Below are 137,642 nucleotides of genomic sequence, written 5' to 3'. Positions count from 1 at the left end.
GTTATCTTTCCACCTGTATATTTACAAATGAAGCCAATCCAAGCAACAAGATTTGAAGCAAAAGGATTGGAGACTGCACTGATATTCTGGAAAACCTATGTCACAGCAACAAACAAACAGAAAATCAAGTGCTATTTATTAAAAACTGACTATCAACAATTAACAGCCCAGAAAAGCCCAGTCATGTTCTACAGGAAACTGGACCTTCCTTCACTGCAGTCCATTATACTTCAATTAGGAAAACGGTAAGGATTGTCTAGTCTCACTTCAGCAAGAGCAGAGGGCAACCTTCAAAGCCTCGTTTAGGCTAAGAGACAAGTTCAAACCTGCAGCAGCACAGCAGCTGGGACAGACCACCTGGCTCTGTACACATCAAACTCACACCTTATGCCTTTAAGCTATTCATCAGCAACAGGAGAATTTTTCTCCCTGCAGGTTCCACTTACCTGGCTTGTAGTAGCGATCAAGGATGCTGAGGGTAAGGAATGCACCATATCCATGTGCAGCAAAAGGAGCTTTAGCCAGAGCTGCAAGGTAATCCATGTAATAAAGGGCAGGACCTTCATGGTCGTCGTAGCCAGCCAGGAGAAGGTTGACATGGTAAGGGGTCTGCAAACAGAAGCACTACTTCAGCAAAGCAGCCACACACAAGTTTTTGGATCTTAATTGTCATGCAGAATGTAAACACGGTTGGTTTCACAATTCTTCATGATAAAATGATGAGCAATGACATCCACACATCACAGGAGACGCTGGACTTCAACAGAAAAGCAGATTGAATATTCTGGTGTTACAGAATGCTGAACCAAAAGAAGTACAACCCTTCCTTTTTTAGGAACCCAGGACACATCCAAACAAAACAAAAACTTTAACCATGTTTTCACATAAGATTCTTTAATCTCTACATAAAACTTGAGAATTTTTACTGTCAACATGGGAGCACAATGTGAGCATTCTGCACTTTGTAAGAGCTTCTGTTAATTTAATATGCTCTTTTCTCAGTCACGCTACTGTTAACCAGAGACCATTTCAGCACACATGAAAGCTTATAAACAGTGCAGCGTGAACAGTGTTACACTGCCTTAATTGGCAATTAATTTTTTATTGCATGTACCAAACTTAATCTTTACCATTTTGCTAAATTGATCACAAGAAGCTCTGAGGAACTGGTTTGTTACCATTTAAAATTGACTAAGACATTGCAACGCTGTCACCAAGATGCATCATTAACCTCAAAGCATTTCAGAATATCTGTAACCAGAAACTATGCAGCTGTACTCATTTAATTAGGCTGCATTTTATTTATTCTCAAACATCACAGATATTTAAAAGCCGTGACATGAGATCACTCAAATCATTGTGTGACTTTGAATTACCAACACTGGCATATGTGAGACACTCAACAATAAACAAATGGTGTTATACAGACTCCAATCTGTAAGCCATATTTCAGTTTTAAGTTCTCCTACTGAAGGGCTGCAACAATTTCTTAAATGCAAGTAAATTGTTACCTGTGTTATCCTATTACTCAAGAAAGGTAGATTTAAACATTACAGTACATGATCTATTACTTTCACGATGACAAGTGAAAGTGTTCTCATATACTACATCTTCCTGGTGGGGTTACATGTGAGGACTCAGTTCACACTCTCCAACAGTGACATTTCTGCTCACAGTGCAGTAAGATGCAAATACTCAAACACCTACATGGAACTTAACTGTAGTAAGTGAACATTTCTCCATTTCCAAGGCTCCATTTCAAACTAAATCCATGTCAGCCATCCTAAGCTCTGCAGAGGACTGCTGAGATTAAAGGGTTACCAAACACAGCATGGCTGATGCTCCAGGATCAACGCATCTCCCCCCGATCTGCCATTAGAGGCTGTATTTCTCACTGCACGTAGCTTTGCACTTCATACTGTTTGATTTAAAGTAACTACAGCAATTAAGGCACGTGTGAAATGCTTCAGAACTTACAGCTGAAGAGAATGGTTGTGACAAATACACCAAACCAACAAGATCACAACTGGGAGGCCGAGCTGCTGCAGCAGGCAGCAGTGTGACATCTGGCAGAAGCCAAAGTCACAGCAAGGGGGGGGGGGGGAGAAAGGTGGGGGTGAGGAAGCATCCTGCCAAGCGTGGACAAGGAGAGAGAGACAGGAACTCACAGCCCTGCCCTTGGACTCGGGCCAGGGCCTGTCACCTATCATTAAACACAGCATCACAACACAACAAGAAGTTGAGCTTCAAAGGGTTTGAGGGGCAGAGGGGTGTTTTTCCTGCTCCTCCCCCCCAACCATGTGCACTCAATAGTATGTCCAGCATGTAACAGCAGCACTTGATTCAGCAGGTGAATCAATTGGGGGCAACAGTGGAAGAGGAACTGCATCACCACTCACCTACTCAAAAGCCAACAGGCTCCAGTGCAGTTTCTAGGTTTGCCTCACTTAAAACAGTGAAACAAAAAACAACAAGCTCCCTATATTTTAGAGTATAAAACCCTGCGTGAAGGCTGAACTACCCCTTTCAAGAACATCACAGACTTGACACAGGTTTCTACCACCTAGAGCAATGTCCTCAGCACAAGGAAAGTATATCACAAATAAACTGTAACATCCATGTTACATGACTTCATGCATCACTGGCTGCGTGAACAGCAGAAAGCTAGCCACTTTATTCAACTTACAGCCTATCTCTACTCCCTGCAACAGCTCCATGTTTGCATGCTTTGCTAAAGCAGCAACCATACTCTAATTAGAATGGTTTAAAAATTTATCAACCTAAATGTAACACTGCACAGATGCCTCACTGCACCAGCTGGTTTAACAGTATTTGTTTTCCTCTTTGATTTTTCATGCTTCTGTTTCTACTCAAAAAGTAAAGCTCACAAGCGAAACCACTGCCTGACAGCAGACATTTACTCCAGAGAATATATATTAATAAGGTCTGGAAAAAAGCAGGGGAAAACACAGCCCTCCTCGACAGTGTGGAGCAGATTTTAAACTGTGGAAAAGTACTAGTAAAAAAAAAGTGCACTGCAAGGTAACAAACTGTCAGAAATAAAGGTAACTCTGCTGGAGAGATTCATATGAGTACTGGCTCATCTGCAAATATAACTGAAATCTAACTAGACAACACTGGGAAGAACCCAGAACATTTTTATCATCCACATAATTCACTTCAGAGCTTCCAGAAATCCTACATGCAATTTAAATAGATACAGAGCTGCTGATAATCCTTGTATCACACCAATAAAAAAAAAAAAAAGGCAAGAAAAGAGGAAAAAAACCTTTAAAGAAAAGGAGTTCTCCCCACAGTGCAGAGATCACTGCAGTGTGACAGTGTCAGAGTTCACCACTTGCTCCTGGGCATTGCCATCTGCAACAGCACAACATTTTGTCTTTGGTAAATAAACACATCTGCCTTTGCCAGTGTCCTCCCCACTGTGCTGCCCATCTGGAGCAGGTGAGCTGGAAGACAAGCATGGGCTCAGAAAGCAGGAGAGGCACAGGGAAGATCAGGCCCCAAGGGACACGGCACAGAAGACAGTGCCACATCATGCCACATGCTGCTAGCTAAGGATGCCAAAACCTCTGTTAAATTACTCCTGTTAGTGGTATTTAATTCCTATTAGGAAATGGTTGCTTCTGCAAGCAGGCAGGACATCCAGGTTTAGCCTGACCTGTATAACACGAGGAGCCTGCAATGAGTTATTCCACCGACTTCCTCTAAAAGTTCAATTAACTCAAAAGTTTGATACCTTCAGCTGTCCTCCACATCAGAAAACAGAACATTGGCACGTGGCTGCTCTTATGGATGAGCTCAACACACAGGTCTGTGCCTCACCCCCTCATATGCCTCATGCCCAACATACAGCTGATGCTGACAGTTTGCACCAATGTAAAATATGATTTCAGGGCTGTGAAGTAAACTGCCAGAATGAGCATCAACCTAAACTGTCCATGCCCAATCCCTGACAGATTTGTTCGACTTCATTTTCTATATCCTCTTTGCTCTTGTTTTATGCAACACGCTGGGAAGAATGCTAATCAAGTAATTCCTAACTTTGGATCTTTAGAAGTCTGTTTGCCCCTCCTGAAAACATTACAACATTTTACAGGAAGAATTAAGCCTTTTCTCCTGGGGAAATAACAGATTATTTAAACACACGTTACACCCATTTATCAAATTTGGAAAGCACGAGTCTGGGGACACTAACTTGCATGCAGGCAAACAAGATGAAAGACAAACAGAAGTCCTGACTTCACTGTGCTTCAAAGGGTATCCCAGCATGACAGCTGGAGAATCACTGACGAGAGGCATTTATTAGCAATACTTTGAAAAAAATTACCATGAGAAAAATCAGTAATTATGGTTCAGTAACTTGAGAAAAAATATAAAGCTTCACCCTGGATTTCACATTTACTGAAAGCCTCATGTTGCTATTTACAAAAAGGGACTTGTTTTGCTAAGCACATCAAACAGCTTTGCTCTATTAAATCATTTTCCAAGAAGATTAAACGGATTCAGTGCATTTACATGAAAACTAACAACCTTATCTCGACGTTAAAGAGGTTTAATTCACTTAGCTGTACTTAGTGTTGGTAACAAAATGATTATTAGGCCCAAAGATGGAATTTTAAGAGCACAGTTGTATCAGTTATCAGTATCCCAATAACTTTTCTGAATACGCACATCAATATTTATTTTAACAAGAAATACTTTTCCAAATGAATTCATACATAAAATACAGAAGCTGACACCTTTACATCAGACCCTATTACTTTGAAATAGAAATCCTCTGCCAAAATCTTTTGGTTATTACTCACTCGACTCCGAAGATAGTCAGCTAGATTCCGTCGTGTAAAATTTGCAGCTGCAGTAGGAGATAATTCATAACCTGGAGGAGAAAAGCATATTTGATAAAAAAATATCACCTTCATGTTTAACTTAGTGATTTTCCATACTCTTCTGAAACAGCAAGTTCATTCTTTAACACCAAAGTACCATATTATCTGTCTAATTCCAGTTTATTCTGAAAGCTGCAGTTACAATAAAAATTATGAAGAGCCTTCAAATTCCAGGCAGCTCATACTTGTGTGGAGCATTCAAACACACAACTTGAAAAAGTTAAATACTACAAGCATGCAGCCTGACCTTCTCAGCCACATACATGAGGAAAGCTACTAACAGCTAGCATGCAGAGGACATCTTACTTTAAAATTGACACTTTTTTAATATAAAAACATCTTAGTAGGGCTACAGATACACTTCTTGCTTTATGCTATACATTTCAATCTTGACTCCTTCATTCTACCACCTCTGTATGATATTAAGAGTGCAGAAAGTCAAATCTACAGAAACTTCATAAAAGAACCTTCCACCAAACTATTCACTACGCAAAACACCCTCTACTCCCAACCCCCCTGGTGAATATGAGCCTCCTTCACTCACCATTTCTCATTTTGTAGAGCTGAACGTTTTTCTGGATGTATTCTGCAAACTGCACAGTGTCTCCAGCCTCCCCCACACACAGCAGCAAGATCTTCTCGCTCATCTTAAACATTTTATCATGGTCTAAACAAAGGAAACAAACAGACCTGGAGTGAAACATAGTTTTAGGCAAAAGCACCACTAGCTGTAAGACTGAAGACTTTACAGAAAATTCATCAACACTGCAATTTACAACTCTTTTGGTAACACGTTCTGGAACACGCTGCTTGGATTAAGGTTGCTGCTCCTTGTAAGCACGCTTCTAACTCATTTTATTACAACAACAGACAGAAGAAGCCACTCTAGAGAATTTCAAAGGCTTGAGAACTCCCTAGGCACTTCCCCACATCAAGAAGCTAAAAAGCTATCACGGCAATTAACATGCCTCATGCTGCTCTTACTTCCAATGTTCCCCTATCTCCACGAATCGCCCCTTAGCAGCGATACAGCCACAACCAAGCCCTTCCTCCTGCCCCGTTACTGCTCTGGAAGTCCCCACGCAGCCCCAGAGCAAGGCCTGGGCCGACAAGCGATGCTCACCTCAAGCAAGTAGCTAACACAACCACCCAGAGCGGCAGCTTTACTGAGAGCACACGGCCCTGGGAAAGCCGAGCTCCCGAACCCCACAGCAGGAACGAGCCCCAAAGCTGAACGCCCTCACAGCGCTGCTCCTCACGTCTGCGGCCTCACAGCCCCCGCCGCACACGGGAGCAGGGCCGGGCCCGGCGAGCGGCCCCCCCCGGAACGGCAGCAGCGCCGTTTGACCCTCACCGTGCTTCATCTGGACGATGCTGGAGGCCGCCACCGTGTCGGCAGCCACCAGGACGTAGTCGGGACCCTGAATACCGATCAGATACTCCATGACGGCCGCGCTCCGCCGCCCCCTCCGCCCGCGCCGTGACACAGCGATGCGCCGCCGCCACCGCGCATGCGCCGCCGCATGGTGATGACGTCACGTCTCGCGAGAGTACGGCGAAAGAAGCCACGTGAGGAGCGTGCGTTCCGCGTGGTGTCTGTTGGTGCCCCGGGGTCTGCCCTAATTATCTCCGCTAATTAATCCCCTTGATGAGCGGGGAGCAGCGCCTGGTTGGGTTGGAGCGCTTGTTTGGGTTGTTTCAGTGGGTTCTTTGCAGGGTCTGGTCTGCGCTGTGTCTCTGTTCCTCCTGCCCCGTGGGGTGGAGGCGGAGGCTTCAGGCAAATCCAGGCCTCCGTGGCACGCGAGCTGGGGCGTGCGATGCTGTTTGCAGCCGAAGTGTATCTTGTTCGTTGTTAAAAAGCATGCTTGCAAGGCAGTTTCAGAGAAATGTGTTAGATTGAGCTGTGGCCGTGCAGCTTTTGCCGCATTTACTTAGCGGGATAAAACCAAGCTGCCTCGGCTTGCGTGCCCTGGAGCCGGGGGCACTGCTTGGAACAGAAACGCTGTGGAGGTCCAGGAAGAGTGAACTGCTCCAAACGCTGCCCTGCGAGGCAGCTCTGCTTGGGCACAAAATCTGTTGGAAATGAAAGCTGGCTCTGCCGCAGCCTCTGATCTGTGTGTTCAAAGGGAGCTGAACTGTGAAGAGAGGCAGTGAAGCCCCTCCAGCAGCAGCAGCAGCACGGGGATTTATTTGCTCTGCCCATCTTTATGTGTCAGGAGTGGCTGGCAGTGCCAAGCCCGAGCCCTGGCCTTGGCTCCCTGCTGCTCCTGCACTGCATGCTGTGCAGCCCGTAGCCATGAGCTCAGGCTGTCCCAGCCCCACTGCCAGCCCCATCCCACACGAAACCCCCGCAGCCACAGGACAAGCCCTGGCTTGATTCACCTACCGAGCCAGCACAGGAATTCATTGCTGACATGTCTGTGCCAAACACTAGGGGAAAACTCCCAAGCTGCAGCTGTGTCTGCTGATTTTCTGATTTGATGGTAGCTTCAGAGATCCGTGAGCTCTGCTCAGGGTCTTTGGATGGGGTCTCCTTGTTTCATCCCTTGGCTGAACGTGGGTTCTGACAGCTGCTGAGCAGCAGATGCTCTCCTCACTATTCCCCGCTTCTTCCCCACTCTCAGCCTACTTTAGTTTCTCAGTGCTTTGTCTTAGGTGGCTACAGAGCACCCAGAAGCTTCCAAGTGTGGCTATAGTGTAGTGACAAGAGAAACAAAACAAATACTCTAAGTGCCTGGATGTTGTCTGACTGCAGACACCATCCTGATGAACACTAGCACGTGCTTTATTGATTAGACCCTGCCTGAGCCCAGCAAACACGTTTTGCTAAGTGCAGCCCCACAAAAACCCAGCCCCACACCAATGAAAGGGGCCACTGAAGCATTAAAATCCCACGGCAGTTGCTGTGAAGGAAGCAGCCCCAGGACATAAAATTCTGGATGCTACAGCACATGGCAAATGCCCAACTGCACCTATACCAAGAAAGCCTGTGTAATTATGAGAACTGGGCATAACCTTTGTGTGGTTGAAAAAGTACTGAATATGCCAAAAAGCAACAGCGGATTGTCTTCAGGAAACAGTATAAATGAGTGTAAGCAGCAAATTCACCATTTTGACTGTTCTCCAATTGCCTGTAGCTACGCTTGTTAAACTGAGTGCCTCGTGCATAAATCAAAACAGGATGTTTTCTTTTACCTAACAATGGCCAAGCTCTTTGCCAGTGCTTAAGTATTTTCAGCGTGGATCCAATCTATAGTTTTAAACACATTTCCCCCTATAGATCTCTGTACGTATTTCACGTGTGCACACAGCCAGCCTGTCTAACTTAACAGGTATTTTCTGAGACCTTTTTAAGAGAAGGTTAACGAAAAATCAACAGCTACCTTTCTTGTTGATTTTCATTGGGCCCTAGGGTGCAATTAAATGTTAACATTGTTATTGAACTTGCTTGACAGATTGAATTTCCCTGGTTAGGATGCGTGCATACATAGAGTGCACACCTACCTCTCTTCCCAGGGTGAAGGTGCTTCTGACATCATGATGTGGGTGTGAGAAGGAGAGCAAGGCATCTCTGGCTAGCAGAATTTGGGGAATATTTTCCACTATTAAAAGGAATTTGGCCAAGCTGTAGTAGGCCTTAAAATTGAATGTGTTTGCCTTCTTAATTGTCAAGCCAAATATTGCTGTTACGTTTATTTGTATGTGTGTGTGCTACATGTCTTTGGTGAGGAAGATCCCCCAGCAAAGAAGGAGCAGCCTGAATTCTTTATGTACCTTGCCATAACTGCCTGGACTGCTCTACAGCAAACCAGTGCAGAGATACATGTGGTGAAAACTCAACAGGGACAGGCTAGCTAAGACTAGGAAAAATGGGATGGCCGGGAGGTAGATAGAGAAGCTGGTGAGGAAGAACAGCTGTCGTGTTTTCTACACGAAGTAGTTGGCCATATGGGAAAACCTATAAAACAATAAAGTTATTACCAGGTCCTCAGCCCAACCCCCAGCCCTGCACTGGCTGCACACACACCGTGCCCTGGCACAGGCAGAGTGCTGGGGCTGATACCAGCTGTGAGCTGGGCAGTGACTGCTCATCTCCCACAGTGACAGGGCTGACCAGTGCTGCCTGATGTAAGGTGATATGTACAGAGGAAATCATCACAGTCCTTTTGCCAGGTGCTGATTGCTCCAGCAGAGAGCCCGGAGCTGAGCAGAAAATGCAGACATGTCATTGCATCAGCAGCTGGAAAAAGACACTGTCTGTGAAGATGTAAGCTGGCTTTGCAAAATTTTCAGCTCTTTTTCTTCCCCACTCTTTTTTACCCTTTTGCACATTGCCCACGAGGTGATGCAGTTGTTATTTCTACCTCTGCACAACAAACTCACTTCTACCTGGTCAGGCTTCGTGCTCTGCCATGCTGGTGTCTGCTACCTTGGGTGCAATTGCTCTCTTACGGTGCGTGGTTCTCATTTTGATGCTTGGCAAGCTTAGCATGCTCCTGACATTTGCAAAGAGTGGAGTGCTTTCCTGAGCTTCCCTGCAGGGTCTATCCTGGGTCTGCATGTGCCCCGGGTGCAGAGTTGTGATAATCTACGGTCACTTGGCCAGTCTGCTTTCTGAGCTCCCAGACCTCTGCTATTTGGCTGGCTGCTGGCATCCCTGCTTCTTCCAGCTTTGGGCTGTGCTGTGATGCACGACTGCAGCACAGGAGAGCATTGCATTCTCAGATTGTTTGTTGCTATCATCTGTTTCAATAGAGCATTAATAAATACGATGCTGCAATCGCTGTACCACCTAGATTAAGTTTCCTGCTAGGAGCTCAACACTTGAAAGGGAACCTCATGCTCCTGTTATGTCCGGCGAAGGAAATGAAACACGGAGAGGAGAAGTGATTTAGTGGCCATCTCAGGGCAGGGTGGCTGGTTGGATGGGAATAGGGATGCCTCAAGATTCACTGAGCTCCTCTCTACTGCTGAAGCATGCTGCTGGATCCCACAGCCCCGCAGTGAACCCTGCGAGGATTACATGGAGCTTTGTTGCTAATCTCTCTGTCTGGGCTCCACGGATCTCCTTGAGCCGACTTTCTGTGGGCCCAAACATGTACATGTAAGCAGATTCTGCTTTCAGACAAGCCCTGCACGATTCCCAAGCAGTTGGAACCAAGGCCAGTTTGCAGGGAGCAAAACTTCCTGCCTCCTGGCTCCTACTGAAACTGCAGCCCCCGCTCGGGGCTGTGTTTGCCCTCTGCTTGTGATGGCAAGAGCAGGGCATCGATTGCAGCGTGCAGGTGAAAATGGATTGCTACCTGCTGCCTGCCGTGCTAACAGAGCTGATTAGCACCGGCGTGTGTCTCTGCCAGGATTGATCTTGCAGGTGAGAACGTTCCCAGAGCAGCTGGAGCCCTGTGATCACTGTCCACTCATCATCACTGCTGGTTAAGGACATGAAGAGTGGGTTTTATCCACTTTTCCTATTCCTGGAGCCTCCCCAGCAGCACTGTGTGCTGTCACGCTGGCTGCCCGTGGTGCTGGCACTTGCAGGCTGATATTGCAAAAGCTCAGCTCTGCAGAGCTGGTGATCCCAAGAAGACTTCTGGTCCTGAGTGGGGTGACCCATCCCTGCACAGCTCTGCGGGGTCCAGCGGCATCATCCCATCATCTGCTTCATAACCATTGCTAATTGGAAAATTAAAGCATAAGCAGAAAATCTGCTTCAAGTTATTGCATGGGCTTTTGTCCCCCACTGAGGAGGCACAAATCAAGGAATCTGAACGTTTAACAAAACAAACAGAGATTTCTCTGGTATTGTGGGAGATTTATAGGCAGCAACATCCAAAGAAACCTCCTCCTCTCCATCCTTCTCCTTGAATTCCTTCTAGTCACCGAGTTATTACTTTTCTTACTGTTTCCTGTGCTTTAGAAGTGGGGAAATCACAATCAAATTATCATAATGCTCATTTGGTTAATTGCCCGTTTAGTTCCTTAAAAAGATGATGTCAGCTAGGAGGAGATGCACAGAGGTGGGCAGTGAGGGGACAGGATATGGGCTGAAATAGTCCATTACTCCAGCCCAGAGAATGGCAGTTTGTGTCCCTTCTTTATTGCTACATCACTTCTGTGCATGATTTGTTCTGGCTTTAAAAACACAACCCAACAAACACAAAGCGATATAAGAAAGCGTGCTGCTGGAGACCCCCACTGCTTGTTAGAATCCATTTAGCATCAATCCAAAGCTCTGCAGAAGGCCAAACCACCTATTTTAGGGCTCTTTTTTTTTTTCAGCTGAGAAAAATGTGCTGCTCCACAGGTCAGAAGCTGCCTGCAATTATGACCCCGAATAGATAGAAATGTTGCTTCTTGAGACAAATCCCATCTGACAGTTTTTACAGTACGTTCGTTCAGAGCAAAATGCCCTGTCCCCTGTCACCCGGATTGAAATTATTAAGGAAGACAGACATTTCACTGACAACTCTAGCCTCCGGGGGGAAAATATTCCTTCTGTTCCCCTCTGAAGGTCAGAGCTCACATAATGCAGAACACTTAGAGCACGCGCACGCATGCTCACACACACACACACGGAGTCAAACTTTCTCTGCACTGGGGCTCTGGATGGATGTTAGGGCAAGCAGGCGCCTGCTGCACATGCATGGGAAGAGATTTGGGACAAAGAGGCTGAGTCTGACATGTCTGCAGTTTGAGGTTTTCCTTGTCTGGTCGATGGGCAACGCACGTAGAGCACACAGCGAGGCACTCACTCTGTAGGAGCACACTTCTGGCAGGCTGAAATGTCCATGAATGCCATGGATGCACACACTTCTGTGGGAGCACCAGCTCCATCCCTGTTCTGGTGCCTTTCTGTGCCTTGGGAGAGCCCCAGCCCGGCCCCCTCGTGCCCCCCAGCCCCACTCCTCGTGCTCATGCAGGTCCTGGCTGCTGCACATCGGCTGTCATTCACCACGGCCCAGTGTGGGTCCTAGAGCTCACTCAATCTAGGGCTGAAAATTGGTCTCGAGCCAAGGTGGCCAGAGGTGAGAAAGCAGCCTGCAGCTCATTAATCTCTCCTCAGCTCTGGAGGTGAAGTTGCAGCTCAGGCTTGCTGGCAGTTCGGTCCCTGCTGGCTGTGTGCGTGGCGTGGGGACATCTGCACCGGGTGCTGTCCCAACCACTCATCCCAAAGGTTGCAGCATCTGCCCAGCACCCACAAGAACCTGAAAACTTTTCTTTCTTCTTTCCCTCACTCCCTCCTTTTCTAAGTTTAATTCCGAACAGCCGGCTGCGTTCAGCCTGACTGGTTTGTTATGGCTTATAATTTGTGTTAGGATTAATTAACTAATTACCGACAAATGTCCGTTGGCAAGATTCTGCTTCTGCTTGTCAACTTGAAGTATTTAATTATTTTAATCATTTACTTTCATCTTCAGAATTTATGCTCTTCCAAGAGCGTTTCTAGGCATCTTTTAATTATTATTCTGATTTTTTTTCCGAGGGGTGGTGAGCTGGGGGAGAGCTGGGGATGGAATCACTTCCCATTAACTATTTCAGCCAGGCAAGTTCCTTGGAAGCTCACCCTTGGCTTGCAGTGGGGTCGTGGGATGCGTGGAGGGGGCTGGGCTGACTTCCAATGCAGCCTGCCTTTCCCAAAAGGATTTTGGGGGCCCAGGCATGGCCATGCACTGCACCTGCTCTCTGTTTGAGATCTCAAGTGATGTTGGTTTAGTCTACCAGGAGTAAGCCCCCAGTATTGCATTAGGCACAGGAGAGTCCTTGGAGCATCAGAGCCCAGGTAGTCTCACTGATCCTGGGGAGATGTCCATCTGTACAGATTCTTAGAACACCACAACTTGCTTACAGCTCACAAACCGAATTGGACTCAATAATCCTTATGGGCCCCTTCCAACTCGGCTAATCGGACAATTCGTGATTGCACGGGTTTTGCTGTGAGCATGCTGCAGGAAGGCAGGATCACAGCACGATGGATTTGGCCGTGGGCATGCAGGGAGCTGCAGTGGTGGCACGAGAGGGCAGTGCGCTAGGGTTATGGGAAATGCAGCCAAGGCCAGCTTGGGTTTATGGGAAATCCCATAGGGCTGCCACTGAAACGACCCCCGAGCCAAGCAAAGATCTGTGCCCGCTCCTTCCACACTATCCCAAGCAGAGCACTGCCATGGGATTAAAACACTGCAGAGTGCAACAATCTGCAGCCCAGAGCCTTTCCCTGATACTTCCCAGCAGACTTCCAGGCTTCTTTCCCAGCCAGATGCTTCCTGCTGCCAGCAGAATGGGTTTGGGGCTGAGCTGTGCACCCCGCCCACCCCTCGCTGGTAGAGGCTAACGAGGACTGTGGCCCCGAGAAGATTTCCTGGAACAAATGAATCCCTTGGACGAGAGCTGATGAGAGCGTGCTACTTAAAAGGTTTCTTGAGGGTACATAATTATACGGAAAATAATTAGGGGCAAGGCAGCAGTATTATTAGCACTTATCACATCACTCGAAACTTAATCCGGAGTGATCTGTGGGATCACAGGATGGGCTTTCTGAGCAAGAGGAGCCCGTGGCTGTGCCCACTGACTGGGCTGACCCAAAAGCAGGAGCTAATGTCCCCGTGGGTGTCACCTGCTGAGGACAGCACGTGAGAAATGAATGGCACAGGGCAGGAGGGCTGCAACCCGGCCATGGGCTCTGAGTAGGGAAACATCTAAACGAGATGAGAAGGATTGCCTTAATTAACTTCAGAATCCTGTTAATTAGAAGCCTCTCTGCATTACAAATTGCTCCAGTGACCAGCCCAAGCCGTGGCTGCTACAAATGGCTCAGGATGGACTGTGTGGGTCCAGGATCATTGTGCTTTGCTGTGTGTTGGCTTTGCATCTGGGCACAGGGGATCCCAGAACCCAACTGAGATGCTGTAGGTCCCTGTGGGGGGATAAAGCCCTGGGGTGGTTGGGGCTGGGGGTCCTGGTGGGGAGCAGAGCCCTGTGCCATTGCAGGCGGGCAGAGGGAACTTCAGTTTATGCCCCCGGCAGTTTTTTTACAGCTCAGCTATTCCATTTAGGGTTTCAGAGGCAGTGGAAGGAAGCTGGGATCGCTTCACTGACCAGCCGGAACATCCAGCCAGTACATTAACTGCCCTGCTGCCCTGATCTGATGTGGTTTTACAGACAATAGCTACTGGCTATTTAGGCAATGTATAAATTAGCATATTTTTCACCAGCGAGGAGCGTATTTAAATCAAAGGAGAGTGCCCTTTATTTGTCAATCATTCGACATTTGCATTTTCACATTCCTTTATAAAGTCAGTTTCAGCCTCCATCCGCCCATCTTTGCACGGGGACAGCACCGTGTGATTGTCAGAGGGTTTCCTCACCCTTCCCCCTCCTTTAATTAAAACAATCACAATCTGCTCTCCTGGAATTCCCGTTCAGCTCAGTAACTTGTGACCTTCACTCAGGATTGCCCGGTGCGCAGGGCAGAGATGAGGAGATAAAGTCGCTGAGATGGGGAGGTGGGTGTGCGGATGTGACTGCCAGGACGTGCTGCATCTGCTGCTGCACTGAGAGTGGTGCCGAGCAGGAAGCAAGCCGTGGGCTGACTTTGGAGATGCAGCAAGATGATGAGGTGGACAAAATGGTGCTCAAAGGGGAAAAAAACGTGACTGCAGCAAGTGGTTTGCAAAGCTGGAGCAACCTGAGCTCCCCCATCCCTTCAGGTGTTGCTGCGGGGCACCTCAGCTCTGGGGACAGCTGGGAGCAGCCAGCATCTCTGCTGCCAGCACCACTCGCTCTCAGGGTCCCCTTTTTGTTTCCAAGGATCTCAGGGGCTCTTGGAGCTCCGCAGCTCCTGCAGACAGCAATTGCTGCCGCTCAGCAAATTATCAGAGGGCTTTTGACAACAAGTGCTGACAGTAAGGCACCTCTCCTTGCTGGGTGATCTCAGCCAAGCCGTGTCTGACGGCTTTCACCAGGGCGGTGCTGAACGTTTGCACTCCATCAGTTACTTCCCAGGGTGTGAAAAACACAAGTTAAAGAGGAAAAATGCAAAATAACCCAAGTCCTGAAGCCTTCCTAATGGCCACGTCCTGGCTCTTGCCAGGTTCTTACAACACAGTGCTGACAGAAAGTAAAGTAGATCCAGAATCTCTCATCTATACATACAGACATGGTTTCAGGAGCAGCTCTGGGGCAGACGGAGGGGCTCAGGTGTGGGAGCTGGCTCACGAGGTGCTGGGACTCCAAACAGCACCAAGGGCTGTGGGACCCCCCTGTGGCACCACCTGCCTTCCTCCTCCCCCCACCTCGTGGTGTTCCTCATGAGTGGAAAGTATTAATTACCCACGTTGCTTTAATGGCTCTCAGGAAGTGCCCTGCAGCAGAACATCCTGCGCCCAGTGCAGCTCTGCTGAGGAAGAGGAGCACAAAGCTGTTCCCCGTGGGGTGGGAGCGGTGCCCGTCCATCCCATCCCATAGACAGCAGCTGCTGTGGAGGTTTGGAGCACAGAGGGATGAGCAGCAGGGCAGGGTTTGCAGGAGCCTGGAGGCAGAAAGGCAGAAAGATGGGCAGGGGGACATGAGGCCCCTCCCAAAACCGCAGAGATCCTTTTTTGGTTCCACCTTGGCATACGGAGATTTCTTTGCTCGGAGACGGATGCGTGCACGCACGTTGTTGTGACTTCATGGCTCTCCCATCCGTGCATAAAACAGCCCAGGGAGCCACGGCAGCTTCATCTGTTTGCCACAGAAGATGGATCCGTTCACAGATTATTTTATTGACCCGCAGCGCTGCTGAAGGTCGTTTGTTTCAGTGCGGGTGGGGGGAACGTCCGTGTGTGATGGGCACGTCCCAACCCCAGGGAACATCATGGAAACCCCACTGAAGCCCATCTGAAATCCTGCTGAAACACACTGAAACCCCCAAGCATCCCACTGGACCCTCACACCCTTCCTTGGGAGGAAAAAAAGCACTTTTAATGGTAAAAGGGGCTCAAGATGGAAAAGCGGTGCCCCCAGGAGCAGCACATGGGGCCAGGGGAGCACCCACCCACACTGGGAATGTTCCCATCTGAAAGCACCGGCTCCAAGGGCAGTGCTCAGCGATGAGTTTTCCTTTTGGAAGCCTCAAAATGCGCACAATAAACTTTTCCAGATGCTGCTGTCCCTGTGTGTATTTACATCATTTGGAGGTGGGGATGAGCGGGCACCAGTAAGGGCAGCACTGGGTGAACCTGCACAGGAGGGACGGATCCGTGCGGGGACGTCGCCGTGTCCCCATCACAGCATTGCACCCCACGCTGCTGATCCGAGTGTAGAGCTCTCTCTGTCCACAGCCCCTTCACACTTCATTTTTTCAGCTTTACAAATGTGCCAGATTTTAAGGAAAAAAAAAAAAGACCCCCTCCCCCCCAAAAAATAAAAGTAAAAAAGGGAAAGTAGCACATCCCTTTGTGCAACGCTGTTTGAAAATCCCTGTTAAGTTCCTGTACATGCTGACAGTTTTACAATTTACATGACAGCTGGCTTGCTTGGAGGAGATCTCTGTTAATTAAAATAACACAAAGGGAAAGAAGCGAAATCGTGTCAGCAGATAATTAATTCGGAGCAGGACGCCATCCTGCTAACAGAACTCTGCAGGAATTCACAGCTTCGTGGGGCTCAGCTCTTGGGATGGTCCTTTCCCATGGCACTGGGTCCCCACACCTCCCAGTGTTGGGGTTTCAATGGGGTTTCAATGGGGCTTCGATGTGGTTTCAGTGAGATTTCAGTAGGGTCTCGATGGGGTATCCCCAGCTGGGGACACTAGGGGATCTGTCCCATGGGAAGGGTCATGCTGCAACGTGGCACTTTCCCAAGGTCCAGATCCAGATCCTCTTTGCTGGGGCTCTGTCTCTCCCATAATGATGCTCTGCATGGAACCCACTGCCATCCCACGTCCGTCCCTTTGCACTCCTATCCCACAGTGAGCAAAGCATTGGTGACAAGGGCAGCTGGGGGGACCTGCTCTGCACTCGGGGATCTGTGCCCCTGCAGTCGGGATGTGCTTGGGCTGCTCACGGTGGGTTTTGCTCCATCCTGACCCACCAGCCCCTTGCACCTGAGTCCACACTGTGCTTAGTTAACGATTCTGCTGCTCGCTCTCGTTGCTTTGGTGTGCTGATCAGGCGGGCTCGGAGATAGGGAAAGAGAAAAACAGCACAGAGAGGGAAGGGAAAGTGCAGCCCAGGGCTCCAAAGCAGCTGAGGTGTCAAAGACAGAGATTTAATGAATGTGCCTGCGGTTCACCTGAACAGATGAGCACAAGCTAGAAGGAGAGAAGGAAGAAAATGGAAAAAAGAAAGGATCATTTTTCAGATTGGCAGCTCCCCTCCCAGACATCTTTTAACAAGAGAGAAAAAAAGGGACTCCGGTGCAGCTTTAAAGGGACAGAGCTGCTGCTTCCCTGCACCACAGCTTTGGGTCGGGCTGCGGTGGGTGGGGGCTGCAGCTCCCAGGGCACTGAGCCCTCTGGGTGGGACAGGACCCGATTCCCACCTGGATACCAGGCCGGGGAGGTGTGGTTGGCACTCAGTGCTCTGCAGCCCCAGCACAACAGGGACAGGGACCCCGATCCCGAAGCTCTCAGTCACACAAACTGGGGTCAGATTGGGCTTCCAATGGAAAGCAGTACCCAAACTCTGTTTGCTATGCCCTGCATCATTCCTTGCTTTTTTTTTCCCCCCACATTTCTCTTTTCCTGGGACAAAGCAGAGATGGTGATGGGTGCCAGCACGATGCCATGTGTCTTTTCTTATTTGTGCACCGTTCCTGAGCTTGGTGTTCCTGCTGGAGCCGTAGGCAGGAGGACTCCTTCCCACCACAGCAGCACTCAGCCCAAACTGCAGCTCTCTGTGTTTCTACTTTAGGATTATATTTCGGAAGAAAGGATTTGGATCTCATTCCCAAAGAGGTTTCCCTTTCCATCCCCGAGCCCTCCAGGCTCTCTGGCTCCTCCCGCAGAGGGGTGAGGAGCTCTGGGATCCCGCAGTCCCAGCCCAGAGCCCCAGGGATGAGACCCAACGTTGTCCATGAGCAACTTTGTCTGTGGGCCTCCAATTGCTCTCAGCGCTCTGAGCTCTGTCACATCGACTTCTCATCAGGGACAGCACGGGTGAGCTCTCTCTTTCCCCCCCTTTATATTTCCTCATGCACACAGTTGTGTTTTCCTTCCCCTTTTTAATGATCTTGTGCAGGAGCAGCAGGGACCTGAGGCTCTCAGCTCATCCCACATCACAAACCACTGCATCACACCCCCTGCACAATCCCATCCCTCCCCACACAGGGCCTCCCCATGGCTGCAATCCCGAATAAAACTCCAGTGTTGAGTGAGTTGTGAACCCCCCCTCACTCACCCCAGCCCACTTCAGGGCCGTTTGATTTTATTTTCCCCCTTCAAACCTGTTTCCCCTCAACGAAATAAGATAGGAGCGGAGGCAACGGAACCTACGGCTTTTTTTTGTATCTGAATGTAGGAAAGAAAGAAGCATTTCACAATTAAAAAGACAAAAAAAAAAAAAGTTAATAAATGGCCGAGCCCCAACAGATGGGGGTGTGTGTGGAATTTGCATTTTTCAGATTAACATGCACGAGCGAAGATAGAAAACGCGCTTGCCCCGGGGAAATAATTTGAGAAATCTTTGCATATTTTATTTAAAAGCATGCCGCGTTAGGCAGGGTAATAATGCAGAGCAGTGGTGATTAGGTGGGGCCTGGGGGGATCGCAGCCCGGGACCCCCCCCCCCACACACACACCTCTGTCTCTCACCCCCTGCAGCCCCCGACCCACGGTGCTGCACCCCTAAAGCCGCAGTGGGGTCGGGGTGTTGGTGTGAGCACGGGGTGTGTGGCCCCACTGCTGTGCCACGCCATGACCCTGTGCTCTTTCGTTATGGGATGCTCTGCTCCCCTGAATTCCGGGTGCCCTTGGGGTGCTCCCCGCTAATTAGTACTGATGGAGCTCCTCCAGATGGAGCAGAGGGGTCGGGGTGAGCGCTCCTCCCGCTCCGGTTCACAGCAGTGGTGCGAGGTGAGGGCACAACCCGCGGTGTGTGAGCCTGAAAGGAGAGTCCCAGCAGCTGTGCAGTGCAATGGCGATAATTGGGCAGTGGGGGGGCAGGGAGGGAGCAGAAACAGGGGCACAGAGAGGGCAGGGGCTGCTCCTTCTGAAGGCTTCTCCCTTCGAGGTCTTCTCCCTTCGAGGTCTTCTCCATTTGGGGTCTTCTCCATTTGGGGTCTTCTCCCTTTGAGGTCTTTGAGCTCAGGGATGCTGAGCTGGGGTTGACACGCTGCTGCCGTCACTGATGAGTGCAGGAATGGGAAGAATTCTGCAGTTCAACCCAAAGGGGATAAAACCATCAAAAATAGGGCTGCAACCTTACCATAACTTGGAAAAACATTTTTTTTTTTCCCTCTAGCTCCTTCATTCTGGTGTTTGAAGCCGAAGGGAGGCCTCACTGATCAGGCTTGTGGAGGTCACTTTTCCAGGAGGGGACACCCAGGTGCCACCATCCCCATCCTGAGCTGTCCCCGCTGCCCATCAGCTCCACTCAGAGCACAAACCCTGTTCCTCCTCCCAGCTTTGAAACCCGACCCAGCGCCCAGCTCGCTCCCTGTCTGCTCCCATTATTAATAAACTTTGAAGGGCTCCCTTCTGTCCTTAATGAGATTAGCGTTATTTTCATGCATTGCTGCAGGGCAAAGGACTGAAAAAGTGGCTGAGCTGTAAACTAAAGGGTGCTAATCTATAGAGGGTGGGTCCCCGTTCCCTGTCGCCGCAGGGGATGGGTGAGAGTAATCAATTAAAAGAGGGGATTAGAGGTGCTGTGGTCACCCTGGTATTGAGGTCACCCCACCACCCCATCGCTGAGGGAGAGAAAACCTAAATCAGAGCCTGGACCCAAAACAGCAATAGGGGAAAATCTGTCGTTCACACATTAAGGCCACGGTTTGCTCAGCGGCTCTGCCCGGGCTTTGTCAATTAATGCTAATTTATAGCACAACACCACTGTTTGCTTTATTTGAGAGCTGTTGTTTTGTCGTGTTCTTGGGGATGAAGAAGTGCCCAACGTGGCCAAGTGTGGTGCTGCCTGTCTTTGGTGCTGCAGGAGTTACTGCAGCGAGGAGAGGGCAGCAGGGCTGGGGATGTGGGGTCCCAGCCGTGTGGGTCCGAGCTGTCCCCGGTGTCACGCTGCACTCTGCTCCAGCACCCTGCTGCAGGATGCCCAGACAAACCCAGCACATGAGGATGATGGCATCCTGCACACACAGCAGTGCCTTCAGGTGTGGACAGATGTGCCGACTCAGTGCAGAATGCTGGGCCTGGCATCAGTGGTGTATGTCCACATCACCCCGCATCCCCACCGAGCTCCTGCCCTGCCAGGACCTCTCTCTGGGGAGAGAAACTTGCTCGGTTGGGTGCTGGCAGAGCGGTGGCACTTCATGGCTGGAGGAAGATGTCCCTCAGACCACAGCATCCCAGGGGCACCCAAACCCACCCCAGTGAGCAGCAGCACTGGGACACCTCGCTTTGTCCCATCCCATCACCCCACACCAAAGGGCGGATGCACAGCGCTGGGGAGGGCTCACCCCAAAACCCGGCGGTGGGGCAGCCCCTGGCAGCGGCCCTAATCCTGATGACTGCACCGCCGTGGGCTGTGGATTAGGGAGCAGAGCCCCGAGCCCTCCTTTGTCCTCCCTATTGTGGAGCATTTTGCTCGCCTCTGCTTTAAACCTTGTAACCGTTTTGCTGCCTTTTAAAATCGGGCTGAATAGGGGGTGGGATGGGGAGAAGGGTGGGGAGGGGGCTTTGAGGCTGACGGCAGCATTCAGGCTGCAGCTGCCCCGTCTCAGCGCGTTCCCAGTGACCCCCACGGGTGCGGCGGCCACGGAGCAGCGCGGGGACGGGGCTGGGGACAGCCCACCTGCCTGCTGGGACGGGCACTTTCATGCCTATTGGGATTAGAGATTTTAAGTGTCGTTCCAAATTGGGCGGATAAACAGTCTTGTGAAAACTTGTTATCGTGGCAAAAGGGCCCCCGCCGCCGCCCTTCGTCCCCGGCCTTTTGTTCAGGCAATTTTTATTGGCGGATTGGATTTGATGAGGTTTAAGGTTTATTCTTCGGACTCTATTGAAGAGCTGATCCTTTGTCTCACGCTGCGGAGCGTGAAGAATATGAAACGTAGGCAGAAATCAATCTGCTTTTCACACGCATCAGCCCCCGGTACAGGCAGGGACCACCACGCACAGCTGAGAGCGGCCCTGCTCCGCCAGGCACCTCCCAGAGCCATGTCCATGCACAGCCCTGGGATGGGACAGGCTCTGCCATCGCATCCTGAGCTGCAGGAGCTGGGAAGGGGGCTGCAGAGAGCCCGACCGTGGCGGTGCTGGGGGGTCCTCGTGCTCTGAGCTCCCATCGCTCGCCCCCTCCCACAGCCTCAGCCCCATGGCAGGTCAGTCCCGTCATCGCTTCATTTGTCACCAGTCACTCGGGGAGAGATTCATCAACAGGGTAATTTCGAAGGAAAGTTTGCTCCAGGGGCTGCTTTCCACTCGTGAGCAGCTCCCTGTGCCTTTCTCTTATCCCACGGAGCCTGCTCCATCCCCACCTCATCCCCTCCCCAAACCCACCTCATCTCTGTGGCAAGGGATGCCCCCAACCCCATGGGGCAGGGCTCTGAGCTGCTGCCCTCAGAACCCTGCTGAGCTGCTGCAGGGCTTGGTGGCTTGGATCCAAGCAAAAAAACAACAACAACAGGGTGCACAAAACCTGCCCTGATGTGAGCTGTCATGGTGTGACACTGGGGGCACAGCGGGCTCCAGGTGATGCTGCCCAGCACAGGTGGCTGAGCCCCACGGTGAGTGGTCCATGGGGAGAAACCTCACTCCTACAACCAAGAGCTGCAGGTGCTGCCCAGGTCCCCTCTGGGATCACATCTTTGTGCCTCACTTCGTCTCCATCCAGCATCTCCCCACCACCAGGATCGCATCCAGCTTCCCGTGCTGGAGCTGCCCCCGCTCACTGCATCACATCCCACTCTGCATCAGTGAGATCTCTCCCCAGATACCCACTGGTGTTCGGGCTCCTCCTGTTTGGATAAGATATCTGTAATTACACGCATGCCTAATTTGAATTATTTCCAGAGCTCAATCCTAGCGCTTTGCACCCTGCTCAGCAACGTGGCAGGCAACCTCCTCAGTAACAGGGAGACGATGGGGGGTGGCACTTTGTGGTTGGGTGAGCAGAGATTGGCCCCTGGTGACCCCTCATCAATGGGGAGGTCACTTCTCCTTGGTTGGGTGAGCAGAGCATGGCTGCTGGTGGCCGCCACGAGGTGCCAACAGCATGTCCCATGGGCCCGGCAGGCTCCCAGAGGTCTGGTCCCATGGAGAAGGATAGGGAAGGGGATTCCTCCATCTGCTCTTGAACTCACAGCGGCCATCCCCGTTTGGGAAGCTCGGAGGGTGAGGGAAGCCCATTGCTGTGCCCAAGGTCCCTCTGGGAGCCACAGATCTGATGAGTGCTTTCCTGACAGAGATGCAGTGCTCGGGAACAGGGGGCTGCTGGAGAACATATTGAGTGAGGTTCTCCGGCCCGCGCCGTGCGAGATGTCAGATCGGATTATCGCCACGGTCCCTTCCGGCCCTGCGATCGATGAGCTCAGAAGTGGGGTTGGCTGGGAAACAACAACTGTTTCATCTCAAAATTGGGTTTCCTTCCAGCCCTCAGACAAACGGTGCCCTCTGGGGACACTTCCACCAAGAGCCGTGCCCCCAGGTGCCACCCACCCCGTGCTCGGTGCTCGGCTGGGCTCAGGGCTCCTGCTCCCCTCATGCAGGACATTCTGGGGACACGTCCCCAGCCAAGCAGTGTCCCCACCCCAATGCCTTCAGCCTCCTCCCTTCCCGTGCATCCTGCCTTGGCTGTGCCCAGTGGATCTCGCTGTCACATCATGTTTGGTTGACACGTGGACCTGCCCAAACTCTGCAGAGATCCCGGAGGCAGCGCCGGGCACAGGAGGGGGACGTGAGCACGGGGCCCCCGACCTCAGTGCAGGGCACTCAGAGCAGCTCAGCCATGGGGAGAGGCAGCGTCTGGAGAGGGGGAAGCAAAATCCCAATTGGTTTTCAAAGTCATTTCCCAGCCCTCGCTGGTGGCACCTCCCTCTGCATCATCCCCACCGCATTTTGGGGTGTTCCGATGCTTTTTGGGCAACCTGAGCCCCTCACCCAACCCAAGACCCCCCCCCCCACCACCTCCCCCAGCTCTGAATCCCCCCTCCACTCCTCCCCCTCCCCCTGCCGCCTCAGCTGCCTGCTGAATGAAGGATGGGTTTTTAAGCCTTTTTTACCCCCAAGGCCCGCAGCGCTGGCTGGCTGCTATCGCTGGGATAAATGCAGCTTTTCGGCCCAGAGCAGCACCGCGTCCCCCCCGCGCCGGGTTATCAATCCCCGCTCAGCACCGCCAGCACCGGGCTGGGTCCTCTCCACTGGGAGCCCTCTTCTTCCCCTCTGGCCACGAGAAAGGCCACTGTGCCTTAATTCTGAGCAGTATCACCACCAAACAGACTCAGCCCCGATGCTGTCGGCTTCTCTTAATTCGTCTTTGTATTTTATTTTATTTTTTTTTTTTTTTTGTCATGAATTTTTAAGAAGTTTCCAGCTCTTTCCGCCGGGTTGGGTTTGTTGGGGTTGCGTGGGATGTGAAAACGGGGATCCATCAGGTGTAAAAAGCTGGATGGTGCCGTGTCCAGCACGAGAGGTGTGCTGGATGGTGGGGGGGTTGGGGAATGAAATAATAGCTCAGTAAATGCGTTCATCTCTCGTTTTGCTCTGTCCATAGCGGGAGCTGGAGGCCGCCTTCTCCGTGCCCAAAGCACAGGGAAATGAAGACAGGATGAGGTGAAGGGGAGATGGGGCTCAAATCCAGACGCAGTCCTTGAGCTGAGGACGACTTGAGTTCGGATCCGAGCACAGATGGGAACCCTCCTCCACCAGGCCCAGCCTGATTCTCCCCCTTCCACCTGCCCCATCCCGGGCAGCAGCACAGCAGCAGAGCGATCCCTTGCACGGGCACACAGCCCTGGGGATGCCCCCCCTCCCCACCGAAGGAACTGCAGAGCCGGGGGGGGGGGTTCAGGGTTGTCCATGCGGAACCTTCGTTTCTAAGCCCTCAATCAAATGCTCATAGACAGCGAGCGTGCGTGGCACCGGGGTTATTATCCCCTCGGAGGAATGAAGTGCAGAACGGAGGCTGCTGGGACTCAGCCCCGTGGTTCCAGGGCTCTGGATATTTCAGCACTGATGCTTAAAACCACGAAGGTGTTCCCTGCAGCAAGACAGCCACTACATCACAGAGGGAACGCGCTATGAAATAATGATGTACAACTGGCCTTGAGGCACTCTATGCAGCTTGATTGGCCTCAATGGCAGAAGAATAACTGAGAGTTTATTGCTTCTCTCCCAGTGATCTTTACTCCCAGCTGTTTTCCTGGGGAGGGCCGGGTCCTGTTCCCCATCTGAGCAACCTCATCCCCTCCCTGCTCCCCACCAGGGCAGTGAGCCCAGCGCCCACCACCATCCCTGCGCCTGAAAGCAGATTTCTGCCTGCTCAGAGCCACGCTCTGCAGAAACAGGGCAAGGAAAGGGGCAAGAGAAGTAGGAAAAAGAGGCAGGAGAAGCACTTTCATGCAGAAGCCATCGGTGTGCACTTAGCAGAGGGGAGAGGTTCAGTTGGTGCAGATGATATTCTCCCCCCCCCTCTTTTATTTCGTGCTGCAAATAGCCTGATTTATAAGATTTCTCTATCATTAAAATGTAAATGAAAACAGACACGAAAACAATCTGAATTTCCAGCCGAGTTGCTCTTGCTTAATATTCTACCCCGAAGGGGGATGTGCGGAAGCAACAACATTTCAAAGGGAATCATTAAAGAAGGCGGCTCAGGCTCCGGCCCCATCAGATAGGGACCCCGGCCGCTGCCTTCCCGTCGGACCGCGGCTCTGTGGGGCCGCACCGCTGCAGTGGGGCACGGCAGCCCGGCCCGGCCCGGCTCAGTCTGCCTGGCTGGAGCCGCAGCCGTCGTGTGAACCCCGGGGGTCGGGGGGGTTTCGCAGCGTTGGGGCGATGCGGGGATGCTCCGATCGTTGGTGAAGTTGAGTGCGGGAGGAGCTCTCATCACCGCTGCTTTGTTCGGACAAAAACCTTCCTCCAGAGCTCTGTGTGCACCCGATATGCCCACGGTGCTTTTATTTTAGTGTAAAGAAAGACAGGGATTGCCGAAGCTCGCTTGGTGCTGTCAGGTCAGCCCCAGTGTTACGGGGATTTAAGGTGACAACGATGGACCTTCCAAACAAAGGGCCCTCACTGCTGCACGTGGAAATCCGGGCTCACACACCCCGGGCTCTGTGGATCATTGTGGGGTCATGGTGTGAGCCCAGCTGCCCCATGCTGCCCCACATCGCAGTGACATTGCTCCATCCACTGTGGTTCTGAACCCAGAGCAGCTCCACGGAGACCCCAGGAGCCCCCACGTCCATCTACAACCCACGATGTACCCTGGGGGTGGAGAAATACCCACGAGGTCCCTGTCCTGGGACCGGACCCACGTGGAGCTGCAGTCCCACGGGGTGCAGAGCAGGGACAAGGCACCCCACTGATGCCAGCGGGTTTCTGTGCCTTTGTTTTCCCTCCCCAAATCTCCCAAATCTCGGGGCTGGGGGTGGGCAGCTCGGGATGGGGAGGGCTCCAAGAGCAGCGCCGGGGGCACCGCGCTGGGAAAAGCCTCCGCCAGCGGAGCACATCCACCACTTTGATCCACACCCACAGTTATTCTTTCATTTCTTGAGCAAATAATCGGGATTTTCACAATATTGACCTTGGATGTAAAGATTTGTGGCAAGCGTCCGACCAAGACAAACAGAGGCTCTGGGTGGGGGAAGGGGCTCCGACCCTCTGCAGCCCAGCAACACCAACCCAGCACAGCGTGGGGCTGCCACTGCTCCTCGTGCTGCTGCTCTGCGATGTCTGAAAGGATGCAAGGGGCACCTCCCCCCCCACTGCCCTTCCCTGCTGCCCCCCAACCCCGGTGCTGTGCCAGGGGGCTCTGCTCCTCGAGTTCCCACAGCTCTGCGGGAAGGGGGAGAAGGGTGAAGGAAGGTTCAAAGGGCTTTTTCTCATCTCTGCTTGATCTCCACGAGGCCCGAGGCACAGTCACCCCGGGGTCAGCGCTCAGGTGCTCCTATCTCCATCCCATCAGCACGCAGCACGGAGCCGGGCGCTGGGGGCTGCAGCCCATGCTGGGTGCAGGACAGCTCAGGGAATAAGGAATAACATGATTAGGTGCTCTGCTGCTCTCGGGGCGGCACCTCCAGGCCGCATCCCCCCGATTTTGGCAGACAGGGAAGCGGTGTATGGCTTTAAACAGAGCCCCGGGGGGAGGGGAGGGGGCAGAGCACATCCCACTGCTCCTTCACAGCTTTGACGCATCGCAGCGGTGCTGGAGAAAGCACAGCACACAAACACAGCACACAAACACAGCTCCTCCTTTTTAATCTCTATTTAAGAAGGCCGTCCTTCATTCTTATCCCTCTGGATAAGACAGAGATGAGAAAAGAAACTACAAATAAAAAGTCTCTTAGCTTTAAAAGAAGAAAATAATACAAAGGGCACAACTTCGTGAGCGGCTTTGCGGCCATGCACGGTGCTACCACTGCTCCCCCAGCATGCAGATGTGCATCTACATACACCACCTGGTCAGTAAAAAGCAGAAAGAAATCGAAATCAATTCTTCTCTAACACGGAACGGTGAAATAAGCGCGTGGGGTTCGGGGCTGGCGATGTTTATGGGCATTTCTGAGCGTTCTGAGGTCACTTTTCGGGGTGATTCTCTCTCTCTCTGGGCTTAGTGCACGAGTGCAGCTCGTTTCTGCTGCTGCTGTGTCCCATGGGCTGTGGCACAGCCCCAGTCCTGGGGACAACGTGGGGCACCGTGCCCCGATGCCCAGCAGCACAGCGTCGGGAGCTGCGGGTGCACGCGCTGGGGGTGGGAGCAGCGAGGAGGAGGAGGAGGAGGAGGAGGAAGGCGTTAAAGCTCCGTGGTTTATGGGATGGGCTCTGCGGGGTGCACAGCCCTCGCGGTCATCATACTCGGGGCTCAGCCCCGGTGGGGGAGGAGAGCTGCGGGGAAGCAGGACGGGGCTGTGAGTGCACCAAGGAGCGCAGCTCAGGGGCTGGGGGCAGCGGCAGGGCACGGGGCCCCCTGCTGCATGCAGCGGATCAGCTCCTTGCGGTTGTCCAGGATGGTGTCGAAGCTCTCCTGCAGGCGGTCCTGCTGCTCCAGCACCTTCTGCTGCAGGCCGTGGATCCAGCGCAGCAGAGCCAGGCGTCGGTACATCACCAGCTGCACGTGGTGCTTCTCCTTCTCCCTCTCCTTGAAGCGCTCCTTCTCCTGCAGCTGCTGCACCGCCTCCGCCAGAGCCGGGAATAGGGGCTCCGGGGGGGGCTGGGCCGCCTCGGGGGGGTCCCCAGGGGGATCCCAGGCGTTGCCACAGGCGCTGTCGGGGCTGTCGATGCTGAGCGAGCTGCTGGCGTAGCCGACGTCCTCCGCCGGGGATCCCCCCTCCTCCCCCTCTCCGACCTCCGCTCCCTCGGGGGGGCTGCGCTCCCCCTGCTGGGGGGCACACGCTGCGCTGGGGGCGACGTCCCCCCGCCCGCCCGGAGCCATCTGTCTCCGCGCTAACAGCAGCAGATTATCGGAGGGATTTGCGGTGTTTTCGCCCCCCCGGCTCCAGTTCTGGTTGCTGTCGCACGCATCGTCCCCCACGAAGTTGCAGTTGGAGTCGGGGCCGCATGGCACGGGCCCCGAAAAGGCTGTGCCCAACGCGGGCCCCCCTGGGAACGGGGCGTCGGGGGGGCACAGGGCGAACATCTCGGCGGTGCTGCCTGCAAGGGAGACGTGGGGCTGAGCCCGCAATGCTCCAAAAGGGGGACCCGGGGTTGCAGGATTAAGGGGGTTTGGGTGCTGAGATTTGAACGTGGGACAGCACAGGAGCGGCTGCAGCATCCTCCTCCCTCCTCTTAACGCCAAACCCCAGCAGCTGGAGGCAGAGGGGCTCCCTTTGCCCCAACGTCTCTCCCCCGCTCTCCGACGGTGCCCGAAGCAGTGACCAACGGGACCGGGAGCGGATGGGACAGAGAGGGGAAGGAGAAAACCGTGCTTCTCGCTGGAGCATCAGCACGGAGAGCGCACTCCCGGGATTCACAAGAATCACGTGAAGGATCCTCGTGATCGCCCGTGGACTGCCCTGGGAGGGAGGCACAGGGGCTGGGCCGGGTGGTCCCATGGGGCAGCGCTGCAATTACGGAACACCCGGAGCTGGGGGGGCCCACAGGGACCCCCGAGCCCAACCCCCGTCCCCACGCGGCACCTCGCAACGCCGCGTCTGGGAGCGGTCCCTGAGCCCCGAGCAGATCGGTGGAGGTGCGGGATGAGCCCGTCTCACCGCCCCAGCGTTCCGCTGCCCATCCCCGGCGATGTGCGGGGCTGGGGGGGGGTGGGACACGCCGCGGGAAGGATGCGCGCACGAATCGGGGCTGCGGGAACCGGCCCTGAGCCCCCTCCACCCTCCCCTCCCCCCCTCACCCCTCCCCTCCCCCCCTCCTTCGCGATGGAGCCGCCCCATCCCGCCCCTCCCCGCATCACCGCCCGCACTCACCGGGGCCGCGCTCGCAGCTCCGCCGCCGCCGCCGGTGGGAGCGGAAGCGTTCCCACGCGGGGAGGTGCCACGGAGCCGCACTTCCGAGCGGAGCCGCCGTCCCCGCGCCCGCCGCCGTGGGCAGGGAGAGGGAGGCGGCTGCGGGGAGGGACCCGCGTGGTCGGCTGTGCGTGGCCGCGGGCACCCGCAGCATCACCCGGGGAGGGGCTGAGGTTGGGGACGGGGCCGTGGGACGCTGCCCCCCCCTCCCAACCCGTGGGCTGCGGGGAGCGCGTGGTGGGGGTGTGCTGATCGCCGTCCGTTCCGTGGGTCGGGGTCTCCGTGGGATCTCAACGGGACCTTCGCGGCGCCCCCAGCGGAGCCGTCTGTCTGCGGGCTCAGCGACATCAAACGAATGGGCACGGGGGGGTTGGGGTCACACGGAGCCCCTGGGGCGGTCCGCGGACAACGGGGCTCTGTGGGGTTGGGATGCTGCGGCGCAGACATCCTGCTGCGGCGTAGTGAAGGTTGGGAGTGGGGGAATAGCGCTGCTATGGGTTAAATCTGATCTGCTGACTCCCAGCCGGCCGACAGCTCCGCACTGCTCCCGGCCCCAAAGAAACCCCGTAAGGACCGCGATGGGCTGTGGGGTTCCTCCCTGAAGAGCACGAGGTGAAAGGAACCAAACGTTCCCGTCCTACAGGAAGGGCAGAAGTTGGCCCCGAGCTTCTGCTGATGGGCAGCAAAGGAAGAAGTGTGCCATGAGCTGCAGGCGTGTGTCAGCAGGCATCGGGGGAACCGAAGAAAGAGCTCAAGGAGGAAAGCAGGCCTGGTCTCCTGCAGTGGGGCTGAGGCTCAGCTGAAGCAGGGCTGTTCCATCCCAGGTTTAGGTTTCAGGGAGCTCGGGGCGATGGGTGCCTGCTCCACCCCACACTCGGGGCCTTCTCCCACATTGCATTTGGCTGTGACCTCCTGGAGCCTCACTGTGTGCTGCAGCACCAACCAGGCAGCAAAAGCACCATGAGCAGTGCTGAGCCACGAAGGGGGGCAGCGGTGGGACCCCCACTCCACAGCCGTGGTGTCGCCAGGAGCTCCTGGCACAGGGACCTGAGGGGTGGGGACGCTGCTGGAAGAGGCAGGAGAGAAGCGAGGGCTCAGGGTGGGGGGAGCTTAGTGGTTTATTTCAGAGTCATCTTCCCCTCCTCTTCCCCCACGTTGTTCCAGAAATAAATTAAAAGCTCTCCCTTCAGGAAATTAAAAGCTATTTACAAAACCCAAGCGCAGGATCTGATGGGCCAGGGTTTTAGGGCGGGATGTCCTGAGTGAGATGAAGGCCGTGCGCCGTGGGGTGCAGGGGGAGAAGGGCACGGGGTGAAGCCCAGAGCAGCTCCAGAAGTCCCCAAATCAGATTTCACCAGGTCCCTGCATGCACTTGCCCCATGCAGGACTGGGCTGCCACCTGCAGTGCGTGCTTGCTGCACGTCTGTGTGTGCACTGCATGTCCCTGCGTGCCCCCTCGTGCTGCTGGGCCAGGAGAGCTGCGAGCAGGGGGAGGTGTGGGCTGGGATCTGCAGCACCAGGAGGAAATGAAACGTGTTTTTTGGGACATGTCCAGATTCTTCCCATCGATTCCCATCTCCTGCAGCGATGGCTGTGGTAGGACGCACTGTGCCACAGGGGGGGTGGGGTGGGCATAGCTGGGGGAAGCCAGAACACAGGGCCCTTGTGGGGTCACCACCCACTGAGGGGACCCCTGCAAGGAGACGGATCTGGGGAACCCCGTCCCGAAAGGGTTAATAGCAAAATGTTGCAAATAAAAGAAAAAAAAGGGGAAAAAAAAAGGAAAAAAAAAAGGGCCCTGAACCACATGCGACCTCACCTCCCCAGCAGCTCATCTGAGTTTAATAACAGAGGGGGGAAATCTCCCTCAAAGCTCTCTGAGAAATTAAAGTAAACAGCGTGCTGACCTCCGCCCCACACTGCCCCGAATGGCACCGGGGGTCCGGGGGGGGGGGGGGGGGTGGCTCCTGCGGGACGTGGGGGTCCCCATGCTCCTGGCACAGCGATCTCCTCCATCTCTGCTTTGGTAACGCACATAAATGGGGTTTGTAGGACGGAGGGGACACCGCCAGAGAGCGGAGTGGGGTCCTGCGGCCGCTTCCTCCGCTCCTCAGCTACAAAAGGGGAATGTGGGCTCTGGTTCTGCCCTTCCCATCCGAGCGGGACCCAAAATTCACCATTTCCTCCGGGCCTGTGAATCACTAATACATTCCAGACAGAAAGCTCCGCTGAGGAAATTGTTTGGGAAATCGAAGGGAAGTGGGGGGGACGGGGACGGGCGGTCACAGCGGCTCTGGGGCTGCGCTGCTCTGCTGTCACCTCCCTGTGCTGCAGGACACGTCCCCACAGGGCAGCACCCAGCCCTGCAGCCCGGCCCGGGGAGCTCTTATCCCTCAAACCCAGAAAATGCATCCAGCACCTCCAACACAGCACACCCTGCATCTCCAGCACATCCTGCTGCCCACGGCAGGGCGATGCTGGACGCAAATCCCCCAATCTGGGGATGGCAGTCACCCCCCCCCCCCATCCCCCCATGCTCCTTTTCCCCTCTGATGGTCATCCAACCTCCAGGACTTTCCCAACAGTTCCTCACGACCCCTCGGCCGCTTCCCAAAATAGAAAGGGACCACATTTGGACCTCATCACGCAGGGAACATCAGGATTTGGGAATTTCACTCTTGGAAGCCAATCTGATGCATTCCGTAAATGCTTTAATTTATCCCTTTGTCACAACATTCAATAAAGGGTTCGGGTTCGGCCGCCCCGTTTTCATTAATAACCTGTTTTGATCCTAACCTGCAGGAGCTGCACCGCATCGTGGTGGTGGAAATTAAAGATTCGGTCACACCAGCTCTGGTTTTAGGGCACAATACACTGCAGCTCTGGCTTTGGGTTTTGGGTTTGCAGCTCACAGGGGCTGAGAGCGGAGCATCACAGGGCCAGGGCCTCTGCAGCAGGTCTGTCCGAGCCAGCAGGAGCTGTGGGTTGAAATTCACCACTATTTAGCCAAAATAAAAGCACCAACATGTCAGCACTCGGTTCTCATCCCTTCCTGTCCTTCTCTTTTTCCTATGGGGGCACAACGAGGGGCACAGGGATGGGATGAAGAAAGCCGTGGATCTCCTGGCTGGAAATGCTCTCAGCGTGGGCGAAACTCCCTCTGCTCCCAGAGTTTATCGTCCCCGTACAGGAACCGACAATATCCTCTCATTGAGGCACTAATTCGAACAATCTGCACCCGGGGGGTGGGGAGGGGGGGGAGCCTTTGAAAAACCCGAGCGGGAGCCAAAGGGAGAGGGGAAATCAAAGCCCGGGCGGTGCGGGGTGCCGGGCTGACGTCGGGCAGCCCTCGGTCCGTGCGGTGCGAGCGGAGCTGGGAGCCCGGGGCGGGGACGGATGGATGCTCCGGACGGGGACGCTCACGTCCCGGCCCCACGCGTGGGTTGTTGTGGTGAAAAGAGCTCCGTGCGGAGGGTGTGAGCGCTTCGCTGATGGGGGAATTGAGTTTTCCTGCTCCAGCGCAGAGCTCGGGCTCGGGGCTGCCATCCCCACGCCGATGTCACCTCCCCGCCCCCACCGCCAGCTCACGAGGGGCACCAGAAGCGGTGGTGTGCCACTGGGAGCTCCAGCACCCCAAAATCACGGGGTCACTGAGGTCGGAAAAGCCCTCCCAGACCCCACGTCCGACCCTCGGGCCCACCCCACCAACCCCACGGTCCCTCCAGCACCTCCAGGGACGATGCCCCCCCAGGGACCCCCGCAGGGGGGATGGAGGCGATGCGTTCGCTCCCAGCGTGGGCTCGTGGTGAATATTCACACCTGCGTGGGGCGAGCGGCAGCGTTCCCCAGTGGGGATATCCGTTGGAGCACGGTCTAATTGATTACGTGGCAATGGCTCCTGGTGCAAAGGGAAGCCCCCCCCCCCCCCCTCTCGGTGAATTAATTGAGCTTGTGCCGCTCTTCGCCGTGCTCAATTAATCTCGTTAAAGCGATACCGTTTCAGCTCGGCGCTTGGCACAAAGAGGTACCGGGGGTGGGGGGGTGGGGTGGGGTGGGGTGGGGGTCCGTCTGAGATGGGTTAGCAGTGGGATGATGGGGGCTCGGCCGGGGACAGCCCCGCGGGTGCCGGGGTCCTGCTCTTGGGCTGTCCCCAACCCAGACAAAGCGGAGCGGCCCCCGCACCCCCCGGCAGCTGGCACGGGGACGTAATCCCACAAAGTCCCCCCACCCCCCCCCAACCCCGGGGGCGGAGGGGGGATGGGGACGGCCCGCCGCCCCGTTTATCCCCGCTATTGACCGCCTAAACAGTTCTTTGGTGATTACAATGTAAATATAGCTTTTCATGGAGTAAAGGCCTTTTATGGGATCCCCGCACACTTAACCACTTAACCCCGGCGACAAAAAGAGCAGTGAATTAGCTGTTGGGAGGCTGCTCGTGCAGAAAAGCGGGCCCTGAATAGGATTTGGGGATCTCTGTGTATCAATTGCTATGCTCCGGGGGCCGTCAATGGGGCTTTTGGCGTTCGAGCATGTGCCAAAGGGGTTGCGAGGGTGGGGATGGAGGGTCCAGGAGGGGGGAAAAAAAAAAGGAAGGAAAAAAGCAGCTGCTTCTCTTTAATAAAACAATGATTTATTCATAGGCGCTCGGGAAAGGGGTGGGGGAGTGCCAAAGCAGTGCCTGCTCTGTGCCTGCCCAGGGAATGGGGGGGGGAGTAGGGACCCCCGAGCATCCCCTGTGCCCCCCACCCGCCCCACAACGTCCTGCAGCTGGGCAGGGCAGCAGGAGCAAAGGAAGGAAGGGGAAAGCTGCTTTCCTAAGCTGGTATTTAATTGCGAAGGGTTGGAGGGGGAGAGGGGGGTTCAAAGCCCTCCTTCAGGCTTAATGTAAAATAGGAATGTGGAAATACTGCCTATTAATATCATGAGTTCCTCAGCCATTAATTACACCTTCTGCACAGAAACCTGCCTCTGCTGAGTCGGGGGGGGCTGGAAATGAGGGACACAGAGAGGCTGAGGGGGCAATAGGGGCTGCCATGGGGCACCAGGAAACCTCCCCTGGGGGTCTCTCCCCATTAATTACTGCCTGGAAGAGCCCGGAGAGCTCCCAGCACCTCCTTGGGCACTCTAGGTTTGGGGCATTGCCCTGGGAGGGTATCTGGGGCCACTCCTCCATCACTGCCTGCACCAACACCACCAGAATCAATGGGACACAGCACAGAGAAGGCTGCACGAGGGCAGCTTTGAGGAGCAGAGGAGAAATACGAGCTTAAAAATGAAGTTAATCTCTTGCAAAGCAGTATGGTTTGCTTCTCACCCCTCTGCCATGCAAAGCAATCCCGTACATCATTTTCTTTTTAATTACAGCTGGTTCAGATCCCTGCTCTGAGCACTGGTGGAGTAGGCCATAAATTGGGCTTCTGGGTGATACAAGGGCACACAACAACCCCCCCAGGACCAAACATCTGTCCGTGCTGAGCACACACCACGTTATCATTAGTACTAATGACCAAGAGTTCACAGAGAACAGAAGTTTTGCTCTGCAGCTCCCCCAATAAAGGCAGCCCTGGCATGGGGCTCGGGGCTATTTCCCAGGGAGCCCCACACCCCTTCAGCCATCGTTATCCCCCACCCACCCCAGCAGGCTGCATTCCCCCATTTCTTAAGTCATTACTCCATGTTGTCCCCTTCCTACTTCTGCTGCTCTGTTTTCCAGGTCTCCTTTTCAGGGAAAAACCCTGAAGGAAAAAGAGAGGGATGCCCCAAACACATCACCTTCCTTCCAAAACCCAGGGCAAGCAAAAGGCATTTCTGTGGGCCCAGAGCTGTGCTCCATTCATCTCTCCTGGTGCAGCCACTAAAGCCAGCAAGGAGAGATAGCCAGGACAGGGCTGCTCAAGAGCTGTCCCCATCCATGTGTGTGGCGGCCCGGGGCTCCTTCTGTCCTTTAACCCTCACATCAGCTCTGAGACAGCTGATGGGGATCTGGGGAAGCTCAGTGCTAAGCACCCACCACGCACACAGCACGCCTCTCTTCAGGTGTCCACTCTGACATCATTTTTCACAGGTTGGAAATACAGATGATTTTAGCCCGGGTCCATCTGGCTTCCCAAATAACCTGTCTGTTTGATAAATAACATAAATTAAATTAGACAAGACAAACAAATAGTTTTGTTGGGTTTTTTTTCCCCCTCTCTCCTTTTTGGTCTCTCGGCTAAAAGAGAAAAAAAAGAAGGCCAAAAGAAGACATGATGCAGTGAGTGCCTGCAGCCCGAGGAGCTGTGCAGCAGCAAGGCAGTGATTATGGACGTGTCTGCAATGTTAACCTTTAACACAGACTGAGTGTTCCTTCCCTCTGATCATAAGTTCTGTTTTAGTTTCTTCCCCCTCGTTCAGGTTCACCAAGAGCTTGTTCTTGTGGCCTCAGCACATGGTGTGGGGGTCAGAGGGAAAGGTGCTGCTCCTCCTGGGGATAAGGGAAACTGAGGCACAGAGGTGAGGACAAAAGCCACGCATCCCAGCCAGAGCTGGCTGCCACACAGAGACAAAAGCACATCCCAGATCTCTGAGCCACGACTGCTGGGAAGGAGCCCAATAAATGATCAGATGGGAAAAGCAGTGAATCGAGCAGCAGGAGCAATTCCTGCCGGGCCAGGCTGCTCTGAGACTGCTCTCCCTGTGCCTGGGAGGGCTCCTTCCCACCCCTCTGCTCCTCTCATTCCCACCCCTTCGCTGCTCCCTGCTCAGCCCAGCACTCAGCTCTTCCTCCCCCAGCCCAGGATGCTCCCTGCAGCAATAGGGGGAGATTTCTCTCCCTCTTAGCACAGTGCAGCATGTCGGTGCCAGGAGGAGTGAGCAGAATCAATACTTGAAAATGAGAAGGTGAAGCACTGTGAATGTGCCAGACAGGTGAGGCTGGCTGCAGGGAGGATGTAGAGCAGCTCCTCATTGCTGCCTCCTCCAGCACTGCACCCAGTGCAGAAATCCTCCTGGCACGGGGGACTTCTCAAGCATCACGTAGTGGGGAACAGCAGGATTTAACACACCCTGAACTCCCAAAACAGCACTGTGGGGGAAATATTTATTCTGACCAGCAATGGGCAGCTGCCTTCCAACTGAATACATTCCCATGTTTGAGCTCTTTGGGCCCCAGAGTATTTTTCTGCTTGGGTGCTCAGCTCTAGACCAAGCCAAAAACCTTCCTGGAGGTCAGCCCTGCTCTGAAGGGCAGGAGAAGCAAACAGCCACCTGAGGCTGAACAGGGCACTGAGAGCCCGACGGCAGAGCCCCCAAAAAAGGTGCTCTTCCTCAGCTGGGCTTTTAAAGCCTCCTAGTGCAAAGATGCTGCAGTTACAGGTCTAATTAGGGAAGGGCTGATTTAATTCTCTGCAATGTCACAGAGCATAGAAAACTGCAACAATTCTCCTCTGAGTCAGAGTGCAGTTTGAGCTTTAATTGTACTTCCCTCCTCTTCTGGTAGGGGAAGAGCATTCTCTTGCTGCTCTCTAGTGGTGGGCAGATGGGCAAAATTAATACAAGATGCTGAATTCTGCAGCTTCCTGTGTTCCTGTCCAGTAAATCTGCTGAATTTGCACAGCTCAGAATCCAGTGCAAACAACTCCTGCTACAGAACAAACTGTACATTAGGAAACCTTTCAATTATGCTCTCCTTCAAAGGACATCTGACACAAAACATCTGTGCTGCCCCTCTGACCTCACCTTCAGTTCCTCATTTCCTGATCAACTTCGAGGGGCTGAGCAGCTCGGGCTGTGGTGTGCAACACCACTCTCCCCCTTTGCACACTCACCTTTTGGTCCCAGTAAGAGAGGGCTCTCAGCTGGCACAGCATTACCACCACAGCTGGAAATAAAGCACTGAGTTGCTTTTCAACTTAAAGCAGCCAGCAAGACTTAAGTGCAGAGAGCAGCTCCTGCTCACACAGAGGATTACAGAAGCCAAGCTACTGCATATGCATCGCCAGGAGCAGCGTGCCCAGCTGGAATGAACTCCAGCTTTGCTCCACACGCAGCCTTGAAGAAGGATGTTGAAATATTTGAGGAAAAACAGAACAAAACAATGCTATTCTAAGGGGCAGGCTTGAGATGCCACATCTAGGCCCAAGCAGTGGAAGGCATGCCTCGAGCCAATGGTGAAGTAAGTTTTGTCCAGGAACTAGCAAAACCAAAACTGCTGAAGCAGTAAAAAGAAATGTACTTGCATAAAATTCTTAGCCCTAAAACTACAACTGAAGTCAAAGACTTAAGGATCTGAGAGTTTATGCTCCAGTAAACACCGGGGGGGGTTGTACTGCAGCTGTTCCCAGCCACGGCCTCAGCTGTGGATTCAAGAGATGGGGAAGCAGCAATGGAGAAAAACAGAACAACAGAAGAAACACAGATGGACACTTAGGGGAAAAAAAAAAAAACACAAAACCCATGCACACAGCTGAGTAAATCCCTGTACATTAAAAACCTGTTTTATTGTAAAATTGCACTGCAATTGGTACCATCATTCCTTATAAACATCATATACAGTAAAATATTTTACACGTTGCACACTGGGGGTATACTTAGGATGTTACAGAATGTACACAACTCTGAGAGAGTGGGCAATCTCAGTATGTGACACTGTCTTCAGACCTACAGAGCAGGCTGCTGTGCTACCATAACACAGCATCTAATTACAATATATTCAACATATCCTCAGAAAGGTCAGAAGTGCTGTATATTCCCCCTCAAGTTTCCTCCCCACTATTTAGAACAGCTGTGAGTAATGGTTCTTGATTCTGATTTTCATTTCTTGCTGTTCAGAAATGGCAGATTTGTCATGGATGAGCACAGCTTAGATGAAGATCAGGGGTGAGATAACTTTTACCCCACTTTTCAGTTGGGCAAAATGCAGCAAAAATTAGAAACTAAAGCACCAACCTGCACACCTCCTTTCCCTCTCCCACATCTGTTACTCATAAGAGTGTGTATGAATATAAAGAGGAAAAAGAAACGTGGAAGACATTCCTATCATACTGATTCATAAAAGATTGGGGCCTTTTTTTTTAAAGGACATAAATTACAAATGTAAATTAGAGCTTCCAAAGCTGTGAAGCTAATAAATACTTAACAGAGAAAATAAGAAGGAAGCCATGGCTACCTTGGTACTGCAAGTGCAAACAACACACATCCTAACGTCATGAACACTGCTTTCTTCCTACCTAAAACTGCAGAAATACTTCCTCCATCTGTGACTTGAGCTGACTGCAGCATTTCTGCTTCAAACCTATCACACCAACAATGCTTCCAGATGAAAATGTGACACTGAAACATGTACACCACACAGAATCTCCCAGTAGTGCAAGTTTCCTTAACGCTCGGACCAAGTTTGCATTCATTCCAAACAGCATGGATTTTGTGCTCTCAGTTGCCACGGAGTGAAACGAGAACAAATTCGACCATTGCTTGGAAGGTACTGGAAAGAAGAAAGCTGGAGGAGGGAGGACAATGCACAGCAGTTCATTTTACCTTCCTGATGATGGATGGCAGAGATTGGTGAATCAGCCTGCAACTGATAGGGAGAAGAGATGTAACTTCTGGCCCTGCACAGAAACATTCAGCTCTCCAAGTACTGGAATATGCTTCGGCTCTGACTCGTTTGCTCTGTGCTGTCAACCCTGGGTCGTTTGGCAAGGGATGTTATTGCTGCAGAAGGACCTCTTTTCTTCACCTGCAGAGGAACAGTGTACATTAGAACACACAAAGTTCTCCAAGATTCAATTCTGAATTATGAGAGAATTATTTGGTGTGAGATCACACTCCTGCACAACAGGAAATCATGGAGAATATTTCAAACAGCAGTGCTCCTAATTACTTGGCAGCGTTTGGTGTCCATACGTTTAAATAATCTACAGAATTGGAGCAAATTCCTCCACAGATCTTCACCTGATGTTTTGATTTCTCCTTTGCCTCTTCGTTCTTGTCTGGGGAAAGTGTGTGAAAGACAAAATTCCTGGAGTTCCGAGGTGCATTTGGATTAAGATCTGACATTGCTGCTAGTTTCTGAAGGATGTCTTTGGGTCTATTCAAGAGAGACCCATTTTTAATCTGAAGAACAAAGAAACGTTGCATTAAACCACTCACAAGAACAAGATAGCTCTTTTTAGCAGTACATTACCCTTCATAGAAGAGTATTGAGTACCAAAATGTTACTTGCAACCAGTATTTCCTCACTACCTTATAAACCAGACACAACTAGAATCTAGGCTCAGCTGACACTGAGGTGTCCTACAGATGCAGTTAGGAAATATCATTTTTCAGAACCATTACCAACCTGGATGTCACTGGCAGGTCTGAATGTCTCAAATGGGTTCCTGGGCAATAGCTTTGCATCTTGTACCACTACTGCAGGGCTTGCTAGCAGAGACAAACAGGAGAACATCAGTTTCTGAACGAAGTTTGGAAGAATATAACTTCATATCAAACTGAGGAATTTAGAATTGCCAACATACTGCAGACAAAAAAAACCCAACAACCTGCACTGAATGATACTACCCTCTCTACAATGGATAGGATCACTCTACTGTGGTCGTTTAGAAGGGAAAATTTGGTTTTGAAACAGTTTTGCACACTTCAAAGAGTCATGCTTTGTCACAACCAGGGAAAACCTGAGTGTGTTTTCAAGACCTTACTCAGTTTTTCCTTAAGTTACAGATATTTGGAGAAACTGCTAGGAAGCATGTCACTTAAAAGTCTGTGATTTAAAGGCAGAAAAATGAAGAACAAGAGACTAAAAGATGCAGAGGAATTTATTTCCACTCCACAGCACTTCTTTTCCAGAATTAAAGTATTTTACTGAGAAAGTACACATAATTATCAACAAGCTTGCAGATTAATGCTTTCAATGCTTTTGTATCTTTCTTTTGAATTCTAAAAGATAATCTTGGGCTGGTGTGGGAAAACTAGACACTGGGGTTTGCTGATCCCCAGTCTGGTTCCTGGAGACTAACAGTGACTAGAAGGAAAGCTCCCTCTTTTTTTTTTTTAATTGAAGTGACAGTCAAAGAAAAGATAAGCCTACCTCTCTTCTGTAGGGACTTCACAGTTACTTTTTTGGCTAGCTTCATGAATTGACTGTCTTCACCAATGTCTTCCTCCTCCTCCTCCTCCTGCTCTTTATTTTTTTCCTTCTGTGGCAGAGAGAAGATATTTTGTTAACACTGAAAGAGCTTGTATTAAGAATGAATGCTTCATTCAGTAATTTAAGCAGACCAAGAGTTTCCATTATGTAGATTTCCATATGTTTATTTACTTTCTACTGTGAAAGTTGATTGCAATTTCTTAGGCATTTTATCAACTTCATTCTGTCTATTAAGGGACAACAAGCCTCTAATTTCACAGGCAGCTGACAAAGCTGACCTAACACTGAAACTTGTACAACTCAGAGCATTGTTCCCAGCACAAGAAACCCACTTTGCCTTTGGAATTGACTTGTTTGAGCAGGCAGTTGTCTTGCCTCTCCCCTCTTGAATTTATTTCACTCTTCGTACAATACTTGTGGAAGAGAACAAGCAGATTTCATGATGAAAGAATAAGATACACCCACGAATGGCACTTTTTCCAGAATTTAACTTGAGGAACTAAGAATTTCACAACTGGTAATGGTACAAAGAAAGACTGCACAGGATGCCCTTCTGGTAGCTAATACCTGCTCACGAAGCCACTGTTCTCGTTCAAATCTCTCTTTCCTCCATTTTACTTCTGTTTCATCAAACTGTTCATTTTCATCTTCGTTATCAGAATCCCTCTGAAACAAGTCCATCTGTGAAGCATCATCTAGAAAAAGAGAAAAAAAATAAATAATAAAATGCATCTCTCTAACCTTTCACCCCAACTACTACCTACGGGTCAGAAAGGCACCTATGTTTTTCCATCTGAACCTCCTCATCCTGCCAGGGCCATCGCTGTGCAGGTCACCATCAATGAGGTACCTCTCCTGGTACAAGCGTAACTGACGCTTGTCATCATCAAGCACAGCTTTCCTATCAATGCAAACAAGAGAGGGTTAGTGCAGAGCACACCAAAGAGCCACAACCCCGTGGACACACACAGATGTGGTCACTGACATGTGTAATTTCTGGACTTGACTTTCTAACTCCGCTTCATTAGGGAGTTCCTCATCGATAATCTCTTCTTCATATTCATTCAGGTCTTCTCCATCATATTCATCCTCACTTCCCACGTCACTCCCTGACAGCTCTGCCTCATCTTCCATGAAATCCTCCAGTTTTCTGTCAAAGAATGTTAGAAGAGTTTAGTTTTGTAGATCAACCACTATCACGTAAGTCTTCTGAAAGTAAGGTCTATCTTTGGATGTAAGATTAGAACATATTCTCAAAGAGAAATCATGACTCATAAGACCTGAGAGTTCTTGCACATTTACATATAGAACCTGCCAACATGCAACACCCCCAAATTATTGTCATCCACTAGATTCCTTGTCAATTGCCTGCCAAATGCGATGACAACGTTAACTGTCAACAAGATGTGTTGCCTGCTGGAATGAGTAAAGACCTTAAGACTTGAAGAATGACAGCAATACATTGCAACCCCATTTTGGTGAAGAATTCCTGCACTGCTTTCATCCTGGCCTTTACATTTCCCTCTATAATGGAAATTATAATGAAAATTCTCTCCAGCCAACCAGCAGGATACTTAAACCATGCAATGTGGCAGCATCAAAGCAAAAAACAACCATTAGTACTTACAGTTTTTTCTTTGAGCCCTGTCGACATCTCAGCACTTCATCCTCACTTACTTCTGCTGCTTCTTCTTCACCATCTCCACTCTTTTCATCCTGTGAAAGATTACAGAAATGAAGTTTTATCTGAAAGTGGATTGGTTTGTCATGACAGCTTCTTCTGTCCTTCAGTCACTAAACACAGAATAAAGCTGCAGAGATTTTTAAAAGGGTTTGCTATGTTAATATTATGCTATCTGGATCTTAAGTAGAAACTTTAAATGGTCTAAATTGCTCTCAATTTTTTTCATCAACTTGTTCTGGATGACGCTGTAATTTTATATTCAAAAATTAAACAGATAAACTGAGCTCTCAGTCAGAACACCACATCACTTTGCTTTGCTTTATCATTTCGTACCTCTTCACTATCAAAAGCATTGTCATCTGTTACAAGCTGAAAATCACCAAGTTCCTCATGCTCCTCTTCCTCCTCCCTAGGGGGAAAATGAATGAAATGAGACAGCTACCACTAAAAGCTTCTGTAATCTCTGCAGAACAATGCTAACCTGTCCGTGGGGAAGGAGCCTGAACAAAGTGCTAGTGCTTCTGCCATTGGATCTTCGATGTCACTGTCCTTTTCTGCCTTGGAAGATACTGATGATGCCCACGTTGGAGAATCTGCTACACAACAATAGTGAGGTGACAACTTATTAGGCAGGTACATTTTAACTTTTAGAATGTCAGAGAGCACCTCAGAAATGACAGCAAGCATGCACCAACAAATTATCACAGCTCTCAGAAGTCTCACAAGTTCCACATTCTGCATTACTGCCCAGAACTAAAAGGTATGTTAGTGTCAAACTTAGAAACCAATTCAGCAGCAAAGCTGGGAATAGAATTCGGGACATACTCTGAGTCACAAATTTTCCAGAGCAAAGATTGAGCAGTTCTTCCATGTTTTGCTTCTTGTTGGTGCTGGTACTTGGCACATGTTCAGCTTGACTGCTAAACTGTCCAGAACATAAGTCCAGTAATTCATCCATGTTTGCATCCATTGCATTCTCATCCATGCTAGCTAGGGTCAGCCCATGTTTTGAGGACTGGTATTTATTCCTATGTTGTCCAACATTCAAGAACCTGAAAGAAAGTCTGTAGTTAGCAAAATCTTGCTGTTCTGTATGTTCTACTTCTGATAAAGGGCACAAAACATCATCCTTTACACCTGTAACATACCCATCTGCATCAAGCAGCTGGCTCTGGGTGTCATCTTCCAGAGAAAATTGAAACTGTGATTCTCCTGCCCCTGGAAACAAACTCTTTATTTCAGGAGAGGCATTATACAGGTCCTGGGAATCTTCTATGGGAAGAGAGGGCTCAGACATCTTTCCCGAGCTCTAGGCAAAAGAAGGCATAAACAAGTTAATGACTTTGCAATCCTAGAAATACAAAAGTGAAAATCAGAGAAACATTTACAATCTTTTTAAAGATAAAAAGAATTTAAGGTATTTCCAAGTTGCTCTGATAAATCCTAAAGTCACTCAAGTCAAATGCTGTGTGAATATATTTAAAACATACATATTTCAGGGATCAAAATTCAGACTACAGCATCTTGTCTTTGAGCCTTTAGAGTAATTTTAAACTCCATGAAATCTTACTCATACAACAGCATTTGGCCAGATGCCTTCTTGTGTTTTCAAAAAATACAGCAGGATAAAATCCCACGTTCATATATAAAGGCAGGGACAGGAGTAAGAGCCTCACCTTGGAAGCAGAGCTGATAAAGCTTGTTTTGAAAAAGCCTGGGGAAGGGGACCTGAAGCCTCCTGCTGCAGGCAGGAAGTTCCCTCCACGTGACATCTGTTTGTTAGAGGGCTGATACGAAGGAATCATGGAGCCAATCAACTCAAAGCTGCTGTTGTGGCTGTTCTCTTTTGCTGGTGTTGGTAGAGAAAATGAATCATCGTCTTCTGAAAAGCAAGTTTCAATATAATGCTTATTTTCCTTTTTTGTGGCCCAGTATCACCTCACAGTACTATTTTACAATATTAAAATAATGAATTTTTGGCAAGATGTCATGTTTATTTTGTGTATTTTTCCATAAAGGTTTCACGTTGCACTTCTTTTTTAAACTGAATTTAATCTTATTGATCTCTGATTGATTCTTTACATTTTTTTTTCCCAGTATTATTTTGAACTTTGTTTTCCTATTTTTTTTTCCACGCTCCCCTAAATTTTCAGTCACAAATTCCATAGTGACACCACGTAAATACACAGGTAATGAAACCAGAAAAACACCAAATACAAATCTCAAACACAAACTTCCATGTGTGCACCATGTGAAAAAAAGAAAAAACCTAAAGGCCAGCTACAACAGCATTCCTACTTTACCTAACTTGGTAGGTCCTTTGTCTGCAGCTTCTTCAATTTCGTGTTTCTCATCAGGAAGAGAGTACCTGAAATTAATTAAATAAAAGGTATTTGCTATTATACACAAGACCAAGTGCCATCATCCATCACACCTAATTGCAAAAAACAAGGTATCAAAATAACTATTAGAGATATTAACCATATTTAAAATTGCTCAGGAACAATTTTTAAGTCTTGCTGACTGACCCCATTTTGGAGGAGCTGTCCTTAAAAAGCATCAACGTAGACTCTGTTGAAGGCAGTTTGGGAACAGAAGCACAATCCACAGTTTGCTCCACCTTTTCTCCATCAATTGATTCTCTGTCAGATTCTTTATCACAGTCTTCAACTTGTTTCTCTTCCAAATCTTCGTTATCTTCCTCTGCCTCATCAAGAAGAGATTCCACAGCCTGAAAAGCATCCCAAACACAGCAGATACATTGCACTTATCGTTAGACCTGTCACCTTTCTTGCAAGCTTTTTGAGAACCTGCTTTTGTTCACTGCTGGGAACAAGGCAAGATATTTACCTGAGCAGCACCAGAATCTTCCATACACATACACGTTAGTTTTTAATCCTTTTGAGGCAAATGAATACTCAAAAATTCAGTTTAAAATACTACAGTATCTGCACCAGGTAATCATAGAGTTTCATTTTTGCTTTCTTTTTAACTTCTAAGAAGATTTACTGGGAATTACCCAATATTAATAGTGTACAAAAGTCAACATTCATTGTGGAGAATCAGAACTGAGAATCCGAGTGGGTTATGTAAATATGTTGCGTACAGACCTCATGATCGCCTTCCTCCTCTTCCTCAGACTCATCTGTCATCTCTTCCTCCTCCTCCTCCTCCAGCAGCTCCTCGTTATCCAGTTTGAACAATGCTTGCCTTTTTTGGCGCTCCTCAGTCCTGCGGAGTTTCATGGCCTCCTGGAGTTTTGCCTTCAGCACTTGCAGCTTTTCACCTGGACAGAAATAAATGAGTTCACGTGTTAGGTCACTACAGAGAATTGAGAAGAATAGATTCAGATTCACTATAGAGAATCCTTAACTTCGACACTTCCAATCTAATGCAACTACACATACACCAAAGCAATTTTAAAACGACTCCTTTTTAAATCTTCTCATTAATTGATCTGTCAGCTAGAAGAGCTAGAGAGTTAGCTTCCATAAATTCAGTGTAGAGAGGCAATGCCTCTCATGAATTACCTCTCATAAGATTCCTTGTTACCCACCAGTGCCACTGGCACAGCTGAATAACAATAGGGTCTCTCCTTTCACTGTGTCTACTGGGAAGAACAACTGTAGTTGCCATGGGCAGATGTGCTACAGCACATGAAATAATTAAGAGCAGCTAAAATAGAGCATGCCCATAGGATTGCCCAGATAAATTATTTCTTTTCCTGGATACTATGCAAGAGTCACATTCCACATATATTTTTGTTTGCAAATATGTATACATATATATAATTAGGAGCTGCAATACAGAATTAAGGAAGCACTGGAGATCTACCAAGTAAGAACAGCTCACAAGGAGCATGAGTTATGCTTAGAGGGGCTGATGGAAGAAAACAGCATGTACATATGTTAATATAAGTTTGGGAAAGATGGGGAGAAATTCAGAGCAGCAGTTACAAAAATTGGACTGTGGCAATTTAAGTGCTATTTAAAAGGTCTAAGATTCTTTTCCCTCCCAAAAGACAAACAAAACCACAACTGGATATACATTATGTACGTGTCATTTATTGATGTTTTCCTATAGTTTTGCAGATGAAGATTCCTTCATCTCTTCTTGTGGGGCAGCATTAGGAGAAGGGGAAACGAGAGAAAAAAAAAGGGGTTTCCAATCAACTGTCACAACTTCTCCCACACTGACCTGGCTTGGTGTGGACTGCCTCATCCAGGCTCTCTGCAGCTAAAACCACTGGCACCACGTCTGCTTTTAGTTCCTCTTTGCCTTCAGATGTGGTCTCCTTACGAATGATGTTCACGTTTATGGTCCGTTCCACTTTGGACTTGGAAGTTTGAAGAGTGTGCTTCAAGAAACGTGCTTTCAAGGCTTCTAATTCTTTTAAATACATATTGATTAAATGGAAGTTAGATTTGACAATATTTTATAGTATTAAATTTGTATCGAGAGTAGGTCTTTAAATTTTCAAAAAAAAAAAGTTAATTAAAAGCCATAAATATTTGACATTCTGGTAATTGTAAAGCGATTTGACTAATAGTAAATCATTACAGAATGTTTTTGCAGTAAGCAGTTAATACTAAATGACATTACCATTGACTATGATTTATCCACAAGACCAAAACGCAATGCCACTCTGCCTCCAGCCACCAGGCATCTCTACATTTCTGTGAACATACAGATTTAAGACTGATGGCTCACCCATAAGGAGTTGGAGTAAGCATTTGAGCATCTGAATATTAAGGAATTTGGACTTCCCTTTCCAGCATCAGTTAAAGGAAACACATAAGAATCAGTACTAGTAAGAAAATGTGCCAGACTCTGCTCTAAAACCTGAACATTTCTCAGTGGTTTTCCTTCTAAGTTCAGTTTCACTCTGCTTAAGCAATTGCAAAAATAAAAGCGATACCTTTATTCAAATCAGATTCATCAAGGTTTATAAAAGACTCATTGCCAGAGCAGATTCTTGGCTTGATGGTCAAGTCGATTCCCAGCTCACGGAGTTTATCCAATTTGGACTTCCTCACTTTTTCAGTCTGTGCTGCCAATCCAGGCCCAACCTGCTGGTTGGTTTCCAAACCTGATGCTGCTGTTTCATCTCTTTGCTCAAGGGCATTGCCTCCAACTGGTAGAGGAATGTGACTCTCCTTCTGTTCACTGCAGTCAGTGCTTAGGACTGATTGCTCTTCTGTTTCACTGGCAGCTGTTACAGTAGTAACACTGTGAGAATCATCACTGCTCTTTCCAGACTTTTCAGCACAGTCTTCTGTCAAGTCCTCCCCTACACAGGGGAGAGGTTTCACAGCAGCAGTATCAACATCTCTGCCAGCATCTGCTTCTGGTTCATTAGCTGCTGACTGACCACCTTCTATTGGCCCATCTTTGCAATCTGTGCTTGAGGTCTTAGTGCCTGCAGCTTCTTCATTCAGGGTGAACTGGTATTTAGTGGACCTGATGAAGGCAGAAAGAAATACATCATCTATGGCTATCAGGAAAGGAGAGGAAAGATGTGTGTACACAATACAGCCCTATAGCATGCCTACAGCAAAGTCTGGTTATCCCCCCAGAAGCAAAGTTGGGATACCCTCAATATTTATGAAAATATGAGGAAGGTTTATGTCCTTACTTCAGCAATGCCATGGCATTTCCTTCACACACGGGTCGAGATCTACGCTTGAAGAATTCATGAACACTTTTGGCCTCAGGCATATGGTACGGGAGAGACACAGATGATTCTACACAGAAACAAGGTGGAAGAAAAATTCAACTCATCTAAGGCACTTATACCTTTAAAAAGGTCCTCAATTTAAAATGCTCTTTTACTCTTCAACTATCAGTAACTAATGTCAGGTGAAGGAAAGATCTATCCTTTCAGACCAACCCTTTCCATTTCTTACTAGTTTAAACCCCAATATCTACTACAAAAAAGTTTTGCTGTACCTCTAATAAGCCGCTGGGTCTCACTGTGCAGCTGTTTAATGGCTTCCTTACTCAACCTTGCTGCTTTCCGCTCCTTAAGGAAAGAAAAGAAAGGCCTCTGAAGTCTCTATTTTCTGAATAGCTGTTCTTCCTCTTTCAGGTAACAAGAGGAAACAAACAACTGAAACTGAAAAACAGCACGCTGACAAAACCATAGGATAGCATTGAAAAGACAAGACACAACAAATTCCCAGTGTTTTGAACAACTGCAATGAACAACAGAAGAATACTTCACCTTCCTTTTTGGTTCTTTTAATACAGATTCCTCATTATCATCATCAAATACATGTTTGTAGCCTTCATCCTCAGAAAACCGTTCTTTGTTCTACAGTGCAAAAAGGAGAGAGCCATTTATTTGTGACTAGGCATGAGCCAGGGCAAACAAGTCAAAATAATTAAACACAATCATAACTGGTCACCAAAACAAGCAAAACAGGACCTGCGTGCATCCCCAACCAACAGTGTTACATTGCTCTCAAGTGGTACCTTGTACTTTTTTACTTTCTCTTTCACTGCTGCTCGTATTGACTCTATTGACTCTTCATCCCCTGGGAAGGAATCATTTTCCTCTTCCAAGCCATTATCAAAAAGGTCTTTGTCATCAAGAAGACATCCTCTGTCATTAAAAGGACACCTCTCGCCACCATCCACCTGCTTGCCCTAAGAAAATATTTGAGTTATGTCTTTCAGGATCTCCTCTTAAGTTCCTTGACATGCATTTAAGTTTTCTGTCAACAGATCTGAATGAACGTCAAAAAGATGTCTATGTCACACTTAGTCTAGCATCTGCTGTGCTCTGTAAGCCAGTCATACTCATTTCAGGACACTGAAAAACTGATAAACTAAGTTCATGTGGACACTATACCATATCTGCTGTAGTAATGAGGACACAAAGGATGCAGAAGCATTGAAACAAAAGAATATTGTTACACATCTAACAATGCAGAAAGCATCTGAGATCTTCTGCCAATAGCATGTACCTCTGAGCTAGGCTTCTGTTCTTTGATCAGCTGTTTGATGGACTCAGCTCTTCTCTCCCTCTCCTTTCTTCTAGGCTTTCCTGCAGCACTCTCAGCTGCCTTGTCTTCAAGATTATGTTTATGCTTTCTGGGTTTTTTCCCAGATTTCAGTGGTCTCTCCTCTTCCAGCTCATTCTCGGACAAGACAGACTTTCCTCTCGGGTCAAGGTTTTCACTTTGCAAACAGTCACCAGCGTCACTGTCATCGCTGTCCAGCAGACCCCGGCGAATCCGAGACTTCTTGTTTCTCTGGGCAGTAACCCTGTCCTTCTCCTCTCCATTTTCTGTGTCTCCACCCAGAGCACCATTCTGCACAGAAGATTCACCTCCATCATCTTCACTTTCACTGTCGTGAAGCACCTTCTTGCCTTTTGCTTTTCTACTTACAAAAATCTCTTCTTCTGAATCTGACAAATTATATTAAAAGAAAAGAAATGACGTGTGCTATGGAAAAGTACATTCCACCAGTTAATTAACAAGCAATTGGTTAAAATAAAGCTATGTATGTGTTAAATTTTGTAGGTGCCAATAACTCTAAATGTTGACATAAGTTCTATTAGCATGAAATCAAATACTCCAAATCCACCTGTCCCACAGCACAGCAGCTAACTGAGCTATGCTGACGCTGTGGGTTTCCAACCTTAAAAAAAAAAAAAGGCAAAACCGAAAATACTTCACTGACAGATCAGCAATTTGAAACAATAAAACCACAGTGGATTAAGCAAACCATAAAAAAGGAAGGAAATAAGCTTGTTTGTCACTTCCCTTTCTGTGCTTCGAAACCCCTTTTTCTGAGATCTACAGCTCTCTGGTCACATTTTAAGCAACAAAAATGGCACTCTGGCCTCATACAGCTCAGCTGATCCTAGGCAGCTCTGTGTTAACCCCAGCAGCCCCATTACAGACCTCCATCCTGCAGGGTTGCTGTGCCCACGGGGGGTTGGCCTGACGAGGGGGGCTCACCACTGCCCTGCCCACTGTCCGAACCACTGCCATGGGCCTTCAGCACGGCCACATCCAGCTCTTCTGGTTGCAGCTACAAAGCAAAGGACAGCTTTCCTTAGTGCCACGTTCACGCACAAACGACTGGTGGGGCCTAACTCCGTCCCGAAGCCTCGGCTGAGCCCTCCTATAGGATCACACGCTCATTATTGGCATTAATTTATTTACACGAAGGGAGAACACACTCCATCAACCATCAACAGCGCTTAAATACGCTTCGGGTGACCTCGTGCGCCGACAAAACAAAACCATCACTGCCCAGAAAGATCCCCACCGTGAACGAAGCCTAAAAGAGGGAAGAAATCCCTCCCCACCCTATATGTGCGCCCGGACACAGGCCGCTACGAGCGCTCTGCGCGCCCGGCGAGGTGGAAGTGCGCGCCGCCGCAAAGCAAGCTGGGAAATGCAGTCCTGAAGCGAAGCGCGAGAGAGGCGTTGCGGGGCCACCCGGCTCGCGGGCAGCTGAGGAGGCAGCGCCGTTTAAACGCGGTGCCCCTCCCAACCCCCCGCCGTACCGGAGCACCAAGGCCGCCGGCTGAGCGCGCGGAGCGGGAACACTCACCTCAGCGAGAGCCGCCGCCATGGCCCGGGCCGGACACAGCCTCAGCGCTGCCGCGTAAGAAACTTCTTCGAGTCTTCGCGCGCTGCCTTAGCCCCGCCCTGCGCCGCGAACAGCCAATCGTTATTCAGTCCTTCCCTAGAAGCCCCACCCTCCCGTGTTCGATTGGGGGATGTTTTTCCGCCTAGCCCCGCCCTCTGCAGCTCGCCCAATCAGCGCTCGCGCAGCGGGCGCTCTCCCGGTCAGGGCGGAGCGGTACGGCGCTGTGTGAGGTACTCCGGTCCCCTCAGCCGGGGCGGGGGGAGGGGGGGTCGCCCCGTAACCCGAGCAAACAAGCAAACAATAAAACGAAGGGGTTTTTTATTATTTAAAAGAGAGCTCCCGAACGCCCGCCGGGGCGGCGAGGAGCGCTCAGCGCGGCCAGAGGGAGGGGGCAGGGCCGGCCTCGGAGTCCCAGGCCCATGATGGCCGGAGGTTGCGTTCTGAGGAGGGGAATCGAGAAAAGAACGGAAAATTACATCGCGAGGGAAGCGGTGCGGCGGACGGGAGCGGGGCGGGGCCGGGCCGCGCTCTGAGGCGACGCCGTGAGGGGGGCGGGGCCGCGCGCTCACCTGTTGAGGGCCGCGCCGGCGCCTGGAGTGTGCGTGACGACGTGCGCGCCCCCGCCGGCAGGGGGCGTTGCGCGTGCGCGAGCCGGCGGCATCGGGCAGCGTGGAGGGGACGCTTCCTCCTCCTCCTCCTCCTCCTCCTGGGCCGGCGGCGGGAGGCGGCGCGTGCTGGCGGCGGCGGGGGCGCGCTCGGGCTCGGCGGCGCAGCGTGGGGATTGTTTGCGCCGCCGCTCGGGGAAGCGGAGCGCCGGCAGCGCTCCCCGCCGCGACCCCCCTCCCCCCGCCGCCGCCGCCGCTCCCCCAGTTTCCTCGGCGGGCCCCCACCCCGGAGCCAATATTCCCGAGATCAAGCGCTACGCGGCGGCGGCGGCGGGGCCCGGGGCGGCCGGCGGGGCCGGGGGGGACCGCAGCGAGGCCGCCGCCGCCGCCATGGAAGCGCTGGGACCCGGTGAGAGACGCGGGCGGGGTGTGGGGAGGAAGAGGCCGCGGGCCGGGCCCGGTGCCGCTCGGACGGGAGCAGGGAGCCGCGGCAGGCCGCTGGGCCGCAGCGGGCTGCCAACTCCGGGGGAAGTTTGCGGGGCGGACGCCGGGCCCTCGGCGGCTGTGCGGGGCTGGCCGTGCCCGAGCTGCGTGCCGCGAACGCGGTGCCGGGAGCGCGCTGTCCTCGGGGCCGCGCGGCGCCGCACGGCCGCGGCCTTCGGGCTGGGAGAGCAGCGCGCGTGGCTGTGACGCCGAGAGGCCGAGGTGATGCGTCCTGGGTTTATGTTTGTTTGCAGCCCTTGGCTGAGCGCTGCTGTTATTTCTGCACGTGGTGTTTGCTCGCTCGCGTCTTAATGCCTATGGTTATTCTGTAAAATGTCTGCGGGATGCGTTCTTCCACCGAATGGCATCTTAAGCGTTAGTTTGGCTGGAATATGAAGTGTTCATCGATGCCGAGGTGCGGTTCTGGAAGCACGGAATTGTAGGGGTGGGAAGGGGGACCTCCCGGGTCCGCCCCCCCGCAGAGCAGGTGCCCTGCGGCTCCGAAGTCGGGCTTTAAGACGGCCGAGGGTCTGTTCTGACAGCCCGCTCTACCCCCAGCTCACAGCCTCTCCTGGCTTCGTACAGTGCTTCCTGTCTGCAGTAGCACCATGAGGTTTCGGTGTGCGTAAATGTCACACGGTGGAAGAGATGGAGGGAAGTAGTGTGCATCGGCCTCGTTGAGCTGATGGGGCAGAAATCCCGGTGAAATCAGGGGGCTCTGCAGGGAGGATTTCAGCTCATTCTGCAGTGCTTTGAGAAATGACTTTAGAAAGGAGAAGACGTAAGTTGCGCCTCCTTTCATTGATGCTGACCTCAGTCAGCACGGCCTCGCCTGCCCACAAAACTTGTCAGTACCGAGGCAGGAAAATGGGTAAATATAGTTGTCATTTAATCTCTTGCGGGAGGTCAGCGCTTGCACTTACTTCAGGCTAATTAACGCAGGATTAATGGATCATCTCTCTTGTATCCAAATAAGCACAGCAAACTTTGATTGCCCTTGATGATTCATGCTTGTTGAGATAGCTGTAGCTTTTTTTGGGTACTGCCCGTACCCCACAACCGGTCTCACTGCGCTCCTGGCCTGATGGCAATTACTCATGCGGGTGCAGAGCCAGCAATGCATCGTGTGGGATGTCTGTACCCCAAACAGCCACAGTGCTGCAGCAGCTTTGGCAGTGACGTGTCAAGTGGGCTACAGCTGCTCGCACTCTCGAAGCATTCTGCTTGAAGGCCTGCTGGGGTTAGTACCCTCCAGTTGGTATTTTAGGGTGATGGCCTTCGGTTGGTTTGTAAGCCCAAGTGCAGAAGGCTCCTTTCATTTGGTCTTAGGTTTAGTTTAGGGTTGTGTTAAGCTTACTGCTGCACAGTGAGGTGTACCCAAATATGAGCTTCATCCTCCTACGGCTTATCTACTGATATAAGCTGTGAGCCCTTGATTTAAATGGATACTGGCAGGTTGACACAGTCTTACGGTACTGAGCTTGCCCTAAGTTTTATTGTTACTCTCTCCTTTGCTGCTCGGGAACAGAGGGAAGAAACACTGATCACACCAAGCACTGGCAGATACAGACAAAAGCCATGAAAAGATATTAACTCCATTTGCTTTGTGTGCAGTGTCAGCTGGGGCTGTGATAGATTGAACAACAACAGAAAAAGTGTTTAATCTTGTTAATATGGTATCTCAGATCTTAACACTTTGAGGAATTTAACTAAAGACTTAACCAGTGACTAGCTTGTTTGCGAGTGCCTTTTTTAAGCCTCTCCTGAGCTCCTCCTTTGAACTCTCTGCAGCCGTTACCTTTGTCCAAATAAATTACCTTCCCCACACGTGTTAGGAGTCTATACCTGTCTTTATGTGTGCTCCATTACTCTTCAGAAGGAAACATAAACCATACCTCATTCCTTCCATTGTGTTAGAACTTGAAGTTGGGTGGAATTCTGCTTCAGGGGAAAAGTGTTTCGTTGTTAATAAAAGGTGTTGTGTTTGTGAGTGAGGGAAACAACTGAAGTGTTTTTTAGCCTGGATCCAATATGGAAATGTCTTAAGTTTGGATTTGAATAATAGATGTATCTTACTCATCTCTAGATTATGTCAATTTTCAGTTGAAAATTGGGAGTGTATTTCATCAGTGCCTCAAAAGTGGCAGTCAGTAACATCTGAAGCTTAAGCCCATAATGAAAAGGTGTGGCTTTTGGCTAGTTCTAGGGATGATGTTAGGAGCACGTTTATCTTTACATTCTATAGGAGTAGATAATATATAAATGTTTACGTTCCATCTCAGGACTCTGTCAAGTTCATAAGCCGTAGTTTTGAGAATTGAGAGAATGAACTGTGGCATTAACCCAACGTGTGCATGCTTTAGGGAGCACGTTTCTCCCTTGTGTGTTCAGAGCTGCTGGGAGGCTGTGGGTCAGGGACGCTCCGTTTGCAGGCCTGGGAAGCCCTTTTAAGGTTTCTTTTTACCATGCCAGAAAGACTTCCCAGCTAAATACACCTGAAGAGATGCTGTGCTGAGTGATAGTTCTCTTACATATTTGATTTCCACAGGGCCCCCAGCAAGCCTTTTCCAGCCCCCCCGTCGCCCCGGCCTGGGAACTGTTGGGAAACCCATCCGCCTGCTAGCCAACCATTTTCAGGTTCAGATCCCTAAGATCGATGTTTATCACTATGATGTGGATATCAAACCAGAAAAACGACCTCGAAGAGTGAACAGGTAAGAGCTGTTTAATAGTGATAACACTGTTGTGTCATCTGTTATAGGAAGATGTCTGTTAGCAACTGAGGTGAGGGAGTTGTGCTTGGAAATTGACACCAGTGTTGGTGCACATAACCTCGGGGCAGATGCTCCTGTATGTGAACAGCTCTTCAGATGGCACTGAGTGCATCTCTTCTGAGTCTGGCCAGCTGCCTTGCACGTAGACACCTTTATGTTGGAACTTCAGTGTCCTAACCTGGAGGTGACTTACTCTTGGTTTCTGCTGATGACCCGTGCACGTTCTCATGCATCGTAGCTTCTCCTACCTCAGTCCTTTAAGAAAATGGGGAAAAGGAGTTTTAAACCACATAAGCCCATTGCTGGATTTTCCCATTCTCCAACCTGACTTGATAAATCCCTCTGTAGGGAAGTGGTGGATACTATGGTGAGGCACTTCAAGATGCAGATATTTGGTGACCGGCAGCCTGGGTACGATGGGAAGCGGAACATGTACACTGCGCACCCGCTGCCGATCGGCAGGGACAGAGTGAGTGTTACTGCAAGCAGTTGGAGCTTTGTGCAGAAAAGTGGGTTTATGGGCAGTGGTTTTTGTTGTTATTTTTTGTTATGTTGCATAGTAATGTAATGTTGTATCAGTCTGCAGTCCTTAACTAAGGTTTCTGCTTAACTTTATGTGTAAGGTGGATATGGAGGTGACGCTTCCAGGAGAGGGGAAGGACCAGACTTTCAAAGTGTCCATTCAGTGGGTGTCAGTCGTCAGCCTTCAGTTGCTGCTGGAAGCTCTGGCAGGGCATTTGAATGAAGTTCCTGAAGATTCTGTGCAGGCTCTTGATGTAATCACACGGCACCTCCCCTCCATGAGGTGGGTCCTTCCAGTGTCTGCATAACTGGCTCAGTCTCATCTCTGCCTTACACTTGTGTTAGTTGCGTTGCTTGCTGCTGTTCTTCTGCTGTTACACCTTCCTACTGCAGAAGGGTTGAGGGAAGCTGCTGTGTAATTCAACACCTGCATTACGGATTTGCACTAGAACAGGGATATTTGATCTGAACTCAAGACTTGTGTCTGCTGGTCGTGTTTCCAGCTGAAATTTGCTATAGCCTTTCCAACTCAGGGTTTTTATGTTTGCCATGAGTTAGTTCTAACAGTTCTGGTGTGCCATAGAAGTTTTAAACACATAACTTTAGAAAGGTCCATTGGAAAGGAATGCTTAAATTATTAATTTCCTTTTTCAGGTATACTCCTGTGGGTCGCTCCTTTTTTTCCCCTCCTGAAGGCTATTACCACCCTCTGGGTGGTGGCAGGGAGGTCTGGTTTGGTTTCCACCAGTCTGTCAGGCCTGCCATGTGGAACATGATGCTCAACATCGATGGTACGTGGGTAACTGTGCCTCACTGATGTAACAGAGTTCTTGTTGCTTCTAAATTAAATGTCCTCTTTTTTTTATTGTAGTGTCAGCGACTGCTTTCTATCGTGCTCAGCCTATCATTGAGTTCATGTGTGAGGTCTTGGACATTCAGAACATCAATGAACAAACCAAGCCTCTGACGGACTCCCAGCGTGTCAAGTTTACCAAAGAAATCAGAGGTAAAGGCTTCTTCTGAAGGCACTGCATCCGAATCCTGTCAGTTTGTCACTGCTGTGTCGTAATGAAAATTTGAGGCACTTGGGAAGTTGACCTGTTCCTTTCTTGCTCTCCTCTTTCCTGAATGCGATTCCTATGTCTGATTCTATGTATGTGATTTTTATTTTGGGTTTTCAGGTCTGAAAGTGGAGGTTACTCACTGTGGCCAGATGAAGAGAAAATACCGAGTCTGCAATGTCACTCGTCGACCAGCCAGCCATCAGACGTACGTATACAAGCACTGCTGATAATTTTTAAGGTCGTGAACCATCTAGATACATTAATTTGGTTCTGAAGGTGAAGCAGCTGTGTGGATTTGAAAGAGTGTTTAGCCTTAATAGGACAGAGAAATAATGTGGATTTAGGCACCTGCTTTATTTCCATCAATGCAAGAAGATAGAAGCTGTGTCCTGATTTTGAAATGGAGTTACCAAAGGCTGGCATTTATAAATAGCTCTGATAAACTCTGTAAAATATTATCATTAAGGAGAAATCCAATAGCTAAGAAAAAAAAATGTTGTAAGCATTTCTGCTCTGGAGTACATTTTCCACTCTTCCCTTTTCAAGGTTTAAAACAACAACAACAAACTAACCAAATATCCTTTACAGGTTTCCTCTGCAGCTGGAAAATGGGCAGGCTATGGAGTGTACAGTGGCTCAGTATTTTAAGCAGAAGTACAGTCTGCAGCTAAAATATCCTCATCTTCCCTGTCTCCAAGTAGGACAGGAACAGAAACACACGTACTTACCACTTGAGGTAAGAAGCTTTAACTTTCTCTTGCACTGTGGCATGTCCCTTGTTAAATGGCCACCCACTTTTCACTGTTCCTGTGTAGGTGTGTAACATCGTGGCAGGCCAGAGGTGTATCAAGAAGCTCACAGACAATCAGACATCAACTATGATAAAAGCGACTGCAAGATCTGCTCCGGACCGACAGGAGGAGATCAGCAGACTAGTAAGCACTTCTTCAGCTAGGCAGTCTGCCTGTGTGAGTGTGTGTGATGCCAAGCAGATGAGCCAGGAATTGCAGAAGTCTGAAAAATCTCACTTGTTTAAAATAAATGCTTTCAAACAGGAAAGCTGTTAACTGCAAAAAGACAGAGTCACCTGAAACACTAGGTGTAGTTACACAGATACTTCTCTTGTCACCAGGTGAAAAGTAACAGTATGGTTGGTGGACCCGATCCATACCTGAAGGAGTTTGGTATCGTTGTCCATAATGAAATGACAGAGTTGACAGGCAGAGTTTTGCCAGCGCCAATGCTGCAGTATGGAGGCAGGGTGAGTCTTCCAGGTCTTATAAAATATACCTTGTTCTGAGGGTGCTGAAATTCACTGAACGTCCATCCATCTTCTCACAAGGTTTGCTTTCTTATGAGCACTGGTTGGCTGTGGACAAAACCAGGCAGCATTTTATTTTTAATTTGCCTTTGGTTTTTACCTAGAACAAGACTGTGGCCACACCAAACCAAGGTGTGTGGGACATGAGAGGGAAACAGTTCTATGCTGGCATTGAGATTAAAGTTTGGGCTGTTGCCTGTTTTGCTCCTCAAAAACAATGCAGGGAAGACTTACTAAAGTAAGTATTTTCCTCTTTATTCAGGATACCTCTTTCAGGGTTTATTTTCCCCATTTATTTGAAAGATGATATGCGGTATAAGTTAATCATGCATCTAAAAGTAAAAAGAGGAAATCATAGTTCTGCAGTGTCTTAAATGCTTACTGCTTGGGAGGAGGCTTTAATGAAGCTAACGAGCTAATTGGCTGGCTAGGAGAGCAGTAATTCCCTTACCACTGAGGTGTCAGGTTGTAGAGACTGCATTCAGATTTCACGTAATGCTGTTTTTACAAAGGACTGATGGTGATTTTTATTCCAAAATCTAAACTATATTTGGTAAAATGGTGATAGGAGTGATTAACGGAATTAACAGGGAAGTGGAAAGTGGTGGAAAGACCAGGCTGCATCTGTTCATGTTTTATTTCCAGGAGCTTCACCGACCAGCTGCGTAAGATCTCCAAGGACGCGGGGATGCCGATCCAGGGGCAGCCCTGCTTCTGTAAATACGCCCAGGGTGCAGACAGCGTGGAGCCCATGTTTAAACACTTAAAACTGACTTACGTTGGTCTGCAGCTGATCGTGGTGATTCTGCCCGGAAAGACGCCCGTGTATGGTAGGCAGAAGCTGCAGAGCGTTACGTAGTGGTGTGCTGAGCAGGTGTCCTGCTGTGCTCCTCCTTGGTGGGATGGAGGCAGAACACGCAGTGCCTTTGGCTTAAAAGGGTTTGCTGGTTTTTTTTGTTTGTTTGTTTTGTCTTACTGTTTTTCGGAGGTTGGGTTGTCAATCCTCAGTGGAGTAGAATCGTTGAATCATAGCTTAGAGTTGGAAGGGACCTCTAAAGAGATCACCTAGTCCAGCTCTCCTGCAGTGAGCAGCAACATCCATAGCTCAGTCAGGTTGCTCAGAGCCTGGTCCAGCCTGGCCTTGAATGTCTCCAGAGTTGGGGCATCCACCACACCTCTGGGCAACCTGCTCCAGTGCCTCACCACCCTCAGTGTAAGAGGCTTCTTCCTTATATCCAACCTAAATCTTCCTTTTTTAAATTTGAAACCATTTCCCCTTGTTCTATCACCACACGCACTTTGGGAAGGTACAGAGCAACCTGCACATTCCCAAAGAGCAGGCTGAGACTTTCAGTGAACCTTGAAGGGTTTGACCTAGCACAACGTTTGGGAAAGATGGTGGAACTAATGACTTCACCTAACTGGAGCCATCGTCCTGTTTTCTGTCACAGCTGAAGTAAAGCGAGTTGGTGACACTCTTCTTGGCATGGCCACTCAGTGTGTTCAGGTAAAGAACGTGGTGAAAACCTCACCACAAACGCTGTCCAACCTGTGTCTGAAAATAAATGCAAAGCTTGGAGGAATCAACAATGTGCTCGTACCTCATCAAAGGTAAGATGAGATTCAGTGCTTTCCTTGAAGTCCAAGTTACCAAGCCAAGTGATGTTAGTCTGCTTTGCTACCTTTCAAAATAACGAGTACATCAGAAATGCACACAGACTGAAGAGGGCCTTTTCCTGCCTTCAGTCTCTGCCTTCTTCTCTTGCCGCTTCCATGAGCATCCTGTATTTCCTTCCAAACTGAAAGGAGGAGTGAGACAGAGTGGCTTGTGGTGAATGCTTCTAAGTTTGTCTGCCTTTGATCCTTCGTTTTTTCTGCTTTCTGTTGTATCTGGAAGAGATTGAGGCACAGACCTTCAACTCTAAAGATCTGGAATGGTTCTGGTGCTGTTACGTGGTTTGGATGTGCCTTCCTTGGTTGTCTTTTTTCTCCTTCCTCATCCCCCTTCTTTACGTTATTATTAAATGATTAAACAGGCCCTCAGTGTTCCAGCAGCCGGTGATCTTTCTGGGAGCAGATGTCACTCACCCTCCTGCTGGGGATGGAAAGAAGCCTTCCATAGCTGCTGTGGTGGGCAGCATGGATGGCCACCCGAGCCGCTACTGTGCCACGGTGCGCGTGCAGACCTCTCGTCAGGAGACCTCCCAGGAGCTGCTGTACAGTCAGGAGGTGATCCAGGACCTGACCAACATGGTGCGGGAGCTGCTGATACAGTTCTACAAGTCCACGCGTTTCAAGCCTACGAGAATCATTTACTACAGAGGAGGAGTGTCAGAAGGGCAGATGAAGCAGGTACAGTCTGATTTCTTGATGCTTGCCCTTGACATTGCACGTATGGAATGGCTTTGTTTAAGAGGGCAGTTTTATTTTGTTTTCCTGGGCAGGCAGAAGATGAAGAAGTCATCCTGGCTGATTGTGTTCCTTATGAAGTGGCATTTATATGTGGAAATAATAATGCTGTGTGTACTAATTGTTAAATCTTCTATGTCCAGGTAGCTTGGCCAGAACTTATAGCAATCCGAAAGGCCTGTATTAGTTTGGAAGAAGACTACAGGCCAGGAATTACGTACATTGTTGTGCAGAAGAGGCATCACACCAGGCTCTTCTGTGCCGACAAAACTGAAAGGGCAAGTAACGTTGGGTGCTTGAGTAAGAAGTTGATGGGGATGGGAGTGTAGGTGGTTTGGCTAATGGGGCTGGAATCCATCTCACCCATTGGAAGTGAACTAATTTGTACCAGCGAGCAGTTCTGTGCTGGAGCAGGCTTTTCTCTAACACCCAAATAGCTAGTTCCTTCCCTTTTTTGCTGCTCTGCAGCGCACAGTCGGGTGGAGCAGCTTGTTCCCAGCCCCTTTCAGAGTGGGCATACTCAGTATCCCTGGATTTGTGTATCTAGAGCTGTAACCTCATTTTTGTACTCTTGAGACTCCCAACACGTGCTCGCTGGTTGGTCAGTTGTCTGTTCTGTTCCTAGGTGCATCTGTAAGGTTTGCCTGTGTCACAAATCCACAAGCCAACTAAGGAACCTTTTTTGGGAAATGTCTTGATCTCATGTTTGCTAGAAGGATGCACATCTCTGGGGTGTGACTGCAAACAAGGGTGTGAAATCTATTTCAGAAAGCCTGCATCCTTGTCACATTCTGAAATCTTTATGTATGCTTTATATCACGCTGCAGTTCTAATGGTGCTGGAAGGAATTCCATTTTTCTCTGATCGTGCACCAAGTGGATTTGGTGAAGTTCCTAACAGTGGACCCACATTTTCATTCCTCCTATATAAGCTGCCTAAATTTTTACACGTTTTTCAGCTATAAATTGTCAGACAGCTCTAAGCAGTGCCTACCTGAAGAGGTATTTCTGGATCACTCCTAAAGGAAGGGAAAAATACCGTGGGCTAATAATAAACTTTCCACATTAGGTGGGTAAGAGTGGCAACGTACCAGCGGGCACTACTGTGGACAGCACCATCACGCATCCTTCTGAGTTTGACTTTTACCTCTGTAGCCACGCGGGAATTCAGGTAATGCTTCAGCTCTGCTGTGCTCAGGCTCTGGGACTAAATCCTGACTGTTGTCCTGATGGGTTTGGCAGATTCAGAGTTGCATCGGTTCGGTGCCTGTTTGGCACTTGCGTGTACCGGTAGGAGGTTTGGTGCTCAGATAGCTCTGCTGTTTTTGATGATGCTGTCTGGCTGAATGCTCATCTCTCTGCAGGGAACCAGCCGGCCCTCCCACTATCAGGTCCTGTGGGATGACAACTGTTTCACTGCAGATGAGCTCCAGCTGTTGACCTACCAGCTGTGTCACACGTACGTGCGGTGCACACGCTCAGTCTCTATTCCAGCTCCTGCGTACTATGCCAGACTGGTGGCGTTCAGGGCTAGGTACCATCTTGTGGACAAGGATCACGACAGGTAAGGAGCTGTACCTCAGCATCTCGGTAGCCAGGCAGTGAACTTGAATTGTAGGCTCGGCTGTTCATGGTTGTGTGTGTGTGTCTGCGTTTTGCAGTGCTGAAGGCAGCCACGTGTCAGGACAGAGCAATGGCCGTGATCCTCAGGCTCTGGCAAAGGCAGTGCAGATCCACCACGACACTCAACACACAATGTATTTTGCTTGAGAGCATCTGGGAAGATAAGGCAGAACTAACATCTCATTCAGTCCTGACATGTTTCCAATGCCTACTGCTACAGCTAGGGCCCGGTTTATTTCAGAGTGCCCCCTGCCAGCAGCTCTGAACGGTCGCACTGAATCTGTACGTACAGCAGTGTCTGATGCACCAACACAGATTGAGCCATTCGTTTCGTTCTTTTACGTAATAGAAATTCATAGACCGTCTTTTCTGATGCATCGGACTGAATTTTTACCTCAAAGCGCATAAGGCTGATCATCCTGAAGTTTTTCAAGGACTTGGCACGAAAGGTTTCTATTGAATATTTTGCTAGCTCTGCTCTTTAGGTTCCCTCCTCGTCCCGTCAGTTCCTCACGATGACATCTGTCCCCACGTGCTGCTTAGTGAGTATGCGTAGTACGGCGAAACCTTTTCCCTCCACTGAGATGTTCTGTTGTGTGGGGCCATAGATTTTTTTAATGGAGATTTTAGACTTCACTACTGGAAATGCCTTTTAACAGACGTCACCTTCACAGGTGTGGCAGTTTTTGTCGGTTCTACTAATGACCTTTTTAACCTGCAGACTTGGGCTGCAAAGCAATTGCACTATTCAGCGAGGTCAGCCAGGTGGTTCTTGTCCTGTGAATGTGTAACGCAACCAGGCAGCGATGCCTGTCAGTAGGTTTTAATTGTAACACTTACAGATAATACTGCCGTGGTTTCGTGACACTGAACCATCGTTTCCCCCTCTAAAAAAAGGGTTTAAAAAAAAAAAAGGGAAAAAAAATGCAAAAAAAAAAAAAAGAAAAAAAAAGAATTAGCTTTTAGGTATTTTGCAGACTTTTACAAAAGTGCCCACTTGATGCTGCTGTGTGGTTTGATAAATCGAAGTGATTTTAAAACTTTTTTCTCATAGGAGGTTGAACTTTGGCAATAAATGTTGGTTTTTTAAGCCCCCCCCAGCAGTGTAATTTTCTAGCTGAGGATTGTGCATGAGTTCACCGACGTCCCCGTGTCGTTTTCCAAACACAGTTTGGCAGTTCCTGAAACCCATTGGAAAAGACACACTTCCATGCTTTTTCTTTTTTTTTAAGGATTATTTTTACCTGTTTTGTATTCGCTGTTGGTGTCCTGTCTACAACGTTTTTTATAAGTTTGGAAACTGGGTGTTACGTGTAGGAAAGGCTTGCCAATCTGTACAGTGTCAGTGCACTGTGTGACAGCAACCCGAGCACTGGTACCAGCATTTTCAACTCCTTCCCCTGGGAATCGAGGTTGCACACACAGCTGCATTCAGCAGCATGACGAATCCACGCTGACTCTCATTATTCTGATTCTGTCCCAGCCTGTAGAAATTAGGGCTCTGAAGTCTGCTTGGTTTTTCCCAGCTGCGGTGTGTAATAAAGAAGAGGGGTTTGGTTTTAGCTTGGGAATCCATAGAGGTCGGGCACCAGGAGTTGGGTTCCTCTTCAGTGTTAGCATCAGCACAGGTTAGAAGCGTATCCTAAACCGAGTAGAGCTAACAGCACTACGTGGAGACCGAGGTGGAGAAGTCCAGCCATTGCACTGTGGTCTCTGGTACTCGTGTGGGGTTTGCTGCTCCGTGGTGTCTGCTGTTCCAGAGCTTAGGAACCAGCCCCCAGAAACGTCAGCAATATCAAATGCTGTTTCCTTCGGTCTTTAAGCTTGTAAATAAATTGAAGTTTACATTTCTAAATGCTGGTTGTTTTTCAGCTGTACCAGAGTACGCTGAACGTAGTCCTCAGTTTTATGACCTCCTTTCAAACAGGATGTCTCATTAAGTTTTAAGCTTTCTTTTCTTTCCTGCTAAAAATGGGACTGAAGCAAACTGTGCTCCTGGCACATGCAGTAGAGGAGTTTAGGTTTGAAAAAGATTCTTCTTCATTTCTGTTTTTACTTTTCTTTTTGAAGAATACCTCACTTGTGTAATAAAATCAGGACATGTGGGTGGGAGACTGACCGCTGCTTCAGCTATGGATGGCTGCTTTCTCAGTACTCGTTCAGGGAGAATGCAAAACGTAACTTAAAAAAACACACAAACCCTTCTTGGAATGAACTCTGACTGACCCAACACACGTGGAGAACTTTGGCACCTTGAAAAGAAGCTGAGCACCCTGGTTCAGTTCTAGGATCAAAGATGGCTGTTGGAGTTTGTGCTCCAGGCAGGAACGTGACTGCTTTCATCGAGGGTGCTTAAGAACTATTTGGTTTTATCAGTTAGTTCCTTGCCCAGGGCCGAGCACTCCTAGTTCAGATTGAGCGAAGCGAGAGCCTCTCTTTAGTGACTGGACTGAATGTCTGAGCTCAGAGCACGCGGGTTGTTGCGGATGCCCATCCCTGGAGGTGCCCAAGGCCGTGGATGGGGCCGTGGGGGGCAGGCAGCCCACGGCAGGGTGAGGGCTGGGGGGGCCTGAAGGGCCCCGGCCGACCCCAACCTCTCTGTGATGCTGTGGTGGTTAGATCTCAGCTGGCCCTGGGAAGCACGGCGTGCACCCGAACTCAGTGCGGTGTTAAAACACCACTGAGGAAACGCAGTGCTGCCGAGGGCGCAGCGCTGGCACGTGGAGCTTGTGCAGGACTGTTGCTTGGTGATGACTAGGATCAGCGTTTTGGCAATACTGTCCTATGCAGGTCTGAAAGCTGAGTCTGGAGGTTGGGCTCGATGATCTGAATTGTTATGCATGTGTCAATCAATGGGAAGATGTGCATTCTGTAGATGTAGTTCTTAAGGTGTTCTTTTGCTTTGGTTTTGTTCCTTTATAAATAAAGCCTGTTGGCCACTGTTTAGCTCTGTGGTGTGGAAGATTTTAAATGTAGCAAAGTTTTAAAGAGTTGGGGATGGGGATGGTTGACATTTAAATAAAAAAAAAAAAAGAGGGGGGGAAGTGGAGGGCAGAAATCCCATTTTCAAACCAGTTCTGCTTGCTTTGTGAACAGCTGAATTCTGAACAAGCTCTGGCAATCCCTCTTAGCCTGTCTGCAGCGTTTTGAGCAGCCTGGCTTATTCATTGTAGTTGTAAGCACCGCAGTGGACGCATCCGAGGGGCGCAGAGCTCTGTGCCACGCAGCGGTGGCTTCGTGCAGCACGGCTCTTGTTCCAGACGTGTGTCAGAGTTGCTTCACCTGTACCGACAGCTTTGCTCCTCAGATGGGTGAGGCACTTGGTTCAGATCCGGTGTTTAACAGAACCTTCCCCCCCGAACTACCTTTGTGGATGTGCTGTAGGATTTTTCTTGCTCAATAGCAAGGGAGTAACTCTGCTTTCATTTTAGGAAGGCAGGGTTTGGAGGGCATTGTATCAATACTGTTTCGACTACGAGGTTTTTTCCTTGTGTGTTTGAGGAAAGATCTTGTAATATCACAGATTTTCTTATACCTTGCTATTGACGTTTTCATATTTCTATGTCTAGAGGCTGAAACTTCAGTGTGAAATGTTTGCATTTGTTCACTTTTGACTTAAGATGTAATTTTCGTTTCTATATATTGTTAGACTCGTAATGTTTAAAACTGTATTTTATTAAATCTGGGCTGGGTGTGTGTCTATAGCAATACGAGGTACTCTTTCTAAGCTGTTCTGGGTGGGATAGCGGCCCCATGTTGCGATGAGATGCTGGTGGTGTACAATTTGCAATGTATTTCCTTTTTTTTTTTCCTTTATTTTATTTTTATTTTTATTTTTAGCCTGCAGGGATATTTTGTGTTCATGTGTCCAAAAATAAAGTTAATAAAATAATAAAAAAAGAAATGGGAATTCCTGGGCCAAATGTGGTTTTTCCTTTATGCCTCATGAACTCACCGTGCAGTGAACAGACGTATCCGTAACAGAGTAAGCAGTTCGAAGGAGCACTGGAGTCAGGATGTAGAAAAATTACGGTGGTGGAAAGGGAATGATTGCAAAGAAATGAAATGCTCACCCGTCCCACGCTCACAGTGGAAAAACTCCAAAGCAGAAATCTCCAGAAGATCCTTCCCCAGTGGTGCTCAGCCCTCAGTGGGGTCACGCAGGTGCATTGCCTTCACCTGTGCTCCCAGGGCGGCCTCTACAGTGGAAAGTCACAAGGTGACCAAGAGCCGTTCCCTTATTCACCTCTTCTATTTCAGGTGAGGGTTTGTTGTTTCCTCAGGAAACTAAATAAAAAAGCTTTTGGATGAGGATGAAATGCAGCAGCTATAAATGAACCGGGGCTGCGTCATGGCTTAAAATACCCTTCATCTTCGGCACATCGCTGCTCCCGCTCACAGGGGTTTTATTTCTTCCCAGTGGGGTTGGGTTTTGGCACTGAGATCGTTCACCTTCAGGAGGAAAGCCCAAGGGGCTCAGAAATAAAAGACACCTTCACCCCACTCCCTCTCGTGCCTTTCTGGGATGACTCCCAGGTGAAGGGCAGCGCTGGAGCCGCGTCCTGCCCCTAAGGGACCCAACGGGTGACACCGAGCGGGCGTGGGGCCGCCGTGTGCGCTCAGCGAGGGCGCGGAGCTGAGGGGACAGGGACTGCTTCACCCTCACACCGACCCGCGGCGCTCCCAGCGCCGGGCCGGGCTCGTGAGCTCGGAGCTCGACAGCTGCAGCGGTGACGCGCCTCGCTTCGAGCTCAGCCGCTCCAACCGCGGTTCCGTCCGCGGTTCCCTCAGCGCAGCGCGACCGCGGGACGCGCGCGGCTCTGCCCGCCAAAATGGCGGCGGCGGCGCGGCCGTGGGGCGCCGCCTTTGTTGGGCGCGGGGTCGGGCGGCGGCGGCGCGTGCGCGCTGAGGCGCAGCGTGAGGCGGCTGCGGCGGTGCAGCAGCGGCCCCGGCCCCGCGCCCCGGCCCCGCCCTGCCCGCGGCCCGGCTCGGAGCGGCGCCCGCGTGGATGGGATGGAAGCGGGACCCTCGGGAGCAGGTGGGGGGCAGCGGGCCGGGAGCGCGGCCTAACGGCGGGGGGGGGGGTGCGGGAGCGTCGGGGCCTCGTTCCCGCTTCCCGGCCGGGGGGAAGCGGGGCCCGGCTCTCCTCGCGCGGTTGGGGCTGCGGGAGACGCGGGGAGCGCCGCGATCGGCCCCGGGGACGGAGCGCGGCTGTGGGTTCGGGGCTGTGCCGGCGATCCCCGGGGCGGCGGTGTCGGTTCTGGGTCGTAAAGCACGAGGGGGGAAATGGAAACGTGGTCGGGTGCGCTGAACGGGAGATGTGCGGGCGGCTGCAGGGAGGGGAGCGCCTGCGGGGCGGCCTGGAGGCCGGGCGTGCTCCCGCCCCAACTTTCAGCGCTCTTTATCCTTGGCCAGCTTTATGAACACGCTCCGTCCTAACCGTTGTCTTCCTGTGCATAAAAAAGCCCAACCCAGAGCCGTTGAGTCTGTTGGATGTCTTCAGGAAACGTGAAATCACACGAGTGTGCTTCTAGGACAGCATTGTACCGGGGCACAAAGCCGGGAGCAGCACCCTGCCTGGAGACGGAGCGCGTGTGGCATCCCCGAGCACTTTCTGTAGTCCGTCCCTAAGCCCAGCAGAGAACAAAACAGATGATTAAGATGGCAGATGTCGGGAGGAGGACAGATCAGGCAGAAAAGCAGCGCTGTGCAGCGGGATGGCACTGCGCTCGGTGACAGCCGTGTGCGGGTGGTAACCTCCCTTTGGGGACGGGCTCAGTGGGGCTGCCCCACGGCGGGTGCACCCTCACACGTGGGCACTGTGTAGCACGAAGGCGAAGCCGTCCTCGCCTTTGTCCCGGCCCTTCCCCGGGAGCTGGAGGATTTCTTTGTCTGCTGCTCACAGATCTGCGCTTTCTTCTCTTGTGCTGCACCGTGAGCCTCTCCTGGAACAGATGGGAGAGATGTTATCTTCTGCCCTTTCTGGGTGCTGTTAGCACAGACCCTGGGGCTCGTGCTCAGCGAGGAAACGTTGTGGATGAGTGGGGGAGAGCCTGGAGAGCAGTGCTGGCTGCCAGGCCCGGCCCTGTGCTGCAGACACAAATGTGTGCGTTCCCAGCTAGCGGCTGCTGTGTGCTCCTCCAGGAGGACAGCCGGGCTGGCGAGGCCGTATCGGGGTTTTCCCTCTCTGGGATGCAGAGGTGTTTGTCCTGGGCAGGCTCTGCTCCAGAGTCAGGTCCCTGACTCGCAGTGTTTGGGGGCAGTTCAGCTGCTGCGGTGTCAGATCGTTTGTCAGACCCCTTCAGAGGGACCAGGGGTGGACGTGGGGCTGTGGGACAGCGGGACAGCGCTTGTGGGTTTCACAAGGGCCGGTTTGCTGTCCTTATTTACAGCTGCGCAGGCAGAAGCAGCACTGCCTGTCAGCCAGAGCTGTGGTTCGGATCTGCTGCAGCACTGCTAAGTTCCCTTCTGACCCAGATGGATGTGGGCATCTCGGATGACCGACTCCTCGAAAACGAAGTGTAAAAGGCCTTGGAAAGCATCTGCAATCTGAAATGCAGCCTTTGCTGATTTACGGCTGGCACTTTAGGGGCAGCAGATTACAGATGTTATTATTTGCAGCCCGTTCTGCGCCAGGGGAGGAACCAGCAGTCGGGAGGACAGGAGCTGGTGCTGTGGGTGCAGATGGGGCTGTGGGGATGCATGGGGCCGGCTCCCTGAGCTGGGATGGGTGTCCCAGGGTGCAGCAGATGGGGCTTCTCGAGTGGTTTGCTCAGGTCCTCGAGGGGCAGAAAAGCTGGCTGTGTGTGCTCCGCAGCCCTGGAGCGCTTCACTTTCCTGCTCCCTCTGCCCGCAGATGGGAGCGTCCGCTTCTCGGGGTGGTTTGGGGTTGATTTTGGGTGGGAAACCGTTTGGGGTGAGGATGATGGGCTGCATGGTGTGCCTGGAGGCCTTCGTTGTGCCGCAGCCTGGCTGCTGTCCTCTCATCCATCTTCACGGTGCTGGGTGTGCAGGGGGGGGTGTGCAGGAGGGGGCCGTCGCAGTCCCTCTTTGGTGATAAAACTCCTTTTGTCTCGGCCCCGTTCTCCCGGCCCCTCTCCTGAATGCCTCCTTGGAGAGGATTTAAATGACATGGTAATTTCGTGCCTCCCCAGCCGTGCCTTGGCCCGGGGAGCTGGTGGTCAGTGGGTCGCGTTCTCCAGCTGTTACAGTATCAGAAACAAAGCTTATTCCAGCGCCGGTGACCCCAGCTGGGCTCTGCGTGGCTGTGCAGCATCCATGCGTCCTGCAGCCGCGTCCCCGGGGCATGGCTTTGTGTGCCAAAGTCTGTGATTCCTCCCAGGCTGCTGAATTTATAATGGCAGGCGGATTTGGTACCGCTCACTGGCTGCATTGTGCTGCAGGAACAACACTGCCCGCAGCCCCCGGCCCTGGGCGCGCTCATTTACATGACAAAGTGGGAGTCTGTGCAGCTTCGCTATGGAGAGTCGAGGTATGCAGAGAAACCCCTCTGTCTGGGGCTGTTCGGGTCACTTTTTAACGTGCTCCCGCAGAGCTGCCCTTCCCTGGCACTTCTGGGATGTGTCAGCGGTGTGCTGGGGGTCTGCCTCGAGCACGCTGCCAGGGCACGGGGTTCCCTTTGGGGCCTCTGTCGTGTGGCTTGAAGCAGACAGGGCCCAGGGGATGCTGAGCAGGAGCTGCTGTCCTGCTGTGTGCCTGTGGGTCGGAAGGTGCAGAGGAGGCCGTGCTAGCTGAGAGCCACGACGGGCTGCGTGGTTTGTGCTCCAGAGGCAGAGCAAGAAAGCAGAGGCTCCTCCAGCACTGGCAGATAGCTGTAGTTGGTTGCTGACTGATGTAGGAAGGCCTCATCTCGTAGCCAGGGTGCTGGAGATTGCCAAGAAATGTTCGTCGTGCGGAGACATGAATTACTCTGTGAGTGCTGATCAGACAATCAGCTTCTTGAAACGAGCTGCCTCTGGAGTGCCGGGCAGCTTTTCCCTCCTGCTTTCTCCTCTGGCTGTCCACAGCGTGGGTTTTCACACGGAGCTAACCAGGGCTCAGGGTTCACCTCCTAGGACTCGATGGCAGGCTCAGGCTGGAGTCACCAGCCTGGCAGCAGCACCGTGCAGCTTCAGCTGCAGTGGCCCTGGGTGCATTCCTGCACAGTGCTGGGGCACAGTGGCATTTCATCTGCAGTAAATCTCGCAGAGATGAGGTGCAAAACTGTGTTATGGATCCTCAGTTGGAGCTGGGCTGCTGTTTGAGGGTTGGCTCTGACAGGTGGCCGCGAGTGCTCTGAGGACCTGCTGTATTCCTGCACCCAGCCCAGCTGGATGGAGGTTTTGAGAAACAAATAGGATGCAAACTGGGATGGATGGAGATTGGGGAAGTGGGAAGGGAGCAGGAAGAGCAGATCTTGCTTCAGAAAGCAGCACTGTTGCAGTCCTGCATTGGTGCTCATCCTTGAGATATTCATCAGAAAATCTGCATAACGATGTGTAATGGTGCGTAATAATGTGAGAAGAACCACTGTGTCCCCTTTACAGATTCGGGGCCCACACTGAAGTGGGGATTGGAGGTATTTTTATCTGCCTAAGGTGCCCAGGGAAGCTGCTTCCACCTCCAGCTGTGCTGCTCCTGGCTGTGCAGCTGCTGCTTCGGGCGCGGGGTGTGAGTTTGGGTGGTGGTGACGGGAGGGCTGTGTGCTGTGCCATCCCTCTGTCTGGTTTCTGGATTTTTTTCTGACCCTTTGCTCTCTGTCCCAACAGCTGCAGGCTCATACCTGCCACCTTTGCAGCAGGTATTTCAGGCACCACGTCGGCCCGGGATAGGAACTGTTGGGAAGCCCATCAAGCTCCTCGCCAACTACTTTGAAGTGGACATTCCCAAGATTGATGTATATCATTATGAAGTGGATATCAAGCCCGACAAATGCCCACGCAGAGTCAACAGGTAAGGCAAGTATTGGAGGCTTTGGCACTCATCCCCTGCTCTGGTTTCCTCGCAGTTAGTGCCTTTCTTCTTCACCAGAGGAAACCAGCAGGGTGACGTTGTCTGTGGTTAGCTTTGCCCCCTCTGTGCTGAGGTGGAGGAGCAGTTGGGAGCAGCTGTGGTGCCCAGCATACACCTGGACACTGCCAGGTTTGGTCGGTGTGGCTGGACCTCACGAGCTGTGCTGGTGCAGCAGTGTTTGTTGCTGATAGCTTAGGAGGTCCTGAACTGAGCACACTTTCCTGCTTCTTCAAAGCAGCTGTGCTATTTTGGCACCAGTCACGTCATTTAAAAAGAGTTAGCCCCAGACCTTGGGCCATTGCATGCCTTTCTTTTTTCCTTTTTTTTTTTTTCCTTTTCTTTTTGACACCCTTTTCACTCTCCTTCCCCTCCTGCCCAAAGCAGCCTGGGTAGCTCTGTGCCTCAGAGGCCAGCGAGCAGATGCTGTAGCTGCTATTTCCTATGTTCTTGGCAGCTAATGTCCATGGAATGTGCTGCACGTTTGCAGCCAGCTACTGCACGCTGTGTAAACTTGCTCTGCTGAAACTGATTTAACAAGCTGTGGGGCAAGGCATGGAGGTGTGGGTGCACTCTTGCCTCGGGAAGGACCTGGCTCTGCCACCCCTTGGCCTGCAGTGAGAGCCCAGAGGTGCCCCAGGTGGAGAAGCTCAGCACCTGGCAGGTCACGTTCTTCACATCAGGCTGTGAAGGAACTGGCAAACCAAACCTCGCTCCTCTCTCCCCCGTGCCTTTCTTTCTTGCCTCTGCTTGTCTGTGTAGGGAAGTCGTGGAGTACATGGTACAGCACTTCAAACCTCAGATCTTTGGTGACCGGAAGCCAGTCTACGATGGGAAGAAAAACATTTACACTGTTACAGCCTTACCCATTGGAAATGAGAGGGTAAGAGTGGGACAGGGGATCCCCAAGTGTGGGAAGAGCCGAATGAAAACGAGCTGCCTCTCGCTGTGCTGTGACCATGGTGTGTTAGTGCTGTGATTGCTTCCCTTGCCTTCTGCACCCAGGTTGACTTTGAGGTGACAATCCCAGGCGAAGGCAAGGACAGGATATTTAAGGTCTCTATCAAGTGGATGGCCATCGTGAGCTGGCGCATGCTCCACGAAGCCTTGGTGAGCGGGCAGATCCCCGTCCCCTTGGAGTCTGTCCAGGCACTGGATGTGGCCATGAGGCACCTGGCTTCCATGAGGTACGTGCACGTGGCTGTGTCTGCCTGGCACTGCTGTGCTTGCTGCCTGTTGCTCAGTGTGCTGTTTCCTCTGGTTTGCAGGTACACCCCCGTTGGTCGCTCCTTCTTCTCCCCTCCTGAAGGTTACTACCACCCCCTGGGAGGTGGCAGGGAGGTCTGGTTCGGCTTCCACCAGTCTGTCAGGCCTGCCATGTGGAAGATGATGCTCAACATTGATGGTGATGTATTTTTCATGCCAGCAAAAACGCTTTGCTCTCAAGCGTGCCCAGCACAGTCACGTTCATCCACAAAAGGCAGTACGGGCTAGGTCTTAGCACTGTAGGCTGGGGGCTTTTTGCTTATGTCTGGTTGGTGGGCTCCCAGCGTGCAGTGCTCAGTGGGATGGGGTGGGGGTCTGCAGTAGTGTCTGGGGGGACTGGATCTTGCCTACTCTTGGGTCAGGTCTGTCTGTTGGAGGAGAGCAGAGACACATCATGGTATCTGTTCCTCAGTTTCTGCAACGGCCTTCTACAAAGCCCAGCCTGTCATTGAGTTCATGTGTGAGGTGCTGGATATCCGGAACATCGACGAGCAGCCAAAGCCACTGACGGACTCCCAGAGAGTGCGTTTCACCAAGGAGATCAAAGGTAGAACCTCAGGGCTTATCTCCCACCCCGGGGTTTGCACCTTCAAAATGCTGCCTGGGGCACTGTTGCCTCCCTTGCTGCTCTTCTCAAGCACACCTGCTGTGCAAACAGTTAATTACTTAAGGAGGGTGTTTGTAGTGTCATGGGGAACTTGGGCAAAAGAGAATCATTCCTGCGTTTACCGGTGGTTCTGCTGTGTCTTTTTGTCTTGCATCAGGTTTGAAAGTAGAGGTTACCCACTGTGGGCAGATGAAGAGGAAATACCGTGTGTGTAATGTGACCAGGCGGCCTGCCAGCCACCAGACGTAAGGCAGTGGGAAGGTGCCCTCGGAAAAATCTGAACTGTTCTCCTTTTTCATCAGCTGCTGTTTGTGTTAGGGAGAGCTGGAGGGAAAAGTCCAGCCTGTGACAGTGTGAGGAGATGTGCTGGGCACTCTGCAGCAGTCTTGGGCACGGTAGCTCACGCTGCTCTGTGTCCTGTGCTTTGAATGCGGGTGGGATGGAGAGGAGGGTGGGAGTGGAGAGGATGCTTTGTCTGGCAGACAGCACGCTGCAGAGGGAGGGAGCTGACGTGCCAGGAATTGTCCTAGTTTCTACCTCTGAGTTTGATTTTCTTTTTGCTTAAAATAGACACTGCCAAAGCAGAAGATCTGTCAGGGGTTAAAGCGATCTTCTACCTTGAAATTATTTGCATGTGTCTGGGAGGAGGGTTGGCTGGGGAGTCCTTCTGAGCTGAGGGGTTTGTGCCAAGAGCAGCCCACCCTGCTCCACACAGACCCCCAGAGGTGCCCTCAGTGCTGAGCTGTCTGCTCCGTGTGCTTTCCCTGCCCCTATAAGTGTTCAGGATCTGGTTAACCTTTGTCTGAATCCCAGCTCGACTCCCAAAGAAGGCACCAAGCACGGAAGTCCTCTGAGTGCCATGTGGCTGTATTTATGTACCTGACAGTGGCATGTGTGGCATGTCCTGTAATAAACATTTGCCCTGATTAGCTGGATTAGCGAGGAAGGGCTTTATTTAGAGATCACAGTCTTAGACTGGGGTCAGAGTTTTCCTGTCTTGATTTCTGAAAATACTTCAGTTCTGCTTTTTTTTTTCTTGAGGGGGAGCCTGCCAGTTCCCTCTCTTCTCAGCCAGAGTAAGTAGTGCTTGAGGTTTGGAAGTGTCTGTTTTGAGTAGGTGCATCCCTTGTGTCCTGCCCCTGCCAGGTTTCCCCTGCAGCTGGAGAGCGGTCAGACAGTGGAGTGCACAGTGGCTCAGTACTTCAAGCAGAAGTACAACCTGCAGCTGAAATACCCTCACCTCCCGTGTCTCCAGGTTGGCCAGGAGCAGAAGCACACCTACCTGCCCTTGGAGGTGAGTGCCAGCTTCTGCTCTGGTGAGCATTCCAGCTTTTGGGCACAATGAAAAGCAAAGGCAGCGTGGCCTCTGGTCCTTGCTAGCAAATGCATGACAATATTCTGCAGCTAATGTGTAGTGGGTGCTAACTACTGCAGCGTTGAACTGAGGAGAGCTGCTGCTAAGAAGTGAGGGATGAGACTGTGCTCATGCCCTAAAGATGCTGCTCTCCTGCAGCTGCAGGTTTGTCACCAGCAGTGATGCAGGGCAGGTTGGCTGTGGTCCTCTGTGCTTCACTTGTTTATAACACGTGGCTGCTTGCTTTCCTCTGCACACAGGTGTGTAACATCGTGGCAGGCCAGCGGTGCATCAAGAAGCTCACAGACAATCAAACATCAACCATGATCAAAGCAACAGCCAGGTCTGCCCCAGACAGGCAGGAGGAGATCAGCCGCCTGGTACGTGCCCCCGGGGCAGGGATCAGTGCTGGGCTGGGGCTGTGGTGGCAGGCTGTGCTCTGTGTCTGTGATGGGCAGTGCCCTGCTCTGGTCCTGCTCCTAAGCTGCACAGCAGGAGGCAGCTGTGGCCTGCTTAGAAGATGCTGGTGGTGTTGATGGCTTGGTTATTCTTCTCCAACTGAATCCCCTGTGGTAGGCACCTGTGTGCAGTGGATGCTTCCTGGTCAGCTGATGGCTGCGTGGCATGAAGCAGTCGGTCTCATTCCTTCCCTCTGCAGATGAAGAATGCCAGCTACAACCTGGATCCATACATTCAGGAGTTTGGGATCAAGGTGAAGGATGACATGACAGAGGTGACGGGGAGGGTCCTGCCAGCACCTATTCTGCAGTATGGAGGCAGGGTAAGCAGAGCTGCTTGGCAGTGCTCGGGGTTGGATGCTGTCATGGTGGAAAACACTGTTTTTGACTAAAACTTGGGCTACCTTCAGATTCATAGGTTGGAGGTGGATTTTTTTTTTACTACAGCACCTTAGCTGCTGGGTTTTTTTTTGTTGTTTTTTTTCACTATGGCTTTTCTGAAAGTTGTAACTGTACGTCATGCAGTGACTGAAAGGGAGAGGGACATTCGGGGTCAGGCTGTGCTTGTCCCACGGTCCACGTGGTTGACACGTGGATGGGCTTTGTGCCCACGCCCAGAGAGACGCGTGGTTCCCAGGACTCCCTGCCTCATCACCTTGGAGGTGCTGAAATTCTTAACTCCCCACGGCTGGGAGCCACAGTCATCCGTGGAGGAGCAGGGAGCATCTTTCAGCGAGCACAGCTCTTCAGGGCGTGCAGCTTGACGAGGGGGAGCACACACAGTGCACACACTCCCCAGGGGCTGCCGGCGTGGGGCAGGGCCTGCTGTGCCTCGTGGCCATGGCCCCATGGTGGCAGCACTCTGACAGTCTGTTTGCCTTGCAGAACCGGGCCATTGCAACTCCCAACCAAGGCGTGTGGGACATGCGAGGGAAGCAGTTCTACAACGGCATTGAGATCAAAGTGTGGGCGATTGCTTGCTTTGCCCCGCAGAAGCAGTGTCGAGAAGAGGTGCTGAAGTAAGGACACGGGCAGCCCGTGAGGGTGGGGAGAGGCAGAAGGAGCTGTGTTGGCGTGCAGTGCTGTCTGAGGCTGTGCTTCCCTTGCTGCTGACACTGGATCTGTGTGTGGCTGAACTGCTTGCTGGTACAGATTTGTTCCAGGCTCGGGCTGGGTGCTCGGTGTTGTGTCTCGTTAGTTCATCCTGGCGAGGTTGAAGTTAGCACATCATCTCTCTGATGTGTGTGGACTGACAGTTGCTCTTTCCTTGCAGTGTCCTTTGCACCAGGTATCTTGTTCTGATGCTGGCAGCCCTAAAGCCTGGGGTACTGTACTGAGCTCTTCTAACGTGGCTTTCCTCAAGGAGAAGGTGGATAAGATTGTCAGAGATAATTGAGTTAAAAGTTTCTGCAATACTCCAGGAGCTCAGAATTGAATTTGGCCAATGACTTCCTGTCCCACTTTATCTTGGAGTGGTTTCCTTTGGGCTGTGACATCACTGGGTCTCTACATCCTCAGTCTGCCCTTTGCTATCTCCCTGGCCACCAGGTTAACCAGTATTTTCCTCTGGAATAAGGTGCCTCTCCTCCTCTTGGCTTCAGCAGCCCAAGTGGCAGTGTTCCTGCTGCTCTCAGGGGGACACAGCCCCTTGTGAAACAGGATGCTTCCTGTATGGATTACCCTAACATGCCATGGGATTTTATTACACAGAAGTCTTAGGCTTTCTGAAAAGCTTTGGCAGCTTTGAGGTTGTCTGAAGTGATAGCAAAGTGATGCTGAGCAGAGAGAGGTTATTTGATTTAGAGAACAGCCACCTTGGTTTTGAGTTCTGCTGAGGACCAAGGGTGGCTGCATGGAGGCAATGTGTGGCTCTGCTGCTGTGTGTAACAGTGTCATTTGGAATGGTTTGGAGCTGCTCAAAGCCTCTACATCTGTGTAACTGTGCAGGTGGCAGTAACACTGCACTCTCCCTATGATCCCTTCAGGGTAGGCTCTTCCACTGGCAGAGCTGGGGGCACCGTGCTCCGTGAGGCTCTCCCTGCATCAAATTTATCCTTGCCAATCTGTAGTTGAGCCACCTTCTGTGCAGCAAAGCACTTTGGTTTGGTAAGTGAAGGCAGGTGGCCTTACAAATCACCTGGAAGTCAACCTTTCCCAGAGAACAGGTCTGCTCCCCTGCTCCTGATTTCTAAATAGGAATAGCTTCTGGCTCCTTCAGTCCTCAGGAAAAGTCTTTACTGTGGATAAGAGAGCACTGAGAGAGGTTAGGGGCCTCTGGCCACCCCCAGGCTGGGGCTGCTCAGCTCCAACACGTGCTGGTGTTCTGCTGGCATTCTCCACGTGGGCTGACTTTCCTCTCCTCCCGGGCACAGGAACTTCACCGACCAGCTGCGTAAGATCTCCAAGGACGCGGGGATGCCGATCCAGGGGCAGCCCTGCTTCTGTAAATACGCCCAGGGTGCAGACAGCGTGGAGCCCATGTTTCGACACCTCAAGAACACCTATTCAGGGCTTCAGCTCATCATTGTCATCCTGCCAGGAAAAACACCAGTGTACGGTGCGTCTTGGGCAGGGGCAGGTGGGGAGAAGAGAAGGGTTTTGCCCTGGCTCAGGAGGGCTGGCTGTGTCCCTTTCCACTTTTTCCCCCTATTTTTGAGGGCGATGCTGAAAGCTGTGCTTTGCTGATTGCCTGCCCGTTCACGTGGTTCCTCTGCCCACAGCTGAGGTGAAGCGTGTTGGGGACACTCTCCTGGGAATGGCCACGCAGTGTGTCCAGGTCAAGAATGTGGTGAAAACCTCCCCACAGACCCTTTCCAACCTCTGCCTCAAGATCAACGTCAAGCTTGGCGGGATCAACAACATCCTAGTGCCTCACCAGCGGTTCGTATGGCTGCTGCCTGTCATGGCTGTAGGGCTTGTGTCCCATGTCCCTCCTGAGTCCCTTCCCTCACTGTGCAGTACTTGCAGCTGTGCAAAGCAGCTCCATGAAATGAAGGCTTACATCCCATCTTGCCTTGTGACGAGCTGAGCCTGGAGGCTGGGAGATGTCCTCTGGCAGTCTGCTCATCTCTGTTGGGCTGGGTGTTGCCCTGAGGTGCCCCCAGGAGGCTGACTGCTGCTTTCTCTTTTTCCCTCCAGCTCTGCTGTCTTTCAGCAGCCGGTGATATTCCTCGGGGCTGATGTCACTCACCCACCGGCTGGAGATGGGAAGAAGCCCTCTATCACAGCTGTAAGTTCCCATTCTGGGGCTGGGCTCAGTGGTGCCTGGTAGGTTTGCAGAGAGGAACTGGAGTGAGGCTTGTGTGCTGCTTCACCATTGTTCCCGTGGTGATGCTTCTCAGGGTGGCCCCGCGTCCTGTGGGCACCCCCTGGGGAGGTGGGGAACCCCTGAAGGTGCCACTCTCTGCAGTTATGTTTTGGGGGAGCTGCAGGGAGAGCTGGCAGCTGCCAGCAGATGGGGCTCTTGATGTGCTGAGCCCTGCAGTGCTGTCAGACAGCCGTGTGGGGAGCTAGGTGCTGCCCTTGCGTTCCCTGAGTGCTGGAGGCATCCCAGCTCTTGCACAGCAACCCTAGGAGGAGCCTTCCCCAATGGGGGGGAGAGTGGGGATTTGGGAATGGGAGAAATGGAGTGGCTTTGCTTATCCACCCCAAGCACATAATTGAGCGTCCACTGAGTGAGTTGTGCTGCTGAGGCTGGCTGGCTGCTCGTGCTTTGGTGAGGCTCTGACAGGTTGCCTTGTGCTTGTTGCAGTGAAGTAGAGTGTCAGGTTCTCGTAGCGTCTGTTTTAATTAAGCACGTCAGCATTTTCCTATTAAGTTCTTAGCTTTCCAGGACTCGTAGCTCAGGTTTTCCTTGGCATGCAAATGTCTTTGGAGAATTGTTTTTTTCTTAATTAAAAGGGGTTAGGAAATGCTTTTGGCTGTTCATAGGTGTGGGTGGGACAGAACAGTCTGTTTCCTGGCGGCGGTGCTTCCACTCTGAAAACATTCTCTGTGTCTTTCTGTACAGAACCACAGTGGGGTTTTAGTCTTAATTTCTGTAAAAGCTTTTTCTGATCTGCAAGGGAGAAGGGCAGAGCCTTCAGACGGCCTTGTTGTTCTCCTTGTTTAGTTGTTAATAAGACCACGGAAAAGGTCCCATTGCAGGGGCCAAAGGAAACATTTCTGTTGAGCATCTCAGCAGGGCAAAGCCTAGAGCTCCTTTCACTAAGCAAAAGTGAAACTGGTGCTGAGCACGAGGGCCACGGGGGCAGGAGCAGTGCTGTGGAGGACGTGTGCCCGTGGTGCTTTCCCTGTGCTGTCTGGTGGGACGCAGACCACGCTGCAGTGTCCCCACCAGCCTCGCAGCAGTCAGGCAGCATGTCACGCTGCGTGGGCCGGAGCCTGCTGTGACTCACACTGTGCCTCCACCCCGCATCGTGGCTGAGCCTGGCTGCACTCAGGTTTGTTGCCTGACATCTTCGAGGTCTGCCCTCTGCAGTGCCCAGCTGTGATGGGTGACTCCCTGCTCAGCAACTGCCACGAGGTGACTCATCCCAGCCCATCCTTGGGGTGGGGGCAGACTGCTGCCTGTGACGGAGCAGAGCGTGGGGACACGGTGCTGGCAGAGGCTCCTTGCAGACATTTTCCCTGGTTCATTTGAGCAGAGAGCCTCCTGGCCACCCCTGTGTGGGCAGGACGCTGGTGCTTTTGCTGTGGTTGGAGAGCTAAGAGCTTCTGTCAGAGCTGCTCGGTGTTAAGTGTAATAAAAACTTAAGCAGCTTTTACAGCAGTGGCATGGCAGTGGTAGGTGAGGTTTTGTACCTGGGGGTGTCCTTGCCGTGGTGACGCAGCGTGATGCTGTGGTTTGTGGAAACCAAAAAACCTCAAGGGAGGGATGGAGAGAGAAGTGTGCACACAGGCAGAAGGGGCATTCCCCTTTCAATTCTCTGCAGATGAGCAGGAGTGTGGGAACAGAGCAGAAACAGCCCCTTCTCACCCCACGCAGCCACGTGGCTCAGCGGTGCCCACTATGTCATCTCATTGGAACTTCCCCCTAGAGAGCATGAAACTGGGATGTGGCTACCACCAGGGTTGTCCTTCGTAGTCTGCAGTTGCATGCGTGGTATCTGCTGTCCCATCTCCTGATCTGTGAGCTCGAGGTGCTCTGCCCACAGTCAGCCGTGGGTGTTTGAAACAGTCAGAGGATGGGAAAGTCCCACATCCCCTTCATCCATGCTGCAGTAACGCGTGGGCCTGGCCCCCCTGTCCCTGCAGGTTGTGGGCAGCATGGATGCCCACCCCAGCCGGTACTGTGCCACGGTGCGTGTGCAGCGTCCTCGCCAGGAAATCATCGAGGACTTGTCCTACATGGTAAGGGAACTCCTCATCCAGTTCTACAAATCCACGCGCTTCAAACCCACCAGGATCATCTTCTACCGTGACGGTGTCCCCGAGGGGCAGCTCCCGCAGGTGAGGACCCCTTGCATCTCCCTCAGCCACGGAGGCAGTGTGTGCTTTTAATTGAGGAAGCAGGCCAGCAGGGGGCTTCGAGGCCCTGAGTTGGCTTTGCTCACACTTGTGTTGCCTTAAATCGTGGGGGTTTGCTGACATGCTTTGGGTGTACTGGTGGTGTTGGGCTGCTGCAATGGTCTGGAGCTGAGCCAGAGCCTTGGAAAGCTGGTGCTGGGCACCTGGCAGTCACTCAGGACATGCTTAGCACCAGACAGCTGGTGCTTTGAAGCTTCCCCTGAGGCTAGGCTTGAGCACTGTCCTCTTTTCACTCTTCTGGGGATGCACAGTGCTGAGGAGTGCTCATGAGTGGCCACATACGATCTCCTGGTTCTGCCTGTGGGTTAGCCCAAAGCTGCTCTAGCTGCTGCAGGCTCCCAAGGGTGCGTGGAGAAGGCTGTGTGCAGACACAAGCTGGCACATCCTCTCACTTGACATTGTCTCTCCAGATCCTTCACTATGAGCTCCTAGCAATCCGAGATGCCTGCATCAAACTGGAAAAGGATTACCAGCCTGGCATCACTTATATCGTTGTCCAGAAAAGGCATCACACCCGTCTCTTCTGCGCAGACAAGAATGAGAGGGTGAGTGCCGGGCCTGGAGGGGGCTGTTTCATTGCCAGCTTTTAGGAGGAGCCAGCCTTGGACTTCCTGAGTGCAGAGCTCACTGCTGGCAGGCAGAGTGCTTTCTTGAATGAAATGTGCTGCTCAGTTGACTCCTGTGTCCACGTGGGTTAGGCTTCTTCTAGAAACCCAGACAGCTGTTTGCTGTTATGATGAGTTACTGGGTGCTGATGATCCTGGTGACTCTTCTGAAATAGCCTCTGTCAGCTTGAAAACATCTGTTGTTTTGGTGATAGCTGTAGTCGCTGACGTTGTGACAGGATGAATAACCCCATGCTTGCTCACAGTTGGAGTGCAGTAACTCATTGATTATTGCTGCTTTTCCTAGATCTGGTGTAAATGTAGGGTTAAAATCTAGCCTAACAGGACTCAAGCACTACCTGAGCATGAAGGCTGAATCTTGGGACTGAAGGGCCACATTTGATCATGGCATAGAGCCCTCATATCTTGTGGCAGTGGTCCCAGAGCATGCTGTCTGCAGAGATCCCTGGCATTTTGCTCACTTAATCCTCAGTGCTGCAGTGGGTGGGCCGTGCCCAGCCCTCACCCTGCCTGTTCTCCTTTTGATGTCATTTGCTCCGTGTGTATGTCATGCCTGCTGTTGATGCTGGCAGAAAATGCTGGCAAGCTTGTTGGGAAAGGGAGCAGAGCAGGATGACCTGATTCTGCTTCCTTGTAATAAAGTGGCTCTACACAGTGCTTTCCAACTGAGACATGGAGATGGTGACCCTGTGCTGTGGCCCTGGTGCAGGGCAGCTGTTACAAACACGGCTCTGGGCAGCAGGAATTAGCCAAGCTCTGCAATACTTGGATCTCTTTCTCTGTAGATCGGGAAGAGCGGGAACATCCCAGCAGGAACAACAGTGGATACAAACATCACCCACCCCTTCGAGTTTGACTTTTACTTGTGCAGTCATGCAGGCATTCAGGTACTGTGTTCCAGGGCTGGCTGTTGTGATATGTTGTTTTCCTTTGCTTGTTTTTGCAAATTGCACTCTTGTGCATCTGAAGGGCCCTTCCTGGAGACGTGGGTGGTTTGATCTGAGCTGCCATCGTGGTGGTTTGTGCTAGCAGGTGCCAGGACGGCTGCTGCATTATGTGACATGTACTTGGCTTCTCTCCTGGAGCCGTAGATCTGTCCTCTGAGAATTTCCTTCTTTGGAGCAGCCAGTTCAGCAGCTTGTCAGATGGTGCCCAAGCAGGCAGGGCTCGTTGCTGCTCCTGGTCATCAGCAGGACCTGCTGTCTGGTGTGGGCAGGGGAGCTGGGGGCAGCTGTCCCTGGAGGAGGTGGCTTGCTTTGCAGCTGCCTTTCATCAGGCGGCCAAGATTAGTCAGAAACCATACAGAAGAAATTGCACTCAATCTACAGCTGCTTCCACAAGGGAGGCTTTTTGGCATTCACTCCTGTAAGGACAGCAGGGAGCTGGCTTGGTTTTGTCTGGAGCTATGGGGGAGCTCTGTGCTGGTGCGATGTGATGCAGTGGGGCTGTGCAGTGTTGGGGGCCTGGGCAAAGCAGCACAGAAGCACCAGCAGTGCCTGGGCGTAGTTTATGATTCAGTGCAAAGTGCTTTCCTGCCTGTTTGCTTTTAGGGCTCCCAAATTAAAAAAGCATGGGCCCCTTTCCTACTCAGATTGTTTTGACAGCTTGTTGGGATTGAGGAGGAGGGTGACCAGCATGCAGGGCAGCTGCCTGCGGCTACTCTGGGCACAAGCAGCACTTCTCACAGCACACCATGTCGTACACCTTGCAGGGTACGAGCCGGCCCTCCCATTACTACGTGCTCTGGGATGACAACCGGTTCACTGCAGATGAGCTGCAGATCCTCACGTACCAGCTGTGCCATACCTACGTGCGCTGCACCCGCTCCGTCTCCATCCCGGCCCCGGCCTACTATGCCCGACTGGTGGCATTCAGAGCACGGTACCACCTCGTGGACAAGGAGCACGACAGGTGAGGGGGCTGTGCCCATGGTCCCAGGGAGGGCAAACCCTGGGGGAGGGCAGTGGGGCCCGAGCACCTTGCTTTCATGTGCAGCAGGCTGCTCTGCTTGGTCGAGAGCGGCCCACCCATAGCTGCATCCTCTTAGGTCTCGGTCTGGGGGGCAATGGGGATCAAGGAGGGTGAAATCCCATCTGGGCATCCCTGGAGTGTTTGAGCATTGCTGCACGCACTGCCAGAATCCCTGCAGTGCTGGGCTCGGCTCACACGTGGCAGCAGGGAGAAGTGCAAGCAGTGTCCAGCACAGCAAACTCTGATAATCAAAACGGGTTCTCAGTGTTCCTGAGTGGGGGGAATATTAAGTAATTACACGATTATTTTCTTGCACTTTCAGTGGCGAGGGCAGCCATATATCTGGACAGAGCAACGGCAGAGACCCCCAGGCCTTGGCAAAGGCTGTGCAGGTTCATCAGGACACTTTACGTACCATGTACTTTGCTTGAAAGCCTAACTTTTGTTACCTCACTCAAGAAAGCTTTCAGATTTGTAGGAGCCATACAAAAAAGGAAGCATTGGGACACCTTGTTTTGTTTTTTTCCAATGAGAAATCACTGCAGGGCAGGCAGCGTCGGTTCGAGGCAGGAGACCAGCACCACCGGACAGAAGGACCCAACACCTGTGTAGGATTTGGAAGAGACTGATTATTTTTTTAATTTTTCTGGCTTTGCAAAATTTTGACCTGACCAAACACATTGAAGGCATTCAAGGAAGGGATAAAAGTCCCGGGAGGAGGAAGCAGGTTTTCATGTTTAAGATGCAATACTATAGACTCCTGACTGTGAAAAGGCGGATTTGGTCCTCCGTTGCCCACCAGGCGCTGGTAGGTATTTTTTGTGGGGGTTGGGGGGAGGGGATTTTTAGAGCCTTAAAAACAGAAGACTAGATTTATAAAACTAATATTTTAGAATATGAGATGCTTTAATGGGTTAAGGGGAAAAAACAGCTAGTTTATAGATGATTCTAACACTAACAGTTCCCCGCCCCCGACCGATTCCCCCCATATAACGTAAGGCACCCTAGCACTTAGCTCAGAACTGAAAACTGTCTTCCTTGTGTTCAAAGCTAGTTAGCTGCTGCCATTTGAAGCAACAGTCACAGACTTTTCCATGGGTGAGTGCCTTACTACGATGCTGCAAAATTTCAATGTTTTTAATCTCGTAAGGAAAATAGTAATCTTGTCTTGATGGTGGTCCATATTTCCATCGGAAGGAGTTAATTTCTATGGTCCCGAGTTGCAGTTTGTGTTAGATCACAACCTCATGGTGGTTGAACTCCGTTGAAAGATGTGCACTTTCATGTAGGACGTGTTTAATGGCTGCTGACCCATTTTTGTTTCCAATGTACTACTTGTTATTTAAAACTGTTTCTGACAAATGGGGGCATTGTCATCCCACGAGGACAGAAATCGCTATCAGTTATTTTTTTTTTCCTTTTTTTTTTTTTCTGTTTTTTTCTTCTGACTTTCTATGATGGACACCGGGATTTTTTTACTAAGCATTATTTTTATACGACACTGAGTCTGTTGCCAAAACACACACAAGTCATTCACATTTGCAGAGTTTACATCGCCGTGCTGCTAGCTTCTGCTGCTCTTTGTGCCACGTTATGGCTGATTTCCTGCACGGGGTCTGTATTCTGAAAGCACACCGGAGACGTTCCTTAGCCAGAATTACCAACTCCTTGTTACTGTTGTGGGGAAGCTCCTACTGACCTGTGTTTTTAACAGGAAAAAAGCCTTTTTGGTTTGTTTGTTTCCAGCAGTAGCGTGGTGAGTGCTTCAGACTCACTGTGCTGCGCAGAACGAGTAGTAACATCTCATTACCAATATCACGTGGGCAGGTGGGTTTTTTTCTGTATGGAAGGTGTGCACAACACTTCCTCAAAGAGAGAAACTGTGTGCACTCCTACGGAGCTCTCAGGAGAGGAGCTCTGTTATCATTTTACTGCCAGAAGTGAACGTGTTTTCGCAGCGGATCTGTCGCAGGCGCTGCTCCCTGTCGGTGCACGCGGATGGGAGCACACCTTGTTCTGCCCTTTCTGATGTTTGAACTCGCCTTGCCTTCATGAAACCCACAGTAGTCATGTTGGCCCATTGATCTGTCAGGAATTCACTCTACCTGTTTTCTTTTCGGGCAACGTGTTTGTGAAAAATGAAGACATCAATATGCTATGCAAACTAAGTGCTGAGCCCACTGAGGTCACCTCTGGTGAAGATCCTACATTTAGCACAGTTGTCTTTCTCCTCGAGACTGCAGTATTCGGTTCATATTCTCCTTTGCACCTCGTGTCAAACGCCACTGCTGTCTGTCTGCAGGGTGGTGGGGAGGAGACCAGGAACTCTTCGTGGTCGGTAGGGTGTGAAGTCTTAGGAGAGCTTTTAGAGGGCAGGGAATGCATCAACACTATGTCAACGCGAGAAGCCTACATTCCTATACACAAGTGCCTGCATAGTGACACAAATTCTGCACCTCTCCATTTCATCCTCAGACCTCTGGCTTGTGTTCATTGAAAGCAGAATGATCTCAGAGGGGCTGTACCTGCTCACCTTGTGTTAGAAAGCCCCTCGTTGAGAACAAAAGCGGGGTTCAGGCCAAGGTCCTCTCTGTGAATTGGTTTGTTCACCAGCATTACGACGGAGAGCACCTGGCTGCTGGCGGCAGCGAGGGGCGAAGGTCTTCTGGTTCCTAGCTTTTATTTTAGCATTTTAGTTGGGTCTAGAGTTCTGAAATGTCTTTTGGTCGCTGTGGCATAGCGCGTGCCATTTTTAACCATTTGAAAAGAGATAGTGTGGGCATTTACAGGAACAGCTTGTTGCTCTGTAACATTTTTTTTTTAACCTTGAGACTTGAAATGTAAAATGGACCTTTAAGATTTGCACTCATTTGTAAGGTGGCTGTTCATAGAGAACTATGAATGAAGACTTGCTGATGTAGCACCTACTTTTAACAGCGATTTTAACTACACAAAAGCTTCACAGCTTCTGAAACGCTCAGCTGTTGACTTGCAGATCGTGTTCTGCCCGTATTCCACCCTCTGCATTGGGTTTTCATGGTTTTGATTCAATAAAAAAAGCCAAACTCAATAGCTGCTGTGCCCTTTAAACCGTATTTCCACTTTGAAGATATTTAGAAGGGGTTTGAGTTACCCGCATGTTTTCTATTACGGACTATGCACTGTACCTTCTGCACAGCTCCAGCATTCAATATTTCTACTGTTTTCTCATCTGAGACACAAACAAATAAGTGCATGTTGAGGTGCTGTGCATTTTGCTACCCGTAGCAGATAGCTGTTAACCCAGAGACATATCAGGATTTGTAGTTAGCCACAAACCCCACGTGGACATCCCGAATGGCTCCCGAGTCTCTCTGCCTTCTCAGTGCGCACGTGTTCCTCCTGCAACTGGAAACATCACCAAGTGCATGCAAGCCTTGTGGGAAGAGGAGTAACTTCCATTTACCTGTCAGTTGTCGGATGCTGTTTGTTTCCCTTATCTCATACCTGGACGCAGCGGGGGCAGGCGGGGTGTCCCAGTACTTGCAGGCCTCTGACACAATGCCTGGCGTCACAGCGCATCCAGCGTCGCCTCGTGGGAGGTTTTCTTCTTGGAAAATGAGTGTGAACAAAGCAAAGAATGTCATTCTTTTAGGAAGGGAAGCCAGACAGCAGGACAGCAATAAACAAATGAAATTCATATCTTGCCTGAGTGATTTGCACTTCAGTAGTTGTGAAAGAAAATCGATGGGGACTGCAGTGCTTTTGTGTTCAGTTCTCGCCCCTTTCGTACCTCCTTTATACAAGTGTTGAACTGTACGTGGGGTGTTTACACAACACTCTTTGGGTTGTTATTTTTCTTGCGGTTTTATTTTATTTTTTTGCTTTAGCTTGAACTCTGTATGGTCCATTTGTTAAATAGATGTGAACGGTTGATGTACAGTACTTACTAAACAAGCAGCAGCACAAAACTTATTTTATTAAGAAAATATGGCTTATATTTTAAAGATTGGATATCAACTTTTTGTGGGTTTTTTTTTCCTTTTTTTTTGTATGCGTGGAATTAAGACTGGTAAAGAGTAACAAAACCCTTGGATTAGGCCAAAAGATAAAACTGTAAGATCGTAACCACCTCTTTATTAAAGAAAATGGTATGATTAAAGAGCTCTGGAACATTGTATTCATGTTCGATTTGATGGCTTTTGTGGATTTTTCTTTTATTTTGTTTTTGCCTTGGTCCTGATTTTTGCTTGCAACTTTGACTTTGCAGTCCCAAGTGTCTGTTACCCTGTAAGTGTTGGCAGAAGACCTAAATAAAAGCAATGTGAATATGTTGGGGTGACACTCCTGAGTCAGGTTGTGTGGGGAAGGAGGAAGCTCAGTGCTGAGTTCACTTGCAGAGGAACGAGCAGAGAAGTGCTGACTGCAGCTGAATTGCATCAGATGTGGAGGAGCCAAAGCTCCTCACTTCCCAGCTTAGTTCAGTGTAGTGAGAGAAACACTGAAGTGAACAACTGTGCTTAAGGCTCCTTGGATTGTGATAGCTAATTCCACTTTTCATTATAATACCATCTGTCTGAGCAAGGACTTCATTTGAGCTCCTTGGGTTATTAAATGGCTGAAATGTACGTCACAATACGCCACCACTCCAGCACTGAGCTTTTGGCCTTAGTGTGACTTGAGTGGTTTTGAGACAAGTGAAATATAAAGGCAGGACTGTTCCCTGGATTTGCCTTGACTCTAATCCAAAACCCGATGTAAAACTGCTACTCAGGTTCTTACCTGGATCCTTTGTTCAAACAGTCCCTTGCTGTAGGTAAACCTGTGTGCGTTTACACATCTCACTTCAGCTGTTTGCAGACCTGATTGGTCTGATCTCCAGGGCACCCTGCTCCTGCCCTTGTCTGGGTCTGTTTGAACCATCACTTCCGATGGCCGTACAGCACTGCTTCGTGCTCAGAGAGCTACAGAGGGCCACTGGCTCCAAGATACTGTAAGAAAAAACTTCAGGATCCTTTTGGATCGGGGTTAAACGTTGTCCTCTGGGTTTCTCCAACATTTCTCAGCTTTGGAATTGCCTGCCAACTTCACAGTCCTCTGCAAAGCCATCCAAGAGCTCAGACGTGCGTCTTGGGTACAAAAGTGGAGGTTGTTTGCCATCCTCTGGATTCTGTGGATCTGTTTGTGCTTTACCATGCAAACATGTATCAGCAGACCTTTAGACACTGAATTATTTATCAGTTAAGCTGTTAACTGTGGGTTTTTGAATAATGCGAAGCGATTTTAGGGAAGCATTTGCCAATGGCATGCACATACTTGATAGGTAATCTATGTGGACTGTTAGCACGCAGAATGTACTGCACAGAACTGAGCATCTTTACCAATTCTGTTCATCTGCTGCTGCTTTTAACATGATAACACTTTAAAACGAGTCCTACTCAATAGCAGAAATCTTCAGCAGTTTCAGGGGAATTGTTTCCAAGAGAGAGATGTAACAGAAATTGGTGCCTTGTGCCGCTGGGTCTGAGGTCCTGGAAAACAGATCGCCAGCCGTGGTGTCAGGTGTTGTGTTGGCATCCGAGCTCTGGTGCTGGGCTCTGATTACAGCCCCAGGCTGCAGGAAATGCCCACAGGAGACGTCGCCCTCAGCTCTCACGTCGTGGCGATCACATTTCCCCTTTCAGGATTTCAGTGAAGGAAATATTCTAGCAGTTTCCTTTAAACTGCTGTGTTTCTAGAAGCCTTACAGCATCACCTCCACCAGGCGCAGAACGGGGCGGCCCTGCGCTCTATCCAATCACCCTTTCTTCTCCCAAACTCTATCTGTGCTCCCAAAGAGAAGAGCAAACACAAGGCTCGGTCCTTAGGGCAGTATGGAAGGATGGCACAGGGATGGGGTTTCAGGCCGCTGTGAGTGCTGTGCTGCCCCTCAGCTGCAGGAAGGCTGTGCACACTGACGGGGAGCGGGGCCCTGTGCTGCGGCCGCAGTTCAGCCAAACAAAGGCCACGGCTCCGTTCGGTGCCGTTCATTTGGCGATGACTAAAAAAACCCACGGCGTGAATTCACTGGGACTGCGGCTAGAAATCCAAAAAGTCATCGTAACCCTTGGACGGCAGCCGCGGGACACGCGCGGTACGCAGCTCCCGCCCCGGCCCCGCGCTTCCCCTCACGGAGGCGCTCCCGCCGCTTTTCCCGCCCACGGCGCCGTTGCCCGGCAACCGCGCTCCCCTCGCACTCTTCCGGTTCCGCCTCTTCCCGCCCTCCGCGGAAGCGCCGCCCCTCCCCGGAAGGGCGACCGGTTCGGCGTGCGGGGGCGGGACTTCCGGCGGCTGCTGGTTCGGCGGGCGGGCGGCAGCGTGAGTCGGGGCTGCGGGGCGGCCACGCAACTTCCGCCCGGGGGGGCGCCGCCGCCGCCTGAGGGGACGGGAGCGGCCGAGGCGCGGCGCCGAGCTGCGGCCTAAAGGAGCGGTTAGCCGCCGCCGCCCAGAGCAGCCCGACCGGGGCCCGGGCCCGGCCCAGCTCAGCTCAGCTCAGCGGCGGAGCCTGCAGCCCCGAGCGGCTGCGCCCAGCTCCATGAATGGAAATCAGCAGCGCAGGTGAGCGGCCTAGCGGGGCTTCGAGCGCGGTCCCGGCGGTGCTGCGTGCCCCCGCCTCGTGGTTTCGCGTCCCGAGGGAACGGAGCGGAGCTGCCGGGCCTCGCGGGGCTCCTCGGGGAGCGGGAGGGCCTTCCCCGCTGCCGCCCGCGCTCCGGAGCCGGGAACACCCGCAGAACGGATCCCGGCGTTTCGTAACGCCCCGCGGCGCGCAGCCGCCTTGCGTAACCCGTCCGCGCGGGGTGCCCCGCGGTATCGCCCCGAGAGCTGCGGCTTTCCCCGCATCGCCGCCTGGAACGCCGCTTTCGGCGTCTCCCAGTGGGTGAAATGTGCTGTTGTGTCCGCGATGCGATGCCCTTCGTTTGGGCCTTCGTTGTTTGGGTTGTTCCCGTGGGCTCAGTGCTGGCGCACTGCGTGTTTAAAATCTGGGCTGAGTCGCTGGGAAGGGAGTTGGGTGTGCTGGGAGCCCTTCCCTTGGCGTGTGGCACCGGGCTGCTGCGGGGTGAGGCAGGAGCTTGCGGTGTTGGGTGAGTGCCGTCGGCTCTTTGCGTGTCGGTGCCTCTGGTGTTTGTACAGTGGTTTAACACCGCGGTGGATTTGGCTGGGAAAGCTCACCACCCTTGTCCTCGCTTAATGAGCTTAAGTGATGGATTTGAAACCATTTTAGGAAAGGACTGGATTTTAGCAGTTCCGCGGAATTTGGATGGTATGCAAACAGTCTTTATTTGTGAAGTGATAACCCGGCGTGATTCAAGCTGTCTCACAACAAGACTCAACTTTGCAAGAGCAGAGCGGGAACGAGTTGGGTTTCTCTCCAGAATGGGTTTCCCTTTGGTTAGATTGTGATGTGATGGGTTTTACCCCACGTGCTGAAGTGGTTCAGCACTGGTTCTGATGAGCTCGGCCTGCGGGTGGGTGATCCTCCCTGAGCCTCCTTTGTAAGGAAGAGGTTTCCTGCTTGCTAAGCACCCTGTGCATCTGGGAGCCCTTTGCCATCAGCAGTGTGGGCACAACCCGTGCTGGGCACTATGATGAGGGCTGAGGTTCCCTTGTGTCAGGGCATTCGGATGAACATCCTTTCCTGTGAAGGAAAGAGAGGAGAATGTGAAGAAGGTGGATCAGTGGAAAAAAGTGAAGGCAGCTTCCTGTGTGGTTGAGTGTCCAGCATTGTGCTTCTGCTGGAGGTGTGAGGAAGGCTTCTTTGGGGCTCTCCAAAAGCACTGCTGCTGTGGACCTGGTCTGCATAGACCTCAAAAATCATCCCTCCCAAGTCCTGAGCTTTTTGTGTTAAGGTGTCGTGCTGTTCTCTTGTCTCTGTTGTGGTTTTTAATGAAGCACAACAGGCACTGATATTTAATCTGGTCTCTTTTCTGTAGGCTCTTAGGGCATTTTAGAGCGTTTGCTTTGCTGTGTTGAGGCTGGTGGCTTGGGAGGACCATTAGAAGTTATATTTTTATGGGTGGAGCTGAGAAGAAAGGGAGAATGAATCATAAGTGCCTTCAACAGTTACTCCAGTCAGGAATGCATGTGATGTGAGCTACAATGGCACTTCGCCTCTGTGGAATTGCAGTGGAAGCTGTTGGGGTCTGAGTATGAACTTTACAAATGGTTTCTTCCTCTTTTCTTTACTTCCATAGTGGTTGAAGTGTCAGATAGGATATTGCTTGAGCAAATTTCCAAGATAATTTGAAAGAGATGTCAGGAATATGAGGCTTTTTGACACATCTGGTCTGCATTTAGATGGCACCAGTCAAATAGCAGTCCCCCACTGCATCCAGCTCCAGAGATTCCTGCAGCGAAGAACTGAGAGTCAGCAGCTGGCTGATGCTTTGGAGCATTCCAGGATGGGCTGAGAGCTCAGCTCTGATCCTGAGGCTGGGAACTGCAGTGAGGATGGGTGGCACAGTGACCTGCCAGGGGTCGGTGAGATCTCGCTAATTAAGTCATTTTTCTCTGCATTAGAATAGCTTTTGTAACTGGACTGTCACTGAAAGCACTTACCTTTAATTAAGGATGGAGTTATGGTTGGATACGAATCGATTTTGTTCTGAATGCTCACCAGGCATTGTTTCTCACTTCTTTGTCCTGCTCTCCATTTGTGAGAACAACGAAATCAGCCATTCATTTATTGCTCCTTTTAATTATCCTCACATGCAAATCTTGCTGAGGGTGTCAAGCACGCTTCAGTATTATGCCTGAAGAAGGGTTGCTCAGTAACTATAAGAAATGATTTTTATTTTCTGGTAACGTAGCTCTAAATTTAGTCCTACGCCGTGTGTCGGATCTTGCTGTTCTGCTCTCAGTCAGTGCAGTAGGAAAAGGGAACTGCTTGCATCTTAGAAAGCAGAGCAGCAGTGGATGGATGTTGTGATGAGTTCTAACATGACTTATCTGCAACTATTTTTTTTTTTTTAAGTAGAGCCTAAATTGCAAGTAGGAATGTTGAGAAAACGTGGATTGCATTACTCATAAATAATGTAATGCCACCCAGAGAGGCTGCTGCTACAGAAATAAGGCAATTCATGATTTCTGGTGTAGGGAAGGAGCTCGATTATGGAAACCAGTGCTTAAATAGGATCTCCTCTCTCTGTTTTTCCAATCTGATGTTAGCTCACATCTTGCTGGTGGTAGGGTTTTCTCTGAGCTCCACGGGCTGGGCCTCTGAACCTGAGCAGAAAGGGGCCCTATGAAAGGGGATCCTTCCCCTCTGCCCTTAATGCAGGTCTGCCTTGTGTTCTGAGCCCCTGCCTGTTGCATCCTCTGTCACAGCCTGCAAACTGTTTGCTCACCCTTCACATAGTGCTCTAGAACTGTTTAATACCCCAAAATAAAACCATTCACCAATTGCCTGTTCGTATTTTTAACATTTGTAATGCTGATGCACACAGTGGGGAAGTGGTTAATCTGGAAGCCTGGTACTGGCTTCCCTTCCCTACAGAAGGATGGCATAAGGAAACCCTTATCTTCTGTTAGCATCTTGCTAGAAAGCAGTATTTCTTCTTGCTGCAAAACAGCCTTGCATGCCAGAAGCTCCAGTTTTCCTTCACATGGTTTTCTGCAGGCACTTGCAGGTCTGTGCTGTGCTCAGTGCTGTCCGTTTGCTCCATCGATGCAAGCCCAATGTGCACAGCCCTCTCCAGCTCTGTCCCTGTGCAGGAGCTGTCCCATGGCTCAGATCCCATCAGAGCTGCTGGCTCCTTCCCCATCCCTCTGGCAAATGGTGTGGCTTCAGTGGGGGCTCCACACAGGGGATCTGGCTCCAAAGCTCCGCAGTTACTGTGTTCTGGGGGGGCATGTGCCTTGCAGCCAGCAGTACCAACTGAACCCACTGGAAATTAACAGCATGTCCCAACCAGAAACTATATTCTCAGCATTTCTGCAAGCTTCAGCTCTTCGAAAAAATCGTTTGAGTATGAGAGTGTTTTCTTTAGCATGTTTCGTGAATAACACTTAACTATTTCAGCACTTAGTTAACTTTTTGATCTGTTAGTTTCCTCCCTCATCCCTCCAAAAGCTCCAGTCCTTTCCTTGCATATGAGCTCTGTGGAAATGCTGCATTCTGTACTGCGAATCTTGTCATCTTTTGAAGGATGCTCACGTGCTCTGACTCCAGCAGCTGCTATGAGCAATGATAATTGATCGATGCTTTTTCTTAAGATATTTGTTCATATTGATGCTGTAAAGTAGCAGCAGTCTGTCAGGCACACGCTGGTCCTGAGCCTGCCACGGTTCAGTGTTGGCACTGTGTGCATTGCTGGACAGGGGCAGAACAGAGCTGCAGCTTGCTTCTGCAGGATCCCTCGGGCAAATTCACAAGGAACACAAGTCAGCAGAACATCTAAAAACCATTCCTGAAAGGCATATAGACCTGTGCTTCTTGCTCATCGACTGGAGCAGCTCCAATGGCTCTGATCCCAACGCCTTCCTCTGCAGTTCTCTGCTCCCCATGGTGCTCTCTGAGCCCGTGCCCAGAGTGCTCCCTGCCGTGCATGGCAGCCAGTGCCACCTCTTTGCTTTGGGGTTTTGCTCTTGTTCGGCTCACACTGGGATTCTGTTAGTGCAGGTGATGGGACAGCCCTGCAGGGTTTTGTCTCCTGTCCAGCACTTGTGTGCTCTGCTGAAAAGCTGAACTTTGAGCAGTGGTCCCCCAGGTGTCAGCCATCCTGCGTTCCCTGTTCACTTCTGGCCTTCACCACCCCCTTCAGACCAGCTCTGCTCCCATACCTTCAGACACTGACACGACTCGTGTGTGTTAGAGCGAGCTGTGGGTGGGGAGGTTGGACAGCCCCGATCCAAGCAGCAGTTTATTTGCATTTCCTGTAGATAGAAACCATACATAAGCTCTGCCACGCATGTTCTTCTAATATTAAAACAAGCTATGGAGTCACTTATGTCACTCAAACGTTCAGTAGTAACTTCTTACATATGCTTATATTCTGAAAATATATCTGGAGTAAAACGTAGGGCTGCTTGTACTCGTTTCATAGTATTAAAATGAAGCAAAAGCGAGGAGAGCAGATGCTTGGAACTGGTTTTGCATAAGCATGGGCTGTGAGGGTGTTTTTAATGATGCCTCTTGTTTTATGTTTTTGTTCTGTTTTATGGCTTGAAGCCAACCCACGCAGAATTTTTTGGTAGGTTTCTGGGTAGAGCCAGGCAAATGTTACCCTGGAACTTCACTCTGGTGTTCACCTATTGTCAGTACACAGCTTGCCTCCAAGTAATACAGCTTGTTCCAGGAATGGTGGAGATTAATCAAAAGACAAATAAGACGTTTTTTTACCAGCACTTGACATTTCAACTCTTCTATGAAAAGAGTGGGCAGGAATTGCTGTCTGCGTCACTGAGTGGGAGTGGAGGGGAGAGCTCTTAACTAATTTAATCAAACGCTCTGACATTTGTATGATGAGTAATTTGTAAAAACTCAAAGCAAGGCAGACTATGAAGCACGTTGTTCTTATTGCTGCAGCAGAAAGAGGTGTTGTTAAGTGTCATGGCCAGCAGAAATTCTCAAGTGTGGACCGTGTTTACTACTGTTTGCTTTTGTAAGGCTTGAGTAACCAGGACCCTGAGCTGAGGGCTCTCGTCTAAACCATACAGAATACATTCTCATCTAGTTAGGTGTTGAATCCAACATAGGTGCTAGCTCAGGTGCCTGCCTGGCCTCACTGTGACTTGGTTAAGAATGAGAAAGTACATCAGTAAGCCTTGATGGGAGAGCTGTATGTGTACCTTCAATTGTGAGGAGCGTTTAAGATATAAAAGCTACTCAAAGATAAGCTAGTACCTTTGCAATGCAGCTTGCTTGGTGTGCTTGGCTTCTCATCTGTCCCTTTGTTCTCCAACAGGACCCGTCGGGGCACAGCCCCTGCTCATGGTGCCCAGGCGGCCTGGCTATGGCACCATGGGCAAGCCCATTAAACTGCTGGCCAACTGCTTCCAAGTTGAAATCCCAAAGATTGATGTTTACCTCTATGAGGTGGATATCAAACCAGATAAGTGTCCTCGGAGGGTGAACAGGTAAGGTGACATTTGTCTTCTAAATTCTGCTGCTGCTGACATTTTTAAGCAGAGGGATCTACTGAAGCAAATCAAGTCTCTGTGTAGCTTAGAACCTGAGATATGGGTACAGAGCCTGTTCCAGGTTCTGGTTGGGTTGGATGTGGCAGGTGCTGTACTGTGGGCACAGAGCTTTGGCAGCACCTCTGTTCTTCAGGGCATCAGAAAAACGACGTAGCTGTAGGCAGTGACTTTTCCTGGTGGAAATACTGGCTCCTGAAGTGTCTCCATTAGTCAGCTGGGCTTGTTCTGGAGGATAACTGAGCACTAAACAGTTATTTTAAAGTGGCTTTAGTGTGTTGCTGTGCTTGTTGGCAATGGAAAAGCTTGAATTTTAACACTTCTGTGACATAGATGTGCAAAGTGGAGAGTTTGACCTTCTCCAAGATCCACCTGAGAGGTGCAAGTGCTGCTGTGAGCCCTGCCTAGGAGGAAGCTGGTGTTTATTGTTGTGATGAAGTGCTTTAGGGTAATACTGCCTGGTCAGGAAATGGCATATGAGTAAGCTTCTGCTTTACAAGAGTGCTGGTTCTGCATATGTTGGAGAAGGAAAATGTGGAATTTCTGTAGAATGAGGGAATGGCATTACATCAATAAACACAAAAAGCACTGGAACACAAAGAGTCTCCAAAGAATGCAAAACCTAAAGCTCATTTCAGAGGTACTGCAAAAGCCCCTTTGCAGGTGATATGTCTGCTGTGTATATCAGGGAGGCTTTTCTTTCACATGAGATGGAAATTTGATGGTGTTTTTTCTTTTTTCAAGTGTAAATTCAGTGCTTGCCTCTATTTACAGTGGGTTTGTTTTCTTTATTGCCATCAACTCACGGTAAATAAAACTGGCTGAATTGAACTGTGCACAAATCTGAGCCTTTTTTACTTGATTTTATTGTAAAAGATTAGGTAATTAATGACAAGCAAAGACTTAAGACACCTTTTTTTTATAAAATGTAATTTGAGTCCAAGACTTGTTAATTGGGGAGCAGGTTGATATTATTAGGTATGCAGTACAGTTAACTTTTGCTGCTTCCATGGAGTAGCATTACTTCCAGCTGTAGACTTGTACTGGCTTTTCCTAATAGCTTGTGGCTTTCCTCCCAGGTAAGTGCATCTTCACTTCGTATAGAACAGGTTAGAGAGAGGCCTCAGCTCTTTCTGTCACTTCCTAAAATTATTTCACCAAAAATAGTTTCTGATTCTGAAGCATTTGCCCTGAAGCATGTTCCAGTGTGGAGCTTCTCCACAAACGTTTTGGTGTAAATACCAACTTTTTTTCCTAGGGAGGTGGTGGACTCAATGGTGCAGCATTTTAAAGTGACAATATTTGGGGACCGTCGACCAGTTTATGATGGGAAAAGAAGCCTTTATACAGCCAATCCACTTCCCGTGGCCACTACTGGGGTAAGATAACTGGAAAAACTGATGGTACTTTATAACAGTTGGAAAAGCAAAAGAAAACGCAGCTCAACTTCAAAGAGACATCTAACAGATTGGTGTGGAGTTTTGAGCTATTGAGGCTTGTTTCTTCTAACTGTAACTTCCATTTACTTTTCTAAACTGTTTTTTTTCTAAATACTGTATTGAAAAGTTGTTACTAAATGCCTTTTCCATAAGTGTTGTGGTGTTGTACAAGTGTGGAGGGGTGAGGTTGCTCTAAGCATGCTCAGAGCTTCAGAAGCCATCTCCAGAAAGCCAGAGGCTTGAAGAACATGTTCTGTGCCCTCCTGTAGCACAGGGGAAGCTATTACTTTGTGGTGAATAACCATGATGGCAAGTGAACTGTGCTTTTGAAACCGCTGTTGAGAAAGCAAGTGTCTTGATCATTTCTATGAGGCTGATCCCAAGAGCTGATGCAACTTCTATGTTACGTAGACCTTTCCTCTCCCAGCTTTCCAGCTCAATAAATGCAAACAAAATGCTTCTCCTCCAGCAGTGCCTCTTGTTTTGGGTATGGAATAAAGAGGATAAGAATTCAGCTGCCACTTGTTTTCTTTTTGCCCACCCAGGTGGATTTGGATGTGACGTTACCAGGAGAAGGTGGAAAAGATCGTCCCTTCAAAGTGTCAATAAAGTTTGTTTCTCGGGTGAGCTGGCACTTGCTGCATGAAGTTTTGACAGGAAGAACCTTGCCTGAGCCTCTGGAACTAGACAAACCTATCAGCACTAACCCTGTTCATGCTGTCGATGTGGTGCTACGACACCTGCCCTCCATGAAGTAGGTTCACTGTCTTCCTGTGGTCTATCTTTACTTCAAGGATCCCCACTGGGACACTTTTATCCTGTTTCTTCACAGGCAAAAGGAAAAATAATGGTTCCCTCACACAGAGCAGCTGATGTGCTGAGCTGGGGAGATAGAGTGTAGTTGTCTACATGTATTTCTATAGATATTTAAACTCCAAAGCAGATGATAATCTTGTTTGAAAAGATCACGAAGCAGAAGCTGCTTATAATGTGTCTGTGACGAAATATGGAGAGCTTACAGTATGTTGTAGCACTGCTCCCATGTTTTTTGTTCCAGTTGAGCCAAAGACCACTCACTTGGTGACTGTCTGAAAGCATGAGTCTTTTTAATTCATTGATATACCCATCAATGGTGCATGCATCTTGTGGTTTAAGTATGTTGATGAGGGTAGATACCTGTCCTAACCACGTCTGTTACCCTGAAACGTTAGGGAAGGCTGTATTAGTTCTGCCTTATTTGAGCAATTGGGGCTCCTTTTTGATTGCTGGCTCTTTTCTGCTTGGGAAACAACATTTTTGTAGTTCTTTGTTACCACCACGTTTTAATGCAGTGTACACTTTGCTAGTAAAATATGCAAAGTGGAAAGTGGGAGAGTCAGCTCAGTGTGTTGTGCAGAACTTGTGCTGTGACAGAAGTTACTCTTTACTGGTTGCAAATCGGAAAACAAAAGTGAACTGCCTTGTTGCAAGAACAAGTAAATGTTTTGTCTACGTTTAAAAGCACTACAATGGGAGCACCAGCATTGAGAGTGTACTTTAAATGTGGCAGAGATTCCTTGTGCTCAGAATTGCAAGAAACAATAATACTGTGTGCTACAATCTTAGGACAGTTTTTCATCTCGTGTTTGGAAAGTGACACTATAAAGGTGTGCTCGTGATCTTTCACCAGGTACACCCCTGTGGGCCGCTCCTTCTTCTCAGCTCCAGAAGGATACGATCACCCCCTGGGGGGTGGCAGGGAGGTCTGGTTTGGGTTCCATCAGTCTGTCCGGCCTGCCATGTGGAAGATGATGCTCAACATTGATGGTAAGTTGAGATTCAGAGCTAAGAATAAAGGTCAGATATATCTCCAAGAATACAAGTGACCTCGGCGTTCTGTCAGTCTCACTATTAAAAAAGCACTGTAGTTACTCTTAAAGGATGATTTCTTTCAGTCCTTTCTGTGAATGACAAGAGCTTTAACCTGTAGCTTATGGCCTGATGACCTCATGTTGTGGTTTGAGCTTCTAAAGCTGATGTTCAAACCCCACCAAGTGATCTCTGTTGTTGCTGAAGCTCGTGCAGTGTTCTTTGCAGTGTTTCTCTGTCACTTGTGCTGCTGTGGGAGCACAGCTGCTCACTGCTGGTCCCTGGGATGTGAGCTGTGCATGTTCATTCACTGATCAGCATCCGGAGGCGTTGGCTGGAGTGTGTCATGTGGGGCTGGCAGCCTGCTGGAGTGACACATGTCTGAAGAATGTTCTGTTGCCTTAGCACAGGGATGTGGTGGTTTTGGTGCAGGAGCTCTGGGAGCTCAGTGAAGTGCTCATCAGCTGTCTTACGTTGTCGCTATTTAAGGTTTTAAATGTCTGGATTATATGTACTGTGCTGGGCTATAGCTTGTGTCATATTTCTTACTAAAAGTTATAAGCAAGTGACAAAATAACTTCTAAGTGGATTATGATCTCATTTCCATGGAACAAGTCAACTATAAACAACTTTGTCACTTAATGTGACTTGGTTGGTAGTGTGCAGGGACGGTGTGGGATGCTGATAAACCAAGGGTTGCACTAATTACTATGCTAACATAATTTGTGTGTACTTAAAATAGTGCTTATGTGGCTAACAAATACTGGCAAAATCATATATTGCATCTTGAATAGGGTTAGCTTTACATGTTAAAAAGCCTTCAGCAGAGATAAGAATGCTGGCTGTGCTTGTTGCTCAGTACAGTCTTTTTAGGACATACAGCTCTTTAGAAATGGATGTTATCTGGGGAAGAACCTTTTCAAAACCCTGAAATGCAAAGCAGTTGTTGGATAGCAATGCTGGAGACCAGTGTATCACTGTGGTTGTTGAAAGGCTTGCTAATCTGTTTTGAGAAACGAGTGCTGCACAGCATTTTCTTGTGGGTTACCTGGAATCTGAAGGGGCATTCATTTATCTACTGTTTCAGGGCATTCTGACTTGGATTTTCTTGGTATTTTGTTCTTTTTAGTTTCTGCCACTGCCTTCTACAAAGCACAACCTGTGATTCAGTTTATGTGTGAAGTTCTTGACATTCATAATATTGATGAACAACCAAGACCTCTGACTGATTCTCATCGGGTAAAATTCACCAAAGAGATAAAGGGTGAGTAGGAATGTATCTGTCCTGTCCCTTGGGGTCATTCCAGGGACTTAATTTAACTGGAAACCCTCCTAGTTACTATGCATCAGGGGGGACCTGCACCTGTCAGAACTGCAGCACATCATGTTTGCCATTCTTGTCCTGAGTGAGGCAGTGTGGTTCTGCAGAAAGGGAAGATGCAAAATGAGAGATGTTCCCATGGCTTAAGGAGGGATGGGGGAAGTGTTCATTGCCTGGTTGGTGGTGGGCAGCTGTTGCCTTGCTGGCTGGCTAACCTTTTAGAAGCAGGGGTCACTGAGGTTGCAGTGCTGTTGTGCTGTAGGTCTTTAGATGCTGAGGCAAAATGAACATCGATTTGGAAGCTAACTTAATTGATTCTTTGAAAGTATGCTATTTGCAGTGACTTGGAATAACTGGTGGCTGTATGGAAAAACAAGTACTGCTTGATAACTTGCAGCTGAAGGCCAAATTCCATTCCAAAGGAATTGCATAAGCTTATGTTTAGCATAGTTTCACTCCATATATGTTCCTTTGCTTTGCGTTTTCCCATATCCTTTCATTTCAGAGTGACTTGCAGAGAAAGGAGCCTTGAAAGAGTTTAGCTGTTCAAAGCTCTGCTCTGGAGCACTTTCATTACTTGATGAAAGCTTGGACTCTGCTGAAATACTGGCCAGCAGAAAAATAAATCTCCACTATATTTGCAAACCAGTATATTCATGGAATAGTCATTAGTGGAGGGGAAAAAATGTACCTTTTAGGAAACATATAGTAGTCCCGACATGCTTCCTTTTTACATCCATCTTCCTTCATTCTGGAGGCTCATAAGTGGAGAATGACATTCTGTCTGTTAATCTTGAATGCCTGAGACACTTTGTTACCACAGTCAGAGCATATGAGATTACCTTTGCTGTCAGTATTTGCTCTTATTAATGTAGTATCTGGGAACTCCAGCCAAGATGTGATCATGTATATATATATGATCAATTGCAGACAGAGTATGGCTACAAGGCTAGGAAAAAGGAACAGGGAAGAAATCTGGTTTTGCCCTTTTAATTACAGTAACTGCAGTTTTTAAGGGGAATACAGCACTGAGAAGGAGAACCAAAAACCGTGGTTCAAAACAGCCCTGTCTCCCCCAGAGATTAGTCATGTGCCTGTTAAATTGAAACTGCCTTGAGAAATTCAGATGACAATGGATGCTCAGTGCTATGCACTATGACCTGTTTTTGAGGAAAATACCCAATTAGTCAGAAGTCCACTTGTCACTTAAGAACATTTGGAGAATAGTGCCTCATGTTTCGCTGTTTGAGCTCCGAGCATGAAAGCAGCTGAGTTAGAGCACACTCTTATCAAAGAAATCTCATGTCCCCTGTGCAAGTCGCTGTGTGGCTGTGACACTGTGGCTCTTTGGTCCTCCTGTGCAGGTCTAAAGGTAGAAGTGACTCACTGTGGAACGATGAGGCGGAAATACCGTGTTTGCAATGTCACCAGGAGGCCTGCAAGTCATCAAACGTAAGATGTTTTTTTTTGTCAGTGTACAGTGTGCAGTAGCTGAGCACTGCATGTCTAATAGGATCTCATTGTATTCATTCTGGGAGTGCTAATAATTGCCAACTCAGCTTTCAATAGTTTTGGTGAAAGCTTGTATCTCTTTCAGCTTTCCTTTACAGTTAGAAAATGGCCAGACTGTGGAGAGAACAGTAGCACAGTACTTCAGAGAGAAATACAACCTCCAGCTGAAGTATCCTCATCTGCCTTGCCTGCAAGTGGGACAGGAACAGAAACACACCTACCTGCCTTTAGAAGTAATGAACTTATTCTGAGAAATCAGCTGGTTACTGGGAGGCCGTATCTTTTTGCAGTGCAAGCATGTTTGTGTATTTACATATTCTTTCTGTGCTCTTTCTTTTATTTCACTGATGACTGCATGCTTTAAGTGCTTTAAAGATTAGAACTAAAAGCGTGCAGCTGCTTAAACACTGTGGAGGTTTGTGGAATTCTCTAAGCACTCTGTGTCAGGATCTGGTCCTAAATGCTCTGCGTATCAATCTGATTTCTCCTCAAGGTATGTAACATTGTGGCTGGCCAACGGTGCATCAAGAAGCTAACAGACAATCAGACATCAACTATGATAAAGGCCACAGCAAGGTCTGCTCCGGACAGACAGGAGGAAATAAGCAGATTGGTGAGTTCTTCAGTTTCACTTTGAACTGTTCAGCAAGTGATGTCTTAGACCACAGTCCTGCCTTAACCCCAGCCTGGCAACTCTTCTAGCAGGCCACAGCTGACTGCATTATTGGCAACAAGTTTATGGTGCTGGAGGTCTCCTGGTTCAGTGGCTTCTGGTCACACATCGACAAACCATGTTATTGTAGAAATTTCTTAAATAAGCAACGTAACCTTTTCACTCCGTCCTTTTAGCCTTCTGGGTTAATAAAGTGCTATTTTGAAATTTGCTCAATATCACACAAGGAATCTATAACAGGAAAAATGAATCCAGGTCTCCTGAGCTTCGTTTTCCAATTGCTTGACTGCTTTCCTCAGTACACACTAAATATTGTCACTCAGTGCCTCCACCATCATTATCCCTTACGTATCTGCTGCTGAATCCAGCCACTCCAGGCATTTGTGTTTTCTCTGACTCGGAATGTAAAACTTAAAAATATTCAACTGAAAATACTTATAAACAGATTGGTAATGATCTGGTTTTGAGCTGACAAGTGAACCAGCGGTGTTCAGTTGAAACAAGACTCTTCTGAAAAATACAGAAGACAAGAGTGTGCCGTAGTTAAAGGAGTTAATTTAATTTGAGGTGTGCTTATTTCCAAAGGAAAATCCTTTTTGATCTATTCAGTGAGCAAAGTGCTCTTGGATGAGTGTATTACAATTGAGCATCTAAGTAAGGGAAGAAAAAATCTCATCCAGTACATCTCATGGCAGTTGAGCATAGACAGTTGAATCTAAGCTTTTTTCAATGTGAAGAGGGATTGTAGAACACTTCAGCAGCATTCCTGTCAGGCTTTATTTTAATATGAATTATAGTGATGTATGCTACATGGATTATGTAACGTGGAAAAACTCTTCTAGGTGAGAAGTGCAAATTATGATGCAGATCCATTTGTTCAAGAGTTCCAATTCAAAGTCCGGGATGAGATGGCCCACGTGACAGGGCGCGTGCTGCCCGCTCCGATGCTGCAGTATGGAGGACGGGTGAGGTCTTCCCCTTTTCACTTTTGTTTCTGTTGACTATTTTAACCTCTTCGGTTGCCTTGTGCAGTGCAGGGCTCCAACTTTAAATGGCAGGCTTTGTTTTTCTTCTCCTTCACTCACTTGAGTATCATTGTGTTCCTTCTTTCTGCAGAACCGAACGGTGGCAACCCCGAGCCATGGAGTCTGGGACATGAGAGGGAAACAATTCCACACTGGTGTTGAGATAAAAATGTGGGCTATAGCTTGTTTTGCAACGCAGAGGCAATGCAGAGAAGAAATACTGAAGTAAGGCATGTCATAGTTCAGGCTTTGGACTGCTTTTGTAATGAAACCATTTAGTGAAAACGTGAACATGAGAAATGTTAGGATTGTTTTACTGGCTTTAATCATCTCAGGTGTTAAAGAGAGAATCCCAGCTGCTTTTTTGCTGGAAGCTGCAGTCAAAACACTGTTTGAGTCTTGTGATATTGCTGCTCTGTATTTAGTTTCATTTAGCATTGTGAATGGAGTACTAAGAGTCTCTAAACTTGCTGTTTTCTGTTCTGACCCGTGTTGTTTCGAAGCTGTATGGCCTCCACATGAGTACTGTAAAATTGCTACTTCGAAAGCTGTGTGAAATCCTTCATATGGGTAACACAGCTCTTGTTTTTGCTTTGGTTGTTGTGCTGCTAATACAAAAATCCAGTAAACTGTTCATCTTCAGGGGTTTCACCGACCAGCTGCGTAAGATCTCCAAGGACGCGGGGATGCCGATCCAGGGGCAGCCCTGCTTCTGTAAATACGCCCAGGGTGCAGACAGCGTGGAGCCCATGTTTCGACACCTCAAGAACACCTATTCAGGGCTTCAGCTCATCATTGTCATCCTGCCAGGAAAAACACCAGTGTATGGTAAGGGGATCCCTTGGGCTTCACCTGTTTGGTGAAGCGTTGTTTAAATGTCTGCATGGCGTTACAAAACTGTTCTGGAGCATTCATTAGACATAAGGAACCAGTTGTGACTGAAGTTGAAATAAATTGGAAGCAAGTCTGAGCATTTGACTAAATTCAGAGTTATTTTACAGACTGTGTACATTTCAATTGTGCCATAAGATCAAAACATGGCAGTAGTTTCAAATGGGCTCAGTTTGTATCCTAATATTTGCTTCACAGCGGAGGTGAAACGTGTGGGAGATACACTATTGGGAATGGCCACGCAGTGTGTTCAAGTCAAAAATGTCATCAAAACATCTCCGCAGACCCTTTCAAACCTGTGCCTGAAGATTAATGTTAAATTAGGAGGAATCAATAACATCCTTGTACCTCATCAGCGGTAAGAACCTCTGTGGAGACGTATTTGGGTTTTCTTTAACACTTAGCACCCAACATGTAACTGTAACCAGGACATACATGGAAGTATCCTTCTGGTAGAATGTGGTATGAGCTGGAATTGCATTTCTTCTTGCGTGGACCCTGAATAGTTGTTGGCCTGTGAGTTAAGTCTGAAGTGTTTTCCCGTGTTCGATCAGTATCAAAAACTTGAAGAACAACTGCAGTTCTGGAGGGGTTGAAATATCAGTGCAATTAGAAGTGTTCTGCAGGTTTAGGAGTATGCCACACATCACAAAGGAATCTAAGTTTGTTAGCATTCCAATGTGCTGTCAGTAAGGGCAGAAGTATATTGAGAGCATCCTACTTCTACCATGTTGTTAGGCTAAGTAGTTCAGCTCACACTTGTTCTTTGTGTGGGTAATCTCTGTGTTCCAGTTGCTTTGAAGCCTTCAGTGGGGTTTCAGTCTAAGCCATGCATGCTCCCTTTCTCATGTGCTTTGTTCTGGAGGAGCACATGTTGCTCTGTCGTTCCTGAAGACAAGAAGTTCTGGTGGTCTCTAATCATTGTTAGAGTATATCAATTCAGAGTGGACATATGCAACGTGCAAGCTAGAAAAAAAAACAGAGTGCAAAATCTAGGAATTCTTTCCTGAGGATTCTTGAAGGAATGGAATCCAGGTTTAAGCATGGAGGGAATGGTGCATGGAAGAATATCTTGAAGCACTGGGAGCACATCCTGCTGCTTGTATCCTGCAAGCCAGAACAATGTGTATGCTGCTGTACCCAGCCATCTGTTGCATGGCGGAGGCACCACTGAAGTGGTGCTTAGCTGGCCTCCCAGCACTAGTGGAAGCAAACAGTAGAATAATAGTTTCTGTAAGAGACTGCCTGTATTGTTAAGGTGCAGCTCTTTGGCTTTTCTCCACTAGAATCATGCCCACAGTTCAGTGGCAGTGTGTTTTGCAATGGCCATTAGTGTTGTGGAAGTTTATTTCTTGCACACAAAGATCACATTGTTTAGGTCTGGCTGGAATACCTGATAAGAAAGTCTCTGTGCAACGTAGCTGAAATAGAAACAAAGCCCCATATTGAGCACCAACTGTTCATCTGCAAGTGTGACTTAATGCTTTTTTTTTTCTTTTGAAGACCTTCTGTGTTCCAGCAGCCAGTGATCTTTCTGGGAGCCGATGTCACTCACCCTCCTGCTGGAGATGGGAAGAAACCTTCCATAGCTGCTGTAAGTTTTCTTAAACCAGCAATGTTTTTTTATTTCATCTCGAGTGAATGTTAGAACAGCAAATGCAACTCATGGCCTGTGTTTGTCAGATGTCTTTCAGGGCTCATGCCAATTCTCACTGCACATTTCCAATGTTTCTAAAAACTGTCTTTTCTTTTCAAGTACTGCTTGATGCTTGGTTCTCATAGCATTTTAATTTTTAAATCAAGGCAGTCATGTTAAGTAGAACCATTTTGCTGAAATAACCTAAAGGAAATAATACTGCTTCGTGAGTGTTTTGTGTAGTTTTGGGCTCGTTGCTTTTAGTCATGCAGTGTTCTCCTGAAGGTTGTAGGTAGTATGGATGCTCATCCAAGCCGATACTGTGCCACGGTGCGAGTGCAGCGGCCCCGTCAGGAAATCATCCAAGACCTGGCCTCCATGGTGAGGGAGCTTCTCATCCAGTTCTACAAGTCAACACGCTTCAAGCCCACGCGTATCATCTTCTATAGGGACGGGGTCTCTGAAGGACAGTTTCGACAGGTTGGTTCACTTGTGAGATGTCTGAAACACGTTCCTGCCCTGCTGTTGGATTAAGCTGTGCTGCTTCTATTTGTGCTGAGATAACAACGTTACTGGGCCTTTTTAGAGGAGTTTCTTAAGCGTGTTGGGTAAGAAAAGCTGCTATTTCCCTGTCTAGAAAGAACAACTCTTACTCTTGGGAAACAGTGTATTTCGCAGCACTTCCTGAGGTCAATGATTGTGTAGCAGAGCTGAACTTAGTGTAAACTACAAACTGTTAATTATGTGTTGTGTGTAGAATATAATCTGAAAGCCTGTTCTGTTCTTATAGGTTTTGTACTATGAACTGCTAGCCATTAGAGAAGCCTGCATCAGTTTGGAGAAGGATTACCAGCCTGGAATAACCTACATTGTGGTGCAGAAACGACATCATACACGGTTGTTCTGTGCTGACAGAACAGAAAGGGTAATTGTTGTCCTGCCTCTGTACAAGCTTGGTGTCAAGTATTTATGCTGCTAGACCAAATATTAGCATGGACTTCACTGTCAGTCTGATTCTGTTTCCCTTCAGGCGAGATGTTGAATTGATTGGCACAAAATGTGGCACCAAATTGAAAAATCATTGACCATAAGTACATTTATAAAAGACAAAACAAAGAAACCCGTTGGGCTTTGTCACAGTGCACATGGGTACTAGTGTGTGCAGCACTTCTGGCTTTCTGAGCTTCCAAGTCCTAAGGTTCTGGATGCAGTATTCTGCATTGCAGTGAGGAAAAAGCCACACAGTGTCCACATCAGGCATCCCAGGTTGCTGTGCTGGCACATTCCAAACAAAGCTGAGACAGTCATTCACTGAAATGCTGTGTGTATTGGATAGAAACTTGTGTTTTTAGTTACAGTTGAAGTGTATAAGAAGTTGTTGGCTGCACTGTTTTTAACAAAACTTTTGTTTAGGTTGGACGAAGTGGCAATATTCCAGCTGGAACAACTGTAGATACAGACATTACACATCCATATGAGTTTGATTTTTACCTCTGCAGTCATGCTGGAATACAGGTAGGATTGTTGTCCTGTAAGTAAATGTGGATTTAGAACAGTGTTTTTCTTTCTTCTGTGAAGCCTGTGCTTACAAACAGTTCTTAGGTAGGGAAGTGGCATTTAGCTCAGTTCTGTCTCAGATGCCATTGCTCTGAACAACCCCCCAGTTCCTCCTCCTTTCCCCCAGCATTTGTTGCTGAGCACAGTGCTCTATGGAGGGGATATCCCCTTGGTCTGTCCAGGCTGGATGTGCTGCCTGTGTCCCCCCACTCCTTGCTGGGCAGGGCAGCATGAGAAGTGGAAAAGCCCTTAGCTCTGTGTAACCACTGCATCAAAAGAAGAAAATTAACTCTATCCCAGCCAAAACCATGGCAAATATCACACTATTGTTGGATTAATATTATTTTCTTAAGAATCTTAAGTTGAAGCAAAAGTGTCACATATAAATGTATTGTTACAGCAAGCCAGGAGTAAGTCTCAGCTAAGCTGAGATTTATCTCTATATGTGTGGATATATGTGTATTTTAAAATATATACATTTAAAAAAATGTTTAGTATGGGTAAAATACAACTATTGACTTAATTTGGTTGTGCTCTAAGGTTTAGCTCTAGTGCATCACACCCTCTGGAGGAGAAGCAAGGAGAAAGATGAGTTTTCATTTATTTCAGAGGGCTGTCTTCCAGAGTAACTGCATGTCAGTAGCTTACTGGAGAACTTCTAAGAGTTCCTGAGAACTGTACTCAGCATTCAGTAGCTGTTGTGGTCTGGAAGGAAATGTTAGGGTGGTAAAAGTCAGCGTGAGTATCAGTTTAGTCATGTTGGAAGCAGGTTTCAGTCGTTAAGGGTTATTTAGGAGGCATGTGGTTTTCCATTTCCCAAGCAAGGATAATTGAAGTAACATCATCATATGAATATTAGACTTCTTTTAATCTCTGTAGTACATTTATGGCTGACGTAATCCTGCAGTGTCTTTGGCTGCTGTTACTTAGGAATTCAGGCTAGACAGTCTGGCCTTTTATGAACTTAAGCATCTGACTTGATTGCATGGGGAATTAAAAAAAGATAAGTAAACTGATGTTCCCTTCTTCTTAGGGTACCAGCCGTCCCTCACACTATCACGTTTTGTGGGATGATAACTGTTTTACTGCAGATGAACTTCAGCTGCTGACTTACCAGCTCTGCCACACGTATGTGCGCTGTACACGGTCCGTTTCTATTCCTGCACCAGCGTATTATGCTCACCTGGTAGCATTCAGAGCACGATACCATCTTGTGGACAAAGAACATGACAGGTGAAGAGAAACACATGTCCTTAAGTGTTGGTCCTTGTTGGTCTGTGCTCTGTTGTCAGGCATAAAGCGATATGGCTGTAGGTAATTACTGTTATTTTGCAGATAATTCTTGTTAGCTTTGCACCTAGGCTTAAGATGCTCATTCCTGACTTGTGGGCTGTGTCAGGCAGGAGCAGGTTGGTGTTTTTCTGCTGAATAACACCTGGATCACAAGAACAACGTTAGCTTTGTAAAACTTTGTCACAGCTTCTCCGTGGTATGAAGGAATCAAGCCACACACTTGGCATTTTGCTTTGGAGTTTAGAGCCTTATGTCTCTCTCACTCTGCTTCGGGCATCAGAAGTATTTTATAATGTGAATGCCATCAGTGTATTTGCAGTGAGTTATCTGTAGACACATCAAGGAGCTGAGGGGAAGGGGTTCATCTATTCCCACTGCAGCCTTCAGGCTTTCTGCTGATGCCACCACACCACCCTCCTGCGTGATGAAGGGACACTTAGGCAGCGGCACTGGAATTAACCCCACGCTTATCTTAACTTTTCTCATCCCCTTGCAGTGCTGAAGGAAGCCACGTTTCAGGGCAGAGCAATGGCAGAGACCCGCAGGCCCTCGCGAAGGCTGTACAGATTCACCAAGACACCTTACGCACGATGTACTTCGCTTAAGTCAATACAAGGGGAGCGTGCTCACTGCAAGGAGGAACTGCAAAACTAAGCCACATACAATGTATGTTTCCAGTGGGGTTGGTTTATGGGGCGTGCCTCCAGTCGTGCTGAAGTTGACACTGTGCAGGGGCGAGAGGCTAACCCTTAAATTGACACAAGGAAGATTGTTTACTTCACCGAGGAACACAGCACTATTATGCAATATGAAACCAGCCAACTGCTTTTGTGGCACGGTCTCCTGTAGGGAGCACCGCCATCGTTTTTGTTGTAGTTTTAATTTCTCGTAGTTTAACCCTCTTTTTGCCTTTACCTCAAGTTGCTCGGCAGCACAACTCTTTGCAAAAAAAAAAAAAAAAGAATAATAATTTAGAAAATGGATGGTGTCATTCAAAAAACAAAAAAGCAACCTGTATAAGAACAGTCACGATCATTGTTTGGGAGAGAAAAGTGTGCAAAAAAAAAAAAGTATTTTTCACCCAATTGAGGAATCTTTCTCTCAGTATTGCCATCAGCATTCGAACATATCTGAGTACATCTGAATGTACAGCACTAACTAGAAAAAATTGAAGGGGAGGGAAGATGTTTTGCACACTAATCCAATCATTTGAACTTAGTTTAGCCAACTGCTGCCTTTCTTCACGCTTTGGAGTCCTCAGCTCCAACAGTTCCCTCTTAAGAAGCAAACAAAGCTAGTGGTGTTACGTGCAGGCAGTGGTGATCCCAACTGTTCTTGCTCCCTGATGACTTTACTAAAGCTGCTGTTTTACCTAGTCCAAAAGTTTCAATTATTTTCTATCTGGCAAGTCAAATATCTCAAAGCTTTGATTGGGCATCCCAAGCATTATGGGATGGCATACAGTAAACACCAGACTGAAACTTTAGAGCTAAGGTCTTCTTGACAAAAGAAAAATGCTAGTTTACTTGCTGCCTCTCACACCTTAATGTGATTTCATATGTACGTGTTTTTGAAGTTTAGCTTCCTTTGTTTCTTTTATATTTATTAGAGTAATAATAATGCTTTAATTTAATTATTACAGAACATATGGTCAACATCAACTTTTATTTTTTAGAAATGTAACCATGTTTATTTTTAAAAAGAAAACTGACAACTTGTTTTTGCTATCTTTTAGTGCAATAAGCGTTCGAAAAGAAAACTGTGTCCATTGAGCTGAGGGAGAATGGACACCTCTGCGGTTTTAAAAGGACAAAGTAAAAGCCTTAATTTTGAAAGGAAAGTTTTATAGTCAGAAGGAATCTCGGATTTTCCTTTTTTAAATCAAAACCAAAGTAGCAGAAATGCTTCTAGGACTCGGCGAGCTCCACGGGCCGCTGCAGTCGTTTGGTTTAACAAAGGAACTCAGCCATACTTTTGGCTTTGAAACGTGGAAGATCTTTGAAGTAAAACAAAAAGATTTTTTTATTGAGATCTAAGTTTTTACATGCTTAATTAAATCTATTTGACGTCAATACAATGTCTGGAGTTATTAAAAGTTTTTAGGCTTTTTTCCTCTTTGATAAGGACTTTCCTTTTAAAATTAAGTTCTTGGTAACTTCATTTCACTTTGCAAATAAAGTAAGAGGGCTGGGATAGTTCTACCTTTAAGTCACTGAAATGTGAAACAAATTAACGGGACTCTTTCATTCCACTTTAAAGGTAAACCAATATTAAGATGTCAGAGATGAGCATTTATTCCGTGAGGGGACTGGGAAGTTTTGCACTTTGTAAACTCGTGAACTGCATTTTTGACTGTTTTTATTTGCACTGGTTCATAGTATATATACTGCAGATCGTTTCTATGGGCATTGCTGTTATCCCAGCCCTTCTGAACTCCACCTGCTCTCCACATGAAAACCAGAGGGTCGGTAAAGCAGCTTGTCTCCTGCTGTTCTCTCAGAATGTGCTGTTTGCCAATGTGCTGTGTTTTGAGCCTAAAATCTGAGCCCGTTTTGCTTCAACAGGCATGACCCTCCCCATCTTTTCTGCCAGAAAAACAACGTACTGTATTTTGTGCATTTGTATATTGTACTGAGCTGTATGTAGTGCTGTTCACAACGCTGTCTCAAAGAGCTCTGCTCGGCAGTTAGCCTGTAGGCATGCTTTGTCTCCCAGTACCGAGGAGGATAATGTAAAGACTAACCTGGCACCATAACCATTGCACTGGAAATAGTCCTGAGGGTGGGCAGCCCCCGTGGCTCGGGGTGGAGGGGGCTGCTGCACCACAGGGCAGTGGGGTTCGGGTGAGCCCTGAGCCCCCACCCCGCGTTGGGCTGCAGCTCCAGGGAGGCTCAGCCCCATCTGCATCCTGCAGGTGCCCACAGCACCTCGAGGCAGAGCTGCAGGGAGGTGGTGTGCGGTCATCAGAGCAAAGCGGGCTCTGATCAATCTCTGAAATGTTGTTCTTGGTCGGTGGCCTGGCAGCTCTCCCTCAGAAGCACTCTAGCTAGCAGTTCTGTTGTACGAAGCTCGGGTTAGGCTTTTTACTGAAAGCTGGTGTTTAAAGGAACTGTTTCACAGAGACTTCTCGTGGATTTCTGGCGTTAAGATGAAAATTCCTTTTAAAAAAAAGTCTTTTAATGCTCCTTTCAGAGACACTGTGCCCTTCTCATCCTGCCCACGCTCAGTGACTGTGACCCGAGAGGCTTTTGGCTTCCAACTTGCACCAGAAAAATCAAAGCAACTTCATTGGGAAGGTGACTTAGATGCTAGCTCGACTACTGGTTTACCTGGTTTTCATGTGAAGAGTACGTGGGAGTTTGATTCTCTCTTCTTGGTTTTGCAAATATCTACGTAAAGTGCCGATACTTCTTTGTATTACGATATCGACTTACTGGCGTTGTGAGGGCCACACATTTATGATGCTGTAGCTGCTATATTTATTTAAATGGAGATGGACAATTACTGCACTAAGGAATGAGGAGATAAGCAAGGAATCAAGGTTAGTTAGATATCTTGTTCTTTTTTTTTTTCAAAAGAGAATTAATGGTGTGAAATATCAAGTGTAACAAAGGGTGCTGTCATTTTAACTGAGATTAAATAGCCAGATATTCTTCCTTTGTTTAAAAACATATATATTTTGATGTTTGCAGTTTGGGGGTGGGGGGTCGGGATAAATGGTACCTCATCTGTGGTGGCAGTTTCCGGTATATTTTCAGAGTATATGGATTTCTTTTATTTTTGTACCTGCTCTCCTTTTAAAAAAGACAGAAAAAAAAAAAAAAAGAGCTCAAATTTTATGTGCTGTGGGGGGGTGGGGGGGGAATGTCGAGGGGAGCTCTGGGTGTCTCCCCCCCCCCCCTCTCTCTCTCCAGGAGCTGTCTGTGGGCAGAGGGCCCACGCTTCTCCTCCCGTTGCAGACGTGCTGGCCTCGTGCCCTGCCCGTCCACGTGCGTGGCTCCCACCCTGCAGACACCGTACCAGCTCACCAAGACCTCGTTGTACTTAAGTGCCACTTCCTGGTGGGAGCTGCAGTGCTGGTACTGTGCCATAGCAGGGCCGGGGGGGGAGCAGAGCAGTGCTGGGGGGTGTTAACAGTGCAGCATCTGCAGACAGAGTGACTGAGCCCACGCGAGGGGCTTCTCCTGGGGGCACTGAGCTGTGGCCGTTTTACTCAGGATTGCCGTGTTACTGTTCAGTGTGATTTGGTTGAACGTGTCCAAGGTTCTTTCTGTAGGGTTCATCCTTTGGGGAGTTTGGCCGTTAGGAGTGGTTTTTCTGGAGTCAGATGGGTTTCTGAGAGCTGTCAGTCGAGTTCTTTCGAGATGCTGTTGGTCCTAAACCAGGTTCACTTCGTGTGATGGCTTTTTGTCCTTTGAAATGCTCAGCGTAAGACACCAGATGCTTATCTTCTGTACAAATCCCAGCTACAAATCCCGGCTTTCTCCTAGTCTGGAAGTTCACTCTGGCAAAAACTCCAAGCTCAGCCCACCCCTCAAACAGCTTGAGGCCTTTTTCAGCATCCCCTTCGTGTCTTGTCCTGTTACTCTCCCAGTTTTGTGAGCTGAGGGTTCAGAGCCTTCCTCAGAGCACTTTTCCAATCCAGGAACAAACAGCTCAGCTGCTGCACCTTGCAGTTATCCATCCCATTCCCAGAGCAGCCGTCCCTGTCCCTTCTGTGCTGTGGAGCTGTGCAGCTGCTGTTTGTGGGCTGATTGGATCTGGTGGCAAAACGCATAGGGATGTGAAAGGGAAGGGTCCTGGTCTTGTTTTTCCTACCCAAAGATGGTACTTCACGTCGATATCGAGTGTTAGGACAGCAGTTTTGTTTTGGCACGTGTTTGTGATGAGCACAGTGACGTTTTGTGACCCTGGAGCTGCAGTGGTCAGAGCTGGAGCTCGTCGCTGCTTTCTGCCAGGGAAAGGCTCTGTGTTCTTCAGTAGCTGAGTTACAAAGTGATGCACTCGGGGTCCCGTGGGGCAGAGTCACAAATCCCCATCTCTGTAACACTACAACGAAGGCTTTTGCCCCTCAGCAGGCGGAGGAAGCTGTGGGTGCCCCATGCCCTGGCCTTTCCCAGCTCTATCAGAGGTCCCCCTCACCTAACACGGGTACTTACCGCAGGGTCCTCGAACAACAAAGTGGTTCTGTTTAAAATTTGGAGCAGATATTTATTTCGTTTTTAAGCAAGACAGTCCTCAGAAAGTGCCTTTTTAGAAGACGGTGCTGTAGATTTTATTTTCCAGTTGTACGTGGCTGAACTATTTAAGGTAAATAGCTGAAAATGCCAAGTGTTTGATGGCACCTTGAGGTGCCTTTCAGGCATCAGCTCTCTGAGTTGGGACCAAGCATGACCAGGTTTCCTTGGGAGGGAAGGGCGCTGGGGAGGAGCAGCACTGACCCTTTTCTGTGCGGTTTGCCCCTTCACATTGAGGGGGTGTGCAGGTGTGGAAAGCAGCAGCTTGGGATGGTGGTGGCTGGAAGGTGTTGTCTCTTAGGTATAAGGAGCTCCTAAGGACAAAGCAGATGAGCTGAGGGCTGTGTGGGGGTGCAGGGGATGGTCAGTGCTGCAAGCAGGCGTCCTGTGGGTCGTGTTTCTGAAGGTGCGGTCTGTGTGTGTGCTTGGGACTCGTCCTTCCTGGCTGGGGGAGCCGTGGTGCTGTGGGTCCGTGCTGAGCATTCCTCCTGTTGGACAGTGTTAACCACTGCACCTCAGTAACCTTGCAATGCTGCCTTAGGTAATAATAGCAACGTTCTGCTTCGATGGCACTGTGATGTGCTTGCACACGCCTGCAGAAAACACAGCGCTTTCATTTTCAGAGCAGTCTTAGCAGTTACCTGGCTCCTCTCTGATGGGGAACCGCAGCCTTTTCTGTGTTGTTTCTGTGTATTTGTGTCCCGTGTTGCTTTTGATGCTTATTTTTAGGTGGGAACCATTTCTCAATGTTTTTTTTTGTTTTGTTTTGTTTTCCTTCTCTGAAGTCAGCTGAACTCTTAAGACGCATTTGAGAAGAGTGGGAACAGAACTACTCGAGGCAGGCTAACATAATGGGTGCTCTGGTTTGGAAGTTGGAACACTGAAAAATAGCTTTGTGTTCCTTCCATCAGTGCTGATGCAGCGTTGGGTGCTGCAGATGTCAGGGCAGTTTTCAATATCAGGAGCTGAAGCATCAAACTCTGCTTTAACTGTGAGCAGCACTGCTGCAGGTGTACCCCTTTGTCCAGGCCATCCCTAGGAGCCAGCAGAGCTTCTGCTGAGCACAACACGGGGCACGGAGCGTTGGGCTGTGCAGTTCTGGTGCTGAGGCAGTGCCCTCGTGGGGCTGTGACACCACTGTGCTTCAGGGCACCCTCGGATCCGTGGCAGAACTGCACTCTGTGGGTGCTGCCCTGCTGCCTGGCTTCTCCAGCACAGCTTCCTTCTGGCTGAATCCAGAGGAAGGCATCAGCATTCCTCCTCGCTTTAGTTCAGTGCTACTTTTGTGCTATTTTAAGCTTGCAGTGATTGCAAATCATCCCTTCCTGATTTCTCACCATTTCCAGACTGGGATTCAGAAAGCATTTTGTCAGCCTGGGTTCTGAGCCTGCTTTCTGTAGCAGCCACTTGTATGTTTTAGACTAAAAAGGGCCAAAAATCTCGTTCCAGTGCTCTCCATCCCTTCCCCTTTCTGTCAGCCAGGTTATTTTCTGCTTGAATTTAGCCAATGCTGAAAGCTGTTGAGACTTCACATTCCTCTCTCCTCTCTGTACGTTACAAACATGATCAAAAGAAACGGAGTGCACAGAGCTGTATCCACCAGCAGCAGTTCCTGCTGGGTGCAGATCCCTGCTGAGGTGGGCTGCAGCACATGGGGGCGAACCACAGGAGAAATGTCTGCGTGTTTGTGCTGTTTGTTGCAGGCTGTGCACTGTGTTAAGGTACCCAGCTGTAGTACAGGCCAGTTGCTGAAGGTGTAGATACCTGGGAGGCAGATTTGTTTAAGAAGTGGGTAATGACATCGTTGTTCCTGGCGAGGTTTGAGGTTTTCCATGATCAGTGCTGCTCGTAGTAAATTGTGCCGTGCTGGGATTAATCCAGAGCCAAAGTGACTCAGCTGTATGTTTTACGGAGAGGAGCAGGAACGGAGGTGGTGACTGTGCCACCAAACCAATGGCTGAGAGCTGGAAATGCAGGGAGGAGGAGCTCACCTTCCTGGCTGTATGACAGACTGATGCTGGAGCTGCCTGAACCCATCCCTTTGTACCCACAGTTTACTCGACCCCCGCAATGACTGCTTCAAAAGCTAAGAGACGAGGGGAGAGCTTTTTCCCTGTATTTTTTAGGTAAGAGTGCCTGTTCACCTCCACGGCCGTGCAGGGCAGCAGTGCCTGTGGCAGCTGTGCTGTTCAGTGCCATCATCTGCATTCCCTGAGTCCCCAGGCGTCCTCACGTGGCTCAGCACAGACACCAACACAGGGCTGCAGCCTTTGTGGGGCTGGGATGGACCAGCTCTGAGGGAGCTCCCATCTTAGCTGAGGTGTCCTGGGATGCTTTGGGTCAGACCTGATCTCGGTGAGAGCAAGCTTGTGCCTTTTTTCTGATCCCAGCCAGCAGCTGGAAGGGCTGGTGTCTGCATTGGTGGCGTGGTTAATGTTCTCGAACTGCTTTTAGGGTTTGAAGTCCTCGCTTGGAGCGGAGTTGGTTTTGTGTTGAGTTACTTAAAGGGAGCCCTGAATTATTTGTGATTATAACAACCCAGAGAGGGAAGCTGTTAGGGTGAGTGGTTTCAGGAGGGCGATGTCATCAAATAAACATACTTCCTGGTAGACTTGCATTATTTTTTTTCTTAATAAAAATGAACTTTGATGCGTTGCTCTGTTGAGAACCATTGGTTCTGCCTTTATCTGAGTGCTGCCTGCCCCGTACCATCCCCGCTGTGCTCCTGCAGCTTTCCCCCAGCTGCTGCTGTAAGCACACGAGGAATGTTGTTGGTAGAGGGTGGGGAGTGGGATGGTGGCACTGAGGACTGCTCATCACTGAAGATAACCCTTTGAGGAGCAGCTTGCCAGCAGCTGAGGGCAGTGATGTGGGATGGAAGGGTTCAGCAAAGCAGTAAGGGGAGAAATGAGGCTCTCCTTTCACAGCAGGCTGCTGGATGCTGCGTGCCTGTGTCCTGTGCTGGCTCAGGCTCCAGGAGTGTGGATGAGTGTTACAGAGGAGCTTTTCAAGCCTTCAGTGCAGCACTGAGATACCCGTAGGGTTATCCAGTAGAGCTGATGGGGAGGGGGTGCTCAGTGATGCTGAGTGCTTTGTCCCCTCCCTCGTTGAGAGCGGGTGGCTGGAATTGGTGGAGGAATGAATGGCACTCCTCTGTTAGAAAGCACGGAGGCATCTGCCCACAGAGCAGCACGTTGGCATCGAGGGCTCTCGGAGCAGAAGGGGCCGATTTCAAGAAGAAAGCATTGCTGTGACCCGAGGCAGCACACAAAGCGATCGCAGGCGGGCGTGAACGAGCGCTGGGGGGGGGGGGGAGAAGCCTTTCTTTTTACTTACCCATCTCGACCATGTGTGCCTATTCGTACCGCGGGGGCAGGGAGCCACGCGTCGGTGTTGGATGTGCACGTGCTGAGCAGCAGCGCTGTCCTCTGCCCCTTTTCCCCCTTTGGACAGATGGTTCTTGCCAAATTTTTCTACCTGTTGCAGGAGTCGCTTTCTTTCCAGCACAGTCCCACGTCAGCCTTCACCCCCCCCCCCCCCATCCCTGCACAGTGCTCAGATCTCTGCTGGCTTCAGACACCATCAGGTTGGGTGTGTTGTAAACCAACTGTATTCATCCGAAAGGAAAAAAAAAAAAGTTAAATAAATCTTTTTCTTTTTTTTTTTTAATGCACATGCACTGTTTTATTACTTTTCTACTTCTCGAGCTGCTTCTCCCCCCTCCCCCCACACCCCGGGGGTGTCCCTCCCTTTGCTTTCAGGCCGTGTACCGTTCCTAAAACCTGGGCCGGTCCTCTCGGCTGTCGGTGTCAACGCAGAGCTCCGTGTGCGGGGCCGCGGGGTGCAGTGCTGCGCACCAATCCTTCCTCTGCTGCCGTCGCTTCGGTTTTTTCCGCCCTTTGAAACGTTAAAAAGAGAAAAAAAAAAAAAAGAAAAAAAAAAAAGATGAGAAATTCCTGTTTTGTTTTCCTCTTTTCACGTCGCTTTGCTTCAGGTTGAAGTGTAACTCTCACTAAGAACTGCAATAAAAAGACGAAAGCTTTGCTGCGGCCCCGCTCGCTCTGTTCACGGCGTGGGGGGGGTGGGGGTGGGGGGGGGAGGGGGGGGGGGGGGGTTGCGTAGCAACGGCACCGCTGTGTAGCAACGGAGCGGGGCGGCACGGAGGAGCTGTGGGGCCGCGTCCTTTCCACGGCACTCAGCTCCGGCCCGGGGGGGCTCAGCCTTCCCCTCCATCCCCCTAGCGTTGCGGGGTGAGCTCCAGCCCCCACCCAGGGCCGGGGGCACGCGGGGTATCTGCCCGGGGTGAGGTGGGGGGGTGGGGCGGGTGGGTCGCACGCTTTCGGTGCCCCTCGGGAACTCGTTGGGACCGCGGTTCCGTCAGCAGCCCCGGGAGGTTTTGGGTCTGCGGGGCAGCTCCCACCGCCCCCCCAGCACCGCAGGTACCGCTTCCCCGCGTGCCCGATTCACGCGGCTGTGCCCCCCCCCCCACAGCCGCCCCTCCGCGAGATGGCCGCGCTCAGCTTCAAACCGGGACGGAGGTTCACGGTGCCGGACTGGTGCACCAACGCCCGTCTCATCTCCGCCGACGCCGAGAGCCGACGCTTCGCATCGCAGCGGCTGCGGCAGGAAGCCCGAGCTCTGCGCAGCGAGACCAGCAACCAGGTGGGGGAGCACCGGGTGCCAGGTGGAAAGGGGGAGGTTTCGCCTCCTGCCCTTTGCGACTCGCGTTGCTTTCTCTAGGTGACTTGTAGGACCCGGAGGACCCGACAAGTCCCACGATTTCAGTCTTAAATAGCAGCAGCAACCAACAGCTCACAGCGTTTCACCTCCAATTCCAGGCAAAGTGGGATGAACATGACAACCAAACCCGCCTGGCCGAGCGTATCAGCAGTGTGAGCAGGTGGAAAGAGACCCTGGAGAGATGCCTCGCAGACGTGGATGAGGAAATCGATGCCTTGGCCAAAGTATGTTGGGGAGGCAGATGGCTGGAAATAAGCATGGGATGTTAAATAATTGAGGCTTGCCTTGTGCAGTGGGCAAGCCCATATGGTGCCCGAGGCTGGGGGTTTATCATGGGTATTCTGGGATGGATAGCTGATGAAACGGTGTCCTGGAAAGCAAGTCAGGATGTTCTTGGCTGAACTAAGCCACTGTACGGAGCTGTGCGTTGTCTGCCCACGTTTTTGAGCTGTTTTTGTCTTTCAAAGCTCTGAAGGATAATGAGAAATACGTTAAAACCATCACTCGAAAACGTTTGATTTTAAACTGAGAACGTCCGTGGGATCCATCTGTGACTCTTTTCGTTCTAAACCCACGGGCTGCTGCGTTTGGAGCTCTGCTGTAACGTAACACACGTGATCAGCTCCCACGGATTTCCTTCCACGTTTGATAAGAGTTCTCAGAACAGCAATGCAGGCACCAGAGGGTCCTCTTAATGAGAGCGTGGGTGGGTTTCCCTCCCTTTCTTCCTCTTCTCCCATCCCTGAAGGAGACCACCCCACAGCCAGCTTCTCCCTGCAGGTGAAGGAAGCAGCAGAACGTGCCCTCCAGGCCAAGAATTTGTCCTTGGACGTGGCCATGGAGTGTCTGACACTCCGTGATGGTCGCCGTGCCATCGACATGGTGAGGGACTCCGCGGAGGAGCAGCTGCAAAAGGAGGTGAAGGTGATCCAGAAGACCAAGAGAGAGCTGCAGCAGTGGGTGAATGAAGCCCTGGAACAGCTCTGGTGAGGCAAACAGCACGCTGCCTGTCCTATAATGACCACGGAGGATGAGATTCAAAGGCTCTCCCAGCAGGGAGCTGCCCTGCTCCGCGTGCTGACTCCAGCCTGGTGTTCTGCAGCATCCTCCAGGAAGCACGGCAGCAGCTGAGCTTCGACCACTATGGCAAGGTGGAGGCCCTGGAGATCGATCGCACGTGCTTATCCCTCAACGTGAACTCTCCCAATATCTCCTTCAAGGTCAACCCAACGCGGATCCCACACGGGTAAGTGAACATCCTGTGCTCCTGCCCAAATCTGTGCGAGAGCTTTGGAGATGCTGCTCCTTCCCACGCTCCATCCTGGCATGATGAGTGCAGTCACTGTGCAGGAGCTGGCTGCTGGGATGTGCAGCCACAGACTTTCAGGGTATGAGACCTTCTTTAACCCGTGCTCCCAGCGAGCTGGTGGCTGGCAGTGCACACTGTGTCCCCAGTTCAAGCAGACGTCGGGGTCTGTGCAGGAGCCGTGGGGCAGCAATCTCCAGTGGTGCACTGAGGAGATCAGGCAGGATGCGACCTCTGAATTCCTGAAGCATTTTGCACTGCAGAAAGCCTTCTTGGCCTGCAGCAGGGGGTTCCCTTTGAACTGTCTTGCAAACACTCCACGTATTTTCATAACTGCTGGTTTGGTCACAGATCAACTGCAGTGGATGAGTGGGAACAGAATAGCCAACACAACAAAGATCATGCTGAGGAGGAAATGAAAGCCTCGACTAAGCTCCGAGAGGCAATAGTGCTTGCCATTGCCCAGGTAATAGAGTGCCTCCGTTGTGAGTTAATGGTGCAGAAGTTCTGGAGCCACTGTGCTGTGGCCGGAGAAGGGGGTCTTGAAAAGACAGCGTGGTCCTGTGGGCCCCTCTGCGAGCAGCTGCCCTCCTGTTTTAAAAGGGAAGCTGGCCTGTGCCCCAGAGGGCACAGCAGACCCAGCAGCATGGAAGACCCACAGCAATCCATCATTCCCATTCCTTTCAGCTGTGTGACCTGCACACAGCCTGGCCAGCTTTGTGTCCCAACCTCACGGGGAGCAGTGTCTCATATCGGCCCCTGCAGATGTGTGTGACTGCAAACTGCTCTCTGTTCAGACAGACAACGAGCTGGAGGCTCAGAGTGCAGCCACGGACTTTGCCCTGCGTAAGAGGATCAGAGATGTGGAGAGAGCCTACGATGAGCTCAAGTGGCAGGAGCAAAATGTAAACGGTGCCGGTTTCTCGATACAGCCTTGGGTGGGGACTGAATGCTGAGCTTTGTGAGCTGGAATGCTGCTCGATCTGAGCATGTCCTTCCTGTGCTCACCTGCCCTGCGTGGCTGGGTGCACGGGCGGTGAGTCAGGGCTCCTCTGCTGCAGGGTTTATATCCAACCCATCAATCTGTGAAAGCAAAAGTCTGCTTTTCTGTGCTGATCCCGCACTCGCAGGGGAACACAACGGTGGGAGAGAGGCTGCCTGTAAACCTGGCTCAGCTTTGGTTTACAGTACCCACACGAGAACTGTAAAGTGGCCCAGGTGTGATCCCTGCAACATCCAGCCTCCCTCTGCTGCCCTGGCAGCAGTGCCAGGCTGGGGCCTTTTCATTTCACCCCTGATGTCAGCAGCTGTGGGCATCAAACAGCAGCAGCACTCTGCTTGGTCTCCATACAAAGCCACGGGCAGAGGGGTTCAGAGCCCACCAGCTCCATTTAAAACACATCCCCAGCGCAGTAAAAGCCCGGGGTGGATGGGGGCTGTTTTCCAGTCTGTCTCCTACACAGAACTGTGGCTGGGACTCGTGTCTTTACCTTAGACCTTGGAAGAAATCACCGAGATGGAAGAGGACATCCGACGCCTGGAGGAGGACATTCGAAGGAAAATGCAGGATCTGAAATTGGCACACACCCGCCTGGAGGCCCGCACGTGTCGGCCCAATGTGGAGCTCTGTCGGGATCAGGTACTGACCCCGTCAGCAGGGACTGGGGATTCAATAGGATGGTGTTTGTTTGAGGTGTGGGTGCACCTCTGGGGTGGGGTAGCGGGGGGATGGGAGATCTGTGGCCTTTCTAAAGCAGCACATCAGTGCCGTTCACTGCCACAGCTGTCTTTATCTGCACATCACAGGTCCAGTACGGGCTCACGGATGAGGTCCACCAGCTGGAAGGATCGATCCGTGCCCTCAAGCTGAAGCTCGCAGAGGCACAGTAAGCCTTCTCAGTAGCACAGGGGTGGCACAGCACTGCCGGCTTTCGCTCTTGACACAAAGGCAAAAGCCGCGCCGCCCCCCCCCCCCCCCCCATCCTGCTCTTCGTGGGCATCGCGGGTGGGAACGCCGCTCCCGAGCCCAACCCGTCGCGTGTCCCCGCTGCAGGGCCGCCCTGGACGCTCTGTACAGACAGCTGCACCGCGTGCAGACCGACGCGAGCCACAAAGCCCTCTCCCTCGTGCTGGAGCACAAGTGCGTGGAATGCCGCAAGAAGCTCGTGGTCCCCGCGGAGAAGATCGTGCCGCGGGTGGACACCTTCAACCGCACAACGAACCGCGGGGCATCCCCCCCCGGGGCCGGGCAGCTGAAGCCGGCTTAGGACGGGGCGGGCGGGGTGAGCGCCCGGAGCTCCGCTCTGCTCCGCTCCGCCCCGGGACAGCCGACGTCGCGTCGGAGGATCCTCCCCCCCCCGCCCCCGGTTTTTCCATATCCGTCTGTTGTACGCGCTCTGAGGAGCGTTAAGGCAATAAAGAGCGTCTGTGAGAGCGGCTGTGATCCGCGGCAAGCAGACGGGACAGGGAGCGGTGGGCGAGGGGACAGAGGAGGGGCACAGAGATGCGCAGAGGGCTCAGGGAGGATTTAGTTTGGATGTCAGGGGGACGTCCTTCGCCATGAGAGCAGCGAGGTGCTGCACAGAGGCTGCGGGTGCCCCGTCCGTGGAGGGGTTCACGGCCGGATCGCGTGGGGCAGCCTGGTGTGCCACGGGAGCTCGGTGTCCCTGCGCGTGGCAGGGGGTGGGACTCCTGATCCTCGGGGTCCCTTCCAACCCACACCGCTCTGTCCTTCCGCAGCGGCGCTTTTCCGGGGCGCTCCGTCGGGGCTCCGTTCCCGCTCTCCTCAGTCCTCCGCGCCGCGGGGGGGCGCTGTTTCCGACACAAAATGGCGGCCGCGCGCTCGGGCCGCGCGGCGGTGTCCCGCGCTCGGCCGTGTCCCGGCCGCTTCCGGGGCTGCTTGGCCGGGGCGCTGATGGGCGACTGCCTGGGCGCGGTGTTCGAGGGCACGAGCGCGGTGACGCTGCCCGATTTGCTGCGCTTTCTCCGCGGCCTGGAGCCGCCGGTCGGTGATGGGGAGCCGGCCGGGAGCGCGCACGGAGGTGCGTGGAACGGCGCGGGGTGGGCCCCGCAAGGAGGAGCGGGTGTGTGGGGGGGTGTGGGTGTGGGGGGGTGGGATGCTGCTCGGTCCCCCGGGGTGGGGCGGTGGTGGGAGGGCGCTTCTCGGTCCTGCAGAAGCCCCGGGATGCGTGGACGGGGCCTTGGTGCTCCTCCGGGCGCAGCTGCGGGGTTTGGGGCTGCACGTCGGTGGGACGGGTGGGGGGTGTGGGAGGGAGCGGCTGGGAGCTCGTCCGCCGGTGGTCGGCTGAAGTTGTGGCTCTCTGTTTCAGAAAGCCTCTCCTACACGGATGACACGGCCATGAGCAGGGCTGTGGTGCAGTCGCTGTTGGCCAAGAGGGAGTTTGACGAAGTTGACATGGCCAAGAGGTGAGGGCTGCAGCGGGGGCTCAGCAGCCAGAGCACAGCTTGTTAAATGTCAGACGTGGCTCACGTGGAACCGTCATCCCACTGTCTGCAAAAGGGAACCAGAGCTCAGACAAAGTCACTGTTCGTTTGTGGAGGAAATAGGAGCGAAGGTCAATCCTGGAGTCCACTGTCCTGGAGCATACAGCATCCTTTCTCTTAATGTCAGTTCCAAATATGCCTTGAAGTGAAGCAGGATGGGACGTGCTGCTTTGCCATTCTGTATTTGGAGCCACCTCTGTGGCAGATAACACTTGGATGTTTTTGAAGCATTTCCTTGCATAGTTGTCATTTCCTTACATATTTGTTTGTTGCTATTTATGTCTGTACTTAATTTAGCTGCTGAATATTAGTGAGGTCAGCCTCAGTTTGTTTATGATCCATTTCCCCTTTGGATCTGCAGCCCTGGTAGCATTTGGTTCCACTTAAGGGAGAACATTTATTTGTTTAGAAAACACTTCCAATGAACTTGAACAAAAGACTTTGTGGTTGTGACCCAGGGAAGTGTTTCGAGTTTGCTTCTATTTCAAAGCAAAGTTGAGAGGGAAACAAGTGAGCTGCAAGAGATGTCTGTAGGCCATTTGTGCACCCTGTCCTCCTTTCACACCATTTTTTAGGGAGGCTCTTTTCCTGCAGAAGTGAACCAGTTGAACCATGGCTGTCGTGGAATTGTCCGTGTGCTCTTCATTCCATTTTCAAACTCCACGAGTTTTTTCTCGCCTTGCCCACACAGGTTTGCTGAGGAGTACAAGAAGGAGCCCAACAGGGGCTACGGGATGGCTGTTGTCAATGTCTTTAAGAAGCTGCTGAGCCCCAAGTGCAGTGATGTGTTTGAGCCAGCAAGAGCTCAGTTTAATGGGAAGGGCTCCTATGGCAATGGTGGTGCCATGAGGATTGCAGGCATTCCGCTCACCTATTCTGATGTCCAGGATGTTAAGAAGGTACTGTTGTGGGCTCGCTGGGGCAGCCTGGCTGTGGGACTGCCTGCTGCCCTCGGGTCCCATCTGGTCTCACTTGAGTTTGCTAATTAGACGTTTTCGTTCACAGTTTGCGAAGCTCAGTGCTGAGTTAACCCATGCCAACTCGTTGGGCTACAACGGGGCCATCCTGCAGGCCCTGGCAGTGCATCTCGCCTTGCAGGGGGACATCAGCAGGGAGACCTTCCTTGAGCAGCTCATTAGCCACATGGAAGATGTAGAGGCAGATGATAAGTCTCTCACTGACGCCCGAGCGTAAGTAGCTGCGGTGAGCACTAACCCTGCAGTGTACTGACTGCACTCTGTACTGACTGCACTCTGACTCTTCGTGGCCTCTCTCCCCCATTGCACTCTTTGTTTCCAGGCTGGGATTTGAGGACTTGCCATTTTCAAGGCGTCTGAAGAAAATAAAGGAGTTTTTGGAGCTCAGCAGTGTTCCCAAAGCAGACGTATTGTTTGAATTAGGTATGCAGTTCTGTGCCTTCCTCCTTCTATTCGTGGGGAGAAAACTCTTGCTAACAAAAACTATCTTGGATAATATTTCTTAGTATTGTAAGATCTTGTCCTAATGGCTCTCAGATCTTAATGTTGGATAGGATTAAGTGGATGTGTCTCACCAGCCTGTACTGTTGTAAGTGGGATGGTTGGGAGCAGTACTGGTGAGCAGGGGGGAATCTCTTGCAATTCTAATTTTGCACCGTGTGGTGATAAAATTGCAGTAGAGGTGTTGATGGTGACTGGCAACGGGATGTTGCAGTGAAAAAGGGAAAGGGCACTGCTGGAGGAAGGAGGACAGGAGTGTTCTGCTGCTCTGAAGATGATTGGTTTTATTTTCAGGGAATGGCATCGCTGCTTTGCGCTCTGTCCCAACTGCCATTTACTCCTTCCTGCGCTGCATGGAAGCTGACCCAGATATTCCTGAGCACTACAACAGCCTGCAGAGGACCATCATCTACTGTATCTCTCTGGGTGGAGACACAGACACCATTGCTACCATGGCAGGAGCCATTGCAGGGGCTTATTATGGGGAGGAACAGATACCCCCAAGTTGGGAGCAGAGCTGTGAAGCTTTTCAAGAGACACAGAAGCTGGCAGACAGCTTGCATGAACTGTACTGCCAACGGCTCTGAGCCCTGAGGGGAGAGTGTGTCTGGAAGGCAGTGTAGGTGGTTACTTCTGCTTTTCTGCTTGTAACGTTGGTGGTGGACTCGTGCCAGCAAGCCTCCATCTAGGAGACACCTGCTAGAGGTGGAAGCATGAGCTGGGGTTGAACAGATGGGACACAGCCTTCACTTTGAGTTTTGCTGGGAAGTGCTGAATGTGGTGCCATGGACAGCATGGGACATCTCTGAAGTACGAGAGCATCAAGTTTTCATAAGATTTCTGCTGCTTGCTTTGTCCGACCCTCATATAACTATGTCATTTTGTCATTTCCTAGGTGGTGTCTGAATCCACAGACTTTTTATTGCTCTTTACTTCTGAATGAAGTGTCCTTCATTTCTGTTGGTAGCAACCTGTCAAGCAGTGGCTTTCATGGGATGCACGTCCCCCTTAGAACACTAGTTCATTCTCTACTGACAAGTGAAAGGATGTGGTTGGGAGCCTCCAGAGAAGCACACTGTGGGAGAGCATGGAGGATGTCCTGCTGGGGCGGGGGACAGGTTGCCACCTTCACTGTGGAGTGAAGACACTGCAGAGCAGACCTCACAGGGAGGTTCACTTCTTTAAGGGCAGAATGGAAAGTGCCTGACCCTGGGGTAGGGATTTCTTTGCACTGCTAGTGGCATTTGAAGAAATGCCTTTGGTGCATGCATACAGAATCCCAGAAGGCTGATGGTTACTGCTGGAAAAATCATAGGATCACAGAATGGTTTGGGTTGGAAGGGACCTTTAGGTTATCTAATTCCAACCCCCTCCTGTAGGGAGGGGCTGGAAGATGGCATAACTAATTGCTGTCCCTTTGGTGTCCTTTGCAGTCTGCCTGACACTGCCCTCACTGATTGCATTTTGTGTTCCCTTAGACAGCTGACTCACATTTCTGCAGCTATTCCAGTTTGTAATCCTCATATTCTGCCTTTTTAATTCTGTCCTGTGTATGTCCAGAGCACCAAGTGAGATTGCTGTTTAAATCTGTGGGTGGAGATAAATTGTGAAATGTAGTGCTAAGCAAGGATTGAATTCTTGGTTCTGCTGCAGTCAGTGACAGAAATGGCTTCAGTTGGAAGCAGGAGTTACTTCTCATAGATTTCAAACTCTGTACTTTGTGAGAACCATCTGCAAATAAAGGGAAAGGTTAAAAGAAGATGAAAAGAGTTTGGGGACTTGAAGCTGGTACTGTTGGGTAAGAATATTCTAGCACGGCTGTGTTGTTCCAGAGTTTAAAACCTGAAACTCTTGCTCAAGAGGGCTGCTCAGAAAGGGAATAATAGCTTGTGCATGGCACGTCTGAAGAGGGTTACAAGCTTCTCATAATTAAAAACAAAAGGGAAGAGGCAAGCAGTCGTCATATGGAAGTATTTGTAAATGTGACAGTGTAGTTGTCTATTATCTCTGTTATTTCTCGTGACAGTGGACGTGAACGTTGTGCACAAATGGAGTTCACTCCCTTTTGGTAACAGTACAGTTTCAGACTGCATGCATGTGTGGAAAATCTGGTTGTGTAGGGGCATTCCAGTCCCTCCTGCCTCTGCTTCCTTCTAGTGCCAGGATTCTGCGTGATGCTTTAATGGGTTTTACTTGTTTAAATGAATGTCTTGTTCTGAGATCATGTGGAATTCTGGTCTTTTTTTGTATTTACGTATTGTGCTGCAGATCTGAGGTCTAAAATGTCCGATTTTTCACATTTTCCTGCCAGGGATGTCAGTGTAGTCAGAGTTATTTAAAAGAAGACATTTTCCTGTTAAAGGAGCTTGAGAACTGGAAAAATTTGGAACCCACAAAGAACAGAAGTTTCCTGTTTAAAGAATACAGCTCATTTTAGGCCAGAATTGAAACACATACTGAAACATTCAGCTCTGCCCCACAGCTGTGGTCACCTCTGTCCCGTGCCCACAGCCCTGGGGGGCGAGGAGGACAAAGGCACAGCCCACACCACCTTTGTACAATAGGTTTTATTGATGGTTTGTCAATACAATCAAGTACTGCAGTTTTAGTTCTGAAGAGAAGGCCAGTTTCTGATCACAAGAGTGCATTTTAAACCAACTTTTACTATGACAGACAGTGCACGTAATAAGTATTTACAAAACTAAAAACCTCTATATACTAGGTTAGAAATGGAGATACTAGAGGCAAATTTAAAAAAAATAGTAAGGATTTGTATATAAAAATGCACACTGTAATGCAGTTTTCATAATTAAAAATAGACAGACTTCATCCAACCCAACCTGCTCCTCGAGCGTGACCGAAAACAAAATCCCACGTGCTCACACGCACGACAAAATAACCCTTTCTGGTGGTGGATATCACGTACTCAGCACTCCAGAAGAACATCTTCCTGACCGTGCCTGGTTTGGTGGGCAGCCCCTCGTCCTGTGCATCGTTCTTGGAGCCCGTGTGCATGTCACATCTCTGCCTTTCTGTTTCTACGTAGAATCTCCAAGGTTGGAAAAGACCTACAAGATCATCCAGTCCAACCAGGTCGTGTGGCAGGTGATGCAGCTGCGGAGGGTTGATGGCTGTTAATGCTCTGCACGTGAGGGGAAAGGGAGATTGCAGAACAATATCTACAGTGCTGCAAGGGTTACTGGTTTGGTTATAGTGGGTGTTTTTGTCATTGCTTTTTGCCAGCGAGAACGTGACGTTTGCAGTAAACCAGAACAGAAAGGCTGAATGGAACTTAGTATAAATAAATTGCTTTGTTGGAGAGGACTGAGCTTCCACCCGGGAGCAGCTGGGAGCATGTGGAAGCTGCTGAGCTCCTGCAGGTAGTGTGCACCTCACGCCGTGTGCCGCAGAGCTGCTGGCAGAGCCAGACCCTGAGCGCTGGGATCCCACCTCGCCAGCTCCAGCCCGTGCTGTGTCCCCAGGAATCGCTTCAATGCAGGAGACACAGGCTCTGACTGAGAGCCCTCCTCCTAACCCGGGACTGAAGAAAGTATTCGAGCTTCCACTTGGAAGTTCTGGGATTTTTTTGGCTCCTGTTCCTCCTGGGAAATAACCGGCTGCAATCGGAGCCCAGCAGGCCTGGCACCTCCCCGTGCTCAGGGCTTACAATGTCCAATGGCACCAGAAGCACTGGAGCTGCGTTTCAACTTGAGACTCAAGTTGCATCATGCCATGACTTGCAGCTCCACATGGAGCAAATCCGTTCTGAGGAGGGACGCCAGCCCCAGCAGGGCTGCAGCTCAACTGCTGCCCCTTTCAGCTTTGGACCTCCTTTGTGTTCCTCGTGTGCAGGGCTGGGGCTGTTTTGACGTGCGTATGGTTAACAGAATGAATATTGACAAATAGTATTGTAGTCGGGATATTTTACAGATGGTATAGTTAGATTATCGTGATGGAAAGAGACAATCAAAATAAAGGAAAATGCTAACCCACGTCCTAGGCTTGCAGTAGGAGACTCCAAAGGAGTGATCTCCAGAAAGAGATCCTTCCCCAGTGGTGGTCAGCCCTTAAATGGGGTCGGGGAGAGCTGGAGCCAGGTTCCACCCCTTCTGGTCACACAGGTGCATTGCCTTCACCTGTGCTCCCACAGCTGACTCAGTGCTTGCCTCAGGTGATCAATCAGTGGTTCAGGCTGTGATTCAACAGTTCCCATACAACGTGGAAGCCCTGCATGACGAGAGGCAGAAACTCACGACAGGCTTAAGGAAAAGGTCAACAACCAAAAAAAAAAAAAAGAAAAAACAAAACCCCAAGCAAAACAAAAAAAACCCCAAACCCAACGACAACAAAAGGAGGCGTTTAAATATCTTGTACAGTCCATCTGGAGAACAGTCCCAAGTCTCATTCGTGCTACGTTTTGTTTCTTTGGCCATAGAGTAGGCTTTAGGTGATAGCTGCTCAGCTGGTGACCAAATCGTCGCTGTTTTCTCAGGGATGTGCCCCTGCAGAGGGATGTGCAGCGGTTTACCTTCAACAGCATGCAGCTTGCCTGGGATGAGAACTGCTTTACTCTGAAGTGCAAGTGGTGATTACTACTCTACCATGAGAAAATCTGCAAAGCAACCGAGTTCAATTCCTCCCGTTAGTGAGGATGGAGCAGCCACGTGGCCAGCATCCCACGTTCCTGCCCCAAAATCTCATAGCTCCTGTTTGGGTCAATGAGATTTTCAAGCATTAGAGAACAAAGTGGCAACGACAGACAAATGGGAATGTTTTAACAGAGGAATACACCCAGAACGGCGCGGTCTCACAGAACCATATTGCACTACACTTGGAAATAGCATCGTTAACTAGATCATAGCACCGCTGTACAACGACGGAGTGGGACGTCAGAATTATCACTGCTCCTTGGTTGAAAGAAAGCGAGGGGGGGAAACACCGACATGAAACAACTGTGTGGTGAAGCAGTGGGGCAGTACGAGCAGGCTGTCCAGGTGGCACCTTCAGGAAAGACAAACTCCATCTGCTGGCGCGCTGCGGTGCCGTTGTGTTGGCAAGGAGTGACTTGCTGCGAGGGCAAGTCTTTGGGCCACCAAGAAACGTGCAGGATAGGAGCAGCCCTTGGGCTTGCTGGGTCAGCACCAGAGAGGACCGCTGTTATCACAGGGGTCCCAGCGTCCCTGCAACAGGCTGTCGTCCTCCCAGAGACCGATGCCTGGATGGTTTAGTTCCTAAATATGCTGGGGAAGGGCTAAAAAATAATATTTACTTATTCTAAGAAGGTGCTTATGCATAGTGTTCCACGTTCTCTGATTGTAAATCCAACCACGCTGGATCCGGAGTGAACCAGACACTGCTTCAAAGCAGCTTGAAGAATCAGGCATCAGGGAGACCGAAACTTGGACACCGGATGGTGCGGGAAGGAAATCCTCAACCCAGCAAGGATCTCTGCTGCTGTACTCATTTCTGCCAAGCGCTTGGGACCCCGTGTTGGTTAGCAAATACACCATCCACCACATCTCCTGTATTTATTTAATGGTACTCGGAATGGGAAACGAGGGCACTAATTGTAGACCAGAGGGGTCCAGTCCTCCATGCTCCCCTCTCTGGGTCACGGAGCGACGTACTGCATAACCAGATCCTTGCCATCCCAAGCGAGTTCCTGTGTTTGATGTGCAGTCACTGGGTGGAAATCAATTCCAAATACACTTGCTGAGAAAGTTGCTCCCTCCCTCCCTTCCTCCTGCCCCTAAAAAGAAAGAAAGAAAGAAAGACGTCTCCTTTCCGATGACCCTCTTGACTCATGGATCAAACAGCGTGAAGCAAGGTCCCATGATCACGGCTCGCGCGTTCTTCCCAGTGATTTTATTTTTGTATTAATTATAAACATTTTTATTAAAAAAAAAAAAAGACAGTTTATGGCTAAAGTGGGTGAAAAGGAAATGCGCCCAACAGCCGTTATGTGGGACAAAGCAGGAACCCGGAGAAGGAGGAGTGGATGTACTCCGTGGAGTAGAGCCCGTTGGCCTGATCCGAGGGCATCTGTACCCAGACCTGGTCGTTCTCCTTCAGTTCAAGCACGGCGCTGCCCGACGCCTGGTCCAGGTAGCCCTTTTTGTACTCGTCGTAGGTGTAGGTGGCGGGCACGTTGTTCTTATAAAGAGCCACCCAGACGTTGGTCCCTTTGACGTGCACGTGGTAGGCAAAGTAGTAGATGCCGGAGATGGGGCAGGTGAATATCCCGGTGACCGGGTTGTAGCCGTTGTGCCCGTTGTACAAAGTCCGGTCGAACTTGACCGGCATGCCGGATGCCGGGAAGGGGGAGGTGAGGATGGCGGTGAAGGCGGGCGCGATGCGGGCGGAGAGCTCTCCTCGGCCGTACTGTGGCTTGCCTGGCTTGCCGTTGCCCAGCACGGCCCCCTCCACGCCGCCGTCGGGCAGGTGCAGCCCCGCAATGCCCGTCTCATCAAACACCCCTGGTGCTCCCGGTGGCCCAGGTGGCCCGGGGGGGCCGGGCGGTCCATTGAGTCCCGGTGTCCCCGGCATTCCCGGTGGGCCGATGGGGCCGGCCATGCCGGGCTCGCCCATCTTCCCCTCACCGGGAACCCCAGGCAGCCCCGGCTCTCCTTTGAGCCCCGGCAGCCCCTGAGGCCCCATGGGCCCCGCGGGCCCCTGCAAACCAGGGATGCCGGAAGGGCCCCTGAGCCCCGGCTGCCCCGGGATCCCCCCATCCCCTTTTGGCCCGGGGCCACCTGTCAATCCTGGTACCCCAGGGAGGCCAATGAACCCTGGTTCTCCTTTGGGGCCTGTTGGGCCAGGGGGGCCCTGTGAGCCAGGCAGACCCCTTTCTCCTGGCACTCCTGGTTTCCCAGCGAAGCCGTTTGGCCCCTGGTCACCCCGCATCCCTGGCATTCCTGGTGGCCCACTGGGCCCAATGTCGCCCTTGGGGCCAGGCAGCCCATGCTTGCCCGGCAGGCCCATGGACCCTGGTGGGCCTGGTGGCCCGATGACACCAGCGGGGCCCTGCTCACCTGGCTCACCATCAACTCCAGGTTCCCCTTTATCACCAATGGCTCCCGGCACCCCCGGCTGCCCGCGGTCTCCTTTGAGGCCGGGCAAACCTGGCTTCCCATAGCCTGTAGCACCTGGCAAACCAGGGGGGCCACGGATGCCCGGTTCCCCCTTTGGCCCCATGGGGCCCTGTATCCCCGGTACCCCTGCGGCACCTGGGATGCCGATCCCATCGATGCCGGGCGGCCCCCGCGGCCCCACAGGGCCAGGCTCCCCGCTGACCCCCGGCCCACCGGGGGGGCCCATGTCACCCTTCTCCCCCGGCGCACCAGGCAGCCCATCCAGGCCAGGTTTGCCAACACTGACAGGTCCCGGCGGCCCTGCGGGGCCAGGAGGGCCACCATTGCCCCGTGGTCCTGGCAACCCTGGTTTCCCCACTCCATTTTCACCCTTCATCCCTCTCTCCCCACGGGGTCCTGGCTCTCCTTTGGGACCAGGCTCACCCCGAAACCCCGGCAACCCCGGGCCACCCTGGGGTCCTGGTTTCCCATTGACAGAGATGCCAGCGGGCCCTGGCAGCCCTGGGGGGCCGGGCAGTCCTCTGGGCCCTTGCTCTCCCCGCATGCCAGGTTCACCTTTGGCTCCGGGCATCCCCTTCATACCCGCCTTGCCAGGCAGTCCTGGGATGCCGGGTTTCCCGATGCCGGAGAAGCCAGGGGGCCCCGCAGGCCCCGGCTGACCGTGCATGCCCGGCTTCCCTGTGCCCGGCTTTCCTGGGTATCCGGGGGGCCCGGGGGGACCGCGTGGGCCGGGCTTCCCTGGTGGTCCTGGCTCCCCTTTGAGGTCCATGGGCAGCAGCGGTGGCATGTCTGCGGAGAGAAGAGAGCACGGAGCTTTACTGGGGCGGCAGCGGGCTGGGGACACATCATGCCACCATGTCGGGGTGCCTCCAGTTGGCAGCACATCCATTTTGCCACACGCTGGGGCTGAGGGACGCAGTCAGCAGGCATGGTGGGATGGGTTGGGGTTGGACTGGGGTTGGTCTCGGAGGTCTTTTTCAACCTGAATCATTCCCATGAGGTTGGGGCCTGGAGACCCACGTGTGGTTGGATCTCCTTTGGGATTCGAAAGAAAATGCTGACACGCACTCGAGAGCCCGGAGAGGCGATGTGTGACTCGTTAAGACACGCCGGTGGTGCTCTCTGGCCCCACTGCCCCCATCCAGTGAGGTGGAGAGAAACTTACAAAGGAAAAAGCGCTGAGGATGGAGGAAAAGCTCCAATAGCTGCGAGGGAAGCGCAGCCCCGGCCGCGTCCAAGTGAGTCAGCCCAGCTGGGAGCGGGCCGCCGCCGCCTGACATCTCAAGAATTTATAGAGCTCTTTTGCAAACGGATATAAGAAAGAAAGTAATGGGCTGAGAGACTACAAAGCGAGCAGGGCCGGATTACATGCCCACCGCAGCTCCGTGCGAAAAGCGCAGACGTGAGCATAAATCACACCCCGAGCGCGGGCGGCTGCTGCAGCACGTGATGCAGGGAATGGGTGAGAAAGGGGAAACGCAGCAAAATCCCTCTGGGGAAGCTCTCAGCGGAGGGAACACTTGGCATGACCACAGCGAGAAACGTGAAGGGCTGAGACCTCATCAGCTCGGGCAGATGTTCACCCAGCCCAGCCCGGAGCAGGGAGCCGTGATAACCCGCATCAGCAGGAGCAGATCTGGGGGAGATGTGAGACACAGAAGCAGAACGGCGGCCGTTCTCCTCCTCTGAGCACTCCAATTAGCTGCGGCCGTATCCCAGCCGGGTGCCCACGTGTTTGTCTTTCGGTGATGGAAGCACTCTCACTGCTTATCTCCCCTGCCCGGCCTGGCTTTACCCTTAGCAGAGGGCGCGTGGCGGCACGCGTTAAGTTCTCATGCGATGCAGCGTTGTGTTTCTGCTCCTCACCCCAGAAAGTGGTGTGGGAAAGCAGGGAGACGTGGAGTGCCACACTAATGCACATTTCTGGGGCTTCGATTCTGGAAAAATTTTTATCCGGAAAATGAATTCAATGTGTTTCCTCCCCCCACACCCCCCCATCCCCGACCCGGTTTTATTTTTTCCTTCTTGCCATGGGTTGAAAAGAATTAATTTTCTAGGTCATTTTGCATGGGATCAGAGCAAGGATCTACAGCTGAGCCCGCGGAGGACGGGAGAAGTGTGCGCACGCAGGCGCACGGCGCAGCAAAGCCAGGCACGGGCTGCCAACGTGCAGGCGGCCAAAAAGCAGACGGGAAAACCAAACCGGGGACGTTAGTGGGGAGAAACTGGGACATTGCAGCCCCAGAGGTATCCGATTTCAAAAGCCCATGTCTTACCACAGACGCATGTCTCGGAGCTCTGCATTTCACAGCAGCAGCATGGGGTTATGTGTTCCCCTCGAAGCATGAACAAAGCTGCCATGAATGCTAATGCTCCGAGCCAGCTGGGGCAGGGGAAGGGGAAGGAGAGCTGTGAGCTCTCGCCTCGGCCCCGCAGTGCATGGGCACGGCCATATGGATCCCAGTGGCCATCCCCTGCCCGCAGCTGCATCCATACACCCTGGACTCTCTTTTGGGGTTGGAGCAGCTGCTCGGCATCCCAAGGCAGGCAGCCCTGTCTGTCTCTTTAGGTGGCACCAGCGGCCCTACAGCCGGACCCGGCCCCCCAGGTTGGGGTCTCACGTCAAGGTTGGGTGCTCCATGGTGCCTGGCAGGATCCTGTGCCCTGAGCAGGGCAGGGGCCGTGAGGGACGTGCCTTGCCAAAGGAGCAGTTACAGACAGAGCTCAGGGGATGCAGGAGCCAACGGTATCGCCACCTGCCTCCATCTTTCGCCTTGTAGTTTTGGGTGGTGAAAGCTGAGGGGCTCAGCAGAAGCCCTCCATGAGCTGTTTGCTCTGCTCTGTCCTGAACTGGTGCAGCCCTGTGCCTGCTCCAGCCTGGCACCCATGCAGCCCCGCAGCACACTTGCTCCTCCACCACTGCACAGATGTAGCACGAGCTGCCCCGATGTGTAGGGAAGAAGGAGGAGAAAAGCAGGAAAAGCAGCAGGGAGATACTTGAATCCAGGCCCATCAGCAGCTGAAGTGCTGCTCTTTGGTGAGGCTGTGCTGGAAGGTTGTGTCTCTGGCTGGGATTCAGAGAGCAGCTCTCTAACAGCTGAGAAGGGGGCAGGGAGCGGGGGCTCCCAGCACGCTTCGGCTCCAGGTTTTGCTGTGTGTTTTCTGACACATGTGCTGAGCTGAACTCCTGATAAGCCATTCCTCCCAGCAGTAAATCAGCCACAGCAGCTGAACCTTCTCCAGTTTCTCCTCCCGGAGCCAACGCTTGGGCTTCCTGGAGGGTCCGGCTCTGAGCGAGCCCGGGGGGTCCCAGTGGCTGTTAACCTAATGGGGACCTTCCCCATCCTGGTGGCTGACTTCAGGGAGAGCAGTGGAGATGCTGTGCTGGTACCAAAGGTGGGGCTCAGTCACACCCATCACTCCCCATCTCATTTTGGAGATACCACCCCGGGTGGACCCCCAAGCACCTGCAGCAGGGTCGGGCACAAAGAGCTGGTCTCTGCAGCAAGGGCGGGCAGGGAGTGCGTGCATGCATGGCATGGAAGCAGGCAGGATGTGCATGCAAGGTGTGCAAGCAGGGTGGAAGCAGACAAGGTGGAAGCAGGGCAGCTCGAGGCCAGCGGTTGTGAAGGGCTGTGGCTCTGCTGGAAGCTGCAGCTGGGCTGGCTGCTCCCTGCAATGACCTCAGCGCCTCTGCCCCTGCGAGCAGCACATGTCGCCTGGTGGGGATTGATTTAACACGTGTGGTGGAGGAAATCACTCTCACTCGCTCTCTTTGTGCTGGGCTGGGTCTCCCAGCTCCGGCCTTGGCCCTGTCTCCTTTCCCAGCTGGTGTGAAACACAGACAAGGAAACAGGATAGGTGGAGGATGAGCCCAGAGCCACTGCAGATGGGCAGGAGGGGAGGAAGAGAGCAAAGGGCTGTGGAGCACAAACTCCCAGACAGAGTGAGCACTCCTGGGGATGTGACCAGGAGGGCAGGAACCAGCAGAACCCCCCAGCCCGAGCTGAGGGCTTTGCTCAGCTATTTTGCATTGATATTCCCTGGGTATTTTGGGGGGGGAAGGGGGTGGAAGAGAGCGCCAGCTGAGGGGGCACTGTGTGGTTTGGGTGTGATGGGGAGAGCTCAGTGGCACCGTGTCTGTGGGATACCGTGGGATGGGATGGGATGGGACGGGATGGGATGGGATGGGATGGGATGGGATGGGATGGGATGGGATGGGATGGGATGGGATGGGATGGGATGGGATGGGATGGGACGGGACGGGACGGGATGGGATGGGATGGGATGCCACGGGATGCTGCAGATAGGTCTCCCAGCCTCTCAGGCAGCCTCACCCCCACCCTCCCAACCCCATTCTGAGCGCTCCCCTTACCGAGGTACTGCCCTTTGCCTTCCCGAAACGGGGGTCCCAGGGGTCCCTTCACCATGGGCTGCATGTACTTGACCTGCGCGTATCCTGCCGCTCCTCCCGCAGCCGCCGCACGGAGGCCGACCAGCAGCAGCAGCAGCAGCAGCACCGCAGCGTCCGGCAGCATCCTGCTCAGCACCGCTCCTGCGGACAGAGCAGCAGTGAGGATGAGGGGGGGGGGGGGCGGAGGGGCCGGCAGCACCGCCATGTGCACCCCACGTCCCGTGGGGACACGCGGCCCCCCCTCAGCACGGACCCCAAAAGGGTTGGAACCCTTCCAGCGTCGTTGACAGCACGGAGCTTTGCTCCCGTTTCTGTTTCCCCCCCCCCTCTCAATAATTGACCCGTGGTGGTAATTAATGAGCATTAAGCCCTTCTTTGCCTCTCCCCGCCGGGGCAGGGCTGGGATTTCGTCGGAATTTCCTGGATGGCTTTTGCTGAAACAGCAGTGAGAAAAAGAAGAAGGCTGCAGCGTGGGGGGGGGGGGGGGGGGACGGGACACAAATACATCAACACAATTAAAATTAAAGCAATTAAGGGAAGGGAGAGAGGGGGAGACATGGGCAGGTGTTGGATGCAGGGCAGTGCAGGAGCAGTGCTGTGCTGCCGTCTGTCTGCAGGGTTTAGCAGAGGAACGCTTCTCTTTATGAAGCATTATTTTACAGGGATCTGTTTAAGGGGGAAAAAATCCCGTTTTTAAGGGATTGCAGCTGTAAAAATACGGTTTCTGCTAAATAAAAGAGGAGAGCAAACCCCTGAATCAGCTATTTATTTGTTTGCCTTACCTGGAATGACCCCCGTACCTCTGGCTCTGATTTCATCCCATCCCCTCCTCCCCCATCTCTCCTCTCTGCCACCCGGCCCTTACCCAGCGCTGTCCCCCCATGACAGTGTCCCCATGGGATGCTCCTGGCTGTCCCACACCCTGGGGGCAGTGCCTGGCACAGCACAGCTGGAGCAGAAGGGGACATGTGCTCTCCCTTAACACAGCCAGACGGTTTTGCTTCACTCCCCGTGGGCTGTGGGGCTGGGATGAGGTGTGGGACTGAGGTGGGGAGGTGCCCTGGGGGCTGCCACTGAGCACTGTGGGATGGGGACAGCCCCAGCGTGTCCCAAATGCAGCCACAGCCCTGCACTGTACTGTAGTCCCACTGCAACATCTCCCCCCAGCAGAAACAAGCACAGCAGGAGTAGATGGAGATAGTTTGTAAATAGGTACAGTCAGGGGGCTCAGTGAGCTGCAATGGGACCCCGTGGGGCTGGGGGCAGTGGGTGGCATGGCATGGACCCCCCTGCTATGGCATGGAGACCCTGGTACAGCACGGAGACACCTGGCATGGTGTGGAGACCCCTGGTATGACTCAAGAGACCGCTGTTATGGAACAGGTATAGCACAGAGACCCCTGGTACAGCACGGAGAGCCCTGGTATGGCACAGAGATCTCTGGTATGGCATGGAGCCCCCTGGTATGGTGTGGTGGCATGGCACAGGGACCCCTGGCACAGCTTCAGAGCACACAGCCGCCGTGCTCCCCCAGCACCGCGTGAGCGGGATGTGTTAAAAACCCCTGGCACGCAATGAAAGCACCGGGGAGAGAAAAATCTCACACCCTGAGTCCAAGAGCCGAGACAAGAAGTGTCACCTTGTTCTCACAGGAGCGTGGGGCCGGGGGAGCCCCGCAGACAGGCCGTGCCTTGTGCTCCCAGCACCATCCCGTGCAGCCCCGGCACCTTCTCTGCTTTCCCCCCCAGCCCCGTGTCCCGGCCCCCAGCACGGCCCCGTGCACACAACCCTGCACTTGTTCATGGGGCTGCAGCTGATTTATGGCCACTGCTGTTTAAATATTAAGGCCGGGGCCGGCAGGCAGCGCAGCGCCCGCTCACTCCAAGGCTAATTATTTTTAAGTCAATATAGGCGGTCTGCGGGGGACCTGCACTTGTGGATGGAGATCAGTGAAGCGGAGATGTTGTTTAAACACAGCAGTAAAAGCACCATCAGTGCTGGGCACAGCAATCCCGGATCCAGCCCTGGGTCCAACCGGAGCTGTACCAACCTCTGACGGCGCTCATGAGCCACCAGGAGTGCTGTCCCTGCCCCGTGCCCATCCCTGTGCTGTGCGTGGGGATAAGTATGGGTGCAGCACCACGCAATCCCACAGCTCCGGGTGGGCATTGCAGGGAGAAAGCGTGGGGCAGCATCAGCACGTGGGTGGGCTGCACTTGGCTGCCACCAGGTCCCATCCAGCAGCTCCATCCCCGGTCATTTGCAATAAAAAAAATACAGCAGGGAGGGTTTCCAAGCCCAACACGGGGCTGGACGGACTCCAGCGGGAGGTAAATGATCGGGTTTGTGCAAGGCGTGCTTGAAAAATAATAATAAAAGGAGGCAAAAGGGAAAAGTGAGCTATTGAAAGGGAGAGTGAGCGTGGTGCTTCCGCAGGACGGGACGTGGGAGCCAAAGCAGCGCGCGGCCGAGCAGTGCAGGAGCACGGGGAGAGACTTGGCATGGTGAGCCCCTAATGCACGACGCCGGATCGCAGCCAAAAGCTGCTGTATGCACCGTGCAGACCCACGGCCTCGCCCGGCCTTCATCAGAGGGAACAAGAAAACATTCTCTTTGACGAAAGAAAAACATCCCACCCCATCTGCGCACAGCTTCCTGCTGCCCCGGTGCACCCGTGACTGGCACTGGTACAGGGCTGGCATGGCACAGCATGGCACGGCATGGCATGGCATCACATTGGGTGGCACAGCACAGCATGGCATAGGACGGCATGGCATATGACAGCGTGGTATAACATCAC

The 137,642-nt window shown here is 50.7% G+C and overlaps 9 protein-coding genes across 10 annotated transcripts in view; 5 read left to right on the top strand and 4 right to left on the bottom strand.

Annotated features, from left to right (window-relative positions):
* The window catches only part of PSMB2 (proteasome 20S subunit beta 2), an 8,521-nt gene extending 2,121 nt beyond the window's left edge, over window positions 1-6,400 (bottom strand). The window contains exons 1-4 of the mRNA XM_065744569.1: window positions 6,265-6,400; window positions 5,455-5,577; window positions 4,830-4,900; window positions 447-609 (exon numbers count right to left, since the gene is read on the bottom strand). Coding sequence (XP_065600641.1) covers window positions 447-609; window positions 4,830-4,900; window positions 5,455-5,577; window positions 6,265-6,355 — 448 coding nt within the window. The 5' untranslated portion in view covers window positions 6,356-6,400. The remainder of the gene's footprint in view (window positions 1-446; window positions 610-4,829; window positions 4,901-5,454; window positions 5,578-6,264) is intronic.
* A 20,594-nt stretch (window positions 6,401-26,994) lies between these two features.
* On the bottom strand, window positions 26,995-28,716 carry CUNH1orf216 (chromosome unknown C1orf216 homolog). Its single transcript, XM_065744607.1, has 2 exons — window positions 28,647-28,716; window positions 26,995-27,873 (listed from the first exon to the last, which is right to left on the bottom strand). Exon 2 carries the CDS (start codon window positions 27,857-27,859, stop codon window positions 27,155-27,157), a length of 705 nt encoding a protein of 234 aa, XP_065600679.1. The 5' UTR covers window positions 27,860-27,873; window positions 28,647-28,716; the 3' UTR covers window positions 26,995-27,154.
* Window positions 28,717-37,478: 8,762 nt separating this feature from the next.
* Window positions 37,479-50,094, bottom strand: CLSPN (claspin). Its single transcript, XM_065744343.1, has 25 exons — window positions 50,066-50,094; window positions 49,408-49,537; window positions 48,463-48,908; window positions 47,969-48,142; window positions 47,718-47,807; window positions 47,444-47,516; window positions 47,130-47,238; window positions 46,413-46,954; window positions 45,692-45,883; window positions 44,605-44,780; window positions 44,023-44,225; window positions 43,798-43,862; window positions 43,171-43,376; window positions 42,643-42,803; window positions 42,320-42,546; window positions 41,976-42,090; window positions 41,828-41,903; window positions 41,438-41,526; window positions 40,796-40,960; window positions 40,590-40,711; window positions 40,378-40,505; window positions 39,751-39,859; window positions 39,004-39,086; window positions 38,616-38,777; window positions 37,479-38,400 (listed from the first exon to the last, which is right to left on the bottom strand). Exons 1-25 carry the CDS (start codon window positions 50,084-50,086, stop codon window positions 38,287-38,289), a joined length of 3,978 nt encoding a protein of 1,325 aa, XP_065600415.1. The 5' UTR covers window positions 50,087-50,094; the 3' UTR covers window positions 37,479-38,286.
* Window positions 50,095-50,907: 813 nt separating this feature from the next.
* Window positions 50,908-61,402, top strand: LOC136053718 (protein argonaute-4). Of its 2 annotated transcripts, none has more exons than XM_065744602.1 (18): window positions 50,908-51,118; window positions 53,741-53,906; window positions 54,315-54,435; window positions 54,590-54,771; window positions 55,143-55,279; window positions 55,360-55,494; window positions 55,670-55,757; window positions 56,141-56,288; window positions 56,368-56,487; window positions 56,685-56,813; window positions 56,978-57,111; window positions 57,519-57,703; window positions 58,325-58,484; window positions 58,910-59,225; window positions 59,426-59,569; window positions 60,360-60,452; window positions 60,646-60,845; window positions 60,943-61,402. In XM_065744602.1, the coding sequence occupies exons 1-18, from the start codon at window positions 51,100-51,102 to the stop codon at window positions 61,049-61,051; spliced, it is 2,586 nt and encodes an 861-aa protein (XP_065600674.1). In that variant the 5' UTR covers window positions 50,908-51,099; the 3' UTR covers window positions 61,052-61,402. The 2 variants fall into 2 exon arrangements, with proteins under 2 accessions (XP_065600674.1, XP_065600673.1); XM_065744601.1 differs by having other exon boundaries at window positions 50,958-51,118; window positions 59,426-59,560; window positions 60,351-60,452.
* A 4,442-nt stretch (window positions 61,403-65,844) lies between these two features.
* LOC136053720 (protein argonaute-1) lies at window positions 65,845-83,148 on the top strand. Its single transcript, XM_065744604.1, has 19 exons — window positions 65,845-65,942; window positions 69,673-69,856; window positions 70,676-70,796; window positions 70,919-71,100; window positions 71,182-71,318; window positions 71,592-71,726; window positions 71,944-72,031; window positions 72,933-73,080; window positions 73,401-73,520; window positions 73,799-73,921; window positions 74,484-74,617; window positions 75,971-76,155; window positions 76,319-76,478; window positions 76,737-76,827; window positions 78,855-79,049; window positions 79,538-79,672; window positions 80,539-80,640; window positions 81,465-81,664; window positions 82,047-83,148. The coding sequence occupies exons 1-19, from the start codon at window positions 65,918-65,920 to the stop codon at window positions 82,153-82,155; spliced, it is 2,574 nt and encodes an 857-aa protein (XP_065600676.1). The 5' UTR covers window positions 65,845-65,917; the 3' UTR covers window positions 82,156-83,148.
* Window positions 83,149-88,255: 5,107 nt separating this feature from the next.
* AGO3 (argonaute RISC catalytic component 3) lies at window positions 88,256-109,087 on the top strand. The gene is made up of 19 exons (XM_065744603.1): window positions 88,256-88,300; window positions 93,646-93,817; window positions 95,136-95,256; window positions 95,862-96,070; window positions 96,986-97,122; window positions 98,294-98,428; window positions 99,850-99,937; window positions 100,083-100,230; window positions 100,491-100,610; window positions 101,513-101,635; window positions 101,787-101,920; window positions 102,339-102,523; window positions 102,785-102,944; window positions 104,090-104,180; window positions 104,508-104,702; window positions 105,013-105,147; window positions 105,636-105,737; window positions 106,813-107,012; window positions 107,569-109,087. Exons 1-19 carry the CDS (start codon window positions 88,282-88,284, stop codon window positions 107,675-107,677), a joined length of 2,583 nt encoding a protein of 860 aa, XP_065600675.1. The 5' UTR covers window positions 88,256-88,281; the 3' UTR covers window positions 107,678-109,087.
* Window positions 109,088-116,815: 7,728 nt separating this feature from the next.
* On the top strand, window positions 116,816-120,622 carry TEKT2 (tektin 2). The gene is made up of 9 exons (XM_065744792.1): window positions 116,816-116,971; window positions 117,148-117,273; window positions 117,830-118,035; window positions 118,152-118,295; window positions 118,707-118,821; window positions 119,153-119,260; window positions 119,851-119,994; window positions 120,162-120,241; window positions 120,409-120,622. The coding sequence occupies exons 1-9, from the start codon at window positions 116,816-116,818 to the stop codon at window positions 120,620-120,622; spliced, it is 1,293 nt and encodes a 430-aa protein (XP_065600864.1).
* Window positions 120,623-121,182: 560 nt separating this feature from the next.
* ADPRS (ADP-ribosylserine hydrolase) lies at window positions 121,183-124,036 on the top strand. The gene is made up of 6 exons (XM_065744605.1): window positions 121,183-121,396; window positions 121,685-121,781; window positions 122,551-122,758; window positions 122,865-123,049; window positions 123,159-123,259; window positions 123,632-124,036. Exons 1-6 carry the CDS (start codon window positions 121,183-121,185, stop codon window positions 123,922-123,924), a joined length of 1,098 nt encoding a protein of 365 aa, XP_065600677.1. The 3' UTR covers window positions 123,925-124,036.
* A 5,056-nt stretch (window positions 124,037-129,092) lies between these two features.
* COL8A2 (collagen type VIII alpha 2 chain) lies at window positions 129,093-131,217 on the bottom strand. Its single transcript, XM_065744606.1, has one exon. The coding sequence runs from the start codon at window positions 131,213-131,215 to the stop codon at window positions 129,296-129,298; it is 1,920 nt and encodes a 639-aa protein (XP_065600678.1). The 5' UTR covers window positions 131,216-131,217; the 3' UTR covers window positions 129,093-129,295.
* Window positions 131,218-137,642: the final 6,425 nt, after the last annotated feature.

The sequence above is a fragment of the Cyrtonyx montezumae genome, unplaced genomic scaffold, assembly GCF_038088225.1.
Source record: "Cyrtonyx montezumae isolate F1298 unplaced genomic scaffold, pur_monq_1.0 scaffold_31, whole genome shotgun sequence".
NCBI lineage: Eukaryota > Metazoa > Chordata > Aves > Galliformes > Odontophoridae > Cyrtonyx > Cyrtonyx montezumae.
This window is presented reverse-complemented; position numbering and strand designations above follow the sequence as displayed.

Bases quoted from the DNA above. Each gene is read 5' to 3' on its own strand.
- LOC136053718 (XM_065744602.1), top strand. The intron at 55,280-55,359 runs GTACGTGGGTAA...TTTTTATTGTAG, and splicing joins CATGATGCTCAACATCGATG to TGTCAGCGACTGCTTTCTAT. The intron at 56,814-56,977 runs GTGAGTCTTCCA...GTTTTTACCTAG, and splicing joins TGCTGCAGTATGGAGGCAGG to AACAAGACTGTGGCCACACC.
- COL8A2 (XM_065744606.1), bottom strand. From the start codon at position 131,215: ATGCCACCGCTGCTGCCCATGGACCTCAAAGGGGAGCCAGGACCACCA.
- CUNH1orf216 (XM_065744607.1), bottom strand. From the start codon at position 27,859: ATGTTCGCCCTGTGCCCCCCCGACGCCCCGTTCCCAGGGGGGCCCGCG.
- LOC136053720 (XM_065744604.1), top strand. From the start codon at position 65,918: ATGGAAGCGGGACCCTCGGGAGCAG. The intron at 70,797-70,918 runs GTAAGAGTGGGA...TTCTGCACCCAG, and splicing joins TACCCATTGGAAATGAGAGG to GTTGACTTTGAGGTGACAAT. The intron at 73,521-73,798 runs GTACGTGCCCCC...TTCCCTCTGCAG, and splicing joins AGGAGGAGATCAGCCGCCTG to ATGAAGAATGCCAGCTACAA.
- ADPRS (XM_065744605.1), top strand. From the start codon at position 121,183: ATGGCGGCCGCGCGCTCGGGCCGCGCGGCGGTGTCCCGCGCTCGGCCG. The intron at 121,782-122,550 runs GTGAGGGCTGCA...TTGCCCACACAG, and splicing joins GAAGTTGACATGGCCAAGAG to GTTTGCTGAGGAGTACAAGA. The intron at 122,759-122,864 runs GTACTGTTGTGG...TTTCGTTCACAG, and splicing joins ATGTCCAGGATGTTAAGAAG to TTTGCGAAGCTCAGTGCTGA.
- AGO3 (XM_065744603.1), top strand. The intron at 100,611-101,512 runs GTGAGTTCTTCA...AAACTCTTCTAG, and splicing joins AGGAGGAAATAAGCAGATTG to GTGAGAAGTGCAAATTATGA. The intron at 105,738-106,812 runs GTAGGATTGTTG...CCTTCTTCTTAG, and splicing joins GCAGTCATGCTGGAATACAG to GGTACCAGCCGTCCCTCACA.
- TEKT2 (XM_065744792.1), top strand. From the start codon at position 116,816: ATGGCCGCGCTCAGCTTCAAACCGGGACGGAGGTTCACGGTGCCGGAC. The intron at 116,972-117,147 runs GTGGGGGAGCAC...CTCCAATTCCAG, and splicing joins GCAGCGAGACCAGCAACCAG to GCAAAGTGGGATGAACATGA. The intron at 119,995-120,161 runs GTACTGACCCCG...TGCACATCACAG, and splicing joins TGGAGCTCTGTCGGGATCAG to GTCCAGTACGGGCTCACGGA.
- CLSPN (XM_065744343.1), bottom strand. From the start codon at position 50,086: ATGGCGGCGGCTCTCGCTGAG. The intron at 47,808-47,968 runs GTACCACTTGAG...TTTGCACTGTAG, and splicing joins AGAAAGTAAAAAAGTACAAG to AACAAAGAACGGTTTTCTGA. The intron at 41,904-41,975 runs GTTAGCATTGTT...TTTTCCCCCTAG, and splicing joins GGCTCCTTCCCCACGGACAG to GGAGGAGGAAGAGGAGCATG.